Consider the following 119,947-nt stretch of genomic DNA (forward strand, 5'->3'; position numbering starts at 1 on the left):
TAAATTGTATTTTGTCCTTCTACTTATAAAATAGACAAAGTAGTTCCATTTTTTTTTTGCATGAATAAGTTTTAGTTAATACTTTTATCTAAATATTTTTGGTGAATTACAAAAAAAGGACAAAGTCTTAACATCAATACAACTAGCACGACTTAAACTTAGCTAACTTAGGCATGAACGCCTCACCATTATATCAACACGAAATTTTATTTTGCTTATTTTAAGGACACAAGTCTGCACAGATTTTCTTGAAATGCTTACCCACATTTATTTATTTTGCTTTAGTTTAATGAAGAAAAACTATTGCATTTTCAGATATTTAAAATGTAATTCAACCATTAAATTTTGATTTTTTAATTTTAGGTTAAATATATATAAATATAATATAAATATTTAATATATTAATATATAATCATAATGTACAAATACATCACAAATATACAAATTTAAAAAGATCTCAATGGAAAATCCTCTTCTGCTTTTAATTTGGTCACAATTAGGCAAGTAAGTGCATACCAAAAGCAAAATTTAGGCGCCCTTCTTTAAATAAATATGTACAATAAATAATAAATAAATAAAGGTGCATTTCATTTAATTATTTAAATAAAAAGTAGACTTTATTATAACACCGTCAACGTGTAGTGTATGCAACGGTGGCAGTTAATGTTGGAATTCCACTAAGTAATGCCTTTATTGTTCCTTTGAATCAATTAAATTAATAAACTAAACTTATTTGACTTTAATAATTTATTATTATTTTCATTTTATATATGAAAATGGATGATACAAATTATGGTAAATGCACATTGTACAGATTTATTGAATTGTTCTCTTTATTATTAAATAGATCAAAGTTAATTCTTCTACAGTTAACAAGAATTAAATAATATCAGATTGGAATAAAATTAGTATTTTAAAGTTTTTATGGTTTTATAAATGAAATTATTTCTTTTAAATTGAACTGCAATAAGGTGAGTCGTAAAATTTTTGAGGATGTTGAAATAAAGTTGTGTTTTTTTTTGTGATAGTAAAAGTGAAATTTCACCATTTTAATAACTTATATCTTTATAACTTTTAAAAGATTAAATCAATTTTTTTCTCATTCTTGAACGGCCAAATGTAATGATCCAAAATACGTGGGCACCAAAAAAGTACATTATCGGACCTCCATCTTAGTAAACTGAGTCATAAATAATTATTAGAAGTAATTATGAGTTCAGTTGAGTACTTAATTAGGTATTAATTAGGTGAATTTAGTCTAATTAAGAATAATTAAGAACAAAGATTAAATAGAGTAAAGGGTAAAAGTTTAATTATAGATTAAAAGAAAGTATAAAGGATCAAAATGAGAATTAAGCCATATTTGGAATATGAGGCGGTAAACATTAAAACAAAAATCTAAGATTTTTGTTAAGTTATAAATTATATTAAATTAATTCAAAATAACTATATTTAATTTATTATAAGAAATTTCATATATGTATGACATGTATATTATGTTATGAGATATGATTGACAAAGATTATAAGCATAATACACGTGTTTATGAATGTAAAATAATGTACATATCTTACATCTAGATAATTTCAGACATCTACCTTATCCGCAGTCCAACTATAGAGCGTTTCTTGCTCGAATTAATGTAACTATGTCACTATCTTTAACACCTTCACTCCGATACCAATGACTCTACCTAACCTCCCTTAGTAGTATGGCACATATCTGATGATGTAGGCATGGCACATTCACTTTTTGGACAATCTCGGATGAAATGATCTGTGGACCCGCATTGAAAACACCGTCGAGTTATCTTTCAACATTCGCCATAGTACTTCTTTCCATAATGTTCACAGTCGGGGATATCAATATTTCGTGAAGGTCCCTTTACACTACCTATAGAAACAGTAGTCTGTTTACCCCGATTTTTATCACCCAGATCCGATCTGAAACTTGACCTCCAATTGCCTTTGAATTCTCTCAATCTTTTTGGTAAAGAATTAGAACTAGCAATTCCAGCTCGTTTCCTATTCGATTTAATCATTTCAGGCTTTTTGTCTAGCCCCAAAACTTGTTCTACCATTTTTGCTCTTTCAACCAAATCTACAAATTTCGAATTATGTGACACCAATTGACTCGATTTCATCTCTCAATCCTCGTAAAATCTCTTACACATCGTCTTGGAATGAACTCAGGATATCGCTCAATCAAGAAAATTCTCTTTCATAATCCATTACTGATAGGTTACCTTGCTTCAACATTAGAAATTCCTGCTTTAAAATCTTCAATATATAGCTCTCCAACATACTTCTTCTGAAATTCCTTCTAAAATAATTCCCATGTTACCTGTTCTACTGGAAAATGTCAGATTACAAATTCCCACCACAGATAAGCCTCACCCTGAAGTAATGAAATGGCACAGATTAAGCATTCCTGGGGGTACATTCTAATTACTGCAAAACTCGTTTAGTTGATTCTATCCAATTCTCTGCTCTATATATGGATAAACTCCTATCAGACCCATAAATTCTGTAGCACCATATTTTCTTAGCTCTTTTATCGGGGCCCGTCTTTGAGTTGGTACAGAAGTTGTAGCATGAACAATCCCCGCTACTCTTTGTAGAGCATCGACAATAATTCTTAACAAGTGTGAGTTATCTCTATCTCTTTATTCATTTAAAGGTTGATTTCTTCTAGGATTTACACTAGGTGTTATCGACTCTGTTTCATCTAACCCATAAAATTCTTCTTTTCTGGTATACATTTCTTCATCTATATCATTTACTCTTTCATCAGACATCTTTAATCTATAAAACAAAAACAAATAAATAGATCAGCATCCAAAACTCCCAACTTACTTTTAACTCAACAGTGACATGTACTACTAGACTTATTTTCGAGCTCGATTTAGCCCGAGAATCGACTAAACCTATTAGCTCTGATACCAATAATTGTAACACCCCCTAACCTTAAACCGTCACCGAAATAGGTTTACGAGGTATTATCGGACCTATTAGACAACTTACGAATAATTCACAATTAAAATAACATTCTTAGTATAATTTAATAATTAAATCCCTATAATGGACTCTCGAAGCCCACACCATGTATTAAAAGTGGAACGAAATTTGCTCGAGTATTCTGAAATTTTTTATTTTTATTTTCATAATTTAATTCATACATTCTTTCTCGTACTTTTCAATAGTGCCAAATCAATCAATCTCATTTTCAAATTTTCATTTCAATTATTTACCCTATTAACAAGGCTCGGACCCTGACAGATACATGGATTCCACCCAAACGCACCAGAATATCCAACCTAACACACTCGGAAAGTATAAATCCTCCTTAACACACCAGTATATCATATCCTCCCAAACACACCAATAAGGCATTAGATGCCTCTTCGATAAACCAAGCATATAATAATGTAATCATCTTCTTGGCGAGCTACAAATCTCCTCATCATATTACAAATCGTATGACATGCCATTTGTATCTAATCTAGTCTGATAAGTTAATAGGGTATTATTTTACTTTTCCAATTTCGAATTCATTTCCACAACAATTTCAAATATTCAATCAAATCAAAACATCTATTATTTCAATTCACATATAATTCAATATTCACACATATTCTTACTTAATTTCAAATGTTATTACTTACCTTACTTTGAATGTCCCATGATTACTATTTCAATATAGCATTTAGTAAATAGTTTAAGTTATAGTAATACAAACCCGGAATACACGTTTACTCCTCAACGATCTTTTCTTTTCCTTTGGATGTCGATGCCTCGTTTTCCTTGTTAGCTACGAAAATAATAACTAATTTCACTATTAATTACAGAATTAAATTATAAAAATAAAATAATAATTAAATTTTATTCAATTCCTACTTATTCCCAATTTAATTCTAACTAAACCTACTTACTTTTCTAGCTTAATTCATACTTCTTTTCTACTTAATTTCTTCCCTTATTTAACTCAACTATTCAATATTCATAATTAATTCCTAATTTAAGACTTCTTATAACTTAATCCCAACTATGTAAAACTTATAGCTCACTTTACAATTTGATCCTTTAATCAATTCTAACTAAAATTTCTATCAATTAAACCCCTAATTTAACAACTTGTTCAACATGAATCATGTTCAAAAACCTATGAACTTCCATAACCTCCACTTAATTTCAACAAAACTTTGTTTTAAAGCTTTTAAAACATCAAAATTAAGAGAAAAGGGCTAAATTTAGCTTACAAATTAAACTTGAAGCTTTAAAATCTCAATTTTTCCCTTTTCTTTTCTTTCCCTTTTTCATCCCCTGTTTTCGTTTTGTTCTCTGTTTCTTTTCTGTTCTTCTTTTGTTTCTTTTTCTTTTTATTCTTTTTCTATTAACTTTCAAAATTTCAACTTAAATCTAAAAGTGTTTCACTCTAGGTTTCCAAAAACATCAAATTTATAAGAAAAAAAGACTAATTTAACTTACCAAATTAAGCTTGAAACTTCAAAACCCCAATTTCCCTTTTCTTTCTTTCCTTCTTTCCTTCTCTGTTTCTTTTAAGCTTTCTATTTCTTTCTTATTTCTTTTCTATTTCATATATATATATATATATATATATATTATTCTAAATATCTATTAAATATTTAATCATATATTCACATTTGTACTCCATCAATGCCATACAATTGTCAGTACTTGATTTGTTTATCAAATAAAAATCTCATAATATAATTATTTAATTAATAATTATCTTTTACTTAATTTCCAAGTAAATAAATATAATACACTTGTATCTTATGTTTATCATACACTTGACAAAATCATAATTTATTATTAAATATCTTTTAATTTAATAATAACTAATAATAAATAATAAATATCTTATACTTAATTAATAAGCAAATTAAATCTATACACTACAAATATATACATATTTTAATTACACATGTATTATTTTATCACCACCCATTTGTCAAAATCATAAATTTTCGTGCCAGGACCCTCAAATATTTCAACCTGCAAATTATTTATGTTTTGAATTTGTTGAAGACTTAGACTTGTCCGATGGAATTTAAGCTCTTTATCTGGGCCCGCCTTTGAGTTGGCATGGTTGTAGCATGAACAATCCCCGCTACTCTTTGTAGAGCATCGACAATAATTCTTAACAAGTGTGAGTTATCTCTATCTCTTTATTCATTTAAAGGTTGATTTCTTCTAGGATTTACACTAGGTGTTATCGACTCTGTTTCATCTAACCCATAAAATTCTTCTTTTCTGGTATACATTTCTTCATCTATATCATTTACTCTTTCATCAGACATCTTTAATCTATAAAACAAAAACAAATAAATAGATCAAAGATCCAAAACTCCCAACTTACTTTTAACTCAACAAAGGACATGTACTACTAGACTTATTTTCGAGCTCGATTTAGCCCGAGAATCGACTAAACCTATTAGCTCTGATACCAATAATTGTAACACCCCCTAACCTTAAACCGTCATCGAAATAGGGTTACGAGGTATTATCAGACCTATCAGACAACTTATGAATAATTCACAATTAAAATAACATTCTTAGTATAATTTAATAATTAAATCCCTATAATGGACTCTCGAAGCCCACACCATGTATTAAAAGTGGAACGAAATTTGCTCGAGTATTCTGAAATTTTTTATTTTTATTTTCATAATTTAATTCATACATTCTTTCTCGTACTTTTCAATAGTGCCAAATCAATCAATCTCATTTTCAAATTTTCATTTCAGTTATTTACCCTATTAACAAGGCTCGGACCCTGACAGATACATGGATTCCACCCAAACGCACCAGAATATCCAACCTAACACACTCGGAAAGTATAAATCCTCCTTAACACACCAGTATATCATATCCTCCCAAACACACCAATAAGGCATTAGATGCCTCTTCGGATAAACCGAAGCATATAATAACAGAATCATCTTCTTGGCCGAGCTACAAATCTCCTCATCATATTACAAATCGTATGACATGCCATTTGTATCTAATCTAGTCTGATAAGTTAATAGGGTATTATTTTACTTTTCCAATTTCGAATTCATTTCCACAACAATTTCAAATATTCAATCAAATCAAAACATCTATTATTTCAATTCACATATAATTCAATATTCACACATATTCTTACTTAATTTCAAATGTTATTACTTACCTTACTTTGAATGTCCCATGATTACTATTTCAATATAGCATTTAGTAAATAGTTTAAGTTATAGTAATACAAACCCGTAATACACGCTTACTCCTCAACGATCTTTTCTTTTCCTTTGGATGTCGATGCCTCGCTTTCCTTGTTAGCTACTTAAAATAATAACTAATTTCACTATTAATTACAGAATTAAATTATAAAAATAAAATAATAATTAAATTTTATTCAATTCCTACTTATTCCCAATTTAATTCTAACTAAACCTACTTACTTTTCTAGCTTAATTCATACTTCTTTTCTACTTAATTTCTTCCCATATTTAACTCAACTATTCAATATTCATAATTAATTCCTAATTTAAGACTTCTTATAACTTAATCCCAACTATGTAAAACTTATAGCTCACTTTACAATTTGATCCTTTAATCAATTCTAACTAAAATTTCTATCAATTAAACCCCTAATTTAACAACTTGTTCAACATGAATCATGTTCAAAAACCTATGAACTTCCATAACCTCCACTTAATTTCAACAAAACTTTGTTTTAAAGCTTTAAAACATCAAAATTAAGAGAAAAGGGCTAAATTTAGCTTACAAATTAAACTTGAAGCTTTAAAATCTCAATTTTTCCCTTTTCTTTTCTTTCCTTTTTCATCCCCTGTTTTCGTTTTGTTCTCTGTTTCTTTTCTGTTCTTCTTTGTTTCTTTTCTTTTATTCTTTTCTATTAACTTTCAAAATTTCAACTTAAATCTAAAAGTGTTTCACTCTAGGTTTCAAAACATCAAATTTATAAGAAAAAAGACTAATTTAACTTACCAAATTAAGCTTGAAACTTCAAAACCCCAATTTCCTTTTCTTTCTTTCCTTCTTTCCTTCTCTGTTTCTTTTAAGCTTTCTATTTCTTTCTTATTTCTTTTCTATTTCATATATATATATATATATATATATATATTATTCTAAATATCTATTAAATATTTAATCATATATTCACATTTGTACTCCATCAATGCCATACAATTGTCAGTACTTGATTTGTTTATCAAATAAAAATCTCATAATATAATTATTTAATTAATAATTATCTTTTACTTAATTTCCAAGTAAATAAATATAATACACTTGTATCTTATGTTTATCATACACTTGACAAAATCATAATTTATTATTAAATATCTTTTAATTTAATAATAACTAATAATAAATAATAAATATCTTATACTTAATTAATAAGCAAATTAAATCTATACACTACAAATATATACATATTTTAATTACACATGTATTATTTTATCACCACCCATTTGTCAAAATCATAAATTTTCGTGCCAGGACCCTCAAATATTTCAACCTGCAAATTATTTATGTTTTGAATTTGTTGAAGACTTAGACTTGTCCGATGGAATTTATTATTTTAAATGTGATAAAAACAATCAAATTATGTTACTCTTTACATTTACCGCTGGGCTTCAAAATTATAATTATAATTTAATTATTTATTAAATGTTTATAAAATTGTATTATGTATTAAAATAATTATGATTGTAATTTTTTATTTTAGTTAAAAATATTTTTATAAAATTTAAACTTTTTATTCATGATTGTTTTAAGTGAAATTATGATTATGATCACTCTACCATGTTTAAATTTAGAATTTAATATTTATATTTTATTTGACACAATTTGATTATTCTCGTTTTAGTTAGTTCAAATAGTTGATTATTTCGATTAAAATGTCATTTTTGCAGTATAATACTCAAGCCTAAGTGTCCCGACAACTATTTGATGCTCCTAAAATAGTCATTCCAAACTTTCATACTAAATTTTTTTTGTATTAGAAAGTTGTACTTATCGTAACTAAATATATATATATATTTGTATGTGTTAGAAAGGTGTTCTTAATAAAATTCACAACATCATTTTAATCAGAATAGTTAAAGAAGTTAATTATTTAAACCAACTAATGTGATTGATAAAATAGATGACTAAATCATGTCAAACTAAAATATATATTACATCTTAAACTTTAGCAAAGTAGAGGATCAATATTAAAATTTTACCGTTAACTTATAAGGAAAGAGGAACAAGAAAAGACAGGTGTGATGACAGAATCACTTAGTAACTTCTTTTTATATAAATAATTATTGAAATTACAAACAGTAACAAATTATGTAAAATAAATAAAGTACAAAGAATAAATTTTAAATTCAAGCATAATATAATGATTAAATCTTAAATTTTATCTTATATAAACCAATTTTGAGATACATTGCCAAAGAAATCCAAGAATGTTGGAATATGTGTGAGCCATCCTTAAAAAGGCAGTGAAACTAAAAAGAAATGGGCAAAATAACTTGAATAAATAAATAAAAACTCTTTGAGGCAACATCACAATCAATATGGAAACTAACCACAACTGAATTTATCAAAATGACAAATGCAAAAGACCTCAGACAGAGCAATCCAAGCTTCTTATTCATTTTTCGAGTAAAGATTACCGATCTGCATTTACCCCAAATAGCAATAGAGGTTTAGGAGTTGGTTGAAACTAGGAAATTAGCTGAGAAATTGGAACTGAGCCATGGGGCTAATTGACAGAAAAATCTAATGAGCTGAGGAAAGAAATTGTTAGTGCATATGTGGAAAATTAGCTATATATTTTAGAGCTATCAATTACACCAAAAGGCTATAAATCGTCCTCTCCATATTGTGTAATGCAAATACCATGAATTGCATTATGAATGAAATTCTAAAAATCGTACTCTCTATACTTAAAATTTCTGTTATTTTGTTGAACACTTCAGCTGCACCATAAATTATGTGACAAAATATTTACCCACTGTTGAGGTGACTAGCACCAAAGCCAGAACGCAAATGTTACAATCCAAGATCAAACATGCTATCGATACTTGGAGATGATAAATTCTATAACCTACCATTCAAATTTTCTAACCTAAACCAGATAAAGCAAATAACACAAACATAAAACATACTAATTCATTAAAACTCATAAAAAAGTCAACATTCCTGACACAATACAAACTCACTGAATTCCAATACCGAAACCATTCACTGAGTTCTTATAATAAAGCCAATTATAGAAATCTAACCATAAAAACCCCAAGTTCTTTAACTGAGTTCAAAATACCAAATACCAAAACATATGAGCTCAAATACCAAATACTAAAATGATTTACTGAGTTCAAAGACTAAAACCAAATATAGAAAAATAACCATACAAATTCACCTAGTTGAAATGCCCAAACCATTCACTGAGTTTAAATACCAAATACCATATGAGCATCACAGCCTTTCACTCGCAACGTTATGAGCTGAACCATCCTCCCCATAAATCTTTGAGTAAGCATAACAGGCAAGACAAATCTTATCCAACATGACATCAGCAAATTTCACTTCAAAATCTTGTTCCTTACCCATATTGAGAGTCGCAGCCCACTTTTTCAACTGGTTACAGCCGGAATCCTTATTTGGAAGCCAGTCTTTCATCTCTTTGATTGCTGCACAAACCAGAACTTCAATATTTTTATGGCCAAACTTAGTAGCCTTTCCACGATCCGCTTCGACTCGGGTTGCGATATGTTTGAGGTAGTCTGGTGTTTCCCCATAGCGAGTTTTGTCCAATGCTTCTTGTAAGCCATGGAAGTGTTCAACTTCCACACTGTTGTTGTCTTTGTTAAGTCTAGATAGCCAGGAACTATAATTACACTTCGACATCTCCCTATCCGGCAAACTTATGTGGTCTTGATCAACAAGAATAGTAACATCATTCATTTCAGTACCTTGTAGTCCAGCTTCATAAATCCCATCTCTTTTGTTGCTTCCACTGAGCGTTAAGTTCATCTGATTATCACTCTGTGACAATGGTGGTGTGTTCGTGTTGTATTGTACTTCAGACGCCTCACTCCCACACTGTTGAAGCATTCCACTGGTAATAGTGTTCCCCCATAGTATGCCATGGGGACCTTTGTCGATCCCACAAATTGGGATATCCATATCGCCAAAAGTTGAAAAACTTTCATGACCATCAGCTTGCGTACTTGGCACTGCAGAATAAAACTAAAACAACAAACATGGAAAACAAGTCAAAATTTCAAATTCCATTTACTACATTAATTGTCATGAAATTGTTGTGTATATGATTATATAGAAATCAACTGAGATTCAAGGTGCGATTATGTACTTCAAAAAAAAAAACATGAAATAAATTCAAATTATGGATTTGAGAAATAATTAAATTTATATTAGTGTGTAGAAATCCCTACTGTGACGAGCATTTGCTGCTGAAATCTGTCACTTGAACACTTTATTTTGCTTGAAGCATCAGTGTTCGATACATGTTCGAACATTGGTTTAGAATATGAGCATTTGACGTTTCTCGAAATATATGAAAATTTTAGAAAAATAATTGAACATATCAAGGTTACCTGGGGCCGGCACTGTTTCTTGATTCCTTTTCCTTTAGCTTTCTGATTTCTTTTCTTTCCTCCGGTCAACATCAAGCTCGAGCAATTCACTTTTATATCATCGGGCGGTAACGGTTGTCCAATAGCACCATTTGGTACTCCAGGTGTAGGTATCATAATGATATTCTCATCCTTGCGGTGAGAAGGCCAAATCGGTTCCACCATCTTGAACGGATCTGAAAATGTTAACTCAAATCAAATTTCTGAATCTAAAACAATCTAAGTTTTTCCTAATGACAAGCAAGCAAGTATGAGAATCTAAAACAAGCTAGCCGAGAGCCAAAGGAAAATGTGATTTAAGCAGTGAGATAAGGAGAGAAACAAACTATTGATTTTCTTAATAGAGATAAAGAGTGAGAAGCTGTATAAGATAGCTGCCCCATAACAAAATTTTAGAAGGTATCCAAGCATGCTATTAACACTCAGCATAGCAGTTACATATGAGAATTTATAAACATTACGCTGCAACTTCTCCTGAATCAGCATACTACTTCAGTGTTGATGAATAGGAATAAAACATTATTAATTTCAGTACCTTTCCCCATCTCCCCATCACCGTGCAACAATGGTGGTGCGTTCTTGTTGTATTGTGCTTCAGACGCCTCACTCCAACCCTGTTGAAGGGTTCCATTGGTAATAGTGTTCCCCAATGGTATGCCATGGAGACCTTTGTTGTTCTCATAAATTTGGAAATTGAAATCACTAAAAGTAGGTGGTGATGCTTCACGAGATAGCAAAAGTGCATGATCATAAGTTGCAGCAACTTCTTTCATACATGGGAGTGGCACTACAGAATTAAGCTAAAACAGCAAATATGGAAAACAAATCAAAATTTCAAAGATATGATTATGTAGAAATCAACTAAGATTCAATGCGTGATTATGTACTTGAAAAATAAAAAAAGAAATATGAAATTTTAAATTCATTACTGAACAACCATTCTATAAATTCATATTATAGATTTGAGAAATAATTAAATTTATAGTTGTGTGTAGAAACTCCTTACTTAAAACACAAATGTTAGTTTAAAATAATATACAATAAATAATGAAACGTGTAGATATTAAAATGGAAAAAAGTAAATTAATTTGTGAGTAAATATTATTGGTTTTATTAATTTAGTGGTAAAATTAATATTTTATTTATTCTAATAGCATAGGATCAAATCCAACCACATTCATATATTTTGTTGTTTTTGAAGTAAAAAATTAAAATATTCTCAAATAATATTACTTATTTTAATTACAAAAAGCCATTTCCGTAATTTCTCTATTTGAGTAGTATCATATATATATACACATATACGTACCTCTTTTTCTAGAATCTCAATGCTGAATTCCTGAAATTTAAGAAAAATATAAACAAATGATCAAAGATATAAACAAGGGCAAGTCTAAGAATGACTTCAGACATTGAGCCTTGAAAAACAAAGAGGAAAAGAAATATGCATTTTGTTTCCTTAAAAAATGTAAACAAGGGCAAGACTAAGAAATATTGTTTTCAATGCAAACGGCCATAGGAGAGATTACTAAATATTAGGTTTTACTGGCTTCAGCTCTTCATTTTGCTTTTAAGTGGTCGTGTTTGACATATGTTTGGACAGGCCTTTTGAGGTTTCTTGAAATACATGAAAAACTTCTTGAAAGTTGAACTTATTCGTGTTAGACATGTACCCACACCTGACACTCATACCTAAATCCAACTAACATACTTGAAAATGGGCTTTTCGCTAGGTCTAAGAAAAAGTCTAGTGCATGAGAAAAGACATTCTATTGTGATTTATGAATGAGTAATGAACCGACACATATTTGAATATAATTATGCATATACCATCTAAGCTTCTTCCAAAATTGAGAAAACTTAAAAAAGTTTAAAATACTTGTGTTGGACACAATCAGAAACCCGTATCTGAAAATGGCTTTTTGCTATGTCTAAAAGCAAGTGTCAATTGCACCATGACAGGCATTGTAATTATAATAATGTAATTTGCAAATGAGAAATGTTTAGTTGCTTAATATCAATGATAAGAAATCTGCCTACCTCATTATTAAGGAAGATTCCATCAAGCTTTGTTGTTTTTTCATGGACCTGAAAAACTGAGTTAGATTAGAGATTTATATCAAGAAATCAAACTTAGTAATTAGATTAGTAAGAGTTAGCTTACCTCTGATTGTTGTCCGCGTACCTCTGATAGTTGTTGGCGTACCTCTGATAGTTGTTGTTGGCATCTATTCAAGTCCGTTTCTACTTGGAGCAGTTTCTCCCTAGCCTCTAGATCTGGCGATCTCTGGATAGTTTTGATGACTTTCTTTATAATTCCGAGTTCAGATTCCATTGACTTTAGCTTTTCAATTTGCTCAGGCAAGTCATTAGCATCTAGAAGCACCCTTATAAGAGACTGTATGGCTACTAATTGTCTCAAGGCTCGATTCCTTAAAAGACTCGCACCATACCTCACATTTTCCATCTCCAACATATTAACCTTTCTATTCTTGCCAGTATGCATACCAGAAAGCCAACTGTTGCTGAGGCTGAGAGGAAAATCTTTAAAAATGTTAGTAAAAACTGTCAACATAAAGCTGCATTAAAAGGAAACTATACAAAATCAAAGAAATTAGTGATTCAGTAGCACTCACTGGTAGAGAATTCAGATCAGAAGAAATCATTGAACCAAAAACAGTAAAAAAGCACAAACTAGTTTTTCCAATTCAGAACAAAAACATCCAAACAACAGACATAAAACTGACAAAAAAGAAATGAAATTTTGGATCAAGTAATTAAAGAAACCTGCATTAAAAGGGAAACTATACAAAATCAAAGTAATCAGTAATTCAATAGCACTGATTGGTACAGAACTCAGACCAGAAGAAATCTTTGAACTGAAAACAGTCAAAAAGAACTAACTAGTGTTCCCAATTGGAAAACAAATATATTCAAACAACAGATATAAAACTGACAAAAAGAAAAATGAAATGAAATTTTGCTGAAGTAATTAAAAAGAAAACAGTATACAAAATCAAAGTAAGATACGATCATCGATTAGTAATTCAGTAATACTCACTAGTACAGAACTCAGATCAAAAGAAATTTTTGAGCTGAAACCTATCAAAAACACTAACGAGTTTTCCGAACTGAGAACAATAAATAGAAAAAAACCGACAAATTCCTCATGTAACTAAAGAAAAAGAAACAAGCATTATTGAAGGAACTTATACATATACATATATATATATATGTGTGTGTGCAAAATCAAAGTGAGATATAATCATGAACTCACAAGTAGAAAATAGAAGAGAAGCCTCGTTTGTATCGAAGCGATAAGCAGGAAATGAAGGAATAATCTGTTGTGAGAGTTCATATAAAGAAGAAAAAAGCTCGAGCTGATTTTCATCGACAAACGCTCGAGCAATGCTCGAGCTTGAGCGAGTGTGGCTGAACCAGTAAAGAAAATTAACTTTAACCAGACGATTTAAGCTAATGTTTGGTCAGGTTAAAATTTAAGGATAAATTGCGTAGAGGTGACCCTGATTTTTTTTTTCTTTTTTATCACCTCTATGAAAAATTATAAAATTGCTTCGTAATTATTAATATTTTTTTCATTCAATTTTATCTTTTTGGTTATCAGTTGATAGGGTTGTAAATGAATCAGTTAAAATTAGTGTTTGCAAGTTATTCGAGTTCAACTCAAACAAAATTTAAACCCAATTCGATAATTTTCGAGCAGCTCGAGCTGTCAATCAAATTGAATCCGAGCTTAGTAATACTCAACTCGAATGACTTATGAGCCTTATCAAGCTTTTTGTATTTTTACATTATTAAATTATGTATATATACTTTTGCCATTAATATATATTATTAACCTTAAGCTTAATTACTGAACCGAGCTCAAGTTCAAGTTCAAGCATGAGTACAAAAATTGGTAATCGAGCTTGAGCTCAACTATATCTTGAGTCGAGATCAAGTTCAAAAATAGATGTTCAATCAAGTTTGAGTCGAGTATTGAGCTCCAAATTTCAAGTTGAGCTCGAGCTTGAGAGTACTGGGGCTCAACTCAATTACCCGTTGGGCATTGGCTAATGTAGTACTGAAAACATCCAAAAATACAATATAGTTGGGTGACAAAAAAAAAGTTAAGTGATTATTTTGTAATTTTTTATAGTTCAGTGACAAAAAGAACTCATGGTAAAGGGACTACTAATGTAGTTTACCCAGATTTTAAAAATAAAAAAAGTACCATAATTAAAATTGATTAACTGAAAATTGTGGAATAAAAATTGATGAAATTATAATAGAGCAAACTAAGTAGTCATCCAATTATTAATAAATTTCTTTTTGGTCACCTAATTATGAAAAATTACAAAATAATTACTCAATTATTAATAAATTATTTTTTATCACCAACAAGCTACGTGTGGCATCTTTTAAAATTGGCATAACAACTTTAACTCTCAATATTTATAAATTAAGTTAATTTAGTTTTGGTTCTAATGAATTTCTTGCTCAACATTTACTCATTATGTAATTTTATCCTTTTTCTATAGTTGTTTTTTTATATTGAAGATTAATTTAAAAAATTGAGAAAATGCGAAAAGTATTATCTTTCACTTTTGGGTGTTTCCATTTTTGTATTTCTCAACCAAATTTAGTTGATAATTTTTTTAGTTGTTTAGGTTAAAGGGTAATAAAGAAAAGCAAAACGTAAAAAAATAAAAATAAAAGAAGACTAAATTACACAATAAGTAAATGTTGAAGGTTAATTTTTTAAAATGAAGATTGAATTGATACAATGTATAAATATTGACAATTAAATCACTATTATGTCAATTTTAAAAGTCATCACTAGTCAAAATGTCAAATTGTGACAAAAAGAATCAAATTTGAATAAATGGATAATCATTTTGTAATTGGATAACTACTACTGTAGTAGTTTAGGCAATTTCACAATTCAAAAGTCAAGGATTAAAATTGATGAAATTAAAGGATAGAGACTAAAGTCATTATTTTTACAAAGTATAAGGACTAATAAAGGAATTTAACCAAAAATTAAAGGCCAGAAATTCACACCCAGGCTTAAACCCCGGTACTATTCATAAATCTCATAAATTAAACTTCACTTCTTTGGCTTTAATAATTTATTATTATTTTCATTTTATATATGAAAATGGATGATGCATATCATGGTGAATGTACTTAAGATTATTATTAAATGAATTAAAATTAAATTTTATACTGTTAAAAAGAATTAAATAATATCAGATTGGAATAAAGTTAATATTTTTAAAGTTTTATAGTTTTGTAAATGAAATTATTTCTTTTAAATTGAATTGCAATCAAGGACAGAGTTAGAAATTTTTGAGGGATATAGAAATAAAGTTGTATTTTTTATGATAGCAAAAGTGAAATTTCACTATAACTTATATCTTTATAACTTTTAAAAGTTTAAATCAATTTCTTTTTCATTCTTAAGGGGTCAAAGTATAATTTTACCATATACTAATTTAAATTTTCGTCCCAACACCCTCAAATATTTTAACCCGCAAATTATTTGTGTTTTGAATTGGTTGGAGACTGAGACTTGTCCGATGGAATTTATTATTTTAAATGTGACAAAACAATCAAATTCTGTTATTCTTTACATTTATCGCTGGACTTCAAAATTTTAATTATAATTATTAAATGTTTATTAAAATTGTATTATGTATTAAAATAATTATGATTGGAATTTTTTTATTTTAGTTAAAAATATTTTTATAAAATTTAAACTTTTTATTCATGATTGTTTTAAGTGAAATTATGATTATGATCCTCTACTATGTTTAAATTTAGAATTTAATATTTATACTTTATTTGACACAATTTGATTATTCTATTTTTAGTTAGTTCAAATAGTTGATTATTTCGATTAAAATGTCATTTTGCAGTACAATACTCAAGCCCAAGTGTCCCGACAACTATTTGATGCTCCTAAAATACTCATTCCAAACTTTCATCTGAATTTTTTTATTAGAAAGTTGTACTTATCGTAACAAAATATATATATTTGTATGCGTTAGAAAGGTGTTCTTAATAAAATTCACAACATCATTCTAATCAGAATAGTTAAGGAAGTTAATTATTTAGACCAACTAATGTGATTGATAAAATAGATGACCAAATCATGTCAAACTAAAATATATATTAAATACTAAACTTTAGCAAAGTAGAGGATCAATATTAAAATTTTACCGTTATCTTATAAGGAAAAAGAGGAAGAAAAGACAGGTGTGATGACAGAATCACTTAGTACCTTCTTTTATATAAATAATTGTTGAAATTCTAAACATTGACGTAACAAATTATGTAAAATAAATAAAGTATGAAGAGTAAATATTAAATTCAAGCATAATATAATGATTAAATCTTAAATTTTATCTCATATTGACGATATAAACAAATTTTTAACAGTAGAAGTGGATAGAATTTTTAATTGAAGGACTTGTTTAATCTTTGATCTAAAAAATATAGATTGATTTGCCCACTTTTTGAGTAGAAAAGATAAAATGCAGTTAGACTCCTTCATGGTACTATTACCGCAAATCATATAATATAAATTAAAGTAAACCCAGAGAAGACATATGAGATACATTGCCAAAGAAATCCAAGAATGTTGGCCTATGTGTGAGCGACCCTTAAAAAAGGCAGTGAAACTAAAAAGAAATGGGCAAAATAACTTGACAAAAGACCTTAGACAGAGCAATCCAAGCTTCTTATTATATTATATACCAAATGAAATCGATTTCCCGGCGAAGTGGTAGCGAGTTAGAATGCGAACCTCGAAGGAAGTGCGCAAACCAGTGGAGGTTAATGCTCATTCTCATTCTGCTCTGTCTCGTCCTTCGGTTTTCAATCTTCCTTGTTGGTTTTAGCAACCTCTTGAGAATCATCAGCTCCAGAAGGGTTCGCTTCACTCAAGTCTTCCTTATTGGTTTTGGCAACCCCTACAGAATCATCAGCTTCAGAAGGGTTCACTTCACTTGAGTCTGCATCAGCTGCTACATCGAAATGATATTTGTGGATCAGCTGAATTCAATGTTTCCAAAAAAGATTGTCGAAAGAGTACAAGTGTTCTTACTAGGTGGGGAGGTTACTGCAGGAGTGCCGCTAGTGGATATTGAGGGTGATACATCAGGCGATTGTTTCTTCTTTTCAGCAGTAAGAACCGCGGAAAGAGCAGCTATGGCTGCCGCTCTTTGAGATCCTCCCGGATTAGACCTGACAGGCTTTGGAGCTGAGGTTTTGGTTTCTGCTGATGGATTAAATGAAGCTGCTAAAGCTGCTAAAGCTGCAGCTCTTTGTGTAGATCCACTTTGATTTGAAGGGGAGCGTTCCTAGGTGGCAATAATGGTGCATATCAAGTATGTTAAACTTGAAAGCAATGTACACTATAATGAATGGTCTGAATTCTCGAGAAAACAGGCACAACGAACTTCAGTCATAATCACCGTGTAAGAAAACAATATTAGATTTTGACGCACGCGCGCATACATACACATATACAAAAAAAAGAGTTTAATGGCATAAGAAGTTTATTACCACAGTGGATGATTTGCGAGTAGCTGATTTGAATGCATTAGTTAAGGCAGCTAAAGCTGAAGCCCTTTGAGTAGGACCCCCTTGGTTCGCAGTGGACTTTTCCTGTCTTGGCAGCATGATTCCAACGATCAGGGAACTGGATTAGTAAACAAGTATCATCATTTATTGGCATAAGCAGTTTATTACCGGAGGGGGTGATTTGGAAGGAGATTTATTGAATGCTGAAGTTAAGGCAGCTAAAGCTGAAGCCCTTTGAGTCGGAGCCCCTTGGTTCCCGGTGGTCTTTTCCTCCTTCGGCAGCATAGATTCCAACTATAAGAGAACCAGATTAGTAAATGAGTATTTTCGTTTTAAGAGAAATAGCATGATTGTCTTCACATAAGATCTAATATCACTGTCTTAATTTACCAACAAAGACTACAAGGACCAAAGGCTACTACTAAGGGGCAGCCGGTACTAAAATTCAGTGTCATCTGTAGCAGATAATATTAGAAATTCATATTAAAACTTTGCTTTAGGCATAATGCCGAGAAATTTCCTCTTTATGAATTAAGTTAGCAACAAAATGCTAATAGAAAAATGGTTCTTAATGTCCACAACGGATAAGAGAAAGCTTTTAACGCATTAAAGAAGGAATACGGGTTATAACAGGTTTCGTTCCATTGAAACAAATTCTGCTTCAATAAGTTATGTTCCTTGCAATTGCAAATTAACTCCCATTTAAATTTTAGGAATCGAATTTCACTTGATAAACTTCATCGACTGAAAATTTCAACTTCATGTGAATTAAAGAAAGAATTCACCTCTGCAACTTGGCTTGGCCCAAAGAGCAATGCCAGCTTCTTCTGGTATGAGTTTCCATGCACCTGGGTTCCAGAGAGAACATCTAGGTATAAATATTAAACAGAGGAAGTTGAAGGCAACACACTTGAAAGGAACAATGAACCGTGTTAGTTGAAGAGCTTTTAGCATTCAAAGAAACAACATAGGTACAATAAGATTTTCAGTGTGTATAGAAGTATTGGTACTTTTTCTCATTTGGGGTACACTGCAAGTGACAACAATAAGGTAACAGTGATGTTATTCAAGACACAAGAATCTCTCAATACCATGAATTAAAATTTTTAATAATTCAATGGTGCTTTCTTAAATCCAATGCTTATTCTAGTCAACTCCCTCTTTCATTTCCATCATTAGTTAAATAGCCACTTAATATTATATTTGAAGTCTAAAGGTCTGATAAATTATTACACAGGCTCTACAAGAAAATTACATTCAAACATTTCATGTTAAAAAGGATGGAACTGGTTTAAACCATAAGGGTGGCATTTTCTCAACATTCTGTTTTGCATAGACAAGCTGAGAATACAACTTGTGATAATATTTCTGATTGATAAAGACTAAAGTGGTCTAACAATAAATGAAGTGAGAGTAAAGGATAGAGTAGAAAAATTCCATTCAGGGACAAACATACGGTAGCTCGGTTGGGATCCCATGAAAAGAATGTTGTGAAAAAGCAGGGTTCATTTCCTTCAGTAACTTTGTAAAGTGGAACCTTTGGAGACAAACCATCTAGAGATGAAGCCCTGTCTATATATTCCTGCAAAAAAAAAAAAAAAAAACCTTCCAAAATGAATAATGAGCATATCGGAACAATAACATGACAAAGGAACCAATGTTTTTTCATCACCTGACCAATTTTGAAAACATTTTCCTTTTCTTTGACATTTACACATTGACCAACCCAAACAAACACTTCAGCACGTGTGTCAAGTATCAAAATATCTTCTGTCAAGAGATCATCCTGAGAGAAATTGTAGACTTCCTCCACCTGCAAAAAATAATGTAAACTACATATTGATGACACTGGATACATGTAAGAACTAGTTTCAGTTACATAAACTCACCTCAAACTTTCCTGTGGCATCCACGTGGAAACAGACAATCATGGAAATAACAGTTAGAATGGTAATATGCTTCATTAATAAAGCAAATTAGAAAATAAAGCAAATCAAGTATATGAATAAGACGCAAACCTTTTATTTATTAAGAGAGAATGTGAGCAAACAAACCTTTTTTATTAAGAGAGAATGTGAACAAGTGGGGATCCCTGACGGACTCAGAAGATTCTATTTCGCTGGTATAACTTTTTTTCCCTCCAAGTGCAAGCCAGAAGGTATTGCTCTCTTTCCCTTCTCTAGCACGCTTAAGAGCAACTCCAGGCTAAATGAAAAGAAAGATTATTAGATGATTCATTGACATGGGGAACGGAGTTGTGTGAAAGATAGGCATTGCTACTATTGATTTTATAATTAATTGCAAATCACAAGCTTAAAGCCAGACGTTATGCAAAAGATGAAACTGAACCAAGTGTTTGAGTATATTTTAAGTTGTCCCACTATATATTCAGAGGAGATTAAAAGTAAAAAAATGAAAGGGAAGTTTCAGATACCTATATAACTAAGTCTTAAAAAGCAGAAAACAGGTATAATCAGTTAAAGAACTGTGGCCAAATGAACACTTAACTGCAACATTCAACTCAAAAGAACTATAATCATTTTATAAGAATTAAATCTTTCCATTTAATTGATACAAGTTATATAGGCATATATCACTGTTATAATACTCTGTAGGAACCTAGATGCTATACCGTAACTCTATCAGGTCATCACCAGGTTTCTAAATAAATGCATGCGTTCTAATCTTGTGTCACTTTGATTTGAATCCCAAAGTAAACAACTTTCTATAAAGAATCTACCTCCAAAAATGCAGCAACTTTAGCGGCTAATTGCTCCTGTTTACGGGTGCTTTGGTTTCCATGCCATAAGTAAATTGAAGATCCAGATTTCAGGAGGAAACATTCTGCTGAGTTCAAAGATGTTGCTACCTGAACAGTAATTGTAAGGACAATGAGGTATTGCTGTTAGGATATAAAAAGAATAGATAACCCTGCTGAAGGCATACAACAACAAACTGCAGGAATACAGTCATCACTGCACATTTGATCACATAGGTGTAGCTTGTATCTTGCTATTAGTAAGATAATGGAGGGAGAAAAATTTTGCCCTTTTGGTCCCTTTCTGTCCTTCAACATCCACAAACAGGTTAGGGACACTTAAACCAATCCCAAGTCTTTCATATTCCCATGTCTTGAGTTAACTGAGTATTCTTTTAGCTGCCTCTTTTAGTTATAAGGCCTACAAGTTTTAAACTTCCTTGATGAAGGGAAGTTTAGGCTTCTCTATGTTGCGTCCTAATTGATTACATCAACTGGTTTGACACTCATAAAGTTAAAACTTTCTCAAATGATAAAAATCTTCATCTAGCATTTTCAGTATTCTATGTCATTAATTCTGCAAAAAAGCTAGCAATCCAATTTCTCTTATGAGAAATGAGAACTAAGAGTGAGATCGCTTGGATAGATAAATAATCTCACACAAAAATTAGCTTAAAATTTAGTAAAACGATAGAAAAAGCAACATGACATTCAACTAGACAAGTTAATTCATGGTAAAGAACACTGTCAATCATATGACCACGGTCAGAGACAAGTCTGCACAAGCAATACACTGAATACCTTTTCATGCATGACTTTGACAATGAAACAACATAATTCCCCACAACTTCAGATGATAAAACAGAGAGTTTACATTTGTACAAGTCAAAACTTTCAATCAAATTTCTCAAAATCAAAGAAAAGTTAAACTGCCACCTCCTCACTGCAAACTGAAAAAAGGCAGTATATGGTGGCAACAGGAAATATTAGGATCTAAAAGTAGTGGCATACAAGACAAAATTAAACTAGACATTTGAATGTAAGTTATATGAAAACACATTCATGCATTGGAAGTTTAAACCAACCAAACATACCGCATCAACTTGCAATACTTTATTATTGTGTGTGGAGGTTCCTGATATGCGAAATAGAGCAACACGATCTGCTTTGTTGGTTTCATCCGTCAAGCCTTTGTCAGCAATACTCTTTTTGTAACCAGTGCTTAGACCACCCTAAATAGTATTCATAGGAAAATTGGTCGATAACCTCCAATTTTGAAAAAAAAAAAACTTCCAAGAAATTGGTAATGGGATTCTAAACTTTGAGGTAGAATTGAACACCTTAAGGACCACCATAGGTTGAAAAAGTGTGATGAATTGGGGTGGCTCTTTACCTTCAAACACTCGACCCTGAAAGAAGCATCTATTAGAAACAAAAGCATTAGAATCATAGTAATCAGCCAAATTTAATATGATACCTGAACAGGCCTCCCCTTATATGAGTTAGAAATTTTAGTAGCCAGCTGATAAGCCGTTTTTTGGTCCTCCTGAATTGAGAAATATACTTACTTTTAGAAAGTAAAACTTTTTAGCAAGAATTACTCTCACTATAATTAAGTCCTTCACGTTAACAATGTGACTACGCAACCACCTCTCTCTTCTATGCAAAGAACATGAAGGAAGGGAGCTACAAATGGGAAAAGTATAAAGCCAAAGCAGAGAACGTGCCGAACAATGTAGGTACTGTCACCACTATATAAGCTAGAAAAGAATTCACCATATAAAGAACAATAGATTATAAGGAATATGTTAAAATTCTCAAATAATAACATTGACAAGAAAAGGGAACTTGTTGCAAAAAAATGAAAAGAAAAGAATTATATCTATAAACAAAAAATAAGAGATACTCTAGGTCACCAGCAGAGATTCAGTGATTAATGGTCATTGTCATTGGGAAAAGGTATAGGAGCTTTCCAATTCCTTATTCTTTTTAAATTTCATGTAAGAGATTTTATGTTTTTCATTTTTGTTGTAAGTGTCATCTTCAGGGTAGAATGGATACTGTGGTGATACTGACAGTTCCCAGAATGGAAGTGGATCTATGCCTTAATTTTCTTAAATTTATCTTCTTTTATTTGTTTAATTGTCAGTAATCTTAATTCCCAGACAATAGTTGTTCTATTTTGTGCTTCTCCCTACTGTTCATAGCCATTGCAATGCGTCCAGATTAGGGACTCCCCTAAAGACAAACCAGTTCCAGCATCAATTGTAGCAATCGAAGTTATAATAGGATCCCTATTTTTTACTTTTCCTCAGTTATTCTTGACTTAAACTGAAGTGATGCACTATTTTTATATGCATTTATCGGCGTGTTCACTGTTTACAAAGCCTGATCTTACATTTAGAGAATCTGATAGTTGCTAAAAAAATTTTACCCTCCAGCAATGGTTCAATTTGCAGGTGCATTAAGATCGACTAGGGATTAAATCAATCATGCCTAAGATTGCCTAGATAGAGTAAACCAGCTGAAAAGAGAATAATTAGGTGGATCCCTAATCCAGATTATCAGTCCAAGTTTATGATTTGGATGAAATTCGGAAGTCAACTTTTAAATTTTGTTTTAGGGGGAGGCACTAATATAGGAAGCATCTCTATTATTCTTTCCGTAATGAGGAGATCACCTTGGCAGCACTCTAGTCTGTGTTATTTAACATCAAATCCACTTTTTCAAATTGTTAGGTGGAAGGCAGGTCTATCATGAACAAAAATTTGAAAATGACAGAAAGGGCATAATACTTGAGTTGTTTCCAACCCAACTAGGAACTGTGTAAATTACCTCAATGCTATCCTTTCCAATCCAACAGCAGAGAAAGTTATCTTCTTTCCTCTCACCTGAGTGGTAGGAATAAAGCACAATGTAGCAGTCTCCACTGTAGAATTTACCAAAATCAGCTTCTGGCAATGGCAGCTTGGCACCGTCATTAATGTACCATACCTGAAAAACAAGCAACACCATACTCATATATATAGTTAGTGTCTTTTAAGTCCAATACCAAAAACCAACTAAAAGCAGACTATTCACTCGACCTCCGTCTTTCCACCGTCTTCAAGCAAAGCTGGAACTTCTTCAACTACTTGAACACTTTTAATTGTTCCCTTGGCCCCAACTCCTTGTTGCTTCAGAAAAGCTAGCAGTAGAAAAACACCATTCAATAAAGTTAACCACAAAATATGTTATTTGTGACTTGTTTAAGGGGTCCTACCGGCTACTTTTCCTTTTCCTTTTCCTTTTACTTCCTCACCACCAGGAGCTGTAGACCCTTCTGGCCAAGAATCAAATTTGGACTTGAATGAATTGTTTTCATAGCCTTGGATGACACGGGTTATGCGTGCTGTTTTTGCTCTATTCTCACCAGTAACAAAGTCCTGGAGATAAAAGATTAGGAATGAGAATTCATATTCTTTAAATACATGAAGAAATCAATGCTATGCGTCTAGCTATACCTCAGCAACTCGACTGGCAGCTTTTCTGACCTCTACTTGTGTCGCTCGTCCAACCCAAACAAAAACCTCAGCACCACAGTCTAGTAGATAGCATTTATTGTTTCCGAGAAGGCCTTTTGATAGTTCACCTTCTACAGGCTTCATCTCACCATCAGTTATGCTACAGGAACAAGATGATTCCAAATTATCAGTTAACAAAGGCATATACCTTTAAAAACAATGGTAATAATAAACTAATATTAACTAAAAAACCTCAATCAGGGGTGCCTACTCATTCAAAATGCCCCTAAAGAGATGCTCTACCAGAAAATCTAACCAAAGAAAGTTCAGTTCATCTATATCAGAAATAATAATGATGACCATATGAAAATTCTTAATGCTGTTTAGCAAACAATTTAAAATAGTTCTACATAAGAAGGCTTATCATATCCGCTCAAAATATCTTTTTCCCCCTTTACTTTTTGAATAATAAATACAACAATTGATTTAGAGTGTATGAACTAAATAATTTAAACCTTATCTTTAATGCTGCCTCATGACTTCAGTACAAGTCAAACATTCTTGATAACACACTAAAGAATCTGATTTTAGATTTCTGGCAGAATAAAGATGACAGGTAGGAATTCCAAAAGAACATGTGAGAAACATATGATGTTTAGCAGATTAGATAAAACTAAAAAGGAGTTTTTGAGTTTGAAAAGTAGATAACAGTTTTAGAGTTGGTTGCTTTTAAACTTACAAGGTTTCACACGTTCACGGGTTGAGATTTATGGGTAGATATTAGCCAGAAGAGGACGGTTTCATTTTAAGAATTTTTATATTAAAGGTAATAGATTAAAAGTGAAATATGAGGAAGCTTAAGGATTTCAAGTACATAAAAAGAACATTTGATGCGGTCTTGCAGCAATGAAAAGAATGAAGGAAGTTATGAATGTCTTCCAGAACGGTGAACAGTTTCTTGGCTTGATTGCTTAATGTTATCTGAGTGCAAGAGGTTGGGGCTACAGGCTTATTAATTTTCTTGCAATCACTAAGAAACTAAAGTACTGTTACCAACATATGAATAGCATGCATTGTCTTAGCTTCTAAATTTTAGACGTGCCAAAATCTTCATTTCACTGGTAGCAGAATAAACAGAAGACACAATTACAGAATTACCTATAAAGTTTAGTAGGAGTAGTCTCTGAAATAACATCATCTTCACCTGTAGTCTTCTTGTTTAATGGAGCAAAACCACCAAGGAGGACCCAGAACTCACCAGAGTTTGACCGAGTATACAATTCCCCATCCTCTGGCAAGGTGAATACATTTATGCATATACAAGTTAAGCTTGATAAAGTGCCAGCTAAATAAATAAACCTTGCACGCAATTCAATTAATACTTCTAGAGAAGTAGAGAAGCCAGAGTAAGAACATTGTTTATTACTGTAAATCAACGCATCCTTACCAACAATCGCAACACTACATGTACCATCATGATACTTTTCCTTTAAAAACTGAACAACTTCCAATGCCTTCGCCCTTTCCTGAATATTAGAATTTACACCATTGAATTGATAAATCTTATTCCGAGTGTCCAGGATAAATACATCATCATGGTTCAGTGAAGACCGAGCAAAAGGAACCTGCACCATCATAATAAAAATGGTATTTTTTGAGATCTACAATAGGTCTCATGTTAAAAACCTTACAATTAATTCATGAACCTTCTCTTTCTTTCTTTATTTTTTATCCATATTCATCAATCATTCTTATGTAAAGAGACTCTGCTACCTGCTTCAATTTCACAACCCGTTTTCCTCTGCAGACATATAACCGTGTCTCGTACTCCTCTTCTTCAGGCTTTTTAAATCCCGAAGCAATACCACCCTCCAGTGGTATAATGCAAGGTTTAAAGTATGACAAAAATTTGTCAGATTCATGACCTTGAAGTTCCCTGTGCTGCACAGCACGCCCTCCTAGTACTGCGTCTAGCTCAACAGTTTTAATAGCAGCTGTTAGAGCTTCATCCTGCATGTGCCGACACCATCACAAATGATGTTTTAGTTCGTTTGGAGGTACATTTAAATCCTCAACAAACTAAGAAAAGTAAAAGAAAATGAAGCAAAAGCACACCTGACTGGTATCTTTCCCGATCCAGAAGTGTATGTCATACAGATTTGAACCACCCTTCCCAGGTGTTGTCTACAAAAAATATAGAGAGAAAGCAAATGAGACACAAAAAAAAAAGGGGCAATGATTCACCTTATATGATTCATCCAGGCCCAGAAATGCATGTCGTGGGCTTGCATCCACACAAGAGAGAGCAAGAGGGAGAGAGAGAATGCACCTGTAAGACAATGTAAGAATCCCCCATGTAGAATTCTCCATAGTTAGACTTTGGCAACGGAACTGCCTGAAAATTCTCAATACGCCAGATTTCAATCCCGCTACAAGATGTCAAGTGCAACAGCCTTAAGGTAAAAAATTATTGGGACATATAAGCAACATAAGCACACATCTTAAAAGGAAAAGAAAGCCTTTGTAGTATCTTTTTTCTTTCTCCTGCTGTGGTTAGAAGAAGATGAAAAGAACTTAGTGATCAATTCCAGTCCCGCTTATCAAAAGAAAAGAAAGAAAAAAACAATATACTCATATATTAAAAGAAAATGTAAAAAAAAGTACATAACTTCACAACTTATATGCCCTTCATTTTAAGGATACGGTTTCTGACCCGCTCCTTGAAATGCAGGATCCAAAAGTTTTACAGAGCTAGACATTTCTCAGAGTTTTTATTCGTCAGTGTTCCTTAAGCAAAAATTGTATAGCTCAACACGAGAATCCAACCTTCAGCAGTCTGGAAGTAAGAAACTTACAAGAGAAAATACAGGTATCAGGTCATGCAAGGAAAAAAAATTAATTTGCAGTGCAAAATAAAAATAAGACGATCTTTTTAACCAAAGCTTACAACATTTTAAGCAGTCTAAAAATATGTTCCTATTTCCCAAAATTGTTATTAAGCAGAAAACAAAAGAAATAAGTTTGGCTTTTGATAACAGCATCATTCGAAAAGAAATAAGTCCTAGCTTTTCACAATCTCCATCAACAAGCCAATATAGGCAGCACATAGGTGCTACCATGGTCCAATATTAAGAAATTTCACACAAACTGCATGATCATTATATAATGATCCCTTTATCGGAAAAAAAGAAAAAGAAAAAGAAAAAGAAGTAGCCTAACAAATTGCAAAAAGACAATTATATAAATAGCAACTTTTCAGCTTGAATAAACATGAACCGTGTGTTCTGTCCATGCAGCTGGCATTGCAGGATTCAAAACATACAGATGATGTTCCTATAATTAGCATTACAATAAGAATTTTTCATTGAAGTAAAAATAATCATCATACCCTATACGCACTGGTTTGCCAAGGTCGCATGATTCAGAAATTGATAAACTCCTCTATTGTCCTATTCCTTAAACCAATAATCCATCATTTTCGTACTAAAAGTCTAAAATAACAAAGAACCATTTACCCTACGATAGCCTAGTCTCAAAATTTGTTTGCAGTTGTTCCAAGCTCTTAGAGAATTCCCTCTTCAATCTTTCTCAAACCGCCATGCTGGGGCGTAGATGCCCCCCAAAATGGTAAATATGTCTTTTAGTCCCTTTGAAGTTTATGAAATTATACATTAATATAATGGTAAAATTCACTTTGGCTCCCCCAAAATTTAAGATTCGTTTCTAACCCCTCCTAAAGCAATTTTCTGGCTTAGCCCCTGCCGTTACTGCATCCTAGAAATCACTCATAATAAGCACTCTGAGTGAACATTGTACTGACATTCGCTAGGCATCAAAGGATTTTTAGCACTAGAGCGGTAATGCATTAAAAATTACGAGAAAAATATGAAAAGTTGACATCAACAACAATTCAAAACGAAAGCCAAGGTTTCCTTATCTGTATAATGCTCATTAACAGTAAGAAATCAAATAATTTCCCTAGCTTTAACGATATATAAATATATTTAACAAGAAGCTTAAAGACAAAAAAAGTGTACGAGAAAGTTATGAAAAGTTGACACCAGTATCATACATGATTTAAAAAACTACAAAAAAAGAAACAAAGCCCATTAAAATGAAGACAAAATAAAGCATACCCAGAAGAACAAACATAAAATCAAACAGGAACAAAATGAATATCCAAATCAGTTATAATCTAAAAGAAAAAGAAAATCAATTCAATGACCTTTCCGTTTATCACACAGAAAAAAGAGAAAAAAAACTTAAATAGAAAAGGAAAGATACCTTGACAGAGAGATATTGAGTATGAAGAAGGGGAGAAACAGAAGAAAACAGAGCTGGAATTTTTTTTTATTAAAAAAAGGTTAATTATTGCAGTTTTTTAGCGTTGGGTGAGTTCTTATTTCCAAATTTTATCTAATAATAAACATTATTATTTAGAATTGTTTTTGAGATTTGCAAAATGTGAGACAGAGAATTGCTTGAATGAACTTATAATGGTGAAGCGAGATTAGAGGTTCTTTTTTTTTCCTTCTGTTTCGGTTACTGTTTGGATGGTGGGAAAATATTTGTGAGAGCTCGAGGGAGTGGCGAAGTTGTTATTTTGGGCAAAATATGGCACTGGTCATCTTATGATTTTAGCTTTTGTCTTTTCCTTCCATTTGTTCGGTAATGTACGTTCATTTCAGTTATGAAATGGATAACTAAGGCCGAAACCATGGGACCGGACAGGCCCAAACAAAACAAGGGCCCACTTCCGACCAAACAGCACAAAGAGCCCTCACCGTCCCCACCAGGCATTACAAGTACAGTTTTCAGAACTAAATTGATAGTTGAACTGGTTAGGTCTTTAGTTTATTGATCCAACGGTTCAATCGAATTATTTAGTTTAACTGAATAAATTATTAAAAAATTTATAATTTTCTATTTTAAAAAATGTTTCAATTGATTGAACCACTTAATTTGATTAGCCCATACCAACTTCGAGATCAACCGATTCAATAAATTTTTCTGGATCGATGCCCCAGTTAGTTTCAGTCCATCCAATCTAATTTAAACAAACATGATTTCAACAAGCTCAACCAAAGAGAAATGAGCACCACGTTCTACCATCGACTGACTCATCTTAGGTAGCCTAAATTATTGAAATAGGAAAAATCCACAACAATTAAGAGTAAAGATTCACAGGTTTTTTTTTATCTTTCATATCTATTTTATAATTTATATTTGAGATTTGTAATTACTTTTTCTAACAATATTGTCTCTTATATTTGAATTTAAGTTCTTCTCTTAAAATTGCAATATCCAAAGATTAAGGCTCAAGTTCTATTGACCCTTACCAAATTTGTACTCGAAAAAAAATCTTACGATATAACGAGCTTCGAGTTAATTAAAGAAACACTCAAAGCCAGTCATAAGTAATTTACTAAAAGTGAGTGTAAATTAATAGAATGTTTAGTGAACAATTCATTAAAATTCGATTTTTGCCCGTTTATACTAGTTTTTTAAGTTAAAGAAGAATCAAAATGAAATGATATTTTGAAACTCATTTATTAAACAAATTGAACACAAATAAAATATTTTTATAATTCATTTATAATCATAAATAAACTCGTTGATATTCATTTAAAATTTATCGATAATCCATTTTGATGCTAATTTAAAATTCACTTATTTATTATCAATAATTATTATTGTTTGTATTTTAAGTTTATTTATATATTATTAATATTTATTTTTAATCATATTATATGTAAAAATTAAGAAATATTTTTATGGCTTAATATTTTTCTCAATTTATTTGTATATTATTGAAGGGGAATTAGACTCACTTTGAGAGAAAATTCTGAAGTGTTGTTTAAAGAGCTAAGGGATCCCTCAACGGAGAAATTGTTGTGGTCGAGGTGTCTATGCTCGCTTTTATCCCCAAGTTTTTACCTCTCGACTTCGCGGAGAGCTCTCAACAGATTCACGAAATGGGATTCAATTTGGGGGTTCAAAAATCGATACTTGACTAAATTAACTAATTAAATTCAGGTCAAAATTGTCCGACCCATCTCACCAAACGAAAGCAAAAAAATGGGTCTTTTTTTTAATTAAAAAATTGCTCTACCTTATATATAAAGGTCATGGGTTTGGATCCTACCAAAGCCAAATGCTCACATTTCTTTGGTGGAAGAGGCACTCCTACCCTGTGAACCTTTTGAGGGCTCTTTGTAGAGTTGAGAGACAAAACCTGGAGATAAAACCAAATATAATTCTTCTATCGTTGAGGGTTCCTCGGTTCTTCAGACAACATTTCGAAAACTTTTCCAAGAGTGAATCTCACCTCCCCTAAACATATATTATTCATAAATAAATTTTAATTATCATGAACATATTGGTCTAATGTTCAAGAATTATAAGTCCATTTAATTTAAACCGCTAACATAAACACGCATAAAAGAATACCAACAAACCAATAAAGCCTTGACTTTGTTGGCAAAGGCGGAGATCCTGGGTCTTGACCCACCATGTATAAATTATATACATGGATTTTCGAGTTCCACCATGTACAGTTGTTATGTGTGGGTTTTAATATAGCTCAATTTATTTGGTTCTATTTTGTGATTACTCGAGTAATCCATGTTGTAATAATTTGATACGAGTCTAGTTCCAGTTTATTTAATTCTATTTTATGATTACTCAAATAATTCGTATCGTAATAATTTAATACTTGTGGTGACTCAGTGTATTTATTTTCTACTTGTAATATTTAAAAAAATTACCAACACAATTTTAAATTTCTTTAACTAAACTGCACTAACATAAACTTAAAAATAGCTCTACAACCTTTCTCTAAACTCGCACATTATCAAAAGGGTCAGATTTGAGTGATTTTAGAAGGAAAAAAAAAGATCCAAAAAATTTAAACCAGCCCCGCCAAGATTCAAACATGGCTACCTTTCCATCCCCGGTCGAACGAACTGTGGCTTCAGCTCTTCTCCTCCTTTCAACTCAACCTCCAAAGTAAAATTCAACGAAAAATTATTCAAATGCTAGATCAATTGTTTTTTTGAATTTCATTTCCATGATACCTTTGCTGTTCTTTTTCTTTTTTTGAAAAGGTTGACGATCGGTTGTAGTGATGGTGAGACGAAAGGAGAAACAAGCATGAGCGAAGAAAATAAGTTGAGATTGATGCCTTCGAATGAATCCGAATCCGGCAGTTCCTCTCTCACGAGCCATCAGTTATCTTCACGTAAGCAACAGAAGCTACGGATCATCGCAGCCGTGGCTCGTTGCCATGAGTTCAAGCTCAAGGTTTCGTTGCCTTACTCTGTTTCTCCTCTTTCGCTGTATTATTTTGGTTTTTTGTTTGTTTTACTTCAATTTCTTAAGTTTTTATCAAATTCAATTGATTCTTCTTGTTTTAGTTGCTTGAGCTTCAATACTCTGTTTGGTATAGTGTTTGGATGATATTTGAGATGCTGAATTTGACTGTTATTTCCTGCATCTGAAAACGTAATGATTTAGCAAGAATTTTGTGGTATGATCATTCACTCTGAGATAATAATTCAAAATTCAACCAAGTGAGATCGATCTCGATTTCTCTCAATTTGTTTTTAAATTCAAACCTCAAGCTGTTGTAGTTTCTTCAATGTTTACGGTAACTTTTCTTCTTTTGCAATTACTGGTTATTTTGAATTTATTTTCTCTGAGCATCGTATATGAATCGTTTTATTATGCTTTGTTTGCAATAATATTCAACTTGCTCTTGATTATGTGCCTTTGATTTATGTTTTCACTCTCGTTGGATTTTGAATTTCAAATTTCGATTCAATATATCTCCACGATCAGTTCAAGTTTCTTCGTAATTTTTCAATTCTCATTTTTTATTCTAAATTCTATGAACTCTCGCAGGTGGTGAAAAGGAGACGCTCGAAGATCTGCTGGAGCTCCGATGACCGTAAAACATCATCCTTCAAGTCATTAATCTCACGAAACATGGCCACGGCTGAGACGACATCGTGCTTGTCGAGCAGCTCAAGCGGCATCTCAAGCGCGCGAAGCCAACCTAAAAGTACGACGTCCAAAACTGAGAAAATACAAAGGAAGAGGCGCATCGGCGGCTCCAATCACATGCGCTGCCGAGCCGAAGCCATTTTGAAATTGCTATCCGGCGGCTGCTTCGCTGAGGTTAACATCCGTCGAATGCTCGGCGACAGTCCAGACACTAGCAAAGCCCTTCGAATGTACACTCCTCTCCTTTTCCTCTTATTTGCCACGTGTCACCACGGTATCTCATCGACGTGTCTATTTTTAATAAGTTCGTTAGGTGCACAAAAAATCGCAGTCTTTGTAAAATACGAAGTTATTTAAGATCTAACGGCTTGAAATGCATCTAGAAAACTTGATCGGTGGATCGACTTGGTAAAATCTGTGCCGTCGATCATAGAACTTTGACGAATTAACGGTGGAAGATCTTGCTAATATAAAATTATTTGCATGCAGGTTGTTAAAGAAGGAAGAAGTGAAAAGGTCAGGAACTGGAGGGCAAAAAGATCCTTATATTTACACGGTAACTATTAATTAATTTTGTTGTTTCCAAAAAAAAATTAATTAATTAATTTTGATTTTTATGCTACTATTATTATTATTATTATTATTATTATTATTATTATTATTTTGGTCAAATTGTTTTTTTGTCCTTCTACCATGCTTAATTTCGAGATTTAATCCTAAACCTTAATTTGACAGTTATTGATCTCTATTTTTATTTTTATGGTGTTATTAATTAGTTCAAATAGCTAAATTATAACGGTGAATTTTACCTTATAACACTTTCAAGTCAGTATTTTAACCATATTTAGACTAGACATTTTGAAAGTAGAGGATCAAATTGTGTTAAATTAAAATAAACAAACAAATTTTAAATTTGAAGATAGTAGAGGCCAAAACTACTAATTTAACCTAGATTTTTAAACTTTGGCTGGATTTATTGTTTTAACTTAAATTTTAATTAGAAATATAATAATTTTTAGTTTTCTAAATATTAAAAGTAAGACTTAACCTCAGGGATCAAGTCGAGCTTAATTCCTTGTGATCTTTGTTATCTAAGAGTTTTAATTTTAATTTCCGATTAGATATATATTATAATTTAATTAGAATTTAGGGATTATATTTAAGATTAGATCTATTGCCCGGCTAGACTGCAACTTAAATTTTTAAAATAAATTTCAAAGCTCAAGTTGAGACCAAGATTTATTTTATTATTCATATCACTAAATAATTTTTAAAATTTATATATTTAGATTAAAAACATTTTTAAATTAAATTAAATTAAATTAAATTCAACTGATTCGAAGCGAAAAACTTTTAAACTTAACTCAAATAAGTCTATTTAGGCGAGTCTATACAACAATGTAAAAGTCTATTTAAGCATATAGTCTAAGGAAATGGATTTCTGATATTACCCACATTGTTTGTTGCAGATTGCATGAGAACGAGCTTCTAGGATGGCAGCTTGAATTGCCCGGCATTTGTAGGTTGGTCAACTAATATTTGCACTAGCTATATCCAGGTAAATTCTGGGCCAACCGATAGGTAAGAACTATATAATATGAAGAACACAAAGAATAGGTATTGATATACCAATTACCTAACATCTTAGAATAGATTAGTATATATAAAGCTAACTCTATCTAAATTTGTTTTCAATATTAATACAAGCTACAAATAGTTAATAATATGTACACATAAATCAAAAAGTTACGATATTTTAACATTTTTATCAACATTCATGGTCGCTAGGCATTAATTTAGTTCAGTAATAATTAAAATATATTTATTTTATAAAATAAATTATATTATTTTAAATATATTTTATTATTTCATATTTTTCATATAGGAAAATAGAAATATTAAACTCTAGTAGTCTTTATAGTTTTCAACATTTATATTTTATCATTCAATCAAAATCTCATTTAATAATTATATCAATTTTTTATAAATAAAATTATTATATAAATTTATTTTTCACTCATATCGTGTGTCATAATCAAATACATATAAAAGTAATAATAAGTGCTTATAATATAAGCTCAACTTGAGCTTGATTAAGCCTTTTAAAACATTAAGCTCAAGATAAAAATATCAATTTGTTGAGCTTAATTTATATGCTTATCTCAAACTTTATTTCTATGTTTAATCTTGAATTTAAAATGATATTCAATTTTGATTTTTATGAATTTGAGTTCTTTTAGCTATAGTTATTTAAACTGGATCAATCAGTCAGACCGATTGAACTAAAAATCAGTCTGAAGAAAGAGATTAAATTGTGATCAAACTATAAATTAAGAATTAGATGAAATAAAAAATCGAATTTTATGTTTTGGGCTAATTTTTCATGAACCAAACTGGAAAAAAAACACTCAGCCAAAACTAAATCAACCAGTCCAAATATGGAAAAAAGAAAAAACTCCTTTCTAGACTTTTTTTTTTTACCCAACCGATTTTACACTATCATTCTTCATTTCTTTTTGCTGTATCATTCTTCATTTCTTTTTGCTGTTTCAATTTGTTTCTTCATCATCGATTGATGTCTTTATAATCATCTTTTATCTTTCATCATCTCCTTTATCATTTGTTTGCTACCTCAAAATAAAAATAAATTAATGAAGTAGTTTTGAAGAAAATGGATAGATTTGAAAAAGAATACTACGTATTAACGTCTGAAAGAAATAAAGAATCTGCAACAATTGAGAGTGAGAACTTTGAATGAGATGAACATTTAAATTTAAAAAAGAAAAGACAATCCCCGTGAAATGAAAACCCAAAGTAGTTTTATTTAAAAGGGAAACGATGGTTGTTTCTTTAAAAAAAATTTTGGAGTGGTTATAGTTATAATTAAAATGAGAGTATATGCGGTGGTAGACCAATCTATGGGTTTGTTATGCCTAAAAGTCGGTATGAAATATGAGAGGGTTTATATAAAATATAAGCTCAAAAAATTGATTTAAGTAAAAAATAAGGTTTGCTTACAAAATGAGTTGGGCCTTAAATAAGATTTTTTTGACTCAGGCTTGACCCAACTGAACCCGAATTTGCAAAAAATAATTGATGTTTTATTGTTGTTTTCCCATTGTTTTATTGTCTTTTCACTATTATGCTGTTATTATTTTATTGTTATTATTTAGATATTGTATAACTATTATTTTATTTTTAAATTTACTATTATTTTAAAAATATTTACTGGTTATGTTGCACTTATCTTAATGTTATTTAAGTATAAATTTTTTTAATTTATTAGAAAACACTTATATTAATATTTTTAAGATTTTTGATATATTATATTTTAAAAAAAATTTAATATGAATAATGTCAAACTCATATTTAACATCTATAATTCGAGTCGAGTTTAGAAAAAAAATTTAATATATATTTTTGGAATTGACCCGGCTCATAGTCATAGAGAAACATATGCAGTGGTGATGAATCAGGAATGCATAGGGAATTGGATTAAGTTTTAAAGAGGGACAATGACTTTATTTTTCTATTAATTAAATGTTGAGGACTGTTTGACCCAAAAAAATGTTGGGACTGGACAGATCTTTAAAGAGGGTATGCTTTTTATTAGTTCAATGTTGTACTGTCAATTCAACCTATTGAATCCCAAAATAGAAATCTAATCGGTATCGAAAATTGAAAATGCCAGTTAGAATTTTAAAACCATGTTGAACGTCTACAACTTAGAAAAGACAAAATATATATATTCTTTTACTGAATAACAAGGCAGAAGGTGAATTTAGCGTGTACTTAGGGTTAGGGACAAAATAAGTTCTCGGAAAAGAAAAGAACAAAAGAGAAAGAAAAAAGCGAGTGACAGAAGTACAAAGCCGTACGTCAAAGTCACGCGACGAACCTTAAACGCCAAATCTAACGCAATCTTTCTTTGGAAAAGAGAGCAATGATTAGGGAGTACGAAATCCTAATCATATAGAATTTTAATATATTAAAGATTTTATATTTTATTTATTTTATTTAAATAAATCTCTACATTTTCGTTTCCAAATATTTGTATCTAAATAAGCTTTCATTATTTTATTTAGTTAAATTATAATTAAAACTGAAATAAACTTAAATTTTAAGAATAATTATTTGATATATAGCGATAAATTAAGGGTTAAGCCAGAAATATTTGAAAAATTGAGATTAAATTGTATATTTTATGATAATAAAATATAATTTCATCATTTTAATAATTTATATTTTATAATTTTTAAAAATTAAATTAAATTTTATAATTTTGAAAGATGAACGATAATTTTATTATTATTAATTTAAAATTTTATAAATTACAAAGTTACATAAAAGAAAAATTTTCATCTTTGGGGTCAAAGCCCTGCCAACTATATATATGACATTTAATTTATATATAAATAAAACTTTTGATATAAATAAATATTTATTCAAAATAATAATTAATTTAAAATACAAATTAAAATGTACTAAACAAGGGCTCTTACTAGGGTTGTTTTACTAGCATACAATTTATTACAAGCGATAAGAGTGCAAGTCCTCCCCGACTACAACTTTTCTTCTTCTTCTTCTTCTTCTTCTTATGTGCAATGGGGAAATACCTAGAGTTGTTGGATGTAGGGATTAGAATAGTCACCAGGTTCCATTCCCATTGCCCACAAACTGCTCGATTATATTACCATCCTCCACCTTCTTCTAACCCTCAAGCCCACCGCCACCCTGATCCCAGGCTTTGCGGTGGCGGCGATGGCAACGGTGGCTCTGACTCTACCACACAGCTTCAGGTTCATGACCCAAAGTAGTCAACACTTGGTCTTGACTCTTCCAACACAAGTTTTTGAGTAAATTTTAGTTTTGAATGATGCTTTCAGTTCATATATTCAATTGAAGTTTTTTTTTCTTTTAGTTGTTTATTTATATGATGTTCTTTTTCTAATGGATATTGATGTTATTTTATTTTCCTTAATGCATGCATGGCTCTTTTACTTTCAGTATCTGTATTTGTGAAGTTCAAGTGATGTCTGGGATATTCTCTTTGGATGAATGCTTTTGAAACGAATTAATGGTTGGGTAAAATTTTGATTCGATAGATTCTATCGTCGATTTAATTTTAATTAAATAAATTATTAAAAATTATAAAATTATAGAACTCAATTTATTCACCAGCTCAACTGTTTTTTTACCCAGTTGTAATTCTTTCCCTTGCTTCAATGTGATATGATCATTTAAGAGAGAAAGAGAAATCATTTGAGAGCAATTATTCTATTCTAGAAAATAAGATTTTCTTGTAAAGAAGGGTAGAATCAGTGTAGTTGGTTCCATATCGATTTTAGTCGTTTTAGTTCGGTTAGTGCATGCTGCTCCAATGATAAATTGATATAATCAGTTCTCTTTTTTACATGGTTAAAATTTTGGTTTGTTCCAATTACAGTAATTTGTTCCACTTAATTTCAGTCGTATTGGTCTAAACTAGAGGTGATCATGGGCCGGGCCGGGCTTGGTTCAGGCCGGGCCCAGAAAAAATTTTATCCCACGTCCTAGCTCCAGTCTGGGAAAAAATTCCTAAGCCCAAGCCCGGTTGGCTCGGCCCATTTTTTTAATAAACACTAAAAATTTATTTTAAAAATAAAAAATAAAAAAGTATTTTAAAAATATTTTAAAATTAAAAAATAAAAAAAATATTTATTATATTCGGGTTGGGCCCGGGCCAAAAAAGTGGTGCTTGAGTCCCGACCCATTTTTTAAACGGGCCTCATTTTTTGCCCAAACCCATATTTCGGGCCTATATTTTTACCTGAATCCTCCCATATTTCGGGCAGGCCGTCGGGCCAAGCTGGGCTGCCCAGCCCATGATCACCTCTAGTCGAAACATTATGCATCGATTAGTGCATGAATAATATTAAAAAATATAAAAAATTAAAAATTTTAATAGTTTTTTTTATCAAAATATTGTATATCTACATGTGCATGAATGTTATAAATTTAAAATTGATTTAATATCATTCATTTGAAAAATATTTTACATACATGCATTAAATATTTATAATAAATTTAGAACGATACATATCAATACCAATACAAATTAATTCCAATAGAAAAATAGTACACTCACCAATACGATATAAATAGAATATTGATCAAATGAAAGGATAGACACTACAATACTGCATAGTTTTTCTTTTTATGTATAGAATAAAAGATCCAACCAATACCTATCAGGTCGGATTTTGCCATCCCTAGCTAAGATCATATAAGCCAGAGCCTTAGTAGGGAAGAAAATTTTCCCACCAGCACATGAACACCTTTAATTGGAAAATAAGATAAGTCCCACAAATCAAACAATACACAAAAATTTCTTCTATAAAGTAACAATATGGTTTCTCATATTCCAAAATTGTCTATATTTTTACATTCAAGTCCATCACAATGCTAAAGAATAACTAAAGTAAATTTACTTGCAAGATGAAGAGTAGGGAGACTCTTGCGACCTCTTGCAAACTACACATAGAACGAAAGAAAAATGGGAAAAAATGAATGAATTAAATGCTAAATGGTAACAAACTCAATCAATCTAAATCACAATTACTAAACATAGCAAGAACCAAAAATAGTCCGAAATTTTGTCATCCTCAGGGAACAGTAACTGGAAACTTTTGCTCAAGAATTTAACTGTATACTTTTATAGGATCAACAACTAGCAGCTTTTAGAAAGTTATCATATGGAGTTGAGGCTGGTAAACTGAAGAACGAGGGATGATTATGGTACTCAGTAGCACATGGCATTGGAAGAGTTCCCGTCAGTTGTTTGAATAGATTGGTATTGCCAGTTTGCTCAACGATTGGACCTGCCTGCAATTTAAGTTTGGTTGTGAGTGTTAGATTTTTTTTTTCGAGCCGTTTGTGTTCTTAGGGGTCATAAAACCTGAAAAGTTCTTGCATGGGACACAACAGAATTTGGAAATAACGAGGCATGCGTATTGACATGGGACTTATAGAGGTTACCTGGTTTGTCATGTTATCTTGTCTTAGTTGGGCACTCAACAAATGAGACATTTTCTGCTGCTTCCCTGTTACGAGTGCCTCGCAATGATGGGCAATTTCCTTGTAAGACATGTTGGGTCCAGTGCAGACGGAACTTCTTCCAAACTGATACGCTGTCTCCAAGACCTGTGCAGATAAAGAAAATCATTATGCTTGATGCCTATTACCAGTTCTCATGTTATCCATGTTCCGAAGATGTTCTGTTCTTTAAAAGGTGCCTCTCATGCTTTTGAATAGAGTAAAAGAAAAAAAGAATGACATTGTTAACTTACTGATTCTAGTAGTTGATTGACATCCATGAGATTTGAAATTTCTCCGGAAAACTCTGAATTATCCATGATTTGACCTTCGAATGGTTCTACAAAAGCATCATCATCATCATCATCAAATGAAAAAATTGGAGCTCCCTGCGAAAGAAATCACTTGAGTTTCAAGCATCGATAGATAAAATTTAGAAGGTGGTGCAAGGGTATTTACCTCCTTAATAATAAATTCATTCTCTTCAGCACTGGCTTGATATACTTTATGCGGAGCATCCGTAGGAAACTGTGAACCTAGTGGACACACATCGTCAGGCAAGAATTCTCTCAACAGTCGTGCCCGTATACTGGACAATTCAGGCTGCCATATAGTCACAGTGTAGTGTAATTACAATAGAAAATATAGTTCTTTGATGATGAATTAGGGTCAAAGATTCTCGAAGATTTGGGATAAAATGATTTACCTCTGACAAGTGTCCCAAGCTTCTCACAATCTCGGAAGCAAGGGTTTCCCTATGTTGCTCTGAGGGTAACTGAACTTCCGAGAGAGTCTTTAAAGCCAAAGTATCATCTTCTTTCGATCCATAAACATTTTTTGGCTGGTTGAGTCCAGTGTTAACTGCCTGTAACTTGCGATCGTCCACTAAGCGCAAAAACGGATCAACCTATTCATAATCATAGAACCATGACATCAAAACAAGATATCCGGTTTTGAGATGAAAATAAAATATGGTAAACCCAAATAACCAGTCAGATTCACTCCATTATACATCACAAAATCCAGAAATAAAAAAGGATGAATGTTTTGCATAGAAAAGATAGAAACTTCAACCTTATTCCAGATGGAAAAGCAAGGTTTCATGAATGATTGGTTCCATACCGTTATTTCTGTTATGTCAACCTTGGCATAGTCAGCAATAGGGATAATATTAAATGCTTTTGATGAGAAGAGAATCATCGAAGTTGCCAATGTGAAAAGAGATCTACGACGTGATGGTGGAAGTGGCCCTGCAGCATTAGTGGAAGTAAAACTTAAATAGATGACACCTTGATAAAAAAATATCAAATTAGTAGCTTCCAATCTTTCTTTCCTTATTAAATAAAACAAAAGAAACTTGTTGTTTCCCTCCTATGAAACTACTTAAGAACCCCATATCTATTAATTGGAGGTAGCCTGCAAAAATATAACAAGAGCCAGTCCACCCGCACAATTGGTTTTTGGTATGATATTCATCCTAAAGTTTAACAAGGTATCAGAGCAGACACTACCCGTATTTGTTGTCCCCTTGGTGATGGGTTCGTTAAGCCTACACATACACTTCATGTGACATGATAGGTCCAAATCCACATCCATTAAATTAGAGTAACCGGGGCAAAAAAATCCATAACAATGGCTTCCCCAGTTTTGGACAATTAATTTTAGGTTGTATGCTTGTCCTAAAATTTAATTAAAAAAAAATAAAGTAGAAGGGTTTAAGTCATTAGGAGAGCTTCATGCATTTCAAATCCACGAAGTCTCAATGTCATCCATGTATACATACACTAAATGTATGTGACTAAGGTTGAATACAATTACAGATTGAATAGGTAATGATTTTGTTATTTCCATGCAAAGATATATCACGGTGCTTTAGATTTTGTTTTATTTTATTTATTTAATTTAATCTTTTTGTTGAGAGGGGATCATGAAGGCAAAAGGTACGGTGAAGCAGACACTGTAGAAGCCACAACTTTGGACACTCACCTCCTTCATTGAAAGCTATGCTTTGTAGTGAAAAAGCTAGCTGGAAACTACGAACAAGTGTCTCGTTACTAGAATTCTGCATTACATAAATATGAAAATTGAGAAAGTAAAAGTCAGAAAGAGAATGAATAGCTGTAGATGCTATTGATACAATGAACCGAAGAAATTTTCTTGCCAGTAAGTAATTTAAACAATCAACTATACCAATATATTGACTAAATAAGATCACCCCATCGACTAAAACTGAATTACTTGAAAAGTTGAAGATCTAATGTTGATTTATACATATTTTGTATGTCATACAAAAGCGGGACTCTATGCACTTATCCACTTGCTGAGCCTATTTGTTTCGGTTATAAGTATTGGGCTTTCGTATGAGGCTGAGTGTTATATGGTGATATATCTCATAATTTTAAGTCTTGAATTTTCAGAAGTTGTGCCTCTCGACCTTTTGACAAAATGAAAACTACTCCAATAATTTCCCAGTTTTTTCTTTCTAAATACGTTAAACCCTCATGGATCTTTTAAAAAAAATGAAAATTACTCTGATAATTTCCTGCAGAACCTAAAATACTCCACTGTCGTCAAGGCCATATAACGTATTACTTGATGAACCAAGAGAGACAAGATAGAACTACTATACCTGGTTTTGAAGCTAATTATGCATTATAAATTAGATTAAAGGACTTGAGTGGGAAAAAAAAAAACCCTTTTGATAATATTTAAGTTTGGGATGCAAAGAATATGCTTTTGCCAATTATACGTTAAAAACATGACTGCAAAACCACAACCTCATGCCAAAGAAGTGCCATGCAGGTGTCATCAATTAAGGAATTACCTTGGCTCGAGAGAAAAGCAACACGAGGCTGTAGGTATGAGCGATTGCTTCATAGTTTTGCGGTGTATTTTGAGGAGAGACGGACTGGGCCCAAATTGATGAAAGCAAGAGACTGATCTGGGTGCTACTAAGCCGTAGGGAATTGGCCTCCTGAGGTTTGGTGAATAGAGATAGTCACATAAAAATAGATCACAAATTTAACAAATATCAAATGAATCATAGGGTTAGTCATTTGAACGATTCATTTTACAAGAAGTTTTAAGCATATGTACAAAGAGCAAATCACTGCTGCTCCAATCAGGTCTTGTACCACCATACAATGTTACTCAGGATCGGATATAAAGAGTTAGATACACATATTTGTCCAACATAAGTGTGTTCATTTCTTTTCAAGATTTTCATGTATTTGGAGGGTCCTTGAAAGACCATATCCTCATAGTCATGTCTAGATATGTATTAACCATGAAAGAAAAGAAGAGTACTTTTAGAGAGGAACTAGCAAAATACTCACATATTCCGTATTTGAATTGCTTAGAGAATTTTCGTCTGCTTCAGAAGATACCGGTGGGCTTCTTGAACTGTATGCTTTACTGTAAGATGACTTTAATCTAATCAGAATCTCATTTTGACTGATTTCTAGTTGCTCCTCACTAGCAATATTTTCTTTGTTCTCTAGAGAAGCATTCTCCCTTGAGAAGGATTTCTCTCTCCTTAACTTCTCGAAAAGGGCAGCTGAAGAAGAAAAAACGGAGACAGTTCTTGAAAGTGTTCTTGGAATACTGGAAGCTTTCAGTTTTACTCCCCTAGTAGAGGATGGATGAGGGCAAACTGAAGATGGCACAAGAACAACAGAAAAGATACGGTGAGCTCCAACACGTACTTCATGGTCAGGGTGTACCATAGCTGGGAGTAATTGATGGAACAGAGCCTCAGGAAATGCCTACGGAAACAAAGGAACATCAAATAAAAAGGGTAAATCCAAAAGAAAAAAATAAAAATACTGGAGATAACACTATGAAATGTTCATCAACAAAAAATAATTAATAAATATGATACTACCTTGTTTAGATAGGATGGATTTGGAATTGAGGCTACAATTTGAGCAGTGCGATAGACAACACAGATTGTAGTTCTTGCTATAGCTGTAATATTTGTGATATTTTCCAACATCATAGCCATAACATCAAGAATTGGAGCAGCATCACCAACCTGTTCACAAGAACAAAAACATTAGTAAAACCCAAAGTACGGAATGCCAGAAAATATTTTCTATACTATAATTTTTACTCGAGAATGAGAAAGAGGTCCCACATTATGTGATAACTGTACAAGACACTTATCCACTGCTTCTTTGAAGTACTTGTTCCAGTTTATAACTTCAGTTCCCATGTTTGAATCATTGAGTGAGCAATGTATGCTCTTTCGTAAATGCCTCATAACATCACTAACTGCACCAAGTATTGCTACAGAAGGCTCAACTTTTGAATCTCGAGCAAGAGATGTTGTAACCTCTACAATTTGAAGTTGCATGTCAGGTTGTTTGAGGACATTTTTGTGGTCAAGATGCTTAACTAGTATGGACAGAAGGTAATGTGCATTCTGTCCTGCAAACACGAGAAAACAGATAGTATCAATAGCTCATGATTTAACATGAATCAGAAAACAGATAATTAAAGGAAAAAAAAGTGCATGAGTACCAGAACTATCTATTAAAAGCTGCATTTCCCTTAAGACTGGCAAGGCAAGACCATTGTGAACAGACCATAATTTTTCATTATCAAAGTAACGGAACATAGACTCGAAAATCCGTCGTGCTGTTGTAGCTTCCTTTGCTAGTTTTGCCATGTTATGTAAGCAAACCCTAGACCAAAAGGAGGGATTCCGGGCATCTTCCCTGTCAGGGGAGAAAGAAAAAAGAAACTCATTGTAAGATAGTAGTTTAAATAAAGGAAAACCATTTCATACACCGCTTATGGGGTTTTTTAGACTTCTCAAGCGGATTTAGAGTGTGACAAGTATGTTATAGGGTGTAGTAAAAAAAAAGTGATACTTGTACACCCTCAACCCACTTGTGGAGTCTAGAAAACTCCATGGACGATGTATCAAATAATTACCCTTGAATAAATTGCAAAACTAAATCCAAAACTTGAGTCAAGAGATTACGTTGCCACATTTAGTTCTCCCTTTTCATTTACAATTGTCCGCCATGAAGGAACTTTTGTGAGAAAATTTGGCAATGGAGACATGCGACTCTCAATTTTTTGCACTTCTTGCACCCATCGACTTTGACCACTATTATTTTCCTCTAAATTTTTCATCGGGCCTCCATAATTTTCCAAGACAACTGAAACCATCTGTGTTTGATAATTGAAAATTCCTTTAATACAAAATGGTATGAAACAACATTCCCCAAACTCAGAGAACTGAAATCAAATTAAAGGTTCTTGAGCAGTACAGCTACATGCACGATTTAGATAACCAAACCAGGGGAAAAAGATGGGTGCTAAAGCAAGAAAGAAATCGACTGCACTAAAAATTACCAAACTGCGAATATACGTTAAGAGATTTACTGCAACAACAGCCAAATTTAGGTAAAATTTTGAGGGAGAGAAGATTTACGAAAGCAAGTGTTAGTATCTTGTTCAAAAATGGATTAATCTTTTGGACAGGATACACGCGAGTTATTCCACCGCAACATAGAGACCAGAGGTTACTGGAACAGCTTGATCCAATTGCCGGAAGTAATCAATCAAAGGCCAAAGTAAAAAAAATCCAAAATATTGGTAGTCATATTCATCACCTATGAAAATATTCTTCTATGGAAGAAAAGTGAAAACAGCACGAAAATAATTTTCTTTGTATTTAAAAGGATCAATAAATAACTCAACTTTCATGTAGCTGCTTTGGTCAGTTAAAAAAGTAATTAAACACTTCAATTGAGGATTTATAAATGAAATCTATCAATATAACAGAAACATTCGAACATAGGCAATGAAGAAAATAAACAAGTTAACAGCAAAGCAATCAACATGCAAATGATTTGAATAAGTCTGAATCCGCTTACATTATCAAACTCCACCGAAATGTGAGAGTGTTCACCCATAAACCAAATCTACACAAGAAAGTAGATAATTGAATGTGCATTAGAGTACTTGTATAAACAATTTGGACAGTGAATAAAATGTTAACTGTCAGAAGGAAAGGAATAATTGTGGAAGGGAAAATTATAGAAGGCATTCACTCTAAGTAAATGAACTGACAGGTTGTAATGCTTCACACTTTCCACACCCAAGAAAAAAGACCCACCAAGCAAGAATTTTCTTTAGTTGCAATAATTAAGCTAGCCTTCTAGTTTTTCTGGTGTTGACACGTCAAAATTTCAGGTGAAATTACAAGCTCAGTGACAGATAATTATCTGTGGAGAACAATCAACTTACTGACTCTGACATGGCATGCATTAAATGGTCAATTTCGTTTGTCAATCTCAAAATATTATCATTAACATGTCATATGGTACCAAATCAGCGGTTGCTTGCTCATAACCAAAAGCAGAATATTGAGTAGCCCTAGTGAAGATACAAATAAGTTCTTGGAAGCCACTATTATTGTGGCATACCAGAGAAATTATGTTATAAAGTTTACAAAAGCTTTTTCCAATCTTCTTTGCTGTTATAAAAAGCTAGACACAGTTGCTACATGATAACATTTGAACAGTCCAAAATTGAAATAAATAAAGAGTTAGCCTCACTGGAACAGCCGAGATTCCTACATCATAAATTGCCAAAATACATGCACTACTTCAGCATTACTCACCCCAAACCTCATTCATAGTAATAAACTGCCTAACTTTCTTATTTAGTTTCTTCTGCCTTCACTATATGTTCTGCATATATTATTAGTTAGTTCAGGTTTAGTTTCCCAGAGCAGATATAATTGTTGGTCCAGTTATTTTATTTAAGGTTCACTTTTATCATCTATTTCAAAGAAACTCAACTAAAAGTTCATATTTTCATGCTTGTCAAAAGAAGAGCAGTTCACGTGAATGAATACCATTGAAGAAATTGCTTGCAGCCCAGCTGCTCGTAAATTTTTCTCCCTTTCACCTTCTCCAGTTTCTTGAGCTAACTGACAAACTTTTGGAATAAAGCCTTCTAAGTTGAACATGCAAGTACTATCCTTCTGAAAATTTAGGAAAGATAAACATGAGTTTCAAGCCTTTTGCCATAAACCTACTAACTAATATAATATGAAATAACACTAGAAGCTGGAAATCCATTGTTCATAACACGAGAAGCATACAAGTAATTCTAAAAGTACCAACCTGATTATTTACAAAGTCGAAAAGAGTCTGACATCCTAGAATTTGCATTTCATCCTGCCGTGTTTGATCTAGCAGGGTCTGTATAATGCTTTGCAAACTACTGGAAAATAGTGTCCTATAACATTTTAGATAACCAGAAATCAAGTGAGTTCAAGGAAACTCTAAAAGTATAAAGAAAATTAAAATTTCTTTCAGCTCATTTGATTGAGATATTGCTCCTGGAATTAAAATTTGGAAGTTTTCTATCTTTTGGTAGAAGGTTGAACATGATTAATATGAACACTTAACCTTTTAGCGGATTATCCAAACATACTTTTCTTTTTAACAATCCAAACATTGATAAAGAGACATGATCACTTACATATTTATCAATATAAATAACAGGAAAACACTTCAAATTATCAAATTCCAGAATCCAAGCCAGGAGTTCAGGGAAGAATCCATAAAGGTATAAGTTTCAGCAATAACAGTATCATACTGATAAGAGGTCTTTTCATTATAGAATCAAGAGTATTTTTCCTTGTTGAAGTAGACTTATAATCTCATCTAAGCACAGTACTATAAGAAAATATTATATAAGAATTTGGAGATTCAAGTTTCCTTTTTTTTGTTTTAACAGTGGTCACTTGGAAAGGGAAGGACATGACAAGTAAAAAAACAAACAAAAGATCCCATGATGCAACAGTCTTGATATAATCCAAAACAGTGAGATACAAAGCCATAGATTTTGCAACAAAAGAAAAACTCACATTTGGTCGTGACATGAAACCAATAATCTCTTGTAAATGCAAATAACAATTTTCACTGATTGAAAATTCTCATTTCTCAACTCCTTGTAGCACCTTTGCTCAAGGGACTCGGTGATCTGGTCACAAAATTTGCAAGAATCAGTCATAATGATAATTAACATGATTAACTAGCTATAAAATGCGCACAAAGCAAAAACAATTGTTATTCCAATCAAAGAACATGAGTATGCCTAGAAAAAATGTAAAAGTAAAAACTTCTAATAATGCCTTTCTTTGAGCACTAGATTATTTAATTTCAAAAAACTTTAGGTATTTTATTAGATGCCGCAATAGTAAGAAAACTTCGATCCAGTGGCAAAGAGGATAGTTATAAAGAGTTAATGATTGCAATAGTACAAAACTAAGCATGAGTAGTTTATATACAACTAATCTGGATCAGAATACACGATAGATAAGCTTGCATAAGTCTCATACTAATGCATATGACCAAGCACTATACTACAGTTAAATATCGAGAATAATTAGAAAATTTACTGGCTTAACAAATGATTTTCCAATTGACGGTCAGTATGTTACAACTATCAATGTGTTTCAGTCAACATTTGGCTCAGTTTTATACACAATGCCAATTTTGCTATCTGATCATAGTACACATTTTAGCCTATCATAACTCTCTAAAATACCTGCATGCTTTGAGATCTGAACATGACAGGCTTTAAAACCTTTCCAAAAATTCTGCAGAAAGATAGGTTCTATGTTTTCAAAACAAAGTGTTCAGCTTCTTTCAAAAGTACAAACTTTTGAAGGTTTCTGAGCTTTCCCATAGGATTTTACAAACATGCTCCATTTGCAGCCTGTCTTTTCACTGAGGAGTAACTCACCTAAATTTATTTGTACCTTATTTCTCAAGAATGTTTTTTAAATTTCATGAAATATATATATATTTAAAAAAAGTGCAAAGTGGAGGTATTTGTCACAACCAGATATCAACATGCATTTCATCAATAAGTATTAAGATTACAAGAACAACAAATGTTGCACAAATGTTACACATCAAAAGCATTATCCTGTGGCTTGCAAATATATTATACCTTTGGGATGCGTAAAGGATTTTTTGAAGCATATTCACATAGTTTTCCTATCTTGCGATCATTTGGACCATCCTCCTATAACATAAAGTTCAACATGATTAATAAAACTGAAGGAAATATTTCATAATAAAAGACAAATAAATACTAAAGATGCAATCCTCATCCATTATAAAGTTCAAGAATGATTAAAATGAGTGAACCACCATCTTATAACTAATGTTTGCTTAACTAAACCCTATTTAATGATCAAATTAAAGTACTTCTAATTAATCTGTCACTGCACTTCGGCCACCAACATGGCTACATTATAAGTAGAACACATGCAGATGTACCTAAACTGTCAAAATACAATGATGAGCCATATAATACTACAGTTTAAATATGAAAAAAGAGCAAACCTTTTTGCGAGGAAATATATCGGCAATCAGTGCCTTATACCTCTTGACAGGTTGCCGAGACCTTGTACGCAATGAAGGGCAAAAGAAACACAAGCTACCACATGCAGGCATGACTTGCCTCGAGATCACACCGGAGATGAAGCTCATTTTTTTCTAATATTTTTCGGATTTAAATTATAAAAACTAGCTAAAACTAACCTTTCAATATCTCTCGGCTTTCTTTCCCTCCAAAAATCAATAAAAATGAAACTTGGACTTCAATGCCCAGAAGGGAAAGAAAGCTTGACAAACAATTAATCTACCTCTGAAATCCAATCACCAACCTGTGAATAACAATCATGGTAGTCAAAAACCAAACCAAATTCTATGGATCATAAAGTAAATAGTAACACAATCATGCATTTGGGTTCATAAAACTTTGATCAAACTGATTAAAACTTCAAAAAAAAAAAGGGGGGGGGGTATCAACAAAATGCAAAATTGAATCAAAATTCAATAAAAACCCAACAACAAAAATGAATTGATTACATAGAACCAACAAAAGGGTATCTAAAAAATGCAAATTTTGATCAAATTAAAAGGAAATAACCGATTTTAAAATTTGGGTTTTCATCAGAAACAAACAAAAAAAAAATTTCACAAAATTTACCTCGAATAATGCCGGAAAGTGCAAGAACAGAGGCTGGAAATTCGTCTAAGCCATGAAATACATTACCGCGTTTCCAGCATTTCCCAAATCTGCTAAACAACTACCAATTTCTTTTTTCTAAAATTATGCACTAAATTATTAAATTATAATAATGTAAATTGAGTTTCTTTAATGCTATATAAATCAATTCGCGTTTGCCGGCTGCTATTATATATGTGTTGAACACATTCTAACTGGATTATTATATGGGCCTCATTGCATAAACAAATCAAATAATAATAATTACTGATATATATGGTATTAGTTTTGAAAGAAGTCATTGGATTTGATTGAATTTCTTGTTTAAATATAATCCATTAATTAATTATTTGTTTTAATGTTAGTTTGCCGCACGAACGTGCTGTGATGTCTTTCGTTCTTAGACCGTTATTTACCCGATTTTTCTTCTGTTTTGTTCTTAGACCGGTCTATGCTTTGAGTGGCTGGTTCAATAGACCCGGTCTGATTTTTATTTTTTAGCAATGTTTTTTTAAAATTGAATGGATGATTAAACTGATTATATTATCGATTTTTTATTTGATTAATCTAGAACAATTATATTATTAATTTTGATTTATCTAGAAATAAAAATTCTGAAAAGTAAGAAAAAAAGGGGAAATCCTGAAAAATGGGATTTTTTAAAATGTATAAATACAAATTAATAAATCAAATGAAGTAAACATAAATTGTATATTTTATATAAGTTGACTTTTTCTCACGTTTTTTTTTAATTTGTATTTGAGAATTGGGTTGGTTGGATTTTTTCGGTTCAAACCGATTTAAACAGTTCATTTTAAAATTGATTTAATCTTTTGTTTGGACTAATATATTAATTGATTTATTATCGATTGATCAATTTGATCGATGTAGACAATTTTGGTCGGATTTTAATTTAATTAATTAAACCATTAATGAAAATTTAACTAATGAAACATATTTGAATTTGAATTTGAGCTTAGAATTTTCTTTAAAATCAATTATGATCCGAGTCATTGTTGTCTATTCTTATATGGTTTATCCCTTATTCTATTTTTTATTTTTGTTAATAAAATTTAAAACATTTGTTGATAATAAATAATAATAATAATATTTAACCCCACAATAATTAAAGTAAAATCACTTTTGTTTCTTTTCCTTTTTTACCTTTAAAGGTAAGCTTCTTTCATTTCAATCTAATTATTATTTTTTGAAAAATAATTATTATACTTTAAATTGGCAATCATTTTAGGACCATGATATCCCTTAGGTTAACTTTAACTAACATGCAAGGAATCAATTGCCATTGGGTTATAGAGTTATTGCTTAAATAATGTAAATGTTGTTATAATTATCAGGTCGAGTTATTTATCTAAACTCGAAAAATATTATTTTAAAGAGTTTAAATAGAAATATAGAATTTAGGTAAAATCAAATGTAGACTTGACTATAATTTTTTAAATTTTTTATATATTTTAAAATTTATATCACATAAATTATATAAACTATGCTGTTAAATAAATTCGATAATTCATATATTTATGGGTAAATTACAAAAATAGCCATTTTTGTTTGTCTCAAATTACATTTTAGTCACTTATGTTTGAAATGTTACGTTTTAGTCACTTACGTTATCGTTCTGTTACGAAGTGATCACTTTATCGTTAAGCTCCGTTACCTCCCTAACGGCAGTCCTACGTGGCAATCCAAATGGGTTTTAATTGTCAACTTGAATGTCCTACGTGATAGTCCAAATTGAATTTTATTTAATTAAAAACCTATGTTCATCCCAACAACTAGACATCCAAGTTGGCATTTAAAACCCATTTGGATTGCCACGTAGGACTTCCGTTAGGGAGGTAACGGATTTTAACGGTCGTGTGACCGCTTCGTAACAAAACGATAGCATAAGTGGCTAAAATGTAACATTCAAACATAAATGACTAAAATGTAATCTAATGTAAACAAAAGTGGCTATTTTTGGAGTTTACCCTATATTTATATTATATTTATATATTTTATCATGTCATAATTATGTTTAAATTATTTTATATTTGTATATATTTGATATACTAACAACACGTAAAATAAATTTTGGAAACATTCTTAATTCGTGTGATGTTTTACTTTATATTTATTTAATATTGCATTTTGTGTTTCATAATTATAAATAGGTACACTCTTAAGCAATGGTCTAAAGTGCAGTCCCTACACTTGATTGTGTTTGAAGATATCCAAGTTACTAAATTTACCTATATTTATAAATTATTAATATAAATATGTTTAACTCCACTTATATTTTTTAATATAATTATTTTTATTTTATATTTAAGAATTATATATATATTCTTCATATTATTTTATCCAATACCACCACTCTTTTACTCAAATTTCAAGCAGAAATTTAAGCTTTTCTCAAGTCATCCTTCAAAAGGAATTCTATGGTTAAGAGAATGCTTTTCTTTTCCTTCTATAAAATGGAAAAATTTACAATTAAAATATTTGTAAATATTTAAATTATACCTTTTTGTGAATTTAAATATTGTAAATCCGGATTAAGGTATTGTGTGCTTAAGTTAATGCAAATAATGTGTGCTTAAGTTAAGAAACAAAGAAAATTTTCCTTCTAATTTAAAAGGAAAAAGTAAATTACAAAAATACCCTTTTTCTTTTCATTCTATCTATTTTCCTACAAAAGAGGAAAACTATATTTTCTTAAAAAAAAGGAGGCAAATGCAGGCCTCTGTTCAGTGCAATGGCTAAACAACACTACTTCTCTTGTCCGATGGTGTGCGTTCAACTGTTTTTCCCGTAGATTGGCCAGTCTTACTGCTACTCCCGCTGGCCATTCTCGGAACAGAACGTTGCATTATCCGTATTGGAATTCCACCCATATCGAAATCTTCCTTCAAAGATTTGGTTAGAAACCTTACATATGTATCGGAGAGCTTGGTGTTACCGCTGACGAAAGCGACGAAAGTGGGAGGCCGAGCTTTCACTTGAGTGAAGTACTTGATCTTGGTTTGAGAACCTTGGTCTTTCCATGAATGCCGGCTTGCAACCTAAACCAACAACAGGATTGAAACAGATTGACCTCTGAGTGAACAAATTACACACTTTTTGGACTTTTAAGATAAGAATTAAAAGCAAAATATGTCGGCCACAGACCTTACGCAACCAACGGTTAAGACGTGCAGTGGACAACCTTAAACACCATTTCTCGTATGCATCGATGACTTGAGACATAACAGCAGCACGCCCTCTTCCGTCTATTGCGGAGATGAACAGAACTGGTATCCCGGTTATCTGTTGGCAAGGCCATGGTAACATAAAAAGATCTAATGGTAATAATCGAGTACATAATAAAATCAACAAAAAAAGATTTGTTAATTATCAAAATTCGGAATTAAAAATAATGATTAAGCTGACAAACCTGGGGTATAACCATCTGAATTTCTTGAGGAACAGCTTCTTTGACTCTTTTATACAATGCAGAATTTCTTGGCCCCTTTAGAAGATCCATCTTGTTCACAACTACAACCAGACCACGACCTTCTTCCACCGCTTGTCTTGCTATAACAACTTCGGCATGTGTCATGCTGCGCCGAGCTTTTGCAATCTGAATATCGTGTAATGGGAAGTATTAGATGCAAGAAAAGCTCACCCTGTTGTTAAAATATTCAATGTGCGCGTAATTCCATATCATCAAAAGGTACTATATGTTGTACTGAATGATCATGAACTACCTTTGGATAGGAACAAAAACATGTATCTAATTCAATGAAATTTGAGGCACTCGGTTCTTGAGATCCGACAATTTCTTGATTCAACTATAAGTAACTGGATATTTATAGACAGCTCACTAACATCTTTGTACGCAAGCAAGTTTACTCGGACTTGAGTGTTGGACGCAAGGATGTGACTGAGATGAGTGTGTCCGATTTTCTAATTTTTCATGTATATCCATGCATTTGACACAAGTGTCGGAAAAAGGGTCTTCAAGAAAAAATTCGGAGCAACATAGACCTAAAGCTTCCAAACATATGATACATCATATGTCCATCATATTGAAAAGGATTAACCTCCAAACATCATTTAAGGATATAAGACAGTATATATAGCGTATGACATACCTCTTCAGCATCCAGAACCAAAGCAACTATATGAGCTCTCATCAGATTTTTTCTTGATTGCATAACACTCAATGAATTAGGTCCTTTATGCCGATCACCTCTTTGCAACCAACCAGCGGTATCAACCTGTGAAACAAACCACAGCAAAAACGGGATAAGAAATGCTTGAACTAAAAGCTGGTTCATCCAAAGACTTGAATGAAACGCCTACAAATAGAATTAAAGCAGATGGTATTAGACTAGCCAAGGGAGGATTCTTTGTAAAATTCAGATTTAGATTAGTCATTATGATAATTAAAAGGAAACTGACCTTACGATAACTTCCATGAGGATAACACTTGGGAGAGCCTCGATAATTTAGATAGTTAAATAAACAAAAGAAATGGTACATCAAACATCAACTTTTTGACAGGTTCTATTTTGGTAGATACCATTATTTACTTTCTATGAATAAAATCTTTTAAACCGTATTCATTTGTGCTCATCGAGTATCAGAATTTGGAAAGTAAGAAATGTAGACTTGATATTGAACTAAGAGTTAAAACAAGATATATATATATATATATATATATATATATATACCAGATATACAGTTCTCCCTTGATATTGAAACTGTGCCCTCACTGAATCTCTAGTCAAACCAGCTTCAGGACCAACCAAAACACGATCTTCTTGTAACAACACATTTAGTAACGTAGACTTCCCGACATTGGGTCGTCCAACAATAGCCAATTGTAGTGGCAGCTTAGATTCATCATCCTTAGAAGAATCGTTATCCTGGCTGAGGTTTTCATCTTGGCTACTTTTGCCTAGTACAAATCAAAGGCAAACATGATGAGATAGAGACAACAGGGAGAAGCAAGAATGAGTGCCTTCAAAAGAAGTGCACAAAGTACCTCGGCTATGATACACTTGATCCTAAAAATCCACCATAGTTGACAAAAGAAAGTGAAACCTAAGCTAAGGGCATATTTGGTAAACATAGAAAAATTCTCAAATGGTTTAAATGAAAACTATTAATGGGTTAATGTTATCAATGTGTATGATAACTTATTTTAATAAATGGAAAATTTTCAATCATTTTTCAATCCTAAGCCGTTAAAAGGTGCTTACCAAATTCAACCATTTTTAGCTCAAGGAAAAAAATTCTCATTTAATTACATTATCCTTGTCTTCTTTTCCTTTTAGCTATATTTTACTTTCATTAATGTAATATACTTATTAAAAAATCATTATAATATCTATTCATCATTTACTTTTAAGTAGAATACCAAACAAAGGCCAAATGTTAATCACAAGAAGTCAGCTATCTTGATCATGAACTAAAAAGAGTTTTAACGACAACAGTAGTGCTTACCATCTAAAACTTTGGCCATGTAATTCTCAAGCATTGGCTGAAGAGATTCATGAAGTGCTGTCATTCCCAGACCAGTCTCAGCAGATATAGCAATTGGTTCCCCAAATCCTAATTTCAGGGCCTCTGTAGCAGCTTCGGCAAAAGAATTCGGATCTTTATGAAGCGATTCAGATTTATTCATGGCTACTATAGGATTGATTCCTGGCGCATGCTTGCGTAACCACTTTCCAACCTCTTGATCCAATGGATGCAGCCCAGTTCTAGACTCAAGGAAGTACAAAGAAATAAAATTTAATTTGCACATACAGGAGAGAGGGAGATCGAGAGAACTCAAAACAATGCCCTGAAAACTTTTGCACCTAAATAATACAGAGAAGATAGAAGTGCACAGCAGCAGAACCAATAGTGTGATTTAGAGATGTCAAAGAAATTGATGTGATGTAGTGTCTTCTCATTATTTTCAAATAAAATTTTTAAATGTAAATATCAGAAAATGTCTCAAACTTTCAAAGTAATCAAGCTACACAATATTATACCATACAAAATGTGGTTACAATAAGGGAAGAAAAATGCATCAGCGAACCAGAAGCATAAAATTGACTTAAACCACCTTTTCATAAACCGGATGTTTACCCAACATAAATGGGCACATTCTCATCTTGTTTTCTCACCTTACAAAACAAAGAAATCCTATTTTGTTGTTTTCCAACTTTAATTTTGCTTCATACTCTGTTAATGAAGTATTATCCTCTTGCTTCTGAATAAGTAATAAATCAACTAGGAGAAGCTAACAACTAAGAACCAGAGAAAACATGAAACAAACCTTGCCCAGCCAATCATATATGCAATGCAGCAGAAGATAAGAGAAGCTGACATACATCACACTTCAAACCACTATCTAGACAATAGAATTGGCAAAATAGAAATCTCCTATGATGAAGCCATTTTCATTAAAAATCTCTAAAGATAGATGATAATCTCAAACCTAACCAAATTTACCTAATATGCACCAAATGACGTGTGATTTTATGTGACTCCCTTTCATTTTAAAGCACAGTAATTTCACTGCTTTAGAGCTTTCAAATTCATTCCAGACTGTTGCTCACGTTGCACCCAAAATTATGCATGCTCTGTTTTCCACTAGTGCTATTATGATGCCCCAATGTAGAGAATTTTTTGGTTTTAAATAAACTCTAGCTTTATATTATTTATTTTGCAAATCCCTTTAATTTCTCAGATACATCATAAGTGAATATCTAATACATGTACAAAAAGGGGATCCACGATGAAGACCAACCTGACATCAATAAGAAAAATTGCAAACTGAGTTCTAGCAAGCACATTTGCTGTCATGGCAGCTGTTCTATTAAGAATAGATCCGGATGTTGCTTCAGTTTCCAAGCCAGCAGAATCCAATACTCTAAACCGCAGATCCCCCAATTTAGCAAGACCTTCCCTTATGTCTCTAGTGACATGATCATCAGGTGTGTTGTACACAAGAGCCTCTCTCCTCCTTATCAAGCTAAACAATATTTGACCAGAAATAAATAAAAAGAACAAGTAGAGAACATCGAAAAAAGAAAGTGTGTGGTGCATTGAAAAAGACATTAGTACATTACTAACCGGTTAAACAATGCAGACTTCCCTACATTGGGGCGACCAATAATCATTACAGTGGGAAGCAGATTAATGTCTAATTTGGTGAAATCAATAGATTTTTGGTTGGCGAGTGTAGCCTCTTCAAGAGTCTTGGAATTAGGTTTAGACACACCATTTTCAGAGACAGCAAATGTGCAAAATCTCAACGTAGCCGGAATCGAACTCCAAAAGTTGTTAAGCAGATGAGCACTTCCATAACTCTTGAAAAGAGATGGTCCTGCAAAAGCCAGTCAAAAGCTTACCAACCCAAAAAAGATCATTCCGATGAAATAAATCTATCTATAAAAAAACAAAACTTACTGACAGAAAATGAAAAGATGGGACAAGCAGAGAGGGTGGAAGTGTTGGTCTTTTGGAGCAGCAGGCTGAAAATAACAGGGTGCTACTTTTGGGCCAATGAATCTTTTCCTCATTTCAGGTTTCAGCAACAGAATGCTTTGTTACACTTTCAAAGAGTTGGGAAGAGGGAGGGAAGCAAGCAAATGGTATAACCGCACAGCTTATAGGACCTCACCCACCTAGAAGAAGATTCACCCCATAGTCTAACCCTGTTTTCTTTGTTTCCCCTTTTTTTGTCCTTCTTTCCTCCTTCCTTCTCAAAACTCTCCGTTTCCACCCTTTCATATTTCAAAATTTTATTTATTTTATTTAGTTACCCTTCTTCTTCATCTATCTAACCTTCAAACTTTCTCTCTGTATTTTAAAACCCAAAGCCAGCAACTCTAAACCTCAATCTTGAAGACCATCAGCCAAGCAACCGCTCACCATTGCCATCTGCCGTTAGCTGGATTCAAGATTGTGGTGAACTTTACCTATACACTCCTATAGACCTCTTCTTTTACTTTCCATCCTTGGTTTTCTCTAAAAGGTCTCTAAACCTGTAGATCTAGAACCAAAACCCAAAGTTTTCACCACAAAGGAAAAGGAAAAAACCTGCCAGCTCTACTTCACAACAAAAAATCAGCACCCTCTAGCTTTTCTAAGAAAAACCCTAAATCTCGAGGCCCTAGCATCCTCTAAGCCATCATTCCACCACCAAGCTCACCTGAAAAACCTTCCCCCGGTTCCCTCTTCATCTCTTATTCTTCCAAGGTTCAAACATTAAGATCCCATTCAATCCACCCACACCCACCCCAAAAAACAAATAAATAAATAAAACTATCAGGACATCTTTGATTAGGTCAACAAACTGCATCAGAAGATTGCTGCTATCCGGTGATCTAGAACCAAAGATTCATTAACACATTCGTACTCCCTAATAACTAGCTTATCTCCAATTGCAAAATCTCATATTAGTTTGTTGAACTCAACTCTCATTCCTAGAAAAACAGCATGTAATCAAAGTTTCATCTTCAACTTGATTATTTAAGGAGTGAAAACTTAGGTTGAAGGCAAATTCCATCTTTTAACTTCAAAGAAAGAAGTATAAAGCCTGCATTAGCACCTTGTTCGATCTTTGAACCATCAAATACTAAGGTACACCAGAGTTTATATAACAAACTTATAAATAAACAAATAAGTAGACAAGTAGAGAGTGAAATAGATTGTACCTACAGAAGAAAGATCGCGTGCGGAAGCCCCAGGAAAAGTGATTGCAGCTTTTCTTGCAAACTAGGAAAAAAGCAATTATGTCAAAGGACAACAAAAATAGTTTAAGGTACAGAAATGCAATAAAATCACTGAGAAAGAATGAAGGGAAAAAACTTGTATTGAGCACAAATTAGAACACGAAAAAGAAAATGTTGAATGGAAGAAGGGGGAAATCAAGAGCATCACTACACCAAAAATGACTATATGAAGCAAGCATGTCACTATGTTCTTTAAACCCAATTTTCTGAAGCCCCTTCATCAATACCTACAAATCTCTAACCACCAAACCTTCTAAATAAATTTCTATTCTGCGTGTGGGTCATTTGAGGGAAAGAAAAGGAAGACGGAGCCGGAGGGGGATGGGGATGGGGATGGGGATGGGGATGGGGATGGGGAATGAAGATTATAGCATTGAAAGTAAGAGAACTAAAAGAGGCTACAATTCTTTCAACTTCTTTAGCTTCTTTAAAATAAATAAATATTCTGGGAATTTTGAGCTTTGGCAGGGTTCCTTTTACTGTGAAATGAATTTGAGTTTTGGTAGGGTTCCATTAGCATTTCACTAAACTTAGCCCATTCTTTCAAGGCTCAAGCAATCATAAGTCTAAACCTCAATAAAAAGTCACAGTACTACTTATTACAAAACAAAATAAAGAACATTAAAAACAATTACACAACCGCTCTGCACCAAAGGTGTTACATGTTTATAAAGAAACTCAAGGGTGTGCTGATTTACTTGCTTTTTTGGCTAAGCAAAGTAGCGGGGAGCTCATATGTTTAGAGCAATCTTCTTTGCAAGTAGTGCATTGCATATGTTAGAAGAATGTTAGGGTCTAATGTAGTTTAGTAGTAGACTTGGTTAAAACTTCAATAAAATTGAAAGAAAGAAACAACTGTTATCTAAGTTTTGAGCTGCTCCTTAGCATTAACTTCAATAAACAAGCTCTTTATTTCACTAGCGAAAGATAATTTCGAATGTCAAATTTCAGAATAATCTTAATCCAACACAATATATCAAAACATGTCACTGAAACCTTCTATTCAAACAAAATTCAATCATATAGCAAATATAAAAAAATGTGATTCAATTTTCAAGCTCTTTTATAACCAATAAATTAAACTGAAACAATCAAGATTTCCAGAAATCAAAAGAGAAAGAGAGAGTTACCAGAGAGAAAGGAGCTTTGAAGTGCTTAACAAGAGCTGAACTACACTGATTCTCTCCGGAGCCATGCCGGTGATGTCTCCTTATATATTCCCTCGCCGCCGCCGCCGCCGTACTTCTAAATCCATAGCAGTTCCCATTCATTTCCTGTTTCTGCTGATCAATTCAAAAAAACTCTCGGTTTTCCTTCAACGCGATTGCGACAACAATAAAAACACTACACCTCTTCTCGCCGCCGGCAACCAGAGCTACAATCACCGTCCGGACTGGTTCTCCGACGATGGTTCAGTGAGATTGTTTAATATAATTTATATACAGGGAAAAAAAACAAGGAAAGAAGGCTGTAAGCCACCGCCATAGAAGAGAGAAGCTAGCTAACTGACTTTAATTCGGTTCTTCCCTAGCGGGTTGGATTTTTAAAAAGAAAAATATATATATAAACAGTTCAGTTTGGGGATATTAAAAATTGAGTTAATTTAACTTTTAGTCCCTAACTTTGTCAATTAGTTCCATTTTAATACTTACACCTTTTCTTGGTCCATTTTAGTACCTGAATTTAGCAACTAGGTCCGTTTTTAGTATTTGAACTTAGATTTATTACAAACTCATCAATTTCTTTCTTTTTTTTTCAAATAAATTGTGCCCAAAAATTAAATTCAAGACTTAACTTCAACCAAGATTTCATTTTAACGAAGATCTTTTATTATTACATCACGAGATAGGTTAACACAAACACATCAGTGGATAAGGAAGAATAGTTATAGTATTTATGAAAGGATCCCTGAATTTGTAAACAATTATGAAACAACATAGGAACTTAAACTTTATTCAAATTCAACCACATAATCATATTTTACAACAGTGTTATTCAATCTTTTCTTTTCCAAATTGTTTCATATTATTCTTTAACATGGATTTATTTACAGAGTCAGACTGTATAATATATATATATATATATATATATATATAGTTTTATATGTTAAAGGGATTAAGGGCATTGTGGGAAAACATTATCCCCTTCCTTCAATATGACATTATTGCAAATAGCTTTAGCTGGTCTATGTTCTTGTTCCTGCAACAAGTTCACATTTTGCAACACAATCCCTTGACAAGGATGATTTTTGCTGCAATTAAAATTTATTGCAAATTCAGAAGTACTTGTCCCATTAATGTTGTTGTACAACACGTCTTTCACTTGAACTGCTGAGCTCTACAATGAATTAAAAAACCAAAATAAGTTATGGATTACTCATTGGGACAAATAAACAAACAGTTGGTGGGTAATTCAAATACCTGTTCCTTGCATGTCTTGCTTTGATCACAGTAGTTTTGGTCTATGATGATCGGGTTACTCACGTTGTACATTTCAATGTTTTGAAATATGATGTTGCTTGCAGTTCCTGATCCTCCCTGGACATCATTAAATCATTTATGTTACTTGGATTCGAAGTTTGACGTAAGTATATATCCGAGATGGGTATGCTTAATTCTTTTTAGGGTTTTTCATATTTTTGGAGTAGATTTGTCGAGTTAGTTTTTGAACAGGTCAATCTAGATCAGATTAGGTCATTTTGAGTTTGAGACATTTTTGGGCTCAAACTATTTAGGGTCCAAATCTATCGAGTTTGAGTTAGTTTATGTTTGGGTTGTTTTGGGTTTTTCCGTTCAAGTCATTGTGATTCGGATCATTTTAGGTTATGATCACTTCATGTTAGAGTTACGTCAATTAGATATATTTTGGGTTTTGGTCATTTAAAGTTGGTTAAAATATATTGTAGATTTTTGTACTCTTCATAAATTCGAGTTTAGTCCATGTACTCTTTTTTAGAAATATAGTCTCCACTTTTTAAATTTTAGAATTCAAGTCCAATTGTTAGCATTGTTATTTTTTTGTTAAATTTGTAGGTGTGGCATTTTGAAATTAAAAAAAAGATACTCACTTGGTAGCAATGTACCTAAAAAAATAATGTTGTAATGACACTTCATTTAACAAAATAATCTTAACAGTATTAACGGTTTGACCCGAATTTGAAATCTGAAAAATAGATGGACTAAATTTCAAATTTATGAAGAACACATGAACTTATATCATATTTTTAGCATTTTAAAATTTAGTTCGAATTGAACGTTTGAAACAGTTGAATTTTTATGATCAAATTGAGTTTAATTAGATTTTGAGATTAAATCCGAAAAACAAATCTAATTTAAAAGATCGTACCCCGATACCATGTTGGATTATATTTCAAATATGGATATTGAACATAAACACTTCAAAACTTACCTGCCATGTCTTGATTCTAACTCCATTTGCAGTCCCATATAATTTAGCTCCATCAATAGTCACACCAGAGACATAAGCCTTTGAATTTTTAGATCCTAAGCTCCCAATGCTGAGTTACAATCATCACAAATATGAGTACATAAACCCTAAAATTTTATTGGAAATATATATATATATATATATATATAAAAGTTAGAGTTAAATCACCTAATTCCGTGACCTGGACCGCACGTTATGTCCATAGCTTGCATGTTTTGAGATCCGTTTACAATGGAGATACAATCATCACCTTAGTTAAGAACAAAAACATTTAAATTAAATGTTCGGACTTAAAGTTCAAATCTCAATATTTGTAACTCTTAATAAATTAAAAACGATACCTGTTCCAATGATGGAGCTTGTGATCCGAATGTTTTTTGTTTCTGTTATATGAATCCCATCGGTATTTGGACTTATTTTTGGGGAGGTTATCTTGAATCCAGAGGCTTCAACATTGGTGCATTTTTCAAAGGAAACATGTATTTGTTGCGCATCTCGAATGTTCAAGTTCCGAACTACCAAGTTTTGGCTATTGTAGAAGGTAACAGCCTGTAATAATATAGAGAGAGTTTACCAACTCTAGATTTGTTTAACCCTCAGGTCACTCATCCGAAATTGAAGTTCAATATAGTATTTGAGAGGGTTTAGACAAAAATATTAAATATCAAAAATGAGTTTGAACAAAAAAATTAAACTCATTTAAAATATAGGTCAAACTTGAGTTCAAACATTCAAGATTGAAACCTGGCCCGATTTTAACTTTCTAATTTAATATACTATATAATTTATATCAAATTAAAGGTAACATAAAGTTTACTTTTTTAAGAAAATATAACCAGACTTAAAAACGGGTTTTAGTTAGTTATTTAAAAAAAATTTGAAGTACAAATTTTTGTTGGATCGAGCTTAGGAAAGGCTAGATTGTATTAATACTATGAAACGGTCCGGCCTAATCTATAAACACCTCTACAAAAGACTTGTATGTAATTATCGAAGATCGAAGATTATCTTAGGGGAAAAACATAAAGAAAAAAGAAAGAACTTTAACATACCGTTGGAGCATCCTTGCATGGCTGCAAAACAATGCAACAAAAAATTGTCATTAAATTTTGATTAGAGAATTGAACCAAATGGTTAACTATATATGAAGTATTAAATATAAACTTACGAGATTTTTGTTAATTTTGCATGAATTTTGCCACCAAATCATCCCATTCCCATTAATAACCCCACCATCATGGCCTTCAACCAACAAATTATCAACCTTTTGAAACAAAAGCCAGTGTCTACTATCTTCATTGTAATCTGATCTGTCATCTGATGCCATTATGTTCCCCAGTATCTGCAATTTTTTTTAAATACGAGTCCGTTAATTGTTAAAATCTTTAATGTTACTTCAACTCGAGTGTCAAACAGTATGTTGAAAATGTTTCAAGGACTAACCTGGATTGTAAGATTGGAATTGCAGGGACCTGAAAATTTAACAGGTTTGAGAATATAGTTCTTTCCTTCGGGTACTTGAAGAATTACTGCACCATTCAATGAGCAAGCTTTCTTCCATGCCTTCTCAAATGCCTGAAGTTTTAGACAACAATGGCTTAAATTTTGACCAGAGCTCGAAGAATAGTTCGATATTTAAGAGAGTTTGAATAGAAATATTAAATATAAATAATGGGTTTTGATAAAAAATTTATTTTGAAAATGGGTCAACTTTAGAATATTTGAGTCTAACTTAGTTTGACTTGTTTTTAAGTTTAGATTATGTTAATTAAAACTTTTTGATAAAGATATTAAAATGAACAATGGATTTAAATAAAAATCCGGTTAAAATGGGTCAAGTTTAGACAACAAAATGCAAACAATTTAGGAAAATAATTGCTTAAATTTCCGATCAACTCAAGATTGATTTGATATTTGAAAATGTTTGAATAAAAATATGAAGTACGAACAATAGATTTAATAAAAAATTTATTTAAAATGGGTCAAGTTTGGACTTAATATTTGAGCCTACTTAGTTTGATTGTTTTAAATTTATAAATGAAAGTTAAATATCTAAATATAAAAAAATTGTTTATGTTTAAATACTTAAATATAATATAAAATATAAAAAATAATATGAGACAATTTAAACGAATCTATGTTAACTACTTATAAATATAATTGAGCCAAACCGAACTTAAATAAACATGTACATTGTTAGCATGAACTCGGCCCGGCCCTCAACTCTACAAGTTAGCAGGGGTGGGCTCTAAAAATTTAGAAAATTGTCATTAAATCTTTCAAAATTTTATAAATTTTACTTTCGACTTTCAAAAATTTTGAAATTTTTGATTAATTTTCTTTAAAAATATAATTAAACCTATTAAATTTTTTTAGAATTCTCAATAAACCTCAAATTTTTTTGTAAAAAATTAATTAAACCCCAAAATTTAATGCGATATTCCACCACAACTAAATTACTAAAACTCAAATGAAAAAAAAAAAAAAGGTAAGTGCATTGACCTCAGTGTCAACATTTTTATCACCATAAGCACCAAAATCATCAACATTAACAACAGTTTCAGTCCACCTCAAAGCGACACCATATCCCTGCTTCATGCCAAGAACTTCATCGTCCCTTAACGCCACCGTCATTGGATCCTCGAGCTTCATTCCGCCGCCTTCGATGGCTGTAAAATACGAAGGGTACGCTCCCGGATCGTACCCGGCAGCCATTTCATCTTCAACATTATAATTATTGCAAGAAGCATTCAAATCCTCTTTCAAAGCATTGTAATGTGAAAACAAAGAGAATAAGATTAGTACTATGAAATATGAGAATACTAGTGATTGTATATTTTGTTGAGCCATTTTTAGAAAATAAAATGAGGAAATGAAGGGAAAATAGTAATATGAAAGGTATTGGAGAAATGGGTTTTGTGAGTTAGATTTTAATGAAGAAATTTTATATTTATAGATGAAAAAAAAATTGAAAAAATAAAATAAACGAAAATGGGTTGCTTTGTCTTTTGGACAAAACTAGGTATGGTCTGCCCATATAAGAGGTTGAGACGAAATAATCTCTTTGGCTTCATTTATACATATTATTAAAATCGATTCGGTTAACGGGTATGCATAGGTATCGGTTAAGCTTTTGCTTCGGATATGTAAAGATGAAGTTAGGAATTATGTGATGGGTTCGAGATAAAAATTGAATTTTTAACTTTTATTTAGGGGCCTAAAATTGCAATTTTTCCTTCAAAAAGAATTAAATTAAACTATTTATATTTAAAAGCCACTAAATTTACATTTATACCATCCAGTTATACTTACTTAGAGATGAAATTGTTAAGTACTCAAAATGTAATTTTATTACTATATTAATTTATAATTTCCTAAATTTCGAAGGATTAAAGGATAAACTTTACCAATTTTGGATGATCAAGGCCATTGCCAATCTTTTATCTATGCCCTGTTTTCCTCCATATGTGAGTTTATATATATTTGATGAGCTAATATAATTTTATATGCTATTAATAAATGAGATAACGTGTAAATAATAAGTTCTGAGAAATGATCAAAATGCAATTTTACCATTAAATTAATTCGATTGCCATGAGCATTATTGTCGGGAGGACGTGAGTTTGAGTGTGCTAAAATGCATTATCCTCCTATTTATGGGTTGAGTAGGAGCTATAGGTAATTCTAGACATTGTATCAAAAAAACAGCAAATATAATCAGAACCTAAATTATTCAATATATATATATATATATATATTTACCAATTTTGGAATGGCCAAAGTCATCATTGCTTACCTCTTATATATGCCCTTTTGCTCCATATTTGAGTTTATATTTGATGCACTACCAATATATATTTTTATATACTGTCAATAAACCAGATAACGATGTGTCGTAAAAATAAATTTATATATATATAAATGTCACATTTCCTTCACAAAATTCTTATAACTTGGTGCATATCTCATGAATTTGATAGAGGAGTTATGGATATGTGAAAGTAATGTTTCTTGGATTTGATGTTATAACTTATAAGCACTTTTGGTTTTATTTAAAGGTGAATAATAATTGGGATAACTGAAAAGAAAACAAAATTCTTGTTGGTTTGCACAAAAGTGGGGAAAAAAAGTTAAAAAGCATAGATTTTTTAATATACTATTTTATATTTAGATTTGATATTATTTTGTATTATTTTTGGCCCAATCTGGTATTTATATTTGACACATATTATATAATTTTGGTATTTAAAGGTAACGCTATTAATTTTTAGGATTTAATTCGGGCTTTAAGGTTGATTTGGTGAAAGTTAATTGCTAATATTTTTCATGATTTTGTTAATAGAATAAATTTAGTGTTAATTGTTAAATGCAATCTTATGGACGTGACTTAATTTAGGTTTTAAAGTTGATTTGATGAAAATTCATATCAGCAATTAATTTTCATCAAATCAACCTTAAAATTGAAATTAAACACTAAAAGATTAACACTCCAAGTATTTGAAGAATCACTGCATCATTTAATGAGCAAGCTTTCTTCCATGCCTTCTCAAATGCCTTTTTTTTTTTCCGGGCAACAACAAATTTGAAGAGTTTCAAACAATAATGACTTAAATTTTCACCAAAATTCAAAGACTTGTTCGATATTTGGTTGAGTTTGAACATAAATATTAAGAATAAACAATGGGTTTAGGTAAAAAAATCAATTTAAAAATGAGTCAAGTTTAGGCTCAATATTCGAGTTCTACTCTTATTCAATTTGATCTTTTTAAATTTAGAATACATCATTGAAAATATTTTAACAAAAACAAATAATAAGTTTAGATTAAAAATCTAATTAAAAATAGATCAAGTTTTGACAATATAAAGGCAAACAACTTCAGACAAACAATGGCTTAAATTTTCAACCAAACTCAAGACTCATTTGATATTTGAAAATGTTTAAATAAAATAATAAGCATCAACAATGGGTTTAGATAAAAAAACTGTTTAAAATGGGTCAAGTTTGATAAAACTAAAAGAACTAGGGTGCTAAAATTTTGTAATTAAAATGGCTTAAATTGAAATTTTACTTTTATTTGAGGGCCAACATTGCATTTTCCCTTTAAAAACTAAAAAAGTTAAACTGAATTATTTACATTTGGGAGGCACTAAAATTGCAATTATCAATTAAACTTTTGCTCAGGGAGTTAAAATATTGTTTTAGGGAACTAAAATGAATAACAATTTTTAGGAGGGTTAAAGTATAATTTTATTGTTATATTAACATATAATTTCATAAATTTTAAAAACTAAATAGAAAATTTACCAATTTTGGAAGACCTCCTTTTGCTTTATATATGGGTTTATATATATTTTATGCACCCTTGATGTATAATTTTATATATTATTAATAAATCATGTGATGATGGATTGTAAAAAAAATGAAATTAAATGTTGATTGAGTCTTAACTCGATTGATATCGGTATTGTTGTCAGTATAGGAAGACGTCTGTTCGAATACGTTGAAATGCATTATCCTCCTATTTAAGTATCAGGAAGGAGCTATGGGTAATTTTAGACATCTTATTAAAAAGAGCAGATATAATAACAACCTATAATGAAATTAAATAATTTTTTTTAAAATTAGATTATGTGTCCTTATTTGATTGCATTCCCTTCACAAAATTCTTAGTGCCTACCTCATGAAATTTGACAGAGTTATGATAAGGAAAATTAGGGTTTCAAGAACTTGATTTTATAAGCATTTTTTGTTTTATTTTAAAAGGGGAAATAATGATTGGGATAACCAAGAAAACCACTTTCTTGTTGATTTGCCTAAAAAGTGAGGGGAAATTAGTTAAAAAGCATAGTCTTAAAACAAAATTCCTATATATTAGATTCTTGTAATTCACACCAAATATAATTTGCCACAAATCATTGTCATGCATGATACAAACAATCCTTCTATTAGACTACTTTTTTAATTTAGTTAATATACTATTTATAGTAATAATAGTTGATAAATATTTACATTGTTTTTAATTTATGAGTATATTTCTTATTTTTTATTTATTGAAAAAAATATTTAAAACGACTAAATAATAAAAAATACTTAAATCAACATAAACGCAAAACACCCTTCGTTTGGCTTTGCTTACTCAAGACCCCTTGTTCAAAAAACGAACAGGTTCACTTGACGCTTTAAGGATGGTTGTGTTAAAGTAGGGCAACCTACAATATAGGTAGGACCACACAACACGTACCATAATGACAACTATCCTGCAACAACAATGCTCATTTGGCATCTCACCTCTGACTTATCAGTACAGCCATACAAGTCGCCACGTGGTGCTATAAGACAAGGGACAACCCCTTATATAAACTAGAGCGCATGAGAAAACAAGAATCTTCTTCTTCAAGCCACCCTCACCCTCACCCTCACCCTCTCCCTTCCTTCCCACTATCGACTCTCCGCTATGTACGAGTAATCAAACTTCATTTCCTCCACCTTCTCTTCCTTGTTGGTACTCAATATCAACAATTTTAATAATCCTTTAACCTTTTAAGTTATATCCAAATAAACCTTTAATGTATAATTTACACATAGATGCATTCCTTAACATTTATCAACTTAAGTAGAAATAAAATGTAAAAATAATATAGGGCTTATTTAAATAAAATAATAAAGTTTATAGGCTTTTAGTATTTTAACCTAAAAACATGGTTAGTAAAGTCCTTTACATATATATATATATTTTTGTCCTAAAAAATAAAGATTGATGATTACTCTTGTAAAATGCATGGACTCGTAATGGTTTTCTCAATATTTTAAAACCCTTATCCAAAACACTTCATTTTTGCTTATGTAATTTTTATCCTTTTTTGTTCTTTTTTCTTTTACCTTTTTTAACATTTTAATATTTTTATATTTTCATGAAAATATAAGTATTATATTGAATATTTCAATTTCAGTTTTCATGTTCCAAAAGGTTAGGATTTTTTTCCCAAAAAAAATGTTTTTTTAATGAGGGAAAAAGGAAGGAAAAGGTTGTTCAAAATAAAAAGAAAAACGGGATCAATGTCAACTGAAGACTTGATATAAATTCATTACCACGTCACCCATGATCCAAAAGCTATGTTGTTTTTTCACTTAGGTGTCTGAAGTTTTTTTTTTATCAAAAGTGATACTTAAATTTGTCATGTTTTACATTCTTATTGGATGGTATCATGATTTGGGGTAAAATAAGATAAATTTGATAGTTTAAGTACTACTTTTAACCATAAAAACTTTAAGTACCAAAGTGGAAAAAGCGATATGGTTTGAGGGCCAATTTTGGATTTAAGACTTTTTCAATTATGGGTAAAAGAAAAGGTTATCCAAACTTGAATTTGTAATTTGTAATTTTTTATTTAAAGATAATATAAAAATAAAGAAAAACAAAAGTATCATTATAATAATATTGATTATAATTAAAAGAAGAGATATTTTATAATTTTATAACTAAGTTGATGACCTGATTAAATTTGACAATAATTCAATAAAGAGCTTAAATATAAATATTAAATTAGATTAAATATTATTTTAAACATTAAATTAAAAAAAATGTCCATATAAGAGAGTTGGGCACAAAATCCAAAAACTTTATGGTGATTAAATTAATCGCATGTGATTTAATTTAAGGTGTATTATTTATGAACTAAAATGGGAAAACTCAGCAAGTGCCCATGCCATTGATCATCCAAGTCAAGCCCCTAAAGATACTAAAACTAGGGGATATACGTAGTCAACTTGTATATATATACATACATACGGTAGCTAATTTGCTTTGTAAAAATCGCAAAGGTGTCGCTTTCGGATTGGTCTATATTTGCCACGTAAGCAAAGAAACTTGCATTGTTGGTACACCTCAAAGGATATGCTATTGCATCACATGGTGTTGAGGTCATATTTTGGTGGAGCAAGGAAGATGACCTTAATTTGGATACACATTCCTACATACATACACATATATGGTAAGATATATATTTAAGAATATAAAATTATTTTTTTAAATATATATTTAAAAAGTAATTTTTAAAAATTAATTTTTAATCTCACTTGTAAAATTATAAATTTTTGTTAACATTTATATGTGAATTTTAAGTATAAAAATGTGTAAGTGAATAAAAATTAAATCGGTGACGCATAATCGATGAATGATAAAATTTTTATCAAATAAAAATATTTAAAAATCAATTATCGAACTCGTATTTGAAAACTCTCTTCCTCCTCTTAAAACTTACAACCATGGGGTCTTCCTTTTCTCCCCAAAATTTTGAGATTTTTAATTAATATCTTATAATTTAAATTTATTTTTCAAAAATTTGGAAATTTTATTAAATCTTCTTTTTTTTCTTTGAAATCTTTTATTGAACTCTTCAAAAATTTAAAAAATTTAGTGTAAACTAAAAAAATAGTTACTTTTGTTTGCCTCAGATTACATTTTAGTCACTTAAGTTTGAAATGTTACGTTTTAGTCACTGATGTTATCGTTTTGTTACGAAGTGGTCACTCTACCATTAAAATTCGTTATCTCCCTAACAACAGTCCTACATGGCAGTCCAAATGGGTTTTAAATGCCAACTTAGATGTCCAGTTTGTTGGGATGAAAATAAGTTTTTAATTAAATAAAATATAATTTGGACTGCCACGTAGGACATCCAAGTTGGCAATTAAAACCAATTTAGACTGCCACGTAGGACCGCCGTTAAGGAGGTAATGGAGCCTAACCGTAGTGACCACTTCGTAACAAAACAATAACATAAGTGACTAAAACGCAACATATCAAATATAAGTGATTAAAATGTAATCTAAGACAAACAAAAGTGGTCATCTTTACAATTTACTCAAAAAGTTATTTAAAACCCCAAAATTAAATACCAAAATCTACCACTACTATTAATATATAAACTATTACTTCGATTTTATTTCTAACCGTATCGATAATATAAATCAATACCAACTTATATTGTTACATAAGCAAAGCATAGGTATTTTCTATTAGAACATTTGGAAGTGGCAACACATGTTTTCTCTTACATTAAAAGGACAAAATAATAAACATTATTTGATTGTTTTGTCACATTATTTTGGGTCCAATAAAGAGGTGGTGTACAATGAATCTATTTTTGGCAACTTGAATAAGAAAATTTAATATAGTCCAATGATTTTATCTTTATTTGATATGGGCATTTACAAAGAATACCTAATTTTCATTGAAAATAATAATACCTAACTTAGTATAGTCGCCATGTCATATTATATATTTTTATAATTCAATTGTTGATTTATTAATTAGAAATTTCTTTAGAATAATTCATATTTTTCAGAGGTTGAAGTATAATTTTATCGTTTTGAATGGATTAGATAGAACTTTTTTTAAATTTGGGGGTAAAGTATAATTTTACTATATACTAACTTCTAATTTCATCTATTATAAAGGGATTAAATAGAAAATTTTCCATTTGCCTACCCATGTATCCGCCTCTACTAAAATTGATTTAGTATATTTATCATATCATCGAGAATGTTATTTTGTAAATATATATTTAACAAATGAATTTTTTAACAAATCAAATAAAAATTAAATACTTTTAATTCACTTAAAACTCGATAACCTTGACATGAGTGAACAGAATATGAAGATTGGGTTATTAAAATATTAATTGTATGAAAATATAAAAGCGTGTGTAAATTAATTTGGTCATTAAATTTATCAATATAACCATACTTTATTAGGCTAGTAAAATTTTGAATTTGATCATGAACCACATAATTATTGCTTCAAAAGTTTACAATAGACCTATCTATGAGTTAGGTTTAGACAAGATTTTTATGTCTTGAATTGGCCCGACGTATTCAATTTAAAAAATAACTTTTTTTAAAATGTAATTATAAAAATATATAAAAATATTTTTTAAAAATTTTTAATAGTGAAATGGGCTTTTGGATGACTTAGACTAAAACAAGTTTGGGCTTGAATTTTATTAGAATTGGGCCACGGTCCGGCCTATTAAGTTGGCAATCAAACACTTTATTGGGCCATTATCTATGGGCCCATTTTTGGATGCGTCCAATATAAACCCAAAATCCAATTTCAGACCTCAAAACAAATATGTGGTCTTTGTTGGATTAAAAAACCCAATGACCTGTTTTGGTAAAATACCCGGGTCCAACATTGCTCCATTGAACGTTTCAACAAAGGGTTAATGTCCCATTTGGTCCATTTTCAATCCAGGGTATTTTAGTTGTTGATTGCTATAATGTTTGAAGTGAAAACGTGGGAACTAAGTTGGGTATATTGGGGAAGCCTAACGAGTTGGGTCTAGTTGCTCTCTTATTTTCTCCTTTTATTTTTTATGTTTCGACTAGACTTGTTTATGAGCCGGGCTTCACTCAAAAAGTGAGAGCGTTTAGGTAAAAATTTAGGTCTAAAAAATGGGCTTGGACAAAAAATAAGACCCGTTTAAAAAATGAGTCAAGCCTCAGGTAAGACTTTTTTGGTTCGAGCTCGACTCAGCTCAAATATACAAAAAAAATTATTTTTTATTACTATTTTGTTGTTTTTTCATTATTTTGCCACCATTTTACTATTATATTATTACTATTTTGTTGTTATTGTTTGGATATTGTATAACTCTTATTTTATTATTAATTTTGTTACTATTTTATAGGTATTTGCTTGTTAAATTACACCTATCTTAGTGTTATTTAAGTACACATATATTTTGTTGGGAAATTTTATTTTAATATTTTTAGTACTTTTGATGTATTATATTTTAAAAGAACTATATAAAAATAATAATATAAAAAGTAATATGGGTCGGGTCGAGCCTAAATTTTAGAATTTTTATCCAGGTCGAGCAAAATTTTAAACTTATATTTTAAGCTGAGCCAAACCCGAAGCTAACAAATTGACCTAAACTTTTTATTGAATCCGGCCCAAACCCACCTCTAATTTTCGTAATGAAGTAGTTGTTTTTACCGTAAAAGAAAAAATCATGTGAAAATTTAGTTCCATTGAATCGAATAAGCATCCATCCATTTCTCCAATAAAGTGATTTCATCATGTGTACCATAAATTAGATTAAAATTAATGTATAAATTCTGTTCTTAAATTTGGAATGATGAGCCAATGAAAGTGAGAGAAAATCAATGTACCTACAACATTGACTAATGCAACCAATTTTGGAGACAGTGATACCGCAAATTACGGTTCTTAATGTGTCCAAAAATATGAAAATCAATTGCTTTCTCCACCAACAGTATGTAAACTTTCGTTGACTGGATTTTAGAAAGCATAATAATATTTTTTTTTTAGCGAAATTTAATCTTCAATTTTACGAGTAGGACTGTTTTTTTATGAAAATATGAACTAAAATGTTAAATTTTTAAATATGACATCCTGCATAATAATCCACGTGTACTTCATGCTATTTTTAAATTTTATTTTATTTTTCTATTTTATAATTTTTAAATTATTTGTTGGCATGACATAATAGGCAAATAGTGTAATGTCAACATGAAGTACACGTTGTTAAAATTAATGTTTTAGTTAGAATTTCCGTTAAAAAATGTAATTTGACTCTTTTAAAAGATTAGTAATTAAATTTAACTCAAGAAAATAATAAGAGTCAAATTGACAAAAGATGTAAATATTAAAAGTTAAATTTATTATTATGTTATTTTAGTACGGTTAATATAGTTGCCATTGCAAGAACCCGAATTATGTGAGTTTGAACGTAATATTTTGAAAAGATTATGAATAGCTTAAGTATTCTATAAAAACAATGCCATAATTTTTTAGGTTATTAAAATTTACATTTTTTTATCAAATTGGCCTTTTAAAAGAATCTACCTTATGGAGAAAGTTTAATTTTATTTTATTAACGAAAGTACTAATTAAAACATTAAAAATGTAAAAATTACAACTCGGATAGCAATCCACGTGTACTTCATACTTTTTTTAAAAATCATAATTTTTTTTTAAAAAATTTAAATTATTTGTTGACGTGTCATATAAGACAATAAGTGTCATGTCAGTATGAAGCACACATGAATTATCACACGGATTGTCACACTAACATCGCTAAAAATTTAATGTTTCGGTCATCATTTCTATTAAAGAAAAGCACTTAGAAGGATAAAATTCAAACTTAACTAAAAACAAAAACAAAAAACCCAAATAATAAAAATATAAAGATTGAGGGGCTAAATGAATCCTCACTGTAAATTGTCTTATCGGGTAAACTCCAAAAGGAAAACAACAAATTGGAAAGGCATGTTTGAAGGAAAAGTGAATGCATTAATTTGCCATATATTTACTATTTACCATTTCACCATGAATGGCTTTCGGTTATTAATTTTTACTATTAAAATCAACTCTAAAGATTCCATGGATTGATCCTTATATTTTTATCGGTTTAAGCAAAATTTTTTTATATTCTTTTAACTTTTTTTTTCTATTCACTTCTACTTCTCTCTCTATTTTTCTCCCTTCACCATCTCTTTTAACGTAAAAAAAAATTATATTGCTCAAAACAATAAAAATATAGGAATTAATTGTATAATTTAACCTAAAAGTTTCAATTGAAATGATGATTTAACGTGCCACGTCAGCTTACCGTTAACGACAATTAACGCTCAGTGGCTAAAATGTTACAACATGATAACGTAAGCGACTAAAACGTAATATTTTAAACATAAGTGACTAAAATGTAATCCGAGAGAAACAAAAGTGACTATTTTGATAATTTATCCTAAAGTTTTTTAAAACGATTTATACATGATAATAAAAAAAACATATGATGTGAAATGAGTCAAAATTAAATTATATATTTTTAGTGGAATTGAAATATAATTTCATCATTTTATTAGTTTATAGTTTTATATTTTAAAGGATTAAATTAAAATATTATCATATTTGGGATCAAAATATAATTTTACCATATATTAATTTATAATTTATAAGTTTTAAAGGACCAAACTGTAATTTACCATTTTAGGATTTGGATAATTTAACCATCTTTTACCCCACATATTTTTCATCATAAAAGTTTAAACTATTTGTCTATGATAATTAAGCTTTCTATTTTAACCAAAATTGATTTGTAATTAAATTTAAATAAAAAATATTTTTATATTAAATAATAATACAATATTTAAATTATTTTATATATCAAATCATATACATTACTCAAATCTTTTAAAGGATTTGCTTTGAACTTTTAGACCATGCTATTTTTACATGTTCTTTTGCCCCCCCTTCCCCTCTTTTGTTTTTATTTGTAAATAAAGCCTCAAAGTTCTCCCAACCAAAATTCATAGAACTTGGCCTTATATTAGATTTGGGGAAAAAGCAATCAAACAAAAATCACATCTTTCATTTTTAGTCACTTCTTTTCCATCCAATCAAATAATTTAAGCTACAACAATTAATTCCCATTTTTACAAACATTTCCGATCATATCTTTTTTATTTTTTTATCACAATGTCTAAAATTATTCATAGCCTCTCCCTACCTTATAAATAGAAGGATAATGCATTTCAGCGCACTCGAACCAACATCTTCCTGCATTGACAATCAAACTAAGACTCAATCGACAATTATCTTCCATTTTTTAAGTATTTCTTTTATAAATAATACCCAAGGAGTAAAATTTGATAATTCATGTATATATGTTGTAGTATTTTTATTTATAAAAATGGTAAGAGATTTTGTATTTAAATAATATTTTTTTCTCGAGTTATATTAAGTCTTTGATATTTACGGAATAGTTATGGGATTGGTAATGATTTTGGTTCTCTTGGTTGAATGGTATAATTCTACTGTTAGCGTTACTATAATATAAATAATTTAATTTAATTCTTTATATTTTTTATATAAAATTTTAAAATTTTGATCCTTTTAAAAATTAAAATTTCAATTTAAGCCATTTTAATAAAAATTAATCTTGGCTTTATATTTTTAGTTTTATTTCAACTCTATTTCACATAATTCCTAACTTGAGTGATGTTAACATTAACAAAAAAAAAAGCAAAATAAATGGGGTCATTTAGTATTCTTGTACATAATATCTATCCGTGCTTTGTAGGGACAACGTTTGGGTGGTAGTAGGGGACTCCCTACTAAATGACAAAATATTATTTTAGTCCTTTTAAATTTTTTAAATTATAAATTAATTTAATAATAAATTATATTTTACCTCTCAAAAATATAAAATTTTAATTTAATTATTTTAAAAATTATAAAACAATAAGCAAATATAATTATAAATTGAACTTTAACTTTTTTTTAAAATTTATAAATTAATTTTAGCCCCTTAATATAAATTTTTGGTTTCAGTATATACTAAAATTTCAAATAACTAATTGTTATGGTGTAAGCCATTACTGGCCCGCTACCCTGCTACTCAACTGAGACCGACCCGATCCTCTTTACTTTAGTAGTGCCAACCTGTACAGTTTGCTTATATGAGTTCGCACATGACATAGTTCGCTTACATGAGTTCGCGTATGATGGGTTCGCATCATCATGTAAGTGAACCTATGCTTAGGGAACACGTGTTAATCTAGGGTACATGTTGGCATGCATGGAGGTCTACCTAGAACGTCACATGCAAGAACTATATTATATAAATAGCAAAATTAACCTCCTTGAAGAGGACCTAAAACGTCACATGCAAGAATCACATTATATAAATAGCGAAATTAACCTCCTTGAAGAGGAGACACACAAAAACACTCATCACAAATAAAATTTTAAGAAAGAACACAATAAAATATGATATTTAGATATATTACTATTACATTCTTATTATTATACCCTTCATGGTCTATATATATGTAAAAATATTAAGTATAATTTTTTTATTATAATATTGTTTAAAACAAAAGATTAAAAAACATAAATTTTAGTGTTGGATAATTAAAAACGCGTTTAATCGTATTTTTATTTTTCTTTCGATTTAAAAGTTGGTGAAGTAAAAATACACAAAATAAGTAAAATAAAATACTAATAAAAAGTGGGGAAAGAAGAAAAGCAACATTCAACAACATTCAATTGATTAATATTTAATTTTTCATAATTAAGCTTTAAAAAAACTACAATAATTGCCACTAATTAAAGCACCAAACCAAATAAAAAGGCTGATAATTGATATATTTTCAACTGTACAACATTAAAAAAAGGGTTCCATCCCCAAATATCACCATTAACAAAATCCTCAAATATTATCCCATCACACTTCAAAACACTCAAACATGAACCCACACATACATACATGCATGTATACATAATATAGTTTTGATTTGGTGCAACTCTTGCTTGCATGCCCTCTTACGTTAAAAGGGTACCCTACAATTGAAAAGATGAAGGTACTCACATGCATACATATATATGTATGTGTATGTGTAAATATGTATGCATATATAATGGGAATTATATGAAGGGAAGATTAAAGGGTTGTTTTTTTATTTTTTATTTAAAAGAAGGAACGTTTAGCAGGTGGTCTCCCAACAGCTCTCATTAAATTGGCAATTTCAAGGATTTTTGCGACTTTGGTCCCTCTCTTGGACTCAGCTGATGCCCTTCTTTCTTCTGCTTTTCTGTGCGCTTTTGCGACGTCATTTTGCATCTTTTCTAGGGCTCTTGCTCGTTTCTCCTCTAGCTTCCTCTACATATACAAATATATAGAGAAAATAAATCCGATTCACATTTGTATATATATATGCATATTGGGACTGTTACTCAAAATCTCATTACAAAATAATAATGTAAAACAACTATGAATGAACGCATGTATATACAATGTTAATATCATATATGTATTACCAAAGTCTGTCGTGTTAAATGCATGGGCGAAACTTGGAATTGTGCAATGAAGTTGAGATAAAATTCAAAATTTTGTATAAAAATGAGTTGTATTGAATTTTTTGCTTTTGAAAGGGGTTAAATTTGCAGTTTTCATATATTAAGGAGAACAAAAGAGATGAAATTGAACAACTAATACTTTGGAGGGGTTAAAGTTGCAAAGTGCTAAAAAGAATGGTAAAGTACATTCTCAACTATGGTTTTTTTTTTCTCCTTTATAGTCATTAGACTATAAAATGTTATAGTTCATCCAACTATGTTTTTTTTGTCACCCAACAAATTTTTTTTTGGTCACCCAACTTTGAAAATTTATAAATGATCATCCAACTATTTATTTTTGTCTTTTTTGGTCATCATCTAGCTAATGTAAAAGTGAAAACACCCCAAAATCAAAGGTAATTGGATGATAAAAAGACAAAATTAAATAGTTAACCACTTTATAACTTTTTATAGTTGGGTGAACAAAAATAAATTTACTTATAGTTAAGTAACAAAAAAACATAATTAAATGACTATTAACATAATCTACGGCGAAAAGAATAACTCTTAAAGTAAAATATTAGATTCGAGCCTTATAACTAAAAATAATTCATAATTTGATAAAATAAACTCGAATTGATAAATCAAAACTAAGTTAACCATCGATTTTTCTTCTTATTTTTTATGAGAGGAAATTGTTAAATGATGTACTCTTTTAAAATTATCCACTAATAAAGTTGGAAATCTCCTAAAGTGAGGGCAAAGGAAAAAAAACCCCACTACCACCATTATCATGATCATGATATCCCACTAATAATTTAAGAAAAACAAAGCATAGGGACTTGATTAAGAATTTGACTAAAAAATCAATAGCATATGATAATTATTACATGAAGATAATTTAGTTATTAAACTACCATGAAAATTCCCAACCATGCAACTAAGAACCTTGGTCAATTGAATCATCAATTAATACTCAATAGTTTCCTCAATAAAATAATCTAGACCATATCAAATCATTACTTCGGTTAAATTCGAGATTAGTATCAATTAAAAACTTAAATTTAGAGTATTAGTGTTATAATTAAATTGTTCACCGTCTTAAGTGTGACTTGAGTTGAATCGCGTTAATTATATTACTGTTAAGTTTTATTTTTCTCTTATAATTCACTCAAAAAATAAATAAAGAAAATTCAAAAATAAGGACTTCGCCCTCTTAAAATGAAAAGATACAAGTTTGATCTCTTTATAAAGAATAAGCTTAAAATTAATATATATTAAAGTTACATTTTCATCCTAAAATTAAAAAATTCTATTAAATTTCTTCAAAATATGAACTTAAAAAAATATATAGTTGAATTCTAATCTTTCCCTTAAAACATTTTCTAGCTTAGCAAGGTTTTCTTTTTTGCTATCACATAAACTTATCATTTATTTTGAATTAGTCCTTGATAAAAGAAATTTTCATGAGAAAATATGATGAGAAAAAAAATTCTCAGTATCCAAACATACCTCAACTTTCTTCATCCAAGAACTAGCCTTTTGTACTTGTTCACTTTCCCACCCATTAATTATAGCATCTTCTCTCTTGAACCTATTATTAATCTTCGCAATCTTCGCGTTTTGCCAAGCACATATTTTCGATTCCACCTCCTCTTTCTTCACTCTCAGCACCGTGACTTCCCCATGTCCGCCGCTACTACCACCACTCCCCGCCGCCGCAGTCGCCGCCGTTTCTAACCCACCCAACCCTACCCTTCTTGGTTGATCCGATTCTCGATCGTACGGACCATTATCGGGTACTATAGCTAAAGGGTTAGTTTCCTCTTGCAGTTCATGATCTTCACCGATCCTCGTCAGCTGATTGTTATTCAAAGTATGTACGGAATCGGAATCGTTGTTTTCTATGGAAGATCCGGCGAGGACCAGAGCATTGAATTCTCGGCTCATGGTGGTGAAGTTTTCACTCGGAGCTACTTCGCTCGATGACGATGCACGGCTGCTTCCGGTTTCCCAACGACGACGGGCGTTGACGGCGGGAGGGTGTGGTGGGGTTAAAGCATGGATGTCTCTGATACGTTCACCGTCTTGATCGTCGTGATCGTGATGTTGGTCGTGGTTTGGGTCGTTTTCGCCATTGTTGACGGAGCTTTGAAGGGCTAACATAATATGCGGATAATGACTATGATTTAGCTGCGAAGAAGAAGAAGAAGAAGAATTGAGAGAGGATTTAACATGAGAATTTATAGCAACTAATTAAAGCTTTGCTTTTTATTTTTTAAATTTCTCGGGAAAATATATGAGCCACTAAATTTATATGGAGGATTCAAGAACAAAGAATCGGCTTTTGTGAAGTGAAGTAAAATAAGCCCACAAAAGAAATGATGGTACTACTCTAAGTGAGACTTCATTTAAAAAGAAAGTAGCTTTGGGATTTTGTTTATTTATTCTTAAAAAGTAAAATAAATATTTACGGGTCGGGTCGAGTCAAGTTGGGTTAATTTGATGTAAAGATATTTGAATCGGTTCTGATTAAAAAGTAGTTAAGGTATATGTTCGAAAAATGGCTTCAAATCAATTAGATTGAGAGTTGGTATGAATCTATCAAATTGATTTTTTTTTTTGAACTTTTAATTAATTTTCAATTAGACTAGTGAACTTGTGGCCCGATTTGTTCAACCATTAGTTCGTTTAAAATAATTTGTATAATGTAAAGGGATAAAGTAATATTTAATTTCTGAATTTGATAATTTTTCCTTACTCCTTGAACTTTTTTTATTCATATTATCTCAATCTTTGTCGACTTTTCTCAAATTAGCCCCTAAACTTGGGTTCTGTTAAACTATGATGATGTGGCATTTTGAAGTTGTATCACAACATCATCTATTCTTTTAAAACTATGATGTTACTCTCTTAAAGTGCTACGTCATTGCATTTTAATAAAATCTAAATTTATGGATGAAATAAGAAAAAGCTGGAAAGTTTATGACTAATGTGGATTAAAAAAGGTTCAGGAACTAAGATGAGAAAAGTTGTTAAGTTTAGAGATTAAATGTTGCTTTATCCCTAATGTATCAAATTCTTGGTTTATATAGTTATTCAAGTTCAACTTGACTCAAATATAAGCTTCAAAATTTATCAAAGTTTGTCCAATTCTTAAATAGTTAATCCAAACTTGTTTAAGTATATTCATATTTTTAATTTATTTAAAAATATGCTTTTATTAATATTTAGTACTTATAAACCCTCATGGGTAAAAATGTTTATGTAATTAATATATTTATTAAAAGTTTAAATAAAAATAATTAAAATGGTTAAATATTTAATCAAGTGTAAGCTTTTATATAATGATATAAAAGGATAAAATATTCTCATAATAATATAGTTTACTTTGTAAAAAGAATAGTTTTTTAATCATTTCTAACGAGTAAATGCTTGGTTGACTCGTGACACCAACTCAAGAAAATTTTTAAATATAACACGTAAATATTTCTTTTGATTAAATTTCTAAATTATAAACCACTCAACATATTATTATTATTTTTACATTATAGTACAATATATCCAATTTTTCATATGCTAAAAATTAATATTACGTAACGGGTTCAAGCATTGAATATTAGAGTCTAAGTCCGACCTTTATTGTAAGCAAACTTTTTTTATTTAATCTCATTTTTAAGCCGATATTATTTTTCAAATCTTCTCAAATATCAAACGAACTTTTAAGTTTCAATAAGTAATTCAACCCATTATTAAGCATTATATTTGGCGTCTTGGTTGTATCCACTAATAATAAATCAAAAAGCGAATATAAATAATTTAAAATTAAATTCATTTCTAATAACATAATTTTTTTCTAATTTATTAATAATATTTTATTTTATATACATCAAATATTAATCGTAATTATACCATTACATCTACCAACCTATGATAATAATCCAAATATATTTGGCAATAATATACCAACCTTTGATATTATGTCACAAAAAGGAAGAATAGTTGAAAAAAGAAAGTAAGATCAAAAGTACACAACAATACATGCTTCGTTATAGTAGTTTACGTCAAGGAAAAATTTTTAGAGAGTTATATTATGTATTAATTTATATTTCATAAATCGGGTTATCCATCAAGGCCCGAAGTCCCGTTCGAAATTTGGGAAGTTTATGGGCAAAAATTTGAAGTCCAAAAAATGAGTTTGGTCAAAAAAATTAGGCTCATTTAAAATATGAGTTTGGTTCGGGCGTGAACATTCAAGGCATGAGCCCGGCCCGATCCTTTTAAGTTTATAATATTTTATATTATGTTATTTTTATATATTATGTAATTTATAACACATTAAAAAAATAAACTTATACTAAATATATAATACTATTTTGACGTAAACATTGAAATAATATTAAGATGAATATATAAAAAATTTCAAATGATAAAATTATTAATATTAAAATACTATAATATAAATATTTTTAAATATATATAATATGGACAGACCTGAAATAGATTTGTGTTAGTTATTTGCAAATATGGGTGAGTTTGGAAAAAAATTTAAACTCATATTTCAGGCCGGGCTTAGACAAGTATAAAGTATGTAAATATAATGCTTATACTCGATCCGACTTGATTCATGAGTACCTCTAATATGTATTTCTTATTATTTTTCAAATTATTATTTTATTAAAAGAAATTCATCAACACAATTTATATATATTTATACTACAAAATGGTTCGTTCCGTGTCTCTTGATTCTATGACACTAATTCAATAATAAAAATATCTACATTCTTTTACATCTTACAAGCTGTAACGATATCAATTGAGTTAAAATTTAATCGACAAAAAATACCATTACACGTATTGTTAATTAAGCGGTTGATAAAATTCAACCAATGAAAATTAGTTGATCTACTAATTATGCCTATGAAAAGAATCTCCTCATGGGTAAATTTTCAGTTTTTTTAATTTAAGTTTAAATATATTTTAATTATTAGTGTAATTATGCTTTATAATATTAGTTTCGATTATTTATTTGGATGTAAATGTTTAAAAATTAGTTTTATTATTACTAATATTTAACAAATTTATAATAAAAAATTAAATTTGATTAAAAGCCTTTCATTAAATATAATTATTTGATGATAAATAAATAAAAAGTTACACTAAATGATTTTACTTTTATTTTCAAAACACAAATTATTACATTTTTAATTTCGTACATGTTAAAATGTTAATGAAATTATTTGACAAAATAAAACATAATTTATGTTGACCTTTTATTACATAAAATATAAAATAAAAATAAAAAATTTCATATTTAGCAAACTTTACATGCTTATGGTAAATATTTTAATATATATATATATTTTAAAAATTGTTTGTGAAATAAAAATAATAATCATGTACGAAATATTAATCCTTAAAATTAACCATTCAATTTGTTAAATTATTTTATTTTAAAATATATATAATGGAATGATTATAACGAATTCTATTTTTTTAATTTAAAATTATATTTAACATATTTTATACATATATATATATATAATTTTAAACATTTATATATTAAAATATTCAGTATTTTAATTTCTTTTAAATATCATGTAATTACTGAGTTTAATTAAACATTAATCCAGTGTCGGCAAAAGAGATTTGACGAGGAGCCCACCAACAGTAGGTAAAGGCGTGTGGACCATTGATGAATATACACACGCGTCACACGTAGTAATCTAATTAGTATTTCATTTCCACGTGCCGTTTATCCATAGGGTCAAGGTCCCAACAGATAAGCTATTTATGTGTTGCCGCCATGCAATCACTGACGATATATTTATCAGACGGGCGCCACGTGTACGACCTAAACTAATTATTTTTATAAAATATATTTTTTAGGTTTTCAAGATGCCCACGTCTCACGTGACACAACTAAGCTTATCTTATCCTCTAATAATAAAACTTTAAAATTTTAATTATGCAAAATTATTAATTTTATAATATTTATTTTAAATTTAATTTTTAACATATGTTTTCAAAACATGTTAAAATTTTACTAAAAATGAAATAAATTAAAATAACGATAATAATTAATAATTATATTAAAAATACATTAATAAATTAAAGTAAATCCATACATTAAGAAATTAATAATTTTTTAATATGGTGGGTCAAATTTGTGCAATGAAATAGAATGTTAGATTCTTAAATAATTATACATAATGTTGGGTTTTTTTTATTTTTATTTATTTTTGATGTAATGGAAGTGTTAATTTTGTTTTATTGAAGTGGAATATGACAAGCCTCCACTATTTATGTGACCCAAAAGTGCTTAACTTTATTTAATTTATTATTATTATTTTAGGAAGTGTTTAACTTTATTTATACTTTGTGACTATTGGTCCAACATATCATACTTGAAGTTTTATATTTTCTTTTTAACTCATTTTTTCTAACTTGATTTTTGAAAAAGAATATTTAATTTAAATGGGTCTATTTTGATTTGGTTAATCTAATATCAAAACTTATAATAAAATTATTTAAAAATTAAAATTTTATATAATACTTTTACCATTATGATCATATTTGTTTTTTAACACCATACTTAAAACTAACCATAATTTTTCTCAACTTATAAATAGGAAGATAATATATTTCAATTCGAAAACATTAATTTTACATTTATTAGAAAATTAAAAAATTTCATTTATGGTTCACATCTCATCAATTTAAAAAATTTGAAAAAATAATAAAGTAAAAGTTGATTTTTGAAGAAACTTATACTTTTGAACCAATTTAAAGGGATTCGACCTCCTACTTATCTCATAAAATACAAAATCAAATAAATAAAATAATTACAATGAAATGGATTCAAGTGATTAATTTAATTTTATAAAAATTAATTAATTTAATATATATATATTTCAAACATGATACACAGTTAATTAATATTTTCAGAAAATTAAACTTAGAAGCAACTTTGATTAATTAATTAAATAATTAATACTTTAAGCAAACACTCATTTTCATATGATATCGAAATAAAGAAAAAAACAGATGAAAGTAACGTTTTGGAGTGAGTACACCGTTCCCTGTTCTCAAAGTAATTCCCCATAATAATAAATGTAATCGTAAATTTGGCATATATTTTTTTTATTTTTATTTCTAAAAATTTAATTTTTTTACTTTTGAATTTTAAATTCAAATCAAGCAGTTAACACTGTTAAATTTATTTTATTATAATATCATTTTTTTATTACATTGTATTATAAAAAGCCTCATAATCTAAAATCTGACCTGAAATCTAACCCGTAACGAGGTGAACATGATAGAATGCCTCATGAGGCAAACATGTAAATACTCCTCGCAACCTCGAAAGGTGGGACACACGAACACGTATGATGATATTTGGGTGTAAATTCTAAGGTGAGATGTGTCGTCTTGAGTTATATCCATGGCACCTAACTACCTCTAGTATGTCACATCAAGTGAACCGTGTTTTATAAATAAGGAAGAATCACTCCCTAGAGGAGGTAGAGAAAACAAGCCTCAACACATTGCTACAAATTAAGTTTTTTTTTTTAAATGTTGTACTAATAAATTTAATAAAAAAATTTAACGGTATTAACTAGTAGACATAAAATTAATCTTATTATATAGTATGAATAAATAAAATAATAATATTTTATTATAGCATACAGAATATCAATAAAAGATAGTTGTTAAATGTGAGATATTTTAAAATATTATCTTGAAGAAAAAGAAGTAGAATGTAAAGCAAATGTCATTTCATTTTGATGAAATGAATTACCAATGAGAGAGTATTCAAAATTACAACTTTCATTGACCAATTAAAGGTCTAATTAATTGAATCTTTTCGTGCTAAAATCCAAATTAATCTCTTCATATTGAAAGGTTTAATGGTATAATTGTAAAATGCATATATATAATATCATAAAGGTAGAAAGGTCCACCAATCATTTAAAAATAGCACTTTAACTTTTGTATAAAGAATAATAAACAATCGGATGATGATCGAATCAATCAAGTCATTAATTTATTGATTCAATTAATTTTTTAAAATTTTAAAAATAAATAATATATTAAAATATAAAAAATGATTTAATCGGCTCATATCAATTCTCAATCCAACCATTTCACTACCATAATTTGAATTGATACCTCATCTAATTCCCAATCTGTCTGATCGTTTGGTCCAATTCAAACATCATTGATTATATATGTGAATACAATTAAAATAATAAATAATATAATTGTGAATAAATATGAACAAAAACAAATTATTATTATTATTATTATTATTATTATTATTATTATTATTATTATTATTATTATGTACGAGCATATTAATAATTAGAATATATTCAAATTTAAATTATTATTATTATACATGAATAACTTTATTCCTCACTATTGGAATATACTTTATTCACCATTGATCTACAGTTTGTAAAATCAAATGAATCATACTTATCAAAGCTAAGGACAAACTGGCCAAGCAACTAGCTTGCAGAGCTTTAATGACTTCCAAGCTATCCCTGTGTATCAACACATTCTCGTACCCCTTCTCTGAATAATGGCCAAACCATCAAGAATCCCTCAAAGTTCAGCATAAAAAATAGAACAACTCTCCAAATTGTGGTTATATCCAAGGATCGATTCTCCATTTTGTTTACATATACCCCCTAGCAACAACAAAACCTATTTCCATCCTAACAGCCCCGTCGGTATATAGATGCATCCAATTTCCTACCAAAGGAAGCTCAGAATCCATACCGAGATGTCTAGACAGGTTACTCTTATAGGCTAAATTGTACTGTTTTGCCCAGTTTACAGAAATCTAAATAGTTTTCGTAAAACTCCATGTTATTCCTTGAAAGATTAAAAAAGGTTCCTAGTTTTTCATATACATCAAATTATTAAACCAAAGGATCCCCACACTTGGCACCTGTAACGACCTAAAAAGTGCAGGCATTGGAAAGTGAATTATCGGGCCTTCGTTTTAGTACGGGTTCGTAAATATTTATTAAAGATATTTACAAAGTTAGTTGTGTGATCAATTAGGTTTTGGTTAGGTGAATTTGACTTAATTATGAGTAATTATGAAAAAGAATTAAATTGCAATAGAGATAAAAGTTTAATTATAGATTAAAGAAAGTTAAAGGACCAAATAGGTAATTATGCCATCAGCCTAAATTGAGGCGGCATAACAAAAGAAATATCTAAGATATTTTTAATTAATAAGTATGTTGTTTTATTATATTATTATAATATTATATTATTATATATATAAAGCAAATGAAAGAAAGAAAGAAACAGAACATTAAGCATGAACGAAACAGAGAAGAAACAGGGAGAAAGAAAGAAAGAAAAAGAAAAAGGAAATTTAGGGTTTCAAGGTTCAAAGTTAATTTTGTAAGTCAATTTAATCCATTTTTCTTAGTTTTGATGTTTTGGAATCTTAGAATAAAGTATTATTGGATTTATGTTGAAATTTTGTAAGATATTATATTTTTTTAGACATGGTTCATGTTGGGAAAGATGATGAATTAGGGTTAAATTGATTTAATTTCAACTTAGAAGTTAGTAAAGGATTTAATTGTAAAATAAAGTGTAAATTTTGAATAGTAGGGACTAAATTGAAAGAATCTCGAAATTCGGGATTTATGTGAAATTGAATAATTAAAATGAGTTTATAGTAAGAATTAAGAGAGAATATGGAGTTAGATTGGGGAAATAAAATTAGTATTGATAAGGGATGAAATTAGAATTTAGGTAAAGTTTAGGTATAAATGGAAATATTTTGATGAAATCGTGTATTAATAATTTTTAATTGTTTAATTACGTAGCTAATGTCGTGCAAGAGTCATTGTCCAAGCAAGGAAAGGAAAATGTGGACAAGAAGTGACTCGACAGAAATTTCGGTTAGTATTACCATAATTCGAATTTAATTATTAATTGTTAAAATTTAAATTAATATACATGATAAGCAAATTGAGGTAAGTATCATGATTGAATTGAATGATAAATACGTATTGGTATTGAATTTATTAATAACGATTGTTGAATTTTGAATAATATGTTTAAGTAAATAAAATAAGGTGAATATTGATATTGAATTAAATGATATTGAATGTATGTGAATTGTATGTGAATTACTAGTGATATGATATGAATTAAAAGAATTAATGTGGTATTGAAATGCATTTTGGATTGAAAAATTGATTTAAATTTTGAACATGAAAATTGTGAATTGAGTGAAATTGAAATGTGATTATTGAATAGAAATTGAAATGATTTGAATTGAATTATTGAACTATTGTGGTATTGAATTGGAATATTGAAAAATTACTAAAGTAATGAATTACTGCAATACTGTAAAACTGATTGAAATAAGGAATTATAATTGATACTGAACTAAGATGGAAATTATACTGAAAAGTGAATTAAATACCCTATTAACTAGTCGGGCTAGTCGGATATAGTTGGCATGCTATAGGATATGGAAGAGTACGGGTTTTTGCCGGCTTACTGATCAGACATTTATATGCCGACTACTATAACTGTTACCGGTTCGACATTTTGTGTGTCAAATACTGTTATCGTTACTGTTATAGATTCAGCACTTTGTGTGTTGAATACTATTTACATTCTTATTCATTACTATTCTTTATTCTTGCTCGATTCTTGATTCTTTGTTTAGGTGTTGTGTACCGTTAAGGTACAATGTGTAGTACTAGTGTGTTTGGTTGGATCCGTGTATCCGCCAAAGTCCGAGTTAAGTTAATAGGGGTAAATGAACAATTTTGATAATATAAATTGTATTGAATGATCTTGAAAATGAATTGAAATGAGATATTAAATTGAGATATAGAAATGAAATGCATGAACCCTGGGTTCAAAAAATAGATAATGATATAGTTCATGAAATGTTTTGGTAGCATGAGATGATGAAAAAATCTAAGTGACGAAAAGCAAATTGAAATAACTATTGTTGAAAAATGAGAAGTGAAAATAAAATGATTTGAAATAGTGAAATAATATGTGAATTTAATTGAATACAAGTTATTGAAATTTATTTATGGATTTAATGTATAAATTGAGTGTTAAAGCTATTATAAGTGTAAATTGATTATAAATCAACGCATCGAATTGAAAGATAATTATTATTATTGTTGTTGTTGAAACAAGTTGATTTAATGTATTAAATGTTTATTGAAAGATTATTAGCATAAATTAAATATGCATATTTATTTGTATAATGTTATAAATTTGAATTATGGTAATATCACTGAGTATATCTATACTCGGAGTACGGTTGTTTCCGTGCGTAGGTTTATAGAAAATCAGTGTTCGGTCCAGCATCCAGAGCAATCCCGACCTGAGATAAATTTTAGTGATGTATCTTTGTTTTGATAATATGGCATGTACTTAGGTGATGTATAGGTGAAGTATAAGAGTTTTGTGATTATGGTTGTAGAATGATGTTTAAATTGGTTATAAATATGAAATGGAACTAATATGACATATTTGATACAAGTATGAGATGATAATAACCCGATTCACTTTTGAAACGAAATTTGGTCCTTCAGAGTCCAATAAATGGGCTTAATGATTAAAGCATGTTATGTCTGTTATTTACCTGTGAAATGCTCGTAAATTGACCAATATGTTCTATAATGCCTCATAGCCCTGTTCTGGCGACGGTTTGGGGTTAGGGGAAGTTACAACACTCACACTAAAAAACACAAATTAGTCTCCATCCAACCTAGAAAACTTTGAAAAAGAACCGGGCCAACCATTTACATTTAGCTCAAAATTTTTAAAAAATATATACATTTTATTAATAAATAAATAAAAATTATTGCCATTGACCTATAAACCAACATCATTAAACTAAACTAAGATTTCTGAACTTCCTTTTCACCTAATTCACTTCTTTGATTAAGAAACTTAGATATTTATCCCTTTAAAATTATAATAAATATTAAAATATCAAAAGATTATAGTGGGATTTGTAAGGTATAGCATAATATGATTCCATTATTTGACTACTTTACAAATATCATGATAATAAAAATAAATTATAAAGCTTATCAGTTTATGATCTTCTACACTTCTCTTTTATATCAACTAATCATTTTCTCTCTCATTCAATTACAGATAAGTTGTCTATTCGTCGAGTGGGTTGCTTGATTCAATTTAGATCGGGTGTGGATAAAATTTTTTGTTCTTGATTAAATTCGGTCTAATTGAATTTAGATTAAATAATTTTAAAATTATTTATAATTAAATTTATTAGATAATTAAGTAAATATTGACTTCAATTAATATATTTTTGTTATCTTATTTTTTTAATAATAACATTTGCTTTTTGGATGGATTAGATCAAGCTGCGTTCGAGCATGAGTTTGAAAAAAATTTTAAATTAAGCCTCAATCTAGCACGAGACATGGACACTTATAATTACATATAAAATAACAAAAAAATGTATATTTGACGTAATAATAACATATATAAATCTATACATTCTTAAGGCATAATATGATATTTGATATTTGAACTTGACATTTTTTTATTTGGCAGCCAAACGTTTTTTTGGTTAAATTGGTATTTGAACTTGATAATTTTTCTAATTTGGTACTGAATTTGATTTTTTCTAATTTGGTACTTAAGCTTTTTAGCTTCAATTTTGTACCTAAACTTGTTAAACATTATATAAATCACCCCAAAGCGCTAACAATGTTAATAAAAATCGTGTTATGCTATAGAAATATCATTAGTATTAGAGGTAATTTGTGTTAAAAATTATCGTTCAACTATGCTTAACAAATTAATATTGAATAAGAAAATAATAATTTTGAAAATCCAAAATAAAAAAATAATTATTTTAAATTAATAGAATGAAATAAATAAATAAAACTAAAAGTAACTGGACGTTTAAAATAAAAAGGAAATATTATGTCAGCTGCTACATGTTGACTATGCATAGAGTGTTTTTGTTATCTCATAAAAAATAACATTGCTAATATATATTGAAGTAATTTGTATAACTTTTGACAACTTAAGATGCCAAATCTCACAAAAATAAAAGATTAGGTGCCAAATTAGGAAAAATAATCGAATCCATGTGTCAAATTGGACCCAAAAAAGGATGAAGTACCAAATCAAGAAAAAATTGTCAAGTTCAATGACACAAACTAGGAAAAAGTGTCAAGTTTAAGTATCAAATTAGACATTAAAAAAATCTAGATACCAAATTAGGAAAAAAATATGAAATTCAGATACCAAATGTTATATTAATCCAAAACTTAATGAGGTGATATTATTTGGTTACTAATAATGTATTTGTATTAAATATAAACATATATGTAAAGTTAGACCAAATAAAATTATTTATGGTAGACGATTGAGTCTTAGTTCAGTTGGTATTGGTATTGTTGCCAGTGCAAGAGGACATGAGTTCGAATGCACTGAAGCACATTATCCCCTTATTTTAATTTTTAATAGTCTATATCTGTAATATCTCGAAAATTACTACTGTAATACCACGAAAATTATTACAGTAAGAAAGTAGGTATCCTTAATATAGTAAAATAAATAAATAAAGTGACAAAAAGGGAAATTTTGAGTTATGGCAACATTGGGAAGTATATTATGATATATTAATTCAAGAAAGGATTAAATCGCAAAAGTGAGAAAAGTTTTGTTGATTAAGAGTAAATATTCAGAATTTGAGGGGGTAAAGTGTAAATATGAAAAAGTTGAAGGTCCAATGGTGCAAATATTTTAAGGGTGGAATAATCTAGAAACTAAGGAAAATGGATGAATTAGGACCAAATTGAAAAGGTGAAGAATTTTGAGGGACTAAATTGTAATTTTACCAAATTAAGTGATGACTCAAGGATGAAATTTTTAAAGATTATAAAGGGCAAAATGGTCAATTAGAAGAGAGAGAAATCTAGAAGGCAATGATGATGTTGGAGATATTTTAGATTAAATAAATAAATAAATATTAATTTATTAATATTTTAATTTGATTTTTAAATAATATTTTATTATTTTATTTAGTATATATATAAGAAAAGGAAGATGAAGAATCACCATCCCACCACTTTTTCCAATGCACCAACGTGAGAAGAAGAGAGAAAGAAAGAAAGAAAGTTTTGCTTTCTTTACAAATTGGTCCTTCCACCAAAAATTCACCATTTTCACCTAGCAATCAAAAGAATTTCCATATCCATTAAGAGAGAAAGATAACAAGGAGACTATGGGGAGATAGAATATCAAGTTAGATTCTAGAAATAGAAGCTGGAGGAGAGAGAAAATCAAGTTAAAGGTTGAAACTAATAGGACAAGGTAAGAACATCAAGATTTCAATATATTTTTAAGTTTGATATTATTGAAAAAGCATAGAAATGATGTTATAATAGAGTTTTCTTATATAAGGTCTTATGTTCTTGATATATTAGTGAAGGAAATAAGTGAAAGTGATGAGAAATATTATAGAGAAAGGGAATAAGGGAGTTACAAACTTAGTAATCAACATCTTGCACTAAAACAGTTTTAGATAGCAGCAGTAGGTTAACTTTGAAAAATCACCATAAATTGTGAAGATCGAATTAGAGGATGAACAAAATATGAAATTAAAGCTTATTGAGTATATTTTCTCATAGAAGAAAAGGTGTAAGTAATGAAATTGTAAATCATGAGATATAATAAATTTTGTGAGACAATGTCAGAATGAATTCGGGTTCCCCTGTTCTGACTTTGGAAAATCATCAAAAATTTGAGAAAAATAATTATGGGCTTAAATTTATATGTTTAAATCCTTAATGAGTATATTTTCAATAGAAACATACAGTAACATCATCCGAATCCCGTATGAGGGGATAATTATTTTTTAGTGAAAAAGGGTCGAAACTGTCAGACAACAGAACTTGGATGACTTTAAAGAATAAACTGCACTTATTGGCTAAACCATAAATTCTGAAAATTTTATGGTAAGAATATATGTGAGTCTAGTTTCATATAAATTTAGCGGATCTTAATTTGGAGTTTTGTAGCTCAAGATATAAATAATTTAGTGACTATGTCTCAAGTGGACAGCTTTGAATGAACATATAAATAAATAGTGAAATTATAGATAATGTTACATATAAGTAGACCTGTCCATGGGCCGGGCGGCCCGGCCCGACAACCCACCCAAAATATGGGAGGGTTCGAGTAAGAATATAGGCTAGAAATATGAGCTTGGGTAAAAAAACTAGGCCCGTTTAAAAAACGGGCCGGGCCTCGGGCACTACTTTTTTGGCCCGGGCCCGGCCCGAATATAATAAATATATTTTTTATTTTTATTTTTTAATTTTAAAATACTTTTAAAATACTTTTATTTTTATTTTTTATTTTTAAAATAATTTTTTAATGTTTATTAAAAATGGGCCGAGCCGGGTCAGGATCGGGGTTATGATATTTTTCTCGGGCCGGGCCTGGGTAAAATTTTGGGCCGGGCCGGGCCAGGGCCTAGGAGGCGGGCCAAAATTTTTTTCCGGGCCGGGCCGGTCTACATATAAGCATGTTATATATATTAAGAATGTGGAATGGAGAGGAGGTGGAGGAAAAATATATGATTATTCAACTTGCATGAGTTTTCATTAAAAATGATTAATTTGCATGTTTTAGGTTTAGGGACTAAATTGAATAAAAATGAAATTTTAAGGGTAAATTTGTAAAAATGTCAAAAAGTGACCAAATTGCATGAAATGAATTGTCTTATCATTTAAATTAATAAATTGAATAAAATATTAATTTAGATGAAGATTTGGTGGAAATTGATGAAAATAAAAAATTACCAAAATGTCCACAATTTTGGTATTTACGTAATTTAGCCTAGTAAGTTTGTATGAACTATATTCTTTATAATTTTAATTAAAGTGAATGTTATTTGGTTATGAATATTATATAAATATGTGTTTTATTATTGGAATTGAATTATTATTGGTAATATGTATAATTATTAGATGCATTGAAATGATTATTGGAAGCTCGATTGGGTTAGAAGCTTATCGGAGATATATCACACTATCCATTGGTTCTATCGATAATTTTGGATGATTTGATTCTGGTTATAATGACATATATAAGTTAAATTCGCCAACGTTAGCTCATTAATGTTTTGATTTTGATTGGTTATAAATATGAATGCTTGATGAAATGAAATGTTTGTAAATTAATTTGTAAACTCCGGTAATGCTCTATAACCCCATTCTGGTGATGGATACGGGTTAGGGGTGTTACAATATCTTTATAATATTTAAAGGGTTAAATTAAATTTTCATAATTTTAGGGGGTTAAAGTGTAATTTTACCTTTACCAATTTAAAATTTTAAAATTTTAAAATTTTCTAATTTTTTAAAGGGCCAAAACAGTAATTTTTCATTTTAGGGGAGCTGAGCCGTGGCCAGCCTCCTGAATTCACCTCTAGAGCTATAAATAGTTGTAGATATTGTATTAAAAAAAGTAAAAAACTAGAAATCGTGATACTATATCCATATGAAAATGAGAAAAAAAAAACATACTGAATTGGAGTTTATGTTGGATTAGTTTATTATATAAAATTGTTACACAAAAAGCCCAAATATTTCTACCCAACAATATGTAAATCATTTATTTTATATATTTTTAGCCCATTCAATTTTGACCCAATTTAAATACCCATTTAAATTTCTAAATTGTTTTGCATCAGTAAGCCCTTTAATTCCCTTTTGTTTACTTTTTAAATCTCAAAATATATTATTTATGCGGCCCCGGTTTGGTGATATTTGGATTATCAATTTATTATATTTTTATTAATTAATTTTAGACCTAATTTATCCAAATATATATATTTATATTTGTTTCCTAAAAAAACTTTTTAATTTTGATTATATAATTAAAATTTATTACGATTTGATCCTTAATTTTTTCGGAATGAAAAAGTTTCAATATAATAATAGGTAGAAAGATAAATGTCACTTATTGTATAATACATTAAATAATTTTTTTTCGAGATATGATATTTGATCCTTACAAATTTATAATTTAATCTTTTATAAATTTAAGTCATGTATAAACTTGCTCAAACATTTCGTTTTATTGATTGAAAAATAACTAAAAGTTATTTTTAGATTTTATATACATATTTTTGAATAACAAAATAGACTAAACACAAGCTCGATTCAAAGTGAATTGGGTTGATTGAATCAAATGAACGAATATATTTTTACGTGAAATCAAATAATTTTTAAAATTCAATATTTACATTTATTAAAATAACTATATTCCATATTTAATTTCCAATAGTTGTAAAAAAATCAAATATTGTATCAGATAAATTTTATAATACAAATTCAATAATCAATAATTATGATTTTTTTTAAAAGAAGAAGATAATTTGATAAAGTGATATACATAAAAGGAAATCCCATGCTTTGACTTATTTAACCACTTTTATATCGTACTTTCCAATTTGTATAAAGCAAAATCTTTTGACTTTATTTCTTTTCTTTTCTTTTCCGCCACAATTTTATTTATTTATTTCCTTTAAACCAATCTTTACGACGCAAATTATGGGCAATAATTTTAATGAATTTTTGTTTTTATTAAGATTTAAATTATATTTTGTCTCTTTTATTCAGAAAATGAAGCAGTTAGTCAACGTATATTAGATCAAAAATAAATCAATCATTGTTATAAAAAATTTATTTAAAACTTTAGTGACTGAAGGACATTAATAAGTTTTTAACAATCAAAATGGATGAAATTTTTAACAGAAGCACATGTTTGGTCTTGATCTAATATATAGAGCTAACTTGCCCATTTTATTTGTAGAAGGGACAAAATACAATCCGACTCTTAGTATAGAGACTTCCATGGTACTTTGTCCGCACTTGGTATAATATTCACAATAAATAATATAATTTTTAATATTTAAATTTTATTTTTTAAATTTTTAATTATGTAAATTTCAAATACCAAAATAACTTTAGTTGTTAAATTTAAGCACCAAAATCGATAAAAAAATACAAATATTAAAGTTACAAGGACTAAAAATTAAATTAACCCATAATATTTTTATGGAATATATTATTATTTTAGTTTTTAAAAGAAGTGCAAGAAAATTAGAGCCAGCTTATAATTTCTTTTGTGAATTGAATGCGACCAAAAACGAAACCCTCACCATTCACACTTATAAAATTTATACACTTTTTTTTTTTTGAGTTTTTGATGATTTCTTGTACCTTCTTCAACCCCCTTTTCAGCTTTTTCAATTCTAAGTTATGTTCTGATTTAAACAATCCCCAAATTCCCAATACTTTAGCCTGAATTAACAACATTTAAAAAAAAATTCATCAAGTTGAAGCGAAACCCTTTTTTTCTCTCACATTCTTTTTGTTATAATCAACCCTTTTTGCTTCCAGAAATCTACCTAAAACCAATATTTTTTTTTTTTGGATTTTTTTTCTTATCAAAAAAAGGTATGAACTTGTATCTCAGCAATCTGTTTCTTCCTCCCATCATATGAATGTTTTAGGTTTTTCTTAATCATTTTCTGGGTTTCGGGATATGGGGTTGTTTGAAAATTTGACATTAAAAGAAGATACTGAAATTTGTATGTTCATACTTTTTTATGTTCTTCATTGTAATGTTTGGATTAAAATCTGGGTTTTCATTTGGGACTCTCTCTCTCTCTCTCTCTCTCTCTCTCTCTCTCTATATATATATATAATTTTGTTGATTCAATTGAATCCATTTTATATTTATTTCAATCCATTTAGTTTACATTGTTTGATATATTTATCCTTTCATGTTTATTTACCAGGCTGAACATTGTATTGGAGGCATTGGTTCTCCATGGTGAGCATTTACATATACATATACATACATATAACATATACATATATGTATATGTATGTATAAGGTTCATTTAGTTGAACTTAAAAAGGGTTAGCTTTTTTTTTTTTGTGATTTGATTTGATTTTTTTATTTATTAGGGAGAAGCCCCGATGTTTTATGTTGAGAATCTAAAAGATAGAGTTTCAAATGGATTTAATTTAAGATTCAAAGGCTTTGAGACATCCATTGATGTTGGTGACAAGACAGTAAGATACATAATTTAATGCTTAATTTGGTGTTGTTTTGTTGTTTTAATTTGCTTATGCTTATTTTGTCACTATTACCCGTTTGTTAATATGTTTCAATCACCATTTTTTGATTTTGTGTTCTTTGGCAGTTTGTGATTGGTTCCAATAACAATGATTCTATATCATCAATTGAGGTTCAAATTTATGACAAATCCAGAGGGAAATGGTTAGTTTTTGGGTCCGGGTTTTTAGTAACGGTCGCAACATGACATTCGGAACTATTTTTTACGGCTTCTACTGTTTTCGCCATTGATATTTACCGTCGAAATTCAGTGGCTCTAAGTTGTGTTTGTTTCTGGTAATGTTTTCAGGGTGATTCCTACCGTGTTAGGAACGGAACCGAAGCGATATGAAGGCCATTCAGCTATTCTTTTGAATGAAGATAGGATAATGGTTATCACCTGGGGTTCCACCCCAGATGATTGCATTTGGTTTCTTGAGGTTGGTATTTCGAAAGCTTAAGATTGTGCAATGTTTAACTGTGGTCTGAATGTATTTTGATGTGTTTGAAATATTGTTAGGTGGATACCGAGTACGTTAAGCAACAGAAAAAAGCTTTGGGGACTGAAGTCATTGCGTGGAGTAAGGGTGTGAGGGGTGATGCCGAGAAACCAGTTGTTATCAGCGGTCCTTCCGGAGTTGGTAAGGGGACATTAATAAACATGCTTATGAAGGAATTCCCGACCATGTTCGGATTCTCTGTCAGTCATACAACTCGCGCACCGAGGAGTATAGAGAAGAATGGTGTTCATTACCATTTTACCGAGCGAAGTATAATGGAGAAAGATATCAAAGATGGGAAATTCCTCGAGTTTGCTTCCGTTCATGGAAATCTCTATGGAACTAGTATTGAAGCGGTTGAGGCAGTCGCTGACTCGGGAAAGGTAAACGTCATGCCTTTTACGGTTCCATTAATAGTGATTATATGATGCTCTGAGTGCTGCACGTTATTCCGGACTATTGAATCAGTCCCGAACATTGCACTTGATGGTGCGGTATCGTTTTTGGATTTTAAGTTGTTTTTTCATCTTGTCTCGATTTAAATACAGAGGTGCATTCTTGACATCGATGTTCAAGGAGCAAAGTCAGTGAGGGCAAGTTCTCTCGACGCCGTTTTCATCTTTATAAGCCCTCCCTCGATGGCAAAACTTGAGGAGCGGCTCCATTTAAGGTGACTCTGAACTGTCTGTATGATGTTTTATATCATTATACTATTTTCGTAGCTCTGTTATACATAGAATTGTTGTATAAACAGGGGGACCGAAACAGAGGAGCAAATCCAAAAGCGCCTCCGGAATGCCAAGGCAGAAATCGAGCAAGGGAAATCCTTGGGCATCTTCGATCATATATTATGTAATGACCATCTTGAGAAGTGTTACGACAATCTTAAGGTGACTTCTCTTTCGAATTCCCTTTCCGAGTGTATTAGTTCATTCACTAACCTTGATTTCGATCTGGTGAGTTTTGTTTTCATTATAGAAACTCCTCGGATTAGACGGAACTACGCCAACTAACCCTAAACCATGTAAGAAGAGCCATCTTTTGATTACTATATTCTCCATTATAGAGCAAATGGTCTAACAATTTATTCAAAAATCTAAGTTACAGCATCTAAAGGGATCAATCTACCTTCAAAACATGCAGCGTCGAAGATCAATAATAAGATCCTCGTTAAGTCTGAGACTCTGGGATCGGGAAATCCATCAAAGAACTCGTAAGTTTGTATTTTTCTTGTTAAGGTCATGATTTACTCAGATTCTTTACTAAGCATTTATGGTTTTCATTACTCAGGATCGTTCTCGATGTATCCTTGCTTAAAGGTGGAGCTCCCGGTCGGACCAGAGGTCTGAACGTTTTCGCCGTCGATCCAAATCCGTTTTCGGATTGCTTAAATGGGATTCATAAACTAAGCTAACAAACGCCAACACTATTTAGTTCTGACATGATTTTTAAGGCTATCTATTTAAAACTATGATACAAAAGCTCTACTTGTGTTCTAAGATCATTGCATTAGTCGGATATTTCTTTTGCTTGTTTAAGAAAAAAAAAAACAATGTTTTTGTAATTGAATCCGTGGTTGAATTGATCAGTTCACTAATTCATGATTCGATTCATTAGTTTGGTTTGATTAAATAAATTAAAAAAAGAAAAGATTTAACCATCAGTTCAATTGATCTTTTTTAGTTCATTCCATTAGTTCAATCTCTTTCCTTAGATCCGTGTGTTAGTCAATTCTCAATTTAATCAGTGCAACTCGTTGTTTAGTCTGGTTCTAATAACATTAACAAAACATTAATACTAATCGACATAGTCAAAGGGCCGTTTTAGTTCTAATTTTTTATTAAAAGGGAAAAAATTAATTGTTTTGAAAAATTAATAATTTAATATAAGCATTCTTCGTACAAGATTTTTAATTTTACTCTCTCGAAATTTTATAATTTTATCTTAACCCTTCAAATAAAATTTCTAGTTTCGCCTTAGGTATATAATAAGAAATAAATCATCATTTGTACAATAACTCAGAAATTAATACGAATAACACTCAAAATTAATATGAAAAAAAATCTAAAAATCTGAATGACCGTTAATGCAGTTCAGAGACTGTGAACCCACCATATACTATAGCAAGCATAGAATAATCTTAGGCATAAGGAGGATCGTGGAAACTTCCAGCTAAGTAGCCATATTTAACATAGCTGGCAATTGGCATGCTTATAGGCCGCTCTGTGCGACCACTACCGTGATAGTGACTCGTCCATTAGCTTTTTCTGTCGGCACATGTTAGCTTGTTTGTTTTTGGTCTCTTCCTGTTTATTGTGATTATAACATGATTATTAGATGTTATTTTTCTTTTTCAATCTTCTTTTTTGGACAAACAATGTGTTAAACTTGTTGAGGGATCTTGAGAAATTTTTTTTTGAAGTGTTCTACGTTGATGGGTGGATATTGTTCTTGATTAGAGTTTTTTCTATTTTTAGGAGAGCCTCAAGAGCTTAAGATGACGGGAATGTGAACTATAATTTTTTTAGAGAATTAAAAATATAATTTTATCATTTTACTAAAGTAAAATTTTATAGTTTTGAAGGGATTAAACTAAAATTTTTTTGTTTTTGGATGAAGCATAATTGAATTTTAAATTTTAAGAAGGGCTGGATACAATTTTACCATTAAATTAACTTAAAACTTTGCAAATACTCAAGAGATTAAAGGAATAATTTTTTTATTGTCAACCCCCTCTAGCTTTGCTCCTGGGCAATTTGTCAAGTCAGGCCGTGCACAGCATACGATCACTTACTAATAAAATATGAGCATTCATATTTGGTACAGCATATAGGGCACAAACTCAAACCATATCCGGCACAAGTGTTCACGTTTTCTCGTGGCTGTGCGCCACATATAGTTCGTTTCAATAAGACACATTTTATTCTGTTGAACCCGTCACCTCTTTAAATAACTTCGAGCATTTAAACTTTTGTCAAATATGAAAGACAAAATTTTGACTGAAAATAATATTCACCTATTAATAGAGCTTTTCTAAAGGAATCCACCTCCCCTAGGTAAAACTAATCTAAAATTACTTACCCATATAAATATATATATATATTTATATATTATTTTTTTCATATTTATATTATTAAAAATAAAAAAAATGGGATTCACATTTTTTTAAGGTTATAGTTTCACCAAATAATGTGAAACTTTAACGAGGGACCACAAATGAAATAAGACCAGACACAGCAAGTTGATGTTTTGGGAATGGTCCCCCTTTTGCTTTAAATTTCAGCTTTTCTATTAAAAGAGGTCCTATTGCTTAATGGTTCATTTTTGGTTAAATTTTACTTTTAATCCCTGTACTTTAGAAAGTTATGGATTTAGTTCCTGTACTTATTTTGGTCATTTGTTTTGAAGTATAGGGACTACTAACATAATTTAACTTTTTATTTTGTTTCCATTTTTTCATACTGTTTTACATTTCAATGCAATTAAAAAACAATTAAGAGTATTATTTTTTTCACAAGGAGCGAATGAAAATATATGTTTATTAAATGGTTAAATTTTGTTATTAGTCTCGGTATTATGCATAAGTGATGGATTTAGTTATTGTATAAAATTAGTCCTAGACGAATGGTTCAAGCTATGCTACTAAAAAAACAAAAGATTGCTGTTATAAGCATATCATTGTAAGTGTGATATCATGTCAACTTTTTATTTTCACATATACTCACAAAAAATCCTGCTAAATGGATTTAACAATCGTCGTTTTGTATCAAGACTGAATGATCCAATTGGAGAGAATGGATTAAAGATTAGTAGTAGAATTTAGTCAAACAAATTTAATTGCTACATTTGTTCGTGACTGAAATTGGCCAACTTAAAAAGTAAAGGGACCAAAATTGATCAAATTAAAATATAAGAATTAAATCCATAATTTAACCTTATTAATCTGATTTATGGCCTAGTTTCAACCTTGTCTACATATAAAAAGGAGAGCAAATAATAAGTTAAACCGAAATCGATTTAACTGAACTAATTCGATTAATCTGTTCAATTTGGTCGGTTATTCAATAAAATTTTGATTTTAGATATTCAATAATTTTAATAATAAATAACCCTATATTCTAGCCCAGCATCTAACTACTCAACCCAACTTAATATATAAACCCAAACTCAATTTGTCTAAAATTACCCAACCCAAAGTACCCAATATGCAATAAAATATTATAGTTAATATTTAAAATAATAATTAATTAAAAAGTTGAACATAGGGAAAAATTAATATTTTACAATAATTAATCGGTTCAATGTTTAATCAAATTTCTATAATTTTATTAAAATTAAATGTATCATTTTTAAATATTTTATAATAAATTTTTGCAGTATAAAAATCCACTAGACACTTATTTTTAATAAACAAAGCCCAATATCGCCAGGCAATTAAATGGGTTTGTTTATAGAAAACAAGGCTTAAAGCACATTTAACCCTGAAATATACCACATTTTTCACTTTCATCCTTAAAGTATTTATTGACCCACTTCAGTCCCCAATATTATCAGTCCCTAATGTTATCAGATGTTCTCGACTCAATCCTTTTAAAATTAAAAAATAGTTAAAATATTCAGCCAATCATATGCTAACATGTGTCATATTATAATGTCATCATACAAAAAAACTTAAAATCTTTAAAATAAATAAAAAATCATAAAAAATTACAAAATTATTAAAATTATAAAAAAATATAAAATATAATATGTAATCTAAAATCTAAAAACAATATAAAAATAAATTTACTAATTTTTTTAAATTAGAAGTTTTTAATATTTTTAAAATTTTATAAGTCACATTTAAAATAACTTGAATATGAGATTATGAGAGTTTGTTCATGGACCAACTAGCCTATCCAATCCAAATTAGGCTGAGTTAGACGAGTCCTCTTATATCTCGGGTCAAACTGACTTGATCTGGCCCGGTCTGAATTTAATTTACATAATAAAAATATTTTTTAAATTTAAAATTAATTATAAAAAATATAAAATTTAAATAGTAAAATATGTTTTTAAATGAATTAAATCGAAAATAAGCTTAGACTTGAAAATTTTTCGAAATCAAAAATCGACCTAATTCATGTACACCTCGAAAGTATACCACCTTGTATTTCTAGATGAGTATCTTTCTAAATATCTTATGGAACCTTTAGATTTGTTGAAGTAACGTATAATCAAACATGAAAATAATCCCAAAGTTAAATATAGAAAAATATATATATAAAAAAAAGGTTTTAATATTTAATAATATTAATTATGGGATTTAAATAAATATATTTGCATGTGAGAACCTCATTTGACGCGGCGGATACGTGTCCACATGCCTCACGCGGTTCCATCTTTCACAAATCAAAACGGTGACACGTGCGACCCACGCACCCGTTATTTAAAAAAGCCACGTGGTGAAGGACATATGATCTCTGTTCCACAATGACGGCTAAGCGCCGCTAATCTGTCGTGTCGTTAGGTAACAAGCCAAAATGTGGTCCCCACACAACCGACTAGATGGCTCCACGTGGAATGCCCGTAGCAACTTCGTAAAGTTAAGCCGACAGCTCTTATTTTCATACAGAATTAAAATTTTACTTGAATTGTGAGAAAAATATTTATTTTTTTTGAGATAATTAATACATTACCGGTCATGCAGGTATAAAAAAGAGAAAGGGTAAATTTGCACATAAAGTCACTAAACTATTAACAAGTTTATGTTTTAATCATTTCACTTCAAAAAATTACAAAATTGTCATTGAATTATTCAACAGTTTTCATTTAAATCAATTTGACAGTCAGTGTCAAAGACCAAAGAAGATAAGTATTTGAATTTTGATTGGTGCAGGCGGTGCGAACATAAGACACAATATAGAAACAGTTTTGAATTGTTCAACGACTATTTTATAACATTTAAAAGTTGAGTGATCAAAACGTAAACATACTAGTAATTTAGTGTCATTAAAACACTAATATACTAATATCATTTCAATTATATTTAAAATCACTGTAAAAAGTAAGATACAAAGAGGAGAATTAAGGATATGGGGACATTGAAACTAATATTTTTGCCACAGTAAAAATCCATTTTGGATGCTGTAATTTTTAAATAAAATAAAATAAAATATATCTTTTAGTCCTTACAAATGGTAGAATTAAAAGTTAATATGTAGGCACTTTAACCTCAAAAATATAAAAATTGGTGAAATTTTAAATTAATACATCATAAAATTAAACGTTATTTTTATTAAAAATTATAATTCAGTCCCTTAAAAATTCCTGACTTCACCCTTATCAAATACGATTTATTTTAAAAACAACTTTAGAAACCATTTTAAAAATTGAAGTATAATTGAAAAATTAATTTATGAATAAAACCTCTTATTTATAAAATAAAATTTAATGCAAAGCCATGAGCATACCCAAAGGGACAGATAGACTGGGCCTTAACCCCTTTGGCTAAAAAGTATAATAACTTTTTTGATCCCTTTAAAATTAAAATTTTCAATTTACTTCAACATTCATATTAGTACCTGAATTTTTTCACATTATACTTAATTTCTTTGGTCCTAATTGAACACTTAAATTTTATTGTAATGTTCAATTTAGTTTCTAAATTTTTTAGTTCTTAAAAAAAACATTTCAAATAGCTAAATTTAACACCAAAATTAATCTCAAAGATAAAATTAAACTCAGATATGAAATGATATATTTATCGGAACTCGAATTTTCACATTTACAATCATTCTCCACACGATATAACATAATATAATATACATTATCTTCATCTTTACTCAATGTATATAATATATAAAGCTACACTATATTCAATTAGTCCAACTAAAACCAAATAAAATATCAAATGCTATAAATTTATACCACTATAATGAATCCATAAAGCAAAAAAAAAGAAGAAAAAAACATAAAAAATTAAATAAATAAATGTAAAGAAACAAATTTTACAAGTATTCCCACCATAGATATATAGAATCAAAAATAAATTAATAATCATAAAAAGAAAAAAGGCTCCATGGGGAATGATACAAAAGTAAAGTACTTACCTTTACAGCCATACCAAAAGCAATATCAACCCCTCTTTTCCATCACCGTTGGCATCAAAAGACACCATGTTGGGTTCAATGAAGAAGAGTAAAGTTCAAGCAACAAAAAATAGGTACTTGGTTTTAATTTATAGACCCCTGCAATCTGGTTGGCCATTTTAAAGGACGAAGATGGTTCATCAATGTGGTTCAGGTTGGGGTTGTTTTCCGATGGTTTCGAGCTCGAATTGTTTGATGGTGTTGGCTAATTTCTTCATGTTGTCGTCGTAGACATACGGTAACTTGTTGAACCATGTCACTTGTTTGACGGCGGTTGACGGTAGGTATTCTCGGCATAGTTCTTGGTGTTGTGTGATGGTGTTGTGGTAGTGGTAGTAGTGGATTTTTGTCTCGGTTTTGTGTAATGATTTCCCGACTATGTTCTCCGACATGTGCACCCCCGTCGCGAAGGCGTTTTTGGCTTGGATCGCGTATTTCCGGTCGCGACGGATCTTGGTTCTTGATTCTCTGAAGAGTAGTTTTTCAAATCCCCATTGCCTGGTATAAAGCATATGAATGAATAAGATCAAACTAATCACATGTAAAGAATAAATCACCTAATCACATGCAAAGTTTTTAAGGTTAATTCCAATGGACATCCTCGAACTATCACCTAATTTTTAAATTAATTCTAACACTGGTCTCGAACTTCAAAATATCAACATTTGAAGTTAAATGTTAGCTCAAATTTGAAAACTTAAAATTTAAACTGGTACCAAACTTCAAATTACGACCCTTAATTCTAAACGATATTGAAATTGATCTCGAACTTCAAAACATTTTAACCGGGAATTCAAAGTATCGGGTATAGTATCAAAGTTTTTCTACAATCCTAATCATTAACTTAGATGTTAAATATCAACTTAAGTCTAACATGAAGCATATTTAAAACATATGGATCATTCGATAAACACGTAAGTACTTACTATGTATATGAACAACATGAATGTAATGTGTAAAAGGAAAAAAGTCTTAAATGTATACAAGTGTTTACAAATTGATCTGACCCCAAATTTGAAACTATTAGACTGACCAATACTTTGAGAATTAAAGTTTAAGGACTCAATTGAAAAGCTAGACAGTAATTTGAGTATATTTCTAGGAATTAACCCACTTTCTTTTTATAATCTCTGTAACTATGAACCGTGTATGCAAATTCAATCCAATCTGCAAATCAATTTGATTTCTTTTTCAATTAAATGCAAGTAACCCTTTTTAGATCTAATCAATTATATCGAAACCCAGAAATTGAAAACCAAAATCGATTCAAAAATTTAGTAAAATTTACCTCGAATATTCCTGAGATGAACCATTCAAACAGAGCATACTAGACATTGGATTTTGCTGAATCGTGAACTGAGTATAACCAGAGAACTCATTCAACACCGATTCCAATGTATTCCCATGAGGCAAATATATATACTCATCGACATCGAAGAAGAAAGTCCAATTAGCAGCATATCGGTACCGATGCAAACAATCATTCACCACTAAGAACTGGTTATAATAATACCCATCGTATTCAGCTTGGTCTCGTATATCTTGAACCGTAACTCTCCCGGCTTTAACCCAAGGCTCTAGCACCGCCATGACTTCCGGTGAAACCCCACCGGCGTCGTGAAAGACGAAATGGGAACTTGGTCCGAAGAACCAAGCATGGTAAGCCATCCATTCACGGATCCTATCGGCACTGAGATTACCGTACAAAGATGAACCACAGTATAAATACTCGTATTGATACGGTGGGTTGAATTTTGATTCGTTGTAAGATCCAGGGGATTCTTCTAACGCCATGAATTTCTCGTATTTTCTTTGGGATTCACCGTAATAAGCGTTCACCATTAACTTTCCGCCATTGTTGTCTTGGTTGGGGTTGAAAGGGAAAGTACAATTGACCACCACGACGGTGTAGACACGGCCGTAGCCCCAATCGGGGAGCATTTTATAAGCTTTAGCTCTGTAAGATGAACCGTTGTTAGAGATCCATTCACATTTGAACCATGGCTTGCCGTAAACATGGATTGGCTTGGAAGCTAATCCCACCACCGCGAACGTCGTCGGTCCGCCTCTGTAAGCACCCATCTGTACAAACAAAGCCGCCGCGTTCCCGTACGACTCGAAAACCCGCTTGTTTGGGTCCTTGGGTTTAGGTCGTGTCGCCGTGTTGTACTTCTTTGCTACCGGATTCGCCTTGTATGGCATTGAGACATTGGTGGAGATCAAACTGGCGGTGACGGATGCGGCGGAAGCGCTGACGGAAACGGAGGTTATCGGAACGGAGCAAGGACGGGTGGTGGAGAGGAGGTTTTGGTAGTAAGGAGGTAAGTTCCATAAGAACATAACTAAAGTAAGTGCCAGCAATGTGGTCACTAATGTTTTGGTTTCAAAGCAAATGAATAGCTTCCCCAAAGTGGTGGTGCCTGCGGCGGCGGAAGGGACGGAGGAGGGCGCCGCTTCCTTCCTCATTTTGGGTGTCGGCTACGGCGGTAATGGGCGATTGTTCTGGCCTTGTGGGTGTTAAATTCTTGGATTGTTCGGCGAATTAAAATGGAAAAGCAAGGGTCAAGTGAAGATAATGCCGACACAGTTTTTCATATAATTTTTTCTTCTAAGAATCATAGCTCTTAACTAATCAAATACTATCTATAAGCACTAGATCTCTCTCTCTATATATATTATATTATGCATGAGATTGTTAGGTCTTAGATCTCATTTTATTTATCATTAATTTTCCCATTTTTATTATGTCTTTTCCATTTCACTTGGAAGATAAGAAAAATATTATACACCTAATTTATTTTGTTTTGAATGTTTTTACCATGTACAAATAGGGGTAAATTCAAAAGTAAATTATAAATATTTAGGGATCAAAATGAAATTTTATTTCTGTGTTAACTTGTATTTTTATCGTTTATAAAAACCCTAAAATAATTTTATCCGTTTTGAGGGTCAACTCTCTTCTAGCTTGAGTAAAATTATAAATGGTTAGAGTTTGTGACCGAATCCTTGTTAAAAAGTATTATTTTTGTGCTGAATTTTTTAAATAAACCCTTTTATTTAAATTTTTAATTCAATTGTTTACTATTAAATATGTTTACTTTGTAATTGATTATTTAAAAATAATTTAATTGTTGGTATTGTTAGCCTTTTTTAGTTAAAATTTGATAATGATTATTTGCTTCCAGGGCAAAACTAAAAAATTGTACTAAGGGACCGAAATTAAAATGTAAAATGAGGGTCAAAACATAACTTTTATCATTTTATTAATTACAATTTTATACATTTTAAGGGTTTAAAAGAAATTTTACCAATTCAATGAGCCTCCTTGTACCTTTGGTGCTGCCTATATGCTTGTGAAGTTGTATAATTGTATGGGTTTCTTTATGGTAATTTTGACATAAAATACTCACACAATAAACTATTGTACTAAACTTTTTAATCAGAAAATATAGAGATTAAATCTCTAATTTTACACAAACATAAGGACTAAAATTAATAAAGATTTCCTAGATATTATTATAAATTGTATAAATTAGTCTAATTAAATTTCGAAATCCAATTACTATTTTTATTAATAAATTTAAATTAAATCTACAAACCTAAAAGCAACAATATTACAAAACAAATAAAGTTTTCAAATTCATCAACATTTTATTTTTAATTTTTTTAGTTGATATCTTCATGTCTGTTTTATGATTCATGTTCGGGGTTCATAGCTGTCTCTTCTAACAACATCATTTGGTCGTCTCTTGAAAATACAATATATCTTACCATTATATTTAATCACTTGCGAGTAAATTTTTAATTTTAAATTTATTTACAGTGAATGCTAACAAATTAATTGGGCATGGGTTGATATATAGCTGTTGACAAATAGGGAAAAATAAATAATATTTGTTGGCATGTGGATGTATAGACAATTCATTTCCCAATCAACATCTGCTGGCGCTTGCTTTTTTTTCGAACGGAATATTATTTCTATGTATGTTTTCATATTGCATAAAATAAGGTATACAATATGAAAACTAATATAAAATTATATTGCTTAAAATACGTCGACGGTTCACATACACTTTGAGATTTTTTGAGTCAAACTTTTGTCTTCACCAATCATAGTACTACGCATTTTCAAAATGTGGGTCTCAATTTTGAGAAAATTTAGATGAAAATATTTAAGTAAACAAAAAATTAGGTATTTCTAAACTCCATTCGATTTAGACTTGTTGATGGTTCGGCTCGAAGATTCACTTGAAAAGTAAGAGAATTCGGACAGAAAATAGGCTCGAGAAATAGATTTGGGTAAAAAAAAGCCGTTTAGAATACGAATCGAGCCTCAGGTAAGAGTTTTCTGCCCTAGGCCTGGCCCTAATTTGTAAAAAGAAAAAAAATATGTTATTTTCCTGCTGTTTTGCTACTATTTTAGAGGTATTTGCTTGTTAAGTTACACATATGTTAGTGTTATTTAAGTATAAATATTTTTTTAAAATTTATTTTGAATTTGTTGGGAAATATTTATTTTAATGCTTTTAGTATTTTTGATGTATTATAAATTTTAAAAAATTATGTAAAAAATTTTAACATGGGTGGGCCGAGTCTAGATTTTAGCATTTTTATCTAGATCGGGTTTGAATAAAAATTTAGATCTATTTTTCAAGTTGGACTCGAACTTATCAAACGAGCCTAAAATTTTATCAAAGTCCGACTCATAAACAAATCTAATTCAATCTTTAAACACTTCTAAAAGTAAATTATTATGAATTTAGTTAAGTAAATTTTAATGAAAATACCTCGAAATGGCTAAATTTAAAAAATTATAAATTAACAACAAACTTTAATAAACATAACTATAAAACATTACAATATTATATTAAAGGAAAAATAAAACATTACAAAACATATTGTAAATTTTCATATCTTTGTAATTACATCATCCGGTACATGGCACACATTTATAAGCTTTTTTTTCATTTTATAAAATAATTAATTTTAATTATCATCCTAGGTTTAAATTTTAGATTTAATTATTATATTTTAGTTTTATTCACCATTTTTATATTTTTATAATGTTATTAATTAGTTAATGGTTAATTAGTTACTTTTTCAATTAAAATATTATGTGGTTATGTATAATTTAAAACTAATTTTATAAATCCAAAAAATAGAGTAATTAAAAATTTAAAAATAAAATCAAGAGGACTGAATTCTAATTGTAAAAAGTGTAGAGACTTAGAGTCATTGTTGTTTGAATCAAACCAGGTCGGTTGGTCAGACCGAGAATTGATTGGGGTCTTGGCTTGGAGAGAACAGGGGCAAAGTATGAAAATTTTTTTGTATGGTTGAAATTAAGTTGTACATTTTTACGATTGTAAAAATGTAATTTTATCATTTTAATAGTCTATATCTTTATTAATATTAAATGATTAAATCAAAATTTTATCATTTTTTGGAGGTCAAAATACAATTTTATCATTACTAATTTAAAATTTTATTAATTATAAAAGAACAAAACATAAACTTTCCGTTTTAGGGAGCAGGAGAGCGGCGCCCAACCAACCCCTCTAGCTCCACCATTGGGAGAGAGGTATCAAACCGGTTGACTCGCGAAATGGTACAAACCGAATGAAGTAGACTAAAAACAAATATATGATTTTTTGGTTTATTTAACAGAACCGTACGAACTAATGGTTTGATACGTTTAACCATCGGTTCGATTCAAAACACCTTACTTAGAGCATATTTTATTTGAAAATATATATATTAAATTTTTATACAAAGTAAATATGGATTGCTAGTTAATAAAATTTTAATAATTTAACTAATTTTAAATTTTAAAAATCAAAATAATATTAAAGCCAGTGGGGCAAAGGTAAATTTATATTATGCCTTATGTTTTTAAGATATTTATTAATGATTATGAAGGTTAGGGATTATTGCTTGCTTACTCCATGTAGATAATTAATCTTTTAATTAAAATTTGTTTTATTACATAATTAATAATTAATAATTTATAAATAAAATAAAAGTTTGTGCAAGTGTCATAATTGAACATCAAAGGGACCATGTGCATGCCAAGACAGAATAAAATTATAACAAATCATTGCTACTTTTTCTTTTCTTTTCTAATTTTGATTTAATTTTATTATCTTAAAATAATCATTCAAAATTAATATTTACTAAAATTTTCTACTTATAAGATTTTTTCATTTTAGGTATATATAAATAGATATATTGTTATTTTTATAAGAAAAAAGGAAAAAAACTAATTTATTAATTAATAAACATGGTAGAACTTGAAATATTAATTTTTTGTCTAATATAATACAGACAAAAATTATATGTAATATTTAGTATTTAATTCGGTTTTATATATTGGGACTTCTCTTTATATATTACGCATAATTATATTGTTAATAATTTAATAGAAAGATTAAGCTTTCTTGAAGAATAAATAAGTCGAAGCTTTACTTGGGAGTGGGTAAAGAGTAAAAAGTAAAGATAAATAAAACAACTTTTATGATTCTTTAATACCATAATCTTTTATTTTTTTATTTTAATTCTTTTTGTATAATGCATTTATTAAATATTAAATTAAATTAAAATAATTAATTAATATAATCGATACTATAATGAATAAAAATTAAATAATTACTTTATTTAATTTTTTAATTGATATCTTTACCGTTAAACCAATTTAATTATATTTATTTTCAATATTTGCCATTGATTTGATTTGAGAAAGGGGTGCCATTTTTTTTCCTAATGATTTGACAAAAGTCAAATCTAATGATTAGATTCTTATGTGTGTTTTTAACTTTGGTAAATGTAACTGCTTTATTTATTGTCGGTGGTTAAATATGGTAAAACCAAAGGTAGCCGTTAAATTCCTATCCATAAAAGAAATATATATATATATTTGTGGCGTAGCTTTGGTTAGATTTGCTTACGTGTAAGTTTGGTTTTAGGTTGATTAATTTTGGTGTTGTTATTAGTGTAAGGGAACGTAAATTTAAGCGTGTCGAAATGCATTATTTTCCTATTTAAAAGTTTGTATGATCATCGATGAATTGTTTTTACTTATTGCTTTTATTTCAATAGATTTTTCTTTTCTAATTGTTTGATTGTTGGGATTAGTTATAACTATATTGAATAAAAACTTTAAAATTTTGACTCGATCCTTGAAATCGATATTTTCCTGTTAATCTTCTGTCAATGTTAATAAAGAAAGTTATTTTTCTGCTGCTAATGATTTTACATTAAGTATAACCATTTTTGACAGTATAAGTCCCTGTATTGTCACCTCTCCATATTAGCGCATCTTGTGGTTTACTACTCGCCAACGGGATTAAGAGGATTCTCTTCAGCTGCTCCTCTCCAAATAATGAACAAATAGTATCTTGCTTTTAGGTAATAGATTCCTTTTCAATTAAATTTGACACCTCAGAATACCAGATACCAATATGCTGACATTGTACCCTGCCATTTCCGGGCCCCGAAAACCATGTATCATTCCAAATATTTACTGCATTGTTGTCTCCGATTTTCCATCCAACCCCCTCCTCAATGAGTCCTTTAGCTCCCCAAATACTTCGCCAGGCATACAAAGGGTAAGAACCTAATCCTACACTCATAAAGACCCCATTTTGGGAAGTATTTTGCTTTCATGATGCGTGCAAACAAACAATTAGGCTGCGTAATAATTTTCCACCCTTACTTCGTCAACAGGGCCATATTAAACGTTGATAACTCTTTAAAACCTAGCCCTCCCTTCGCTTTGGGGATACACATATCACTCCACTTTCACCAATGAATGCATTTGTTGGTTTTGGAGCTACGCCACCAAAACTTGCACATTATGTTCTCGAGTTCACGATAAAAACAAACTGGCAGCTTAAAATATTACATCGCGTAGGTCGGTATAACTTGTAAAATAGAATTTAAAAATACCTCACTATCCCCAGGTGATAAATAGCGCACACTCCAGTTATTCATCAACTTAACAAAGAGTTCTTTAATTCCAACAAAAGCATGTTTTTTCCTACATCCAACCATAGTTGGCAATCCCAAATACCTCTCTTGATTATTAGAAATCTGCACTCACAATATTCTCCCCACATGTTCCTGTATTTCTTATTCAACATTACAACTGAAATAGATTAGGGACTTGTCGAAGTTGACCAATTGTCCCGAAACTGCCTTCATACTCATTGATCATCATTTTCATAATATTTGCACCGTCAGTTGATACCTCTCCAAGCAACACACTATCATCAGCAAAAAACAAATGTGTCACCAAAATACCACTTCTTCCCACCCTTGCCCCAAAGAGCCTCCCCTCCTTCCTAGCCATGTTAAGTAATTGTGAGAATCCTTGGCAGAAATTAGGAACAAATACGGGCCTAGGGGATCTCCTTGCCTCAAACCTCTTGTAGGCCGAAACTCTTCCCCATGTGTTCCATTAATCACTACTGTATACAATACACTAGCTATACACCTCATTATAAGTGAAATCCACTCCTCACAAAAACCCATTTTTGCATCATTTTCTCCAAAAAAACCACTCGACCCTGTCATACGCTTTGCTCATATCGAGTTTTAAAGCAAAGCCTCTATTTGAAGTCCCTCTTCTTCTCTTGAACGAGTGCGAGATTTCATATACCACAAAAATATTGTCTGTGATTTACCTTCCTTGTACGGACGCCCCTTGGGTATCATCTATACAATAGTTAAGCACTTGGCGAAATCAGTTGACTAACACTTTCGAGATAATTTTATAAATCTTATTACAAAGACTAATAGGTCGAAACTGACTCATAGACTTCAGCAAATTCACCTTAGGGATAAGAACAATATTTGTATGGTTCACCTCCTCTATGTTCCTTCGACCATTTAGCGCATCCTAACAATACCTAGTAAATAGCGCACACTCCAGTTATTCATCAACTTAACAAATCGTTCTTTAAATCCAACAAAAGCATGTTTTTTCCTACGTCCAACCATAGTTGGCAATCCCAAATACCTCTCTAGATTATTAGAAATCTACACTCACAATATTCTCCCCACTTGTTCCTGTATTTCTTGTTCAACATTACAACTGAACTAGATTAGGGACTTGTCGAAGTTGACCAATTGTCCCGACACCGCTTCATATTCATTGATCATCCTTTTCATAATATTTACACCGTCAGTAGATGCCTCTCCAAGCAACACATTATCATCAGCAAAAAATAAATGTGTCACCAAAATACCACTTCTTCCCACCCTTGCCCCAAAGAGCCTCCCCTCCTTCCTAGCCATGTTAAGTAATCGTAAGAATCCTTAGCAGAAATTAAGAACAAATATGGGCCTAGGGGATCTCCTTGCCTCAAACCTCTTGTAGGCCGAAACTCTTCCCCATGTGTTCTATTAATCACTACTGTATACAATACAATAGCTCTACACCTTATTATAAGTGAAATCCACTCCTCAAAAAAACCCATTCTTTGCATCATTTTCTCAAAAAAACACCACTCGACCCTGTCATACGCTTTGCTCATTTTGAGTTTTAAAGCAAAGCCTCTATTTGAAGTCCCTCTTCTTCTCTTGAACGAGTGCGAAATTTCATATACCATAAAAATATTGTCTGTGATTTGCCTTCCTGGTACGAACGCCCCTTGGGTATCATCTATACAATAGTTAAGCACTTGGCAAAATCAGTTGACTAACACTTTCGAGATAATTTTTTAAATCATATTATAAAGACTAATAGGTCAAAATTGACTCATAGACTTCAGCAAATTCACCTTAGGGATAAGAACAATATTTGTATGGTTCACTTCTTCTATGTTCCTTCGACCATTTAGCGCATCCAAACAATACCTAGTAACTTCATCCCCTACTATATGGCAATACTTTTAAAAAAATATTACAGGAAAGCCATCCTTGCCCGATGTCTTAGGAGGAGCTATAGTTTTTATTGCCTCAACAACCTCTTCTGTTTTAAATTCCACCATTAATTCCTCACTAAGATCTTTCGTATACATGGTGAAATTGCTGAGAGTAATCTATCACAGTTGCTGACCTCTTTTGATGAAAACAAATCTTTAAAATAACCTGTAGCAATTTTAGATATCTCGTCAAAACAATTAACCCAATTCCCAGAAACACTCTCCAGCCCCTTAATCATGTTGTTTTTTCATACGATAAGAAACACTCTTATGAAAGAATACCGTATTTGTATCCCCCATTAGAAGCCAATTGATTCTCGCCCTTTGTTTCCAAAATAGTTCCTCCTTATCAGCTTCGAAATTCAACTCCAATTTGACCTCTGTAATCTCCTCCAAAACCACATCACTAATCTCATCAGCACTCAAATCAAATAGTCTAGAATTTAATTTTGTTGTTCGATGTTCCCCTAATCATTTTTTCTTTTTTGCCCAATTGCTCAAACTCATCCCAAACTCCTTCAACTTGACCAAAATATCCTGTTCATTCAAATTCCACCCATGTTTAACTCACTCCTCAAAACTTGTATCCAATATCCAATTGGTATTGAAACGAAATTGCCATTGTTGCTCCCCAAATCGCAAGCTCCCATCCCCATTTGTATCCACAACCACCGAACAATGATTTGAAAAACTATATTGTAAGTGGCTCACCAAATACCCTAGAAAAAGATCTCACCACTCTGGATTACCTACCCCTCTGTCTAGTCTTTCCCTAATATTATTTCCGACCAATCTACCTCTCTCTCATGTGTACTATTGCCCAGAAAAGCCTAAATCATTCATCTCATAATCTTCTAGTACTTCCCTAAACGTAACTATCTGTCTTTCCTCACGAATTCTACCCCCTTATTTTTCAAAAGAAAATAAGATTTCATTAAAATCTCCTAGAATCAACCATGGCTTATTGTTCCCATGCTTCAGATACCTTAATAAATCCCATGACTCCTCTCTAACATGCCCCATAGGCGCTCCATAAAAGCCCATGAATCTCCATACTACCATCTCATTTCCTCCATCCACCTCCATATCAATATGTAACTTCGAAAAACTTTTTAAAGATAAATTCAACCCCTCCCTCCACCCTAACGATAAGCCCTCTCTCGTCATTTTCGTGTCGACATCAATTCCATGCTCAAACCCATACTGCTGTCTAATTGTCTCTATCTGCTTACTAGTAACCTTCGTTTCCATAAAAAACAAATTTTGAGGTCGAAAGTGTCTCGACTTGTTTTTGAGACGTCTGATTGTCCATGGTTGCCCCAAGCCATGAAAATTCCAATTGAAGATTTTCATTACGCCCGGTTGGTTAGCTTGTTAGTGGCTGCCAATATTTCATTTTCCATTGCCAACTTTAATAACCCCTATTGTTATCTGAACTACCCACTTCTGAATTAAACCTCTGCCTCTTCTTCCCGTCAACAAATTTCACAAGTATATCTTCCAACTCTGATCTATCTCCCATTTCTTCAAGCTTCCCCATCCTATTTTCAACCCTAATATCTATTTTCAACCCTCATCGAACCCGTTCTTCCTCTATGTTCACTTCTATTAGTTACATCCGCACCAAATCTCCTTTCCTTACTCTTTCCATCGATTTCTATACTTGCCCACCTAACATTCTTTGATTCCTCCCTCAACCATTTACTCACCAACTGCCCTCCCCTCCTTGGCGCAGCCCTCAATGACAGATCCCAACCAAAATCCACTTATTGATTCCCTAATGTTTTTCGAACCAGACATAAACTCTCTCCATGACCGAGACGACCACATAAAAATAAAACAGCGACAATTTTTCATATTGAAACAACGCATATATGAATTTATTTTGCCCAATACCGATTTGTTTCTTCCTTTTAAGGGGGAGTCGAATATCAATTACAACTCTAATCCGCATAAACTTCTTACCCCCTCGTCACTAACAATGCATCATACTCCAATAATTCCCCAATAAAGTCCCTGAACTGTTGCGCCATCCCCTCTGTTATAAATCAAATCGGTAAATTGTGGATCTGCACCAAAAAAACCAAAGTCCAAAGAAGAACTGTAATTGGTTCCTCACCTCTTATCAGTCTATGGAGCACAATAAGGTGTCGGTTGAAAAACCATGACATACTATCCATAACTCGCTTCAAATCAATCTCGCTATAAAAATGAAACACAATACTCTTGTCTTCATTCTCTGTGATAGACACCCCTCTCAGTGGATGCCAGAAATCAGCTAGAATATTTTTTAAAGATGGAAAATTCACAATACTATCCGTGAAAACTTGCCCTACCAAGCACAACCCATATCTTGAATCAACAGCGATATCGTCCCCTACCAACACCATGGAATTTTCCTCTTCATCCATAATGTTAAGGTTGGCCAAATCTTCGTCCATGGTATTGAGACTTTCCATGACGCACCCACAAGCCTAAAAACCAACAGCCCCACAAACGACAAAACCTTAGCAAATAAAAAACCCAAAACTGAAACTTATGAAACAAGGCAGACAGAGAAAACCTAACTCGTGCTACTAGGCAGCCTTGATTGTATAACTTAAATAAAAATTTTGAATTGTTGGGGGCAATATTATTAAATCACTGAAATGCGAACCCAAAGCCTAAATTAAAGCCCTTGCTACTTTTGGGTCATTTTAGATATTTCAGTGTTCTAATTTTTAAAAAAATATACTTTTATAATTTTTTTAATTTTAAAAAATTAATTAATTGTTGAAGTGGCATCCACGTATATGTCACGTTAGCAAAGTTAACATATGTTAAACTTTCCATCCATTTCGAGATGATTTGACAAACAATGCAAGTTCAATGATTAAAAGAGGCTAAAATTAAATAGAAGGCTAAAATGACTTTTTTATTTTTATTTTGTAAAGTTGGAGGTCAACTAAGGGTGTATTTGATAAGTCTTGAAAATTTTCTTTTCACTGAAAATGAAAATTTTCGACATTTAATATTTTAAATGTGCTTGATAATCATTTTAATTCTTTAATTAATATAAAAATCAAAAAATGCGAAAATATTAAATTAATTTTATCTTATTAAAACAAATAATATTTAAAAATTAATATTCAAAATACTATATTTGTCTTTCATACAAAACTATCCAAAATAATATAAAATATTATGTTAATAAGATTAAAATTAAAAATCATTAATCTTTTAAAAATCAGTATTTACTTTTATCAATTAACATAATTAAATTCAATGCTTATATTTATTATCTTACAAAATAATTTTAATATAAATTAAACACTTGAAGAATTTATCAAAAAAATTCAATACTTATTTTTCAGTTTATCAAACACACCACGAGTCATTATGCCCATATATTTTATGATTAAATTTAATATGTTTATTATTTAATTTAAACTTGAATCAAATTAAATCTGCTCAAAATTAAAATAAGCGAATGATAAATTTAGCCTTTAGTATTTATCTTTTTTTTTGCCATTTCGGGCTTATTCTTCTTTTAGATCACTTTGGCCCAAAACCTCTAAATTTTAGTTAAATTATTATTTTATATGAAAAAATTGATTGGACAATTAAAATTTTAACAGTATTGATGCTGCAACTTGTGTTACAATCCACATGTAATTCGTAAAAATTCAAAAAAATCATAAAAAAGAATCATGTTAGCAATAAATTACATTGCCACACGGGTTGCTACTTCAATGCTATTCAAAATTTAACAATTTAGTTAACTTTTTTTTGTCCAAAAAGAAAAGTTTAATTAAAATTTAAAAGTTAAGAGGACCAAAATGATAAAATCAGTAAATATTAGGGGCTGACTAAGGGAAATAAATGGTTGAGCCCATGGAGAAGTTCTAGGTTAATCAAAGTCATATGCGTGAATTATTTGTGGGGACACCTATCGACTTCGGCCCATTCCATACCATAACTTTGGAAATGGTTTTATCACCTAATATCAATAATTGAATTTGCCGACCCGAAAAGATTGATGGAACTTGGGTCGGGTTTCAAATTTCAATTCTATTTTAATACTTATCTCCCTTGTTTGGATTTATTGAAGGTCCCACTTTGAAAAAGTTTCGATATTATTTTTAGTTGGGGTTTTATCTTTTTATTTTTATCGAGAGATTTACTCAGTTTTCGTAGAGGGTGAGTGCTTCGTAATCCGAATCAAATTGTAGCATGTTATTACTCCCATAAATATAAGGCATAAGCAAGGATGAAATCATCAATTCATTATTGGGGTTAAAATAGAAGTTTAAATAATTAGAAGGCCAAAGCTAAAAAATTCGTTTAAGAATGGCTTAAATTGAATACTTCATAATTAAAAAAGGCATTAAAATTAATGTTATACCCCATAGTTTAAGGGGGTCAAGGTCACTACTTCCCTCGAGTTTTGCCTCTAATACTCAATAAAATGATTATTATTTAGTTAAATTCAAGTGCATGGAGAATCATGTGAGAATTCTATTTGAATGGCTTCGGTGGTCTACGACCTATGGGCAACACTAGAAAGGGCAGGGGCGAAGTCAGGACAAATTTTTAAGGGAGTCGAATGAAATTTTAATTTTTTATAGTCTATATCTTTATAATTTTTAAAGGATTGAATTGAATTTTTATAATTTTTGGGGGGCAGAAGTATAATTTTACATTTACTAATTTAAAATTTTTTTAAAAAAATTTGAGGGCCTAAATAGTAATTTTACATTTTAAGGGGGCCGGGACCCCTGACAGCCCCCCCTAAATTCGCCTCTGCGCAAAGGCTCTGGCCCTAGACTTGTTCATGTGTTGGGTTACTGCCTAAGCCTGAAGGCTCATTCAAATTTTGAAAGGGTTTAGACAAAAATGTTATGCTCGAAAAATAAATTTGAGCAAAAAAATGGGCCCATTTAAAATATGGGACAAGCTCGAGCTTAAACATTCAAGACTCAGTCAAATCTTTTTTTTTTTTAATTTGTAATGTTTTAGATTATGTTATTTTTATAAATTTTGTAATTTATAACATATGAAAATTAAATCTATAGTAGTATATAAAATATTAAAGATGATTCTATATAATATTTTAATAAAATATATAAAATTATTAAATATTAAATTATATAAATATATTTTTAGAAAATAAAATGGACAAACTTAAAATGGGTTTAGATTAGCTATTTATAAATATTTTGATGTATTTTATGCATTTTTATTTTAATATGCACAATTATTATCTCGATCGATTGTATATTTATATTATTTATTAAACGTTTTATTAAGTTAGTGTCATCGTCAATCGGTCACTAACATGGTTAGAAAAATTAAGAAATACCTTTCCATAATTAAAATAAGTTATATAATGGAATACACTTTAATCATTTTATTTAAAAATTAATAAAAATATGCATACTGTGGTGCTCAAACATACGTCAAATTATATATTTATA

General features: G+C 30.5%; 9 protein-coding genes across 12 annotated transcripts; 2 read left to right on the top strand and 7 right to left on the bottom strand.

Moving 5' to 3' along the window:
- Positions 1 to 9,163: 9,163 nt before the first annotated feature.
- LOC105761650 (uncharacterized) lies at positions 9,164 to 14,130 on the bottom strand. Its single transcript, XM_012579517.2, has 7 exons — positions 13,953 to 14,130; positions 12,840 to 13,219; positions 12,716 to 12,763; positions 11,985 to 12,014; positions 11,211 to 11,475; positions 10,637 to 10,851; positions 9,164 to 10,268 (listed from the first exon to the last, which is right to left on the bottom strand). Exons 2-7 carry the CDS (start codon positions 13,179 to 13,181, stop codon positions 9,495 to 9,497), a joined length of 1,674 nt encoding a protein of 557 aa, XP_012434971.1. The 5' UTR covers positions 13,182 to 13,219; positions 13,953 to 14,130; the 3' UTR covers positions 9,164 to 9,494.
- Positions 14,131 to 17,233: 3,103 nt separating this feature from the next.
- Positions 17,234 to 27,367, bottom strand: LOC105761649 (villin-3). The gene is given in 23 exon segments (XM_012579516.2): positions 17,234 to 17,703; positions 17,787 to 18,042; positions 18,248 to 18,349; positions 18,434 to 18,559; positions 19,051 to 19,113; positions 19,722 to 19,847; positions 19,938 to 20,078; positions 20,155 to 20,165; positions 20,320 to 20,470; positions 21,006 to 21,134; positions 22,118 to 22,255; positions 22,364 to 22,432; positions 22,501 to 22,569; positions 23,859 to 24,017; positions 24,110 to 24,210; positions 24,286 to 24,448; positions 24,527 to 24,686; positions 25,685 to 25,817; positions 25,974 to 26,151; positions 26,300 to 26,536; positions 26,642 to 26,710; positions 26,856 to 26,955; positions 27,230 to 27,367. Coding segments are annotated over 23 exon segments (2,925 nt in total). The 5' UTR covers positions 27,286 to 27,367; the 3' UTR covers positions 17,234 to 17,515.
- Positions 27,368 to 31,460: 4,093 nt separating this feature from the next.
- LOC105801655 (uncharacterized) lies at positions 31,461 to 34,008 on the top strand. Its single transcript, XM_012632866.2, has 5 exons — positions 31,461 to 31,534; positions 31,633 to 31,828; positions 32,429 to 32,760; positions 33,020 to 33,086; positions 34,000 to 34,008. Exons 1-5 carry the CDS (start codon positions 31,461 to 31,463, stop codon positions 34,006 to 34,008), a joined length of 678 nt encoding a protein of 225 aa, XP_012488320.1.
- A 4,889-nt stretch (positions 34,009 to 38,897) lies between these two features.
- LOC105761648 (protein SEMI-ROLLED LEAF 2) lies at positions 38,898 to 49,875 on the bottom strand. Its single transcript, XM_052622999.1, is given in 20 exon segments — positions 38,898 to 39,394; positions 39,548 to 39,712; positions 39,859 to 39,997; positions 39,999 to 40,207; positions 40,311 to 40,511; positions 40,727 to 40,854; positions 41,591 to 41,666; positions 42,429 to 42,578; positions 42,940 to 43,368; positions 43,488 to 43,637; positions 43,740 to 44,032; positions 44,126 to 44,322; positions 44,592 to 44,782; positions 45,493 to 45,540; positions 46,479 to 46,607; positions 46,750 to 46,864; positions 47,499 to 47,614; positions 48,590 to 48,664; positions 48,988 to 49,310; positions 49,637 to 49,875. Coding segments are annotated over 19 exon segments (3,120 nt in total). The 5' UTR covers positions 49,135 to 49,310; positions 49,637 to 49,875; the 3' UTR covers positions 38,898 to 39,232.
- Positions 49,876 to 52,252: 2,377 nt separating this feature from the next.
- Positions 52,253 to 59,956, bottom strand: LOC105761646 (uncharacterized). Of its 2 annotated transcripts, XM_052624298.1 has the most exons (11): positions 59,779 to 59,956; positions 59,559 to 59,708; positions 58,351 to 58,411; positions 56,765 to 57,017; positions 56,439 to 56,663; positions 55,142 to 55,401; positions 54,367 to 54,593; positions 53,785 to 53,910; positions 53,085 to 53,270; positions 52,820 to 52,957; positions 52,253 to 52,713 (listed from the first exon to the last, which is right to left on the bottom strand). In XM_052624298.1, exons 2-11 carry the CDS (start codon positions 59,697 to 59,699, stop codon positions 52,411 to 52,413), a joined length of 1,920 nt encoding a protein of 639 aa, XP_052480258.1. In that variant the 5' UTR covers positions 59,700 to 59,708; positions 59,779 to 59,956; the 3' UTR covers positions 52,253 to 52,410. The 2 variants fall into 2 exon arrangements, with proteins under 2 accessions (XP_052480258.1, XP_012434966.1); XM_012579512.2 differs by having other exon boundaries at positions 59,559 to 59,956.
- Positions 59,957 to 60,373: 417 nt separating this feature from the next.
- Positions 60,374 to 64,766, bottom strand: LOC105761647 (polygalacturonase ADPG2). Its single transcript, XM_012579513.2, has 9 exons — positions 64,378 to 64,766; positions 63,319 to 63,450; positions 63,044 to 63,217; positions 62,928 to 62,948; positions 62,217 to 62,424; positions 62,044 to 62,125; positions 61,837 to 61,945; positions 60,849 to 60,965; positions 60,374 to 60,765 (listed from the first exon to the last, which is right to left on the bottom strand). The coding sequence occupies exons 1-9, from the start codon at positions 64,723 to 64,725 to the stop codon at positions 60,544 to 60,546; spliced, it is 1,413 nt and encodes a 470-aa protein (XP_012434967.1). The 5' UTR covers positions 64,726 to 64,766; the 3' UTR covers positions 60,374 to 60,543.
- A 12,249-nt stretch (positions 64,767 to 77,015) lies between these two features.
- LOC105761645 (remorin 4.2) lies at positions 77,016 to 80,133 on the bottom strand. The gene is made up of 2 exons (XM_052624402.1): positions 79,257 to 80,133; positions 77,016 to 77,568 (listed from the first exon to the last, which is right to left on the bottom strand). The coding sequence occupies exons 1-2, from the start codon at positions 79,908 to 79,910 to the stop codon at positions 77,377 to 77,379; spliced, it is 846 nt and encodes a 281-aa protein (XP_052480362.1). The 5' UTR covers positions 79,911 to 80,133; the 3' UTR covers positions 77,016 to 77,376.
- A 15,810-nt stretch (positions 80,134 to 95,943) lies between these two features.
- On the top strand, positions 95,944 to 99,039 carry LOC105761644 (guanylate kinase 2). Of its 3 annotated transcripts, none has more exons than XM_052624488.1 (11): positions 95,944 to 96,271; positions 96,616 to 96,650; positions 96,788 to 96,895; positions 97,027 to 97,103; positions 97,249 to 97,378; positions 97,459 to 97,821; positions 97,987 to 98,108; positions 98,193 to 98,328; positions 98,417 to 98,462; positions 98,540 to 98,651; positions 98,729 to 99,039. In XM_052624488.1, exons 2-11 carry the CDS (start codon positions 96,648 to 96,650, stop codon positions 98,850 to 98,852), a joined length of 1,221 nt encoding a protein of 406 aa, XP_052480448.1. In that variant the 5' UTR covers positions 95,944 to 96,271; positions 96,616 to 96,647; the 3' UTR covers positions 98,853 to 99,039. The 3 variants fall into 3 exon arrangements, with proteins under 3 accessions (XP_052480448.1, XP_052480449.1, XP_012434962.1); XM_052624489.1 differs by having other exon boundaries at positions 98,582 to 98,651; XM_012579508.2 differs by having other exon boundaries at positions 95,945 to 96,271; positions 98,546 to 98,651.
- A 5,342-nt stretch (positions 99,040 to 104,381) lies between these two features.
- On the bottom strand, positions 104,382 to 107,220 carry LOC105761642 (galactan beta-1,4-galactosyltransferase GALS1). The gene is made up of 2 exons (XM_012579507.2): positions 105,857 to 107,220; positions 104,382 to 105,066 (listed from the first exon to the last, which is right to left on the bottom strand). Exons 1-2 carry the CDS (start codon positions 107,032 to 107,034, stop codon positions 104,709 to 104,711), a joined length of 1,536 nt encoding a protein of 511 aa, XP_012434961.1. The 5' UTR covers positions 107,035 to 107,220; the 3' UTR covers positions 104,382 to 104,708.
- Between the last annotated feature and the right edge of the window lie 12,727 nt (positions 107,221 to 119,947).

Source organism: Gossypium raimondii, chromosome 11 (genome assembly GCF_025698545.1).
Source record: "Gossypium raimondii isolate GPD5lz chromosome 11, ASM2569854v1, whole genome shotgun sequence".
NCBI lineage: Eukaryota > Viridiplantae > Streptophyta > Magnoliopsida > Malvales > Malvaceae > Gossypium > Gossypium raimondii.

Bases quoted from the DNA above. Each gene is read 5' to 3' on its own strand.
- LOC105761650 (XM_012579517.2), bottom strand. From the start codon at position 13,181: ATGCATACTGGCAAGAATAGAAAGGTTAATATGTTGGAGATGGAAAAT. The intron at 12,764-12,839 runs GTAAGCTAACTC...TCAGTTTTTCAG, and splicing joins TACGCGGACAACAATCAGAG to GTCCATGAAAAAACAACAAA. The intron at 10,269-10,636 runs GTAACCTTGATA...TTGTTGTTTTAG, and splicing joins AGAAACAGTGCCGGCCCCAG to TTTTATTCTGCAGTGCCAAG.
- LOC105801655 (XM_012632866.2), top strand. From the start codon at position 31,461: ATGGCTACCTTTCCATCCCCGGTCGAACGAACTGTGGCTTCAGCTCTT. The intron at 31,535-31,632 runs GTAAAATTCAAC...TTTTTTGAAAAG, and splicing joins CTTTCAACTCAACCTCCAAA to GTTGACGATCGGTTGTAGTG. The intron at 31,829-32,428 runs GTTTCGTTGCCT...GAACTCTCGCAG, and splicing joins GCCATGAGTTCAAGCTCAAG to GTGGTGAAAAGGAGACGCTC.
- LOC105761646 (XM_052624298.1), bottom strand. From the start codon at position 59,699: ATGAATGGGAACTGCTATGGATTTAGAAGTACGGCGGCGGCGGCGGCG. The intron at 55,402-56,438 runs GTTGGTCTTCAT...CCTTGAGTCTAG, and splicing joins ATTTTTCTTATTGATGTCAG to AACTGGGCTGCATCCATTGG. The intron at 53,911-54,366 runs GTATATATATAT...TTTGTTTCACAG, and splicing joins AAGGGAGAACTGTATATCTG to GTTGATACCGCTGGTTGGTT.
- LOC105761647 (XM_012579513.2), bottom strand. From the start codon at position 64,725: ATGGCTCAACAAAATATACAATCACTAGTATTCTCATATTTCATAGTA. The intron at 63,218-63,318 runs GTTAGTCCTTGA...AAAAAATTGCAG, and splicing joins ATTCCAATCTTACAATCCAG to ATACTGGGGAACATAATGGC. The intron at 62,126-62,216 runs GTATCGTTTTTA...TTCTTAACTAAG, and splicing joins AAGCTCCATCATTGGAACAG to GTGATGATTGTATCTCCATT.
- LOC105761645 (XM_052624402.1), bottom strand. From the start codon at position 79,910: ATGTTAGCCCTTCAAAGCTCCGTCAACAATGGCGAAAACGACCCAAAC. The intron at 77,569-79,256 runs GTATGTTTGGAT...TTGTATATGTAG, and splicing joins CTTGGATGAAGAAAGTTGAG to AGGAAGCTAGAGGAGAAACG.
- LOC105761644 (XM_052624488.1), top strand. The intron at 98,329-98,416 runs GTGACTTCTCTT...TTTTCATTATAG, and splicing joins AGTGTTACGACAATCTTAAG to AAACTCCTCGGATTAGACGG. The intron at 98,652-98,728 runs GTAAGTTTGTAT...TTCATTACTCAG, and splicing joins GGAAATCCATCAAAGAACTC to GATCGTTCTCGATGTATCCT.
- LOC105761642 (XM_012579507.2), bottom strand. From the start codon at position 107,034: ATGAGGAAGGAAGCGGCGCCCTCCTCCGTCCCTTCCGCCGCCGCAGGC. The intron at 105,067-105,856 runs GTAAATTTTACT...GCTTTATACCAG, and splicing joins TCATCTCAGGAATATTCGAG to GCAATGGGGATTTGAAAAAC.